The following is a 144,179-nucleotide window of genomic DNA, read 5'->3' as shown; positions in this document are numbered from 1 at the left end:
TTCATGATTAACCCAAAGCTATGGTTTCGTTGTTGGTCGGTGTTAGCATTGTTCAAAAACAGCGCCATTCAGTCGATTTCAGATTTACTTCGTGAATACTGGGAGATACTTCGTTCATTATGTCATCGCCACTCAGAAGTGATCTACAACTGTAATCTGATACAATAATTATTCGGTTACTTCCTACCATCGTTTCATTGTTGGTAGCCAGGAGTATCTCGGGAAATCGTGTGCTGTCGGGATAGCCTCCATGATCAACTCTCTTGTTTTGAATGACGGGCGTTTATGGAGGAGTGGCTATAAAGATGTTCTTTACAGAGAAGCATTAACTTCATCCGCTCTGGTTCCGTTGCCGACATCAAGCAAAGTCTGTCGAAAGGCACTGAAGAGAGGACTATTACTCGACCAAAAATATGTACAAATGCTGGGGCTGTACCTTAATTAAGGCCACGGCCGCTTCCTTCCAACTCCTAGGCCTTTCCTATCCCATCGTCGCCATAAGACCTATCTGTGTCGGTGCGACGTAAAGCCCCTAGCAAAAAAAAAAATGTGCAATTGCGAATATCTGGGTGCGTCTTGCCCCTATACAGTTTTTCGTGTGCCATTGTGTTCTCATGCCACATAATCCCGCAAAACCTTCGCTGTATTGCTGATTTTCTATAGATTGCATACTGGTGCCTCAGTTTGCACTTTAAGTGCTAACTTACTTCCCGTAGAACAGTTGCGGCGATTACGGAAGATGCAACCGAGACAGGAATCTTACCTTCTCCTCTGAGTTTAACAAGTAACAAATTGATTAGGAGGATCATGCATCTACCACCAAGGGCATTAATGAACAACATTTTGCTACTGTTTGCTACGACACAGTCGGTAGATTGAACACTGCTCATCGGTCAGTTTCGGCTCATTACGGAGAACGGTGTTCATCATGTTACTAATGCAGTAGCTCTTTTTTCTGATATTTTTTAAATTCAAGCGTTCCACATTATTAGGAGTAGGAAGTCTATAATTATTCAATTGCTGACCTCCTATCGACAAAGACGTTCATTTTCTGTATTTATGTTCTTCATTCCCTTAGGGTCTATGCCATGGTTTCCTTGTACTTGTCCGAGAGGGGTAATGGATCAAGTGGAGAATATTATATTAAAACAACTGCGAAAAGCTCTTGTAGCTTTAATGGGCTGCTAGAAACAGATGATTCCTTCATGGTGGAGTCCCAGTGAGAGTCATCGTCCAGGAAACGCAGAGCTTTGCTGCCACTTTCATCGGTGAGAGGAGGTTAGTGGAAAGAAGTAGGGCCTTTCGCAGTGTGTAATAGTACTCTACGTACTTTGGGTGCAATGCATACACTCTTCCAGCTATATGTTCTTTCTTAATTCCTGGGAAGCACTGTATGTCCTTTCCCCGTTTCACTTCTGTGGAAGGTGCCCACATGTATGTTGAAGAAGTAGAAGGACGGGACTTCTTCAGATAATAGCTCCCTGGAAAAATGGGCACTTTTTTAAATGTATGAAAAATGCCATTAAAGTGGATTTCCGTGGATTCAGAACAACATACCTTGCGTTTTAAGCAGTGAAAACTACGCGTAGGAAGTTCTCGAGATGAACATCCAAAAAAAATTACCGCTAGATATTTTTCATTGGTATTGTGAGTCTGCAGAAGATCTGGAGAAATTGTTGAATGGAATGGACACAGTCTTCGAGAAGGAGTAGAACATAAAAATAACGAAGGTAATGGAGTGCAGTCGAATCAAGTCTTATGATACAGGAAAGATTAGATATGGACATGACATCTTAAAAGAAAGTAGATGATTACTGTTACTTAGGTAGTAGAGAACTAATAATAGCAGAAGTAAAGAAGACATAAAATTCAGACTAGCACACGGAAGGAAGGCATTGTATGGAAGTGAAACATGGACGATAACTAGCTCTGAAAAAAAGAGAATAGAAGATTTTGAAATATTGTGTTACAGAAGAATGCTGGAGGTGAGATGGATAGCTCGAGTAAAGAATGAAGCGATAGTGAATCGAATTGGTGAGTGGAGCACGATTTGGGGAAATTTGACCAGGAAAAAGACAGAATGATAGGACACATCTTAAGGTCTTGTTCAGTTAGCTTTTGAGGGAAGGGTAGGTGGTAAACACGACAGGGGTAGACCAAGGTATGAATATGGGTATGCCATACAGAGTAGGGTAGATGTAGGGTGTAGTAGTTACGAAGGAATGAAAAGGATAGCCCAGGATAGGGTGGCATAGAGTCTGCATCAAACCAGTCTACGGACTGATGACCCAAACAACAATCTTTCATTAATTGGGAATGGGAGAATCCACCAAACAGCTTCGAACGTGCAGGTTTTTCAAAAATACATCGTGATCACTTTGCAAAGCAAAAGAAGTTTGGTTACTGGATTTATTTACGTATCTGCAGACATACTTGGTAGATTTCACACTACTGCAATTGTCAGAATTGAAGTGGGTTTGAAATGCTCTGGATAATGCGGGTGAATATCGCACAATCTACCTATTGTCTACTTAAGTGGCCTGTACACTTAAGGTAATGAGAGTGGTGACACCTTAAATGTACCTTTGGATAGGAGTATTCTAAATGTGAAGTTTGGTTTTTATAAGTCCAGTAGTTTTTCAGTTATAAGAAATTAGCTCCACACGCACCGACGTTTGAGTTATATCCTTTCGGGCGTAGACTGTAAAATATTCCGTTAATAATATATCCATTATCAATCGTCCTATCGAAAAAATTGAAGAAAGTAGTTTCCATTAAGGATGCTAGATTTAAACAAAGGATGATCATTGGTATTTTGTGAGAGAGTCATATTTTATTAGCTTCCTCAAAATGATAAAGCTACCACAAGAAGAAAGCATAGCAAAGACAAATAATATATTCAGGTAACTGCTGATAAAAGATACGTCTTCCTATAAACTCACATTCCATTCAGAGATTTGGAAATTGTACGGTACATTTATCGGTCATTTCACAATGAACGTGTAGCTTCTTGGGCATCCCCTGCAGGCGAAGCGCCCCGTTTTCGCCTAATTGGGGTAATAAGTGAGTGAGGGCTACCTGCCTAAGAACGAGGCATACCAATAACGCGACGACAAGTTAAAATTACACGATTTGCAACTGTCAATGTCGGCAAATTAGCAGGAAGGAGCCGCGAGTTGAGCGACGACGAATTGACATGGACTGCATCCAGGAAATTAAGTGGAAAGGCACAAGAACTGTGTTACTGAAGATGACCACATTTCTGACCGCCTGATAAGTGTACAGTTTGCTACTTACTCAAAAGTTGTGCGTATTGTCTCATTCTGCGTACAAAAGCTAGCCTGTTTGGCAGAAAAACAAGATGAATGCTGCTTTTAGTTAGAGACGTATATCCAATCTAGGACGCCAACGAGCTTCTGTTCATTGGCAGTGACATAAACTGCAACGTGGGCAAGGCGCATGTTACTCTCGAACTAGTGAATAGAGGATGCTGATATGGCACACACAATGAAGCTGGAGAATCTTCATTTAGAGAGTGCTGAAGCATGTTACCTGGCACTTGCGAACACTTTCTTTCAGAAACGGTCATCATACCTGGTTACCTGGAAGCTACAAGGCACAAATCGACTACTGGATGGTGCGAAGAAATGAAATACGTCTGGTGAAGGTCTCTGAAGTTATCCCTTCAGATAATATTGCTCCTCAACGTAAGATGCTAGTCCTTTATGTTCACCTTCGGCTTCGTTCAGCCGTTGTAGAAGGTGCAGTGCCTCCAATTACAGCAGCTGAGATAATTGTTGGTATTTTTGCAATAAAAAATGGCAAGGCAACTGGACCGGATGACATCCCAGCAAATTTTGGAAGAAGTTTCGACATTAAGGAGCAGTTTTTCTAGCAGGTTTCTTTAGCGAGTGCCTTGAGAAAAATGAGATCCCTCCCCCCTCGTGGACCGGCATTACAGCACATATCTGGGTATCTGGGAAAGCAATTACCACCCTATCCGTCTCTTATGCTACAACATGAAAATCCTTGAGTTGACGATTGATGCCCAAATTCGTAGTATTGTTACAATACCACCAAACCAGTGTGGTTTTGTGAAGGGCTGTGGATGACGTGATCCATGCTGCTCATACTCGTCTGCTTATGGAGGGACATAAGGAGAAAAGAAGAACAGTTCACATGGCGAATTTGGACTTAGACAAGGCATTCGACTGGATCTCACACGAACTTATCTGGTATTTCCTCCGTTCCCATGGTGCTCGTGAGGCTTAAGTTTTCTGGGTACAATTCAACAACACCACCAGTTCTATTCGCTGCGCTGCCGTTATCACTCAGCCGTTTAGCATTCGAATGGGCGTCGATCAAGGTTCAGATTTATCACTGTTTGTATTCATTCTTTATGACTGCAGATATATGGAACACTTGGCCACGATCTCTGCTTTGTGCTGATGATGATATTCTGGATAGTGACTCCCGGAAGAGACTTGAAGAACTTGTCAACCAGTGAAAAGAAAGGCTGGAGGTATTCGGACTGCGGCTAAACCTCCCTAAGTGACACTGAGACATTTGGCACACTTCTGACCACTGAAATTCCTCTTACGAAGGCCTGTGAGTTCGTATATCTTGGTTCTCGCCTGTCATTAGATGGCACGCTCCAGGATGCTTCAGATCGAGTAAACAATGCCTAGCTTAAAAGGCCGCAGGTCACAGGCGTCATCTGTGATAGGAAGATATCTCTGCATCTGAAGTCAAGGAAATACCGTACTATTGTCAACCCGGTGGCTCTCTATGAGGTGGAGTGTAAGCCTCCGACTACAAGACACGAGCAGATGATTCATACCATGCAAATAAAGATGCTAAGAGGGTCACTGGAAGTCACGTGGCTTAATCACATCACGAATTAAGCCATTCGCCCCGATACAGAACAAGATGAGAGAGACAAGACTTCGCCTGTACGGACAAGTGACCACAGGTGATCCAACATCCATTTGCAGAAATCTCTCGCACTTAATCGTGATTGACGGAGACCAAGAGGAAGGCCAAGAAAACACTGGATGGACTGTGTCCGTGAGGATATGCGACATGTGAGCCTACGACTTGCTGATGTCATTGCTATCGATCGGATGAAGTGGAAGGCTGCATGTAGACTTATGACGGACCTTGTACATTAACGGGAAAACACCAAAAAAAGACGTTGGACGCTAATAACTACCAATAAATATCAAGTTTGGTTGAAATATGTTGAGTAGTTTTTCAGTTATAAAATATTAAACAAACAAACGAGCAAACAAACAAACAAACAGACAAACAAACAAACACCTAAACTAAAAGATCTATATACGGTATTTATTTCACCTGAAATGTATAACTACAAAAACATTTTGCCAAAATTATTAGTAATTACCAGTACGATTTAATTTATGTAGATTTTGTGCTCAAAGGAAAGACAACTAAATCTACAGAAGGGCATTTATAGCTCGTTATTAATTTTCGTACTGAATCTTTAAGTCAGCTCTTGTTCTTCTTGTGTATCGAATTGCCCAGTCCTGTGGTGTAGGAACACCGAGCCTGCCTCTTACCCAGAGTGCTCGGGTTCGATTAACGGCCATTTCAAAGAGTTCAATCGTGGATTGAGGGCTTGCATGGGCTCTACTTAGCCTCGTGAGACTAACTGATAAACTATCAACACGAGAGGCAGGGGATCAGGACACGAGAACTAAGGACGTCACCACGCTGACCACATGATACTTCAATATCTGCAGCCCATATGGCTGGCCAGTAGTTGTTTTGGCAGACCAAGGACTCTATGTGTCACGGGTTTGATTTCTGTGTGGCCAGTAACATTATTTTTATTTTTCCATTGGTGATTTCACGGCCCGTACTTATGGACATGATACTGTATAGGCTTTTGAGCTTATGCCGTGTCAAGAAAATAAGGTGAAATTCTTTAGTTTTGCACAGAACTGTTCTCTGCGTCATCAGAAGGAAATCTTGACACAAGTCTGGAATGAAACAATGTCAATGTCATACACCTGTCAATGTCATATATCATGCACACATGTTATGTGACCCTCTTAGACTAATTGTGATGGTTTGGTAATATTCCGCTTCGAGCGCTAGCGTTGTGCCACGTCAGTGGGGCCATCTGGTGCCGAATGAACGTAGCATTTACACTTCCATTATAACGTCTAAATTTCAAAAAGAAGCCTTTCTCGTGAACAGTCGAGATATTCTTTACGACAGCTAACCTCCAGCTGAGCGCATGAGTGAACAGAGCGCCATCTTATAACAGAGTATGCGTATGACGTCACATATTTACTTTGAAGCGCTATTTCACGAAAACTACCTTTCAGATTGTCATTTCCTTTTTTCTTCAACAGATGGCCTCCTCTTTTATCTGTCAATTGAGACATTGAACATAATCGTAAGTTAAAATACTCTCGGAGAAATACACGTTCGACCCAAACTATAAAAGTGTGTTAAACTTCTTTCCATGCACCCGTTGTGGAGGAAGGTAAGTCTACGTTGTATTTATTTATTTATTTATTTATTTATCGTATGGCATATATACATATAGCAAGTACATTATATTTTATTGTCTAAAGATGTTATCCATTCTAGAGCCTACACGTGATCCCTGGGTGGTGCTAAGGAAGCAACAACATTGGCTGCTGGACCTATCTTCTAAAGGTCTCCCAGCAAATATGCAAACTGTACGTTGTAATAAATCTGGAAAATTACAAAGTCACATGAGCTAATCTTCTGGCATCAGACGTATTCCTTCCTTCCATTCATCTTAAAGAAACTTAAAATCTTTGACGGCTAGTAAAAGAAATCAGAAACACCAATAGATTTTATAAAGGAAGACAAAATGAAAAGTAAAGAAGAAACCGTTGGCAAAGAAATATCTGACTGCTCAAACCAAACTTATCAACCAACCAGCTGATCGATGGGTAGTGACGTCAGGTTTAACGCGGTGGAACAGTTTCGCCAACCTAACTGATCACGCTATACTGTCACACACGTTAGGGTGGCTGGTTGGTTCGCTCAAACATGACGTCCGCTTATCACAGTCGGAAAGCAGACTTTATCGATTGGGCTGTGCGACCAATACTTTTGCCTGTAGCAGCATTTTTTTACTACTCATATTAAAAAAGCATTAATGTACTTTTTTGTTCGGTACAGTGGGCGCGTGTTTATCTTAACTACTGGTTTTCAACGCAGATGGCTGAGGTTTGAGTCTCAGTCAATTAGGTGAGATTTATTCATTGATCATGTGACGTTGGAAAGGGGATATGACCTGCAGCCTCTGGCTAAAACCTTTGTACGATTCGTGATAACTGAAGCACCCACTGTATAAAGCCCGGTTAAGCCGAGGGAATTTTGAAATTAAATTTCACTCCATTTTGATTCCGATTTCATGTAAAGCTACAAATCGTTTGGCGTATGATCACAAGAATAGCAATCACATGAAAAGGACGAAATGAGTAATAAGTGTCTTCCAATTACTCAACCTAGTGTAGGCCTATAGTTCTACTTTCAAATACAGTTAAATAGATACTTCCATGATAGCAGATAAAATTATTTTCGTAAATTCCATCGTTTATGTTAATAGTATGTTTTGGAGTATTTCATGTTATTATTAATTATTTATGTACTAGTGTAATTTCTGTGTTTCAATGAAGCCACTCAAAAATCAGTCATCTTTCTACTCCATTCTTTGGATGTTTATGAAATTCCTGGATAAATTACCGAATTTCTAGTCCCCAATAGTAAAATAATATAATGATACTGTATAGGCTTTTGGACTTATGATCAGTTGTATAGAATAACAATTAATAAACAAGTCTACGAAATGCTCAAACACCTGCAGCCATTACAATAGCGACAGCCAATGTTTTTGTTCAAATAAATGAAGAGATTCTATTTGTTTGTGTTATACTCTGCCTCTAAGCCATTTAGCAATGTCACAACAGTATGGTTAAGTGCATCCCTGAAAGAAAGTTTGTAATATACAGTCTATTTCTATCGGTATTCATAAAGGTATAGGCCTACTTATGTTCCTAGAGCTAGTCGATTCTTTTTTTTTTCTGACTTGGAAAAATACGGTTCGAACTAACTTTGGGGAGATTTCCGTCTCTGATAAAAAATATTGTATTTGTGTGGAACGGTGACATTCACCTTGCGTACTTGATGGAATATTCAGATGACCTCGACTAGAAAATAATTTAATTGAGACTGCACTATACCGAAGTATATCGGGGTAATTGCTTGGAAAATCGGAGATCGAAGGCCTCCAATTATGCTCATAATCAGTATTAATTTTATTAAAAAGTAAATCATCCGTCTTCCAGTGAGGGTGACCATAATGATCCAGAATACTAACGTACAGTATGTAATTTTAATAATGAAATCATATCTTTTCTGGAAAATTAATCGCAAGGAGATTAGGAATTCAAGCATAAATGAAACTGTATAATAGAATCCCTTATGATCTATAATAAGATTTTCTGTATGCCATAAAAAGGAATTTTTAAATTTTGAAGGATAGAGGCCGTGTTCTTCAGCAAGGTATCTCTGGATCCAAACTGGAGACCCCTGACAATTTCTGATACTGAAGCCATTTATATTAAACACAAACATAGCAATAGTCAAGGTCTTCCCTTGGCTCACGCCATAACATTTGAAAGCTCACACTCACGGGTGTGACCTGACCTCTTACTAGTTCCTTAAATTCTCAACATGAATTCTACATACTCTATGAAGAGCTAAAAACTTTATACTAGTTTAGGAAAATAAACATTGTTTACACAGTGATAAATGAGATTTTACTTTGCCTCTATTTTACGATCACTGAACCTCGATTAACATAGCCTATGGATATATGAAATTTCTATTCTATTCTATTAACAGAATTTATTGAAAGATCCTCCCAGTCAATACTTGTCAAAAGTAGCTAAAATATCAGTACAGTTTTTTTTGCTATTGGCTTTGCGTTGCACCGACACAGATAGGTCTTATGGCGACGATGGGACAGGAAAGGGCTAGGAGTGGGAAGGAAGCGGCCGTGGCCTTAATAAAGGTACAACCCCAGCATTTGCCTGGTGTGAAAATGAGAAACCACGGAAAACCATCTTCAGGGCTGCCGACAGTGGAGTTCGAACGCACTATCTCCCGAATACTGGATACTGGCCGCACTTAAGCGACTGCAGCTATCGACCTCGGTAGTACAGGTTTTAACCCGTTATTAGGTTATGTTCACTAAGTAGTAATATAACTGAAAACTTGTTAAAAAGTGAATTCTTCAAAATACAAGATAAAATCACACAATACAGAAAAACGTGCACTTTAACAGGCAAGCTTGATAAGCTTGGCTTGTTGAGGTTAGTATGTGCACGTAATAAGATGTTGTCAAAATGGGTGGCCCGTATGACCATTTCATGTAATGATGATGAGGCCTGGAGATTTTTTGTGACTTTACCATTGAAGGCAAGAGAGATTTAAATACTAAGCCCCATAGGATTAGCACCGTGAGCTGGATAACGATTTCCAGAGCTGAACTTCCATCAGTCAAAGCAAGGCATCATTCAAGGAGTTAGAACCGTGGAAAGAGCACAACATCCTGTCACGCGATCAACAACATACGGGAAGGAGACCAACCATCAGCGAGCCGAAAAGAGCGGACTTACTGTATATGCTGGATTTCTTGCTAGGTATTTATTTATCGTATAGCTTCTAGTGCCGGCAGTATCCGCGGACATATTCGGCTCGGCTCGTGCAGGTATCTCTATTTGGCGCCCATACGCGACCTGCGCGTCTTGAAGTGGAATGATGATAATGAGGTCAGGAGAGGGTGAAACCCGGCGTCTGAACGTTGCCTACTCCTGTCGAATAACACCAATGGGTCTGCTCAAAGCTTTACGTCCCCATCCGACGGACGAATCACCGTCAACAGCGTCATATGCTCTCGCTCCATATGAGCACCGCGGAGAGATGTGGAATTTAATACATGCTTTTCGCGTGCAATCCAGTGATTTCAAATTATATGCCACCGCCTCCCCTACCCTGCCGGCCAACATTCTGATGGTGACTTTTGTCTCGACAAAGGGACTCGAACCATGGTATCCGTATAGACTTCAACGTCTTAACAACCATGGCCACTAGGCGGGCTCGTTTAATAGTGAAATTTGTGCTTCCATCATACACGTCAACTGATAAACTGATTAGACAATATTTTATCGCACAATTTGTGCCTGAAACATTGTTAGCATAACTTTGTGTGTTAAAATGATAAATGGTTTACTTCTTGATTTGACATGATTTTTGTTCAATAGCACCTGCTTCAGTATATTGGAAAAACTATTTTTCTCTTCTGTAAAATTCACGTATAGCTTCTAGTGCCGGGAGTGTCCGAAGACATGTTCGGCTCGCCTCGGGCAGATATCTTTATTTGACGTCCATACGCGACCTGCGCGTCTTGAAGTGGGATGATGATGATATTGAGGTAGGAAGAGGGTGAAACCCGTGTCAATGCCTCACTTAGTTTGGCGCGATGAAGGTCTGCGTGATAGTACGTCGTGTGAGGTGTACTTTGATTCGTCTCAGTGAAGTATACAAATATGTACGTATTCACATAAATTGTGGTGCGAGGAAGTATGAATGACACAACGTATGGACAATAAATGGCTTTGAAATGGGTGGGTATGTATTTTAGAGCAGGCATCGTCAATCAAGAGCGAAATGCATTCGGAGCCAGTTTGCTCCCCGCTCTCGAGGAACGAGAGCAGCTTAGCGAGCAAGTAGGGGAAGTGCGTGACGTAGTATGTACTGAAGGCCGGTACAGTACGGCCACGTTATGCAACCCGCCTGACTGCTGCTCTCTTGTCACGTGACAAACACCCATCCCGAGCGGAGCAAGTAACACAGGCCCCCTAGAGCAACTACGTGATGACGTCTGTTTTAGTGAACAGAGCGACTTTTCAGATTTCCAAAAGTCCAAAATCAGCCATGCAGAGCGCCAAGAGTCAAGGCGACTGAGAGTCATGGAGTGAGTTTCGCACTACTGGAGTGTAGCTGAGCACATCTACTGCCACGGTGTTGAAAAATCCTATCGACTTTGTTGTGAAGATGTGTAAGTGAACAACCCAGCCTGACCAGATACATTATTTTGACAACACCCGGTACACATTCTACATCAACACTTACGGCCGTGACCTCGACACAGCCCTGTTCAAATTATATAATTTACTGCATTGTGTTCATCTGTCTTCCATTATTTGCCATGAAACTACTTCTCCCGGCGAGAGTCAGGTCGTCATTAATTTACTTCCAAGCTGTGTTTTCGGGGATGGCATGGGTCCCATGTGTTCCAAACTGCCGTAAACCACAATGAAGCCTCTCCACTATACTAAAACCACGGATGTTATTTCTGACCCACGGAAGTACCAACTAATCCTTTGTTCGTTATATTGAGAGTGTGCTATTTTATTTATTCGTGCACGTGACACCAATCGATATATCGAATGAGTAGGTCATCGCATTGACCTTTCCTCAAGATACACGCTTCGGTTTGAATTAACGGCGCTATGTGTTATTGACCTTTCTCTCGATGTGAGGTGTGTGTCTGATTCATGCCAAATCCAATAGCATACCTCGAACAGAAGGACATCAGATTGGACAGCTACAGTTCTGAAGGAACGTTGTTCCAATTCCAAATATGATAGAATCCATTTTCATTGTCATTTTCCCTTGTACTTTTCCATAATCCAGTGCAGCTAAGAGTTGACAGGATCCACATTCAATGTTTTCTGTTGTAATTTTCCATTATGCACTTGAAGTCAGAGCTGACTGGGTACATTCCAGTGTAGATTACTCCTGTATTTTTCTATAAATAATTCCGAAGTATTGCTGACAGGGTGTCTCTATTATTCCATCTCCTTTCTCAAATTATAGGAGATATGATCCCTATACTTTTCCATATCCTCGTTCAAGTTGAAGCCAATATATCTACCCTATACTTTGCTCTTAGTTGAAGTTAGAGGCAATATGATTTACTCTGCATTTTATCACATTTCAGTCCAAGTTATAGCTCTTATTCATTTTTCCATATTTCAGACTGTCAGACCAAATATGATCTGTGTATATCCATCTCCCGGTTTAAGTTAGAGCTGACATTATCTCTGTATTTTTCCGTAACCCAGTCAAAGTTTGAGCCGTTACGACCTCTACTACATGCATTATTCAGTCCAAGTTAGAGCATATTTAATATTACATTATGACAAGATTCATCTTAGTTTCAACATCCTTGCGTTCTAGAGCACTTAGTCCTAAGATCCTTGCTGGAAGCAACGACAAGAACACTATTGTTGGATTTAGATATAAATAACTATTTTTTTATGGTTTGGGGAGACGCTAAGGTGCTGGAATATGGTACCGCAGGAGTTATTCTACGCAATGACACGGGTCTGGCTCTTTAAGCATCTTCAAATACCACCGAACTGAGCCGGTATCGCACCTGCGGACTTGGGCAAAGAAAACCAGTGTTTTTAGGCCCAGTTGCGATCCTCTCAGCAAAGCAAAAGTAGCAACACAATCAACATTAGTTACAAGACATATTTTCCGGATCAGCATATTTCTTTCAGCCGATGTGTATTGTTATCTTCTCCTCCAAGGATCTTACGACCAACGGACCACAACAAGACTCGCACTACGCCGGTGGAGTTTTGATCGCCTTAGTGTAGCCGTACAAGGTTCCTCCCTGGGGTGGTCGAAACATTTCCTTCTACAAATTTTCTTATTACCGATGAAAAATTAAAGAGAAAGATGAGATTGAAGGGCGTAGTAGTACAGTAGTTAGAGCAAAGTTGTTGCACGAAGCACAGCGAAGTGAAGATGATGTGCTAAAAGATGAACATTTTGTTAAACGGATTGTTAAGTATTGGTTGTTTCTGCCTACAGAAAATGAAATCCTAAGGATAGCGTACCGGCATCAATATGAGGGCTACCGGGGGGATGGTGGGGGAGAAACTATTAGTTGGTAAAGAAATGGGGCACTATGGGGAAGGAAACTTATCGGAAGACGGCAGGAGATTGTGTAAAATTGTGCTAGAAAGAGTGAAAGACGTAGGAAGACAATCGATAAGGAAACAATGTAACAGCTGGAGAACTCTAGTAAAATTTAGGAAATTATGCGTAAATATGATAATGAGGACTGAACTATTAAATAAAAGGGAAATGGGAAGGATGACGATACGATGTAAGTAAAAAGTCAAGACAAGAAAATGAGGAAAATCAGTACAATGAACGTACGGAAGTGGCACATCTCCTAAAAGACTGCAAGAAATGAAGAAAAAGAGAAAATATATGTAGATAAGAAGAAGATATATAAAGTGAAAAATTATCTTGAATTTAAACAATGGTAAGAACCAGTGGAGAACAACAAAACTATTGGAGGTGCATGTTGTTAGTAACAATGAGGAGCTATCCTGGAATTCAAGACCCTGAAGTGAAGAAAACATCCTCAACTTATCGACTCAATTATTTTAAAATAAAGCACAATAACGACATATTTTTTTCATACATATATACATGCATGTATTTTGAAATTCTGAAAACTCTCAAAAAGAATTCAGTAAATTCATTACAGTCTTAATGACATTCTGTTGAGGTGAAAATGCTAAATTTAAGTTATGATGTTATTTAGAAGGACGGAGAAAAATTTAACTGCTGTTATACAGATGGTCTTTTCATTAAAAGGACAAAGAAACAGGTGAAAATTGTCACACCAGGAATTAAATGTGGTTAATCGAATACAGTTAAGTGTTACACTTTGTTATCACAAAAGCACGCCTAATTCTAATAAACAATGAAATAAATGTTAGGAAACATGTGGTATTAAACTAAGTTTTGAAGGGATAATATAAATCTAATCCTGTGTGTTAGATGGAATATGGCTCTTTGGATAAATGGCCACTATCATGGTATTCTGTTCATTGGGTCCCGGGATCGAATTCTGGCTTAGTTGGGAATTCTAGCTGTGTCTGGTTAACTCCTCTGACTAGGGGACTAAGTGTTTATCCCAATACATTGCTTTTCATATACTCACAAAAATCACCATAGAAATGCATAAGAGTGAATACATTGCTCCACATAAGTTTGCCGTCAGGAAGGGCACCTGGCCGTAAGACAGGGTCAAGTCCACAGGTGCGACACAGTTCTCACTCGATATTCCGTCAAGGTGTGGGTAGAAGAGGAATATTTCAATAACATTGACATTGGCACATTCCGTTCAAAGACTGAAGTGTAAGAAATTTACATACGTACATTTTCTGGCACAACCACCGAGTCGACTCTTGTACGGAAAAATCAGTAAACTTCACCACCTTTCAGAAATGAAATATATCTTGTCTTGCCCTTTAATATGCATGTTTTTGTCCAATACACACTTTATCAATGTACTTGCGCAGTTCCATTATTTTGTGAAGAAGAAGTCATACCTTCCAATGTCGACTCAGTTAAATGTAACTTAAAAGCTTCTCAGTCTGTCGAACACACAAGTTAAATATAATTATTAAACTACAATATACCTGTAAAACGCCCACTATTAAACAAGGAATAAAATACACAATATTAAACAAATAATGACACGTCCGCTTTTATAATGGAGGGTCAACGGACTGGTAGCCGGTTGGATTCGAGCCAATGAAAGAGCAACGGTTTCTTAAACGCCTCGCGTTGTATGCTGGAGTGGGGTCAAAGCAGGACTTCATCAAGATAAGTTTCAAATTTCAAATTAATAGTTGCTCGAACAGAAATACACAGAAATATTTCCAAATTTTGAGTGTCACTGATGATGTTTTTTTAAGAACGAAATAAGACTTTCTTCGTTTAATAATGTGTATTTTTATTCCTTGTTTAATATGTGTTTTTCACAGGTAATATTTATATCGACAGACTGAAAATATTTTAAGTTACATTTAGTTCCATGTGACTAGTAGCGCTCATGGTAATTTGTATTGAATGTTGTAATATTTTTGCTAGTGATTTAATGTCACATCAACGCATCGAGTATTTTTGGTGACGCGAGGATGGGAAAGGGCTAATTTTTGGAACATATCGGCCATTGACTTAATTAAAGTACACCGCAAGCATTTGCCTCCTATAAAAATGAGGAGCCACGTAATGTTGTCATATAAACTCATATTAAAGGTCAATAAGTGCACCCTTTTATTACCAATGAGTAGATAAACGTTTGGCATTAATAATACAACAAGTTCCATGAGAGCGTACTCCTACCTTGTTACCGGAGCCTTGATCATTTTCTAGTCAGTCACTTTGTTTCAGGAAATGTACATCACCAGAAGCAGAGCTGGTTGTTTGACATCGTGTTCAACATTGCGTGACTATGGGCAGTTAATAGGGGACAGTATTCGGAAAGGTGCTCAAGGACATGAAATATGACAACAAGGTAGAATTTCCCTGGGGAGAGTGAGGAAATATCAGGAAGAAAGCTTTTTAAACACGCGAATTAGAACCTTAGATTTTCAGCTAGTAACTTTCCACCTATCATGCTCACCTTGTGGATCATGTTCATGAATAAATCTGTGATAAGAAGAAGCGGAAGGCTATTGGTCCCTTAAAAACAATCAGGCACCAAAACGCAGGAACTCTGTTTTAAAAATATGCACATTAAAGTGGCATTAAATATGAACTTGCGTCGTTTATATTTTAAGAGTCCTTAATGTAATGAATTCTACCGTAATTGGATTGAGGAACATGGAGAATTCAACGGAAGTTTCTAACAATGTATGCTGCTCAGATGCCCAAGAAAATAATAATAATAATAATAATAATAATAATAATAATAATAATAATAATAATAATAATAATAATAATATTGTTTGTATGTCCCACTAGCTACTTTTACGGTTTTAGGATACGCCGAGGTGCCGGAATTTAGTCTCCTAGGAGTTCTTTTACGTGCAGGTAAATCTACCCACACGAGGCTGACGTATTTGAGCAATTTCAAATAGTATCGGAATGAGCCAGGATTGAACATGCCAAATTGGGGTCAGAAGGCCAGTGCCTCAACCGTCTGAGCCACTCAGCTCGGCCCAAGAAAAAGAAGGATAAGAAGAAGAAGCAGAAACATTTACACTTCCTTCCTTATCACAATACTGCGTTATGCTGTTAGAGGGATACTACATAAATACCACTGTGGTACCACAATAAGGTAGACAAGATCAATAGTGAGGTAGTTTTCCACTGTTCTGCTGAGTCAGGAAGTCCCAGTGCAACAGGACTGATGATATGAATAGCACTTTTATGATATTCGAACACATTGGCTGTACTCTGAAAGTCATTACTAGCACTGTCCACACCTCAGCAGCTTATATACTGTCACTGTCCTTAATGAGACCGATACTTGAGTAGAGGTGAGATTTTTAATTTTTTCTTTCTTTTATTCCAATCTGCTTTACGTCACACCGACACATACAGGTTTTATGGCGAAGATGGGAAAGGAAAGGGATAGGGATGGTAAGGAAGTGATCGTGGTATTAAGGTACAGCCCGCCACTTGCCTGGTATGAAAATGGGAAACCACGGAAAATTATTTTCAGTGCTGCCGACAGTGGTGTTCGAGCCTACAATCTCCCGAATCCAAGCTGATACCAATGCGATTCAAAGCGCGCAGACACTTGCTTAGTGAAGTTAAATTTTATGCCGGCCTGTGATAAGAGACAGATGAAAAATACTGTATCCATCAAGAACCAACGGAAGGAATTCCAATCATATTAGTATTATTTACATTGGATACGAAGTCAAAAACCACCTCTGTATGGACCATAAAAGCCCTTGGAAGAGTGGAAGTTAAAAACTTACCTGTATTCTTGGCATCAAGTGGGACAAAGTGGTTAGCACTACATCCGGTCCCCTTAGCCCGCAGAAATTAATCTGGCACTCATTTTAGGTATAGGGCCATATGGCTCTTCAGAAGTAGAAACTTCGTTCGTAAATTTTTCGACTTCCTACGGGCGATAAAGCCCGTTTCCTTTCGGATGAATCGGGAACGAATTTACTGCCTTGGTTAGGCAGCCCCTCACAACGGCTTCGATCACGGGTATTCCGGGAATTGTGAATTTTGTTCAATCTATATTCTTGACGGTTTCTATCCAAAATTCTGGAAATGATCAGTCAAATTTAAGGATGGTGACTAAGTATCTTAAGATTTAAGAGTGCTATACTATACGCAGTGATCTCTAAAAATACAAGGAAGTAAAATAACCAAAGTCAAGAGTTAAAAGCAAGCTTGTAGTTTTACTTTTCCGTTCGTTAATTGGTTAATTGGTTAATTCCGCTGGCACGGGGTGGGTGTATGTGTCGTCTTCATCATCATTTCGTCTTCATCCCGACGCGCAGGTCGCCTACGGGAGTCACATCAAAAGACCCGCATCTGGCGAGCCGAACATGTCCTAGGACACCTTCGGCACTAAAAGCCATACGCCATTTTATTATTATTATTATTATTATTATTATTATTATTATTATTATTATTATTATTATTATTACATTTTCCTTGGTGGAGCCACACTTCTTGCCATTCTCAGATAATGAAAACTATTGCTGAGTGTTATATGTGCGGTAATTGGTCTCGCGGAAGACGAAGTATATCATTCCTCAGACAAGTCTTTTATCACGCTTTTATTTACAATTGGCTTTACGTCGCACCGACACAGATGTGTCTTATGGCGACGATTGGTTAGGAACGGCATAGGAGTGGGAAGGAACCGGCCGTGGCCTTAATTAAGGTACAGCCTGGTGTGAAAATGGGAAACCACGGAAAACCGTCTTCAGGGCTGCCGACATTAGGGTTCGAACCCACTATCTCCCGGATGCAAGCTCGCAGCTGCGCGGCCCTAACTGCACGGCTAACTCTACCGGTCTTTTATTAAGCAGCTATGCGGTAATGAAGAGAATTACCAGTGATAGCGATGCATGGAAACACTTCGTAACAACAGATCAGTCTTTGGAATGAGCACTTATGACGACGACGACAATGATGATGGTGATTATGATGATGGTTATGATGATGTAAGAATTCCATAACAGCAAATTTGACACTTGGTCAATAGCTGCGTACGTGTGGACTTTATCAATTAGTTTGGGAAACGATACCAAAATATAATGATGACGATGAGTGGTCATAGAGGATCTCCGCTGCTATACAGTGGAAGGGCAGGCTACGAGTCGGCCCACTTACAGGATTAGCGCTCGCTTGGCGGGATCAATCCAGGCCGGCCATGACGTCATGGCGCCGCCATGTTGGCGCGTGACGTCAGCAGCCCGCTGGTCGATATTCTGTAGCATGTCGTAGTGTGGTCATCGCAGCACATGACTCCAGTCAGCTCTGCTGCCATCCTAACTCGCCCTCACACAATTGGAATAACATTAAGTTGCACAATATTATCTGCATATTGTCTATATTTGGCACTTAATATAACATCTAACTACATATTTTGACTGCATTTCAAATGTAACACAGCAAAATATAGTTACAAACGATTCTTCCAGAAATTTGTATTGAGCATTTGAAAATAATTTGTATTCGCTTACAAAGACAAAAATAAAATAAAATAAAATAAAATAAAATAAAATAAAATAAAATAAAATAAAATAAAATAAAATAACATAGAACACTGCTTAGACCTTCTTCCGTATTTCAAAATAATTTCTGTAAACAGGTATTTTATTCTCAAACGAAGAATTTAACAAATCTATTGTATTGATTTTCTCTCGGCTTATGTATAATTTTGGCTAGACCAATCATCTGTCTAGCGTGTGTGGAAATAATGAAGCTGAAAACCGAGTAGAGTGGCTCAAATCCAGGTCACTTAAATACTTCAATAAAAGCAGCATCTGTTGACTTTATTATTATTATTATTATTATTATTATTATTATTATTATTATTATTATTATTAGTCGTCCGTTTCAGCCACCCATGGGCTACTTCCTTCATTTTCTAGCTAACCCTTACTCATTCATTCTTCCTGTGAGAATACTCTTCCTGGTCTCATTGGTTGCTCTTCGCACAGATCCGTAACCTTCGTAATTTTCATCTTGAATATACTCTCTTCTTCCCTGATCTCACCTTTTCTTTTGAAGATCGTTATTATATTGCTTCAGTCAAAGGAATTTTGCCCTTTTATTCCTTTAGAAGGCTAGGATCTTCTGGTTCTATTCTCCTGAGGTACCCATATACATATTTATTCGTTACTTTATCACTGTGGTCGAGATCTCCTCAAGGTTTTCTTATAGCTCTTAATTTTGTCTCAAGCGGAACATTAGTTCATTTCTGTTACATTTTTCGGGCTCGAGGATCCTTAGACACTGCCTCTTAATTCATTTTCTGTTTCCTAGAGTGTCTTTTGTGCTACTGTGCCTGCAGCATAAGCATTCCGGTTTCCTTACCGAACTGTAGTGTCAGAGTTTGACCTGATGAGAGAGAGAGAGGGAGAGAGAGAGAGAGAGAGAGAGAGAGAGAGAGAGATTTGGATTTACAAGTCTTCTGGCACAGCCCAATGCTCTTCTTTGATCACTGACTTTTCGTTGACATTCGGGGTATTATTATGTTACACTATACTTTACGTCATACCGACACAGATATGTCTTATTCTTCTTATTAATTCTATCTCATTAACTCCCCTGATGAGGTTGACGTCAGAAAGGTCATCCAGTCGTAAAAATACTCTACGAAGTTCTATCTCACTTCACATCCGAGCACGTAGAGAAACGGGATAAAGGTTGGACGTACATTATTATTATTATCATCATCATAATCATCATCATCACTGACTTCCTTTACATGGGAAGGCTCAGGCTTTGAAGCCGGCTGTTCTGCCAAACTATGAAACAATCACTACGTTCTACAACTACAGTCTTAAATTTCTTATATACATGTATCTAATAGATAAAATTAATTAAAATTGAATATAGCTACACCAGATAAATACTAGATTAAAGATAGTTTCGCAATGTGTAAAAGCAAAGTCACCTCCATACAGCCCATTAAGGCCCTTGGAGGAGTGGAAGGTAAAGGCTTCCTCCATTGTTAACCTCGGCACGTGATGGGGTAGAGTGGTTAGCTTTACGCCCGGCCGCCTTTGCCTCCCCCCCAGGAATTAACCTGGTACTTATTTTTGGTGTAGGCTGAGTGAACCTCAAGACCATATGCACTTCCGGAAGTGGAAATCTCGTTTCTTACATTTTACGGCTTTCCTGATGCGGATTCGAACCCACGTCCTTCCGGGCGAACCGAGCACGCCTTTACCGCCTCGCCCAGGCAGCCCCTTTCGCAATGTGTACTGTAAGGAAATGTTCATTATGTATTTCGTTCTTAAGTATTTGTACCACTTACGATATATTTGTAAATACATTTCTATTTGGTATGTATATGTTTTGTGCATGTGGTGAAAGTGACGAAGTCAAAATGTCAGAGGAACTACAATAGATGGGAGGAAGTACACACATGTTCTGTTACCCTCGTACTGAAACTTTCACGTTCTATCATTGTGTGCTGTCCGACTCGTTGGCGGAACGGTCAGCGTACTGGCCTTCGGTTCAGAGGGTCCCGGATTCGATTCCCGGCCGGGTCGGGGATTTTAACCTTAATTGGTTGATTCCAATGGCACGGGGGCTGGGTGTATGTGTTGTCTTCATCATCATTTCATCCTCATTACGACGCGCAGGTCGCCTACGGGAGTCAAATAGAAAGACCTGCACTTGGCGAGCCGAACCCGTCCTGGGATATCCCGGCACTCAAAGCCATACGACATCATCATCATCATCATTGTGTTCCTACACTGCTTATGTAATCTAGATAAGTTAAACTCTAGCTTACGTTGGGTTCCTTTTCAAGCTCATGTGGGCACGGAGAGACGGGAGCGCAATTGTTGTAAGAAACAAATCGCGGGTTAAGAAACAATACCGGGTATTTGACAATTTTCCTTAAGACAGGTCACACTTTCCAAAGACATACGAATATGCAGTTCATTAGAACAATTTTCGTTGTGTTAATTTTCCTACTAGAAAAGTGAACCTTGCCGTACTGTAGGGATATTTGTGTGCATGACGTATTTACACACTCCTAAAGTATAATACATTTAAGGTATGTGGGAAACGCTCTCCAGTGACTAGATGCCGTGATGTATGTTGAGTCCTCAATCGGAAGGTTGGTTGTATCCCCAAAAGGATTCACCATCAACTCATATAGAAATCCACGCGTCACTGTAGAGGCATACTAGACAAATAGGAGTGAGATAGTTTTGCGTTGCTTTCCTTGCTGAGCCAGAAGGTACTATTAGATATTAGTCTGCCAAAATCACTAAAATGTACCCTTCAAATGATTCCAAGAGCGAAGCCTCCCTTACTCTCTCCCCCATCATCTATCACAGGGACTGGGTGTATATAAGGAATATGATTACTAGCTTATCACTTATCACACATCTTAGTACAATATCGTCAAGGCGGAAGATGAAACAAATAGATCGATGAAAGCAACAAACTTGCACTAGCCTACACATGAAGAGACAATGCACTTCACTAGAGATGGACCACTATCTAAATCTAAGAACCCAGCCTCCTGCCTCATGCCAACAGAGGTTAGGAAAGTGTAGTGAGACATTGAATTCGTGGCCCATTCAGAGCTTTATGAAACTTGGACTGATGTTCACTCAGATGGCCTGCTGATATTAGTGTCATATTGACAAGATGGAGACTTTCCTAGCCAAATTGTTCCGCTTCTTAGCCAGAGGGTACGTTTATGTGCATTTAATTATTGAACATTTTGAAAATTTACTGATGGTGTCAAATTTGGTTGAAAGACATTGGTAAACTGTGTGCTTCAAAGACGAAGTATGTCCATTACAGTGAAGGTGTTATAAGGTATTCCTCCAGGTCTTGATTAATGGTCCCTGAAGGCCATAGCGAAGGATAGACATTCCTTTTCTAATGGAAGAATAAACGAAGATGATGATTTTCATAGAATAACTCCTTTGATATCTCACGCTTACTGTTAAGCGAGTGTACGTTTAGCTGACGTTTTTGGAATGGCTCCTACTGCGGGGGCCCAGTAATGTGCGCGCGCATCTTCCACCCCCGTTTCCTGCTGCACCTTGCTGGGTTACCGCCGTAAATAGCACGGTGGGACGAAACGGGTTCGCAAATCTGTGACTCGTAAACCAGGGGGCGTGACCCCGCAAGAGTGAGTCCGCTAAGAGGTTGAGGAGAGCGTGGTCCAGAATACAGAGCAGAATCTCCATCTCAGGAGTATTCTAGAGTGGATTTACAAGTCATTTCTCTGGGAGAGTTCAACAATTAGCTGTCTACCATAACCAGTAGTTATGGCTAAGCCAGCAAATTACCGATCAGGTGGTGGTGGTGATTATTGTTTTAAGAGGAAGTACAACTTGGCACCCATCCTGTACATAACACTAACCAGAGAGAAAAAATGGAAGGGATCCAACATTTCGAAAAATGAAGGTATCGGCCAAAAAGTCAAAACCACGAAGGATGGGAAAATGAAAGACTCCTTAGCCCTCGAATGCTCTTATACCGTCCCAGTCAGAAAAGAACAAGAGTTGACCAAGGGAGGTCGGGTAAGATAGATGAAAGTGAGGAGCCTGACACAAGTAAGGGGAAGCAATGCCAGAACTCAGGTAAGGGCCCCGTGGTCGCCAACCCACGCTCCAAGTTTAAGAGCCACTGAGGCCAATTTACCGACCAACCTGCGTGGATATTAGATTAGATGTTCATGAAGAAAACGCAGTGCCTCAACTGTACTGAGGGCTTCCAATTTACCAGGTGGATGTTATCAATTCAAAACCGAAAGATACAAATACGAGTCTTCGAAGTCTGGTGCTGCGGATCGCAAGATCTGGGTTCAAACCTGGTAGAAATTGTCGGAGTTTTGAAGGGTGGAAACGGTCCCTTGAGTATTTCATATCGTACGATATCGACAAGATCTCTGGCGACACAGTGTTTACCCGACAAAACTAAGACGACTCAGCCGTAGATCATCAAACAGGGTTCCAGATTGTCTGCTATCTGGTAGAGGAAAATGAGCAACGTAATTGATCCGCGGTGTTCAACCATGATCAGCTGCACTGGTTGATAAGGCAGGAACGTGTTACGTTCATGCCCTGTCACCTAACGTACGTTACTCTTGAGCGTATACAGATAGGTTGCGTGTACAAAGAATGAACTCAAGAGCTTTCTGCGGAAGTATCGTTCTGAGAAATGGAGGAATGCAAGTTGAAAATTACAGACTTAAACGATAATCATTCCCGCTAATTCAAGTGGCGACCCAATACAGTATAAACTCTGTTAACAGGAACCAAGTGGGTGGGGGTGATTGGGAGGTAGTTTTGGATAGCCAGCATTTCGAATAAGTATTAAAATGCCACTTTTAGGAATTAAGAAATCTTTTTTAACGTTGTAGGTTAAAGTAAATGAAGACAATACACATAGTGTTAACAAAGTATTTAAATGAACCCAAACTTATGTACATATTTAGAAAATGAGCTGATGTTCCACAGTGCATGTACTTCAACTATCAGTATGTACTCAATTTTTGAAAAGTTCTGATTTCTTTTTTTCTTTTCACATCGTTTTCTAGTCGTGTTGTCGTGCCACCGTTTTATTAGCAGAAGGTCAGAAGGCTTTAATTCGTCACATCACTAACTGAGTTAGAAATAGATAAAGGAAGGAGGCAGTCAAGATCAGAATCCATGCATGCTTTTAATCATCCCCTTTGTCATAACAAAACATAACAAACGTAATTCTTCTTTAATTACTTTCAACCCACAATATACTTTTCGGTTAAACAGTATTTCGGTTAAAATTATTACGGATGACAGAGGTTCTATTGCATTACTAATGAAGTTAGATCAAAAAACAATCAAAAAGGAAGTGGTTCTAGTTAGGAGATCTCTAGAACTCACGAGCTATAGCAGTTGAACGATGATGCACGTACAGAAGGTGTAGAAGATAAGGAATATGATGATTTCTAAATCTAACCAGTTTGAAGAAGAAGGAGATGTAAGAAAACAAGTGTGTCTGCAGGATATTAAATAATAAATGAATGAAGTCGAGATTAAGCATGTAGAAGAATTTCTTGATATTTTGTTATCCACGTCCTAGACGTCAGGAGCCTCTGTGGAAATATATTATCTAGAATGAGATCTCACCTTGAGATACTGGCATCATGAACACCCTGTAACAAGAGAGTGTTGACATTGGGTTCGGAGATTAGCTCTTCAAAAATTATAAATAATACATGACTTGAAGAAGTCGAACTTTGAGACGGAGGGCTTTTAAAATTCGGGCCTGTATTTGACTGTTTGAAATAACTTGGTCTGGGAGAACGGAGAGCGGAGTCACGGAACAGAAGCAGAGGTAAATAATTTAATGTTTAGTAGGGCACCTTGAACTTCTGTTATGTTGAAGCAGCAGAGAGTTCCTTGTCCTCCTAGCACTTACATTAAGGATTTACTTGGCGTAACTTTGGTAATGTCTGGTGCGAAGCAATGAACACCGTGCTTGGTTGTAATGACATTTACTACATTTACTAGTTATTATTATTATTATTATTATTATTATTATTATTATTATTATTATTATTATTATTATTATTATGTTCATTATTATTCTGTTCTTTTGATGAATGATCAACATAACGGCCTTCGGATCAGAGATTCCTGGGTTCATTTCCCGGACGGGCTGTGTATTTTAGTCCTCTCTAGTCAATTTCTCTGGCTCAGGGACCAGTTGTTTGTGTTTGTTTAAACATACACGTATTCATTTGCAACACAACACACTGTCAACTACAGCAGATAAAGGTAGTACTTGAATACATTTCTCTTGATAGTGGTGTTCTCAGAAAGTTCATCAACTCGACCATGTTCATATGAGCGACACCGATTGCACCCACAACGCCAATAGGATGCGGGAAATAAATAAATAAATAAATAAATAAATAAATAAATAAATAAATAAATAAATAAATAAATAAATAAATAAATAAATAAATAAATAAATAAATAAATAAATAAATTAATTAATTAATTAATTAAAAAGTTCATTGAAGGAGGCTGCCAAATCGAGTTGATGAAGTTCAGTTGGTTCTCAAGGTGTGGCATGAGTTCGATTCTCAGTCAAGGAAAGAAATAATTGGGGCAAATTTGAAGCAGCACATGATTCTGAACCTATATTCACTCTACTATAGAAATGGACATCAGCAAATTACTTAGGGCATATGCGAATGGGTATGGAAATAACCACTCTTCCTTTCCAAATAGAAGAGCAAGGTAGCCATGTGACATTGTGACTGGCTTCTCACCAAGTTGGTCGGATTTCCGCGAAAGTGAGATTCTGAAATGAACAGTTCACGTCCCAACGTAAAACTGGATGTCCGACGGATATGATCACAATATCACCAGTCATGTTAAAATACAAGATTGCTTTGTTTTCACTTTAATAATAATAATAATAATAATAATAATAATAATAATAATAATAATAATAATAATAATAATAATAATAATAATAATAATACGATTTGTTTAACGATCTTTCTACGGAATGAATATTACGCACTCCATCGAACATTGGAAAGCATGTCTTATTACCAGTAAATTATTCTGCTAGGCAGGCAAATTGAGAAACTACGAACTCAAATCACTTTATTATGTTGGACCGACTAAAATAGGTTTTGGACATTCACATTGTTAACACGTTGATACTGATCGATTGTTTAACGATTGTTGTAGCTGCTAAGAGTTTTTAATAGCCACTGTTGTGTCCAAATAATGTGTAGGTGTATACTATTAACGCGCCGGAAGCAATGATACTGGGTTTTCACATTTAAACACCCTCAACTATCTCTGACCTCAGGAGGGAGGAAACTTATTTTTGGAAGAACAACGTTAGATGTACATGAAATGAAAGGATTGTGAATATTTTTCGAATAATGCTATAATCATAGAAACACATGAGTAAAGCCCGGATTTTTATGCAGAAATAAGTTATATTGCAAATTAATTTGGTTAGTAGGAAGTGTCGGCCACCCGCTCTTCCACAATGTAACGATAGTAACATAAATCATAGAGGTTCTGACGGGCCGTACCCCTAAATTTTATGCAAACCCTGTAGCATAATCGTTGTGAAGGTAGACTATACTTGCTACTCGTTTCAGGTTTGCATTCTAACCTATATAGCATAAAAATCCGGGCTCTACACATGAGTATCAGCTTCAAGTAAATTGTAGGCCTAATAATAATAATAATAATAATAATAATAATAATAATAATAATAATAATAATAATGGCTCAACGGTTATTGAAGACGCCGAGGTGCCGGTTTTTGTACCGCAGGAACTTTTTACGTACAGGTAAATCTACCAACGCAAGGTTAGCGTACTTGAGCATTTCAAATACTATCGAACTGAATCGACATTGAACCCGGCAGGTTGGGCGTCTACCGTCTGAGCCACTCACCCCGGCTTTTATAGTTTCCGACAATAATGTTGGACAATACGTGTATGAAAGGGCGTTAGATTTTTCAAAAGGTATTCTTGAACAATACAAATATTCAGCTTGCTGCAGGAAGCAGGTGTACACAATAACGACTGGGTAATAAGTGTTAAAGTGTATTCTCATGTCATTGAGCGATATGATATGACGTGAACAGAGGCTCTGTGAGGTGGAAGAGTTGTTCATTCCCAGGCGCAGTAGTCTTTTCATACTGGTGCCACCCACTATATACAGCCACACGGAGTCTCTGCAGTGTAAGACAGCCTCAGCTACTGCATCAGGGCGGTAGTCGGAGTCGTTCCCGCGCGACCTATCGATTGCTGCCCACCCGCTCGCCATTCAGCTAGTAATACACCAAACTGAACCAGGTAGTGTGCATTAGCCGACATTCGCGGGCACTACCAGAAAGTACTTAATGCAATAATAATAATAATAATAATAATAATAATAATAATAATAATAATAATAATAATAATAATAATAATAATAATAATAATAATAATAATAAGGGAGTGAGCTGCGCGTTGCTGTTATAGCTGTTAGCTTGCGTTCGGAAGGTGTAGGGTCTGAATCGCACCATCGGTATCCCTGAAGATAATTTTCCTTTACTTCCCACTTTTACACCAGGGTATTATTGTGACTGTACCTTAACAGAGCCACGGAATTCTACTAATAATAGGATAGTGCTAATGAGCGATTTCAGTACGAGAGTTGGAAACAGAACTGAAGGATACGAAAGACTTCCTTCACGTTTCCTGTCCCATCGCCACCGAAAGCCAATTTGAGTTAGCGCTCTGTCAAACCACAAGAAATATGAAAGAGAATAATAATAATAATAATAATAATAATAATAATAATAATAATAATAATAATAATAATAATTGTACCGGGCGGTACACCTCCACTCCGCTAATTTAAAATGTGCGCCAGTTGAAACTCCTCTGCTGGAGGAAGTCTGAACTTTATCTACGCTATTAATTCTCTACTTTCTCAGAAGATATCACCACGTGGAAAATTTTGAGTTTTTGAACTGTGTCATTTTTGATGTGGTTTTGTTTCGCTTGAAGTAAGAAGTGTGAACTTTCTCGTCTAGAGGACACTACTGAAGATCAACAATAGTGCAACCTAGTGCGAAGTCAAAGAACTATTTTGTTGGAGAAATTTTTATTTCAAATGTTTGTCTTTGCTAATTTTTTTTTCAGTTATTGTTTACGTTGGCTGTATACCCCTCTCTTTCCCCTTGTTTTGCATTTAACCAATCCTGAATTTCTTTGAGTTATTTCCGACCAATCCGATGTATCTTCCCCCAACTTGGATATGTTTCTGTACCCGAGCCAATAAAAAGTTTGTGGGAGGGTGTTTTCATTCCCCTAATGCCTAGAACCTTCCGCGAGAGGATATAAACTGCTGATTTTAGGGTCTCCGGGCCACTTCTGTTCCATCTTTCAGTGTATTAAGTACATAGCAGGAGGCGGGAAGCGCCTCTTTCCTCGGCAGCGGTCATCAATAAGGTAATGGCCGATTAATAAATTCTTTCTTTGCTAGCTCAGCAGTTTAACTCTCGGGGCGGGTGCGAAGCGTTCCTCCATGTAACCTTTTCCTAAAATGTAACGATCTTTTCTTCTATTCTCTTTTAAGCTGCATATTGGGATAGAGAGTGCTAACCCTCTCGAGCTCCCACTCACATTGTCTTGAGGTGAACTTATTTTCTCAACCTATTCTTCGTTAATGTAAAACAAATTGCTCTTTTCTAAAGTCACCTCTTTAGCATGGGATTAGCCCTTGTATTAACGGCCTAGTGCCAAGTAGGTCTTAATCAAAGTGTATTAGGAGTGCAAGTTCGCCTCCTCTCAAATTGTTATTTTAGAGGTCATTTAATTAACCTGCTTTTCATTTAATAGACCTCAGTAGATTGGGTATTTTACCCCTGTGTTTATGTCCGTTGAGGACAACTTGAAGGTGGAGTTTGGTGTGGCCTGGGAGAGGCTTAAATTTTGAGAGCGAGTGGCTCTTTGAAAGTTAAGTGTTGTATGCCTCGTGGAGGCTTTTCTGTGTAATTTGGAGCAAGGGCTCCTAGGTATGAATGGGGTTTTCTGCCCCTCTGTTAAAACTCGTGTTTGGGGTAAAACTGAGCTGATTGCCCAAGCAGTGTAAAATCAGGGCGCGAAGCCCAATTCCTGTAAATATTGTAACTATCCTTTTTGATTTGCTACCTTGTACCTGCCATGCTTGTTATTTCTTTGTTTTGAAAAGAAAATATAACCTTGTTAAATTTTAAATTAATTTTGCTTTCGTAGCTGGAGACCTATTCACACCCGCACCTTCTTTCACCTCTACCTACCACGGAAAGCTCCGTAACAATAATAATAATAATAATAATAATAATAATAATAATCCTGTATTCTCTCCTGAACACCAGGAACAAAATCACAAGGATTAATACGATTGATTTAGAATATATATTGCGGGCTTACCAACCTTCAGATAAAGCGGATCCTTGAAAATATTAGGCGTATTTTCTGGTGAAACGTTGATAGCTAGGAAGCGAATAGTCCGCAGACTACAAATGTGGATATTTTTTCCTGTATGCTTCTCGAGGCCGACCGTGAAAGCGTTGGCCGCAAGAACTAACATCATGCCCATTTCCATCTTTAACAAGAGTAAAGTTTAAAGCGTGAAAGCTGACGAGAATCGTTGATTGTTATGCTAAGAAACAAAGAGGCACATCTGTCAAGAATATGTTGGGAGACAATCACTCAGAGTTAAATCTAAAAATAGAAAAAAGAAAGAATGTTACTTAGATGTCAAATAATAGGAAGAGTGGATCACACCTGGAAAAAATACGAAACTATTTTGTGTAATAAAATAATACACATAAAGAAAAAAAAATTAATGTTATTTGCTTTACGTCCCGCTAACTACTTTTACGGTTTTTTCGGAGACGCCGAGGTGCCGGAATTTAGTCCCGCAGGAGTTCTTTAACGTGCCAGTAAATCTACCGACACGAGGCTGTCGTATTTGAGCACCTTCAAATACCACCGGACTGAGCAAGGATCGAACCTGCCAAGTTGGGGTCAGAATACCAGCGCCTCAACCGTCTGAGCCATTCAGGCGGCGAAGAAAAAAGTAAAAGAATATGAAATAAACAATGACGTAAACTATGGCAAATAGGAAACCTCTTTTTCGTATAATATAATTATAACAGTTTTTAACGTCTAAACAAACCCCATGGCAGTATAGTCGTGACAGCCTACCACGCGCCAGGATGTTATTCTTGGTTTTCTAGACCGGGGTCTGACGTCTGTGACTTGAACATTTTTATGACAGATGAAGTGGGTACGAACTCAGTGCACGAATATTTTAATACGAATTATTATAAAATGTATGATTATTTAATTCTGGGTTGTAATACTCTCTCCTCAGTTTTTATAGATCAAAATCTAGGGGAAGGGAGTATTCTATTCTATTCATTTCAATTGCTTCATATTCGTTTGGAGTCATTAAAATTATTACGCCCTGTGGGTGGAGGACCTATACGAAGAATACACCCACGGTATACCCTGCCTATCGTAAGAGATGACTAAAAGGGATGAAGGACTTTAAACTATGAGAAAACTTGTCATTCGTACCATTATTTGAGGAAAAATATGAGTCGACATTACTTGAGATTAGTAACACCATGTGAGGAACACCACAGGTCTGGGCGTTGCCTGTACACGCATGCACAGATATGGCGTCCCAATATAAACAAAGCATGACCTCCCCCCGCCCCCCGCTTAACGCATTGCTGCAGGTAGACAGCCCGCTACAAGACTGGTGTGACTGAAATGGGCACGGTGGTGGATGTATAGCAATACACACACTGTGCCTTCAGCACTAACCTGTTCACTCCCTTCCCCTCGTTGTCGGTACTGGAGTGGCCTTCAACACTTCCCCTTCACTCCCTCCCCTCCTTTTGGGTACTGGAGTGGCCTTCAACACTTCCCCTTCACTCCCTCCCCTCCTTTTTGGTACTGGAGTGGCCTTCAACACTTCCCCTTCAATGTCTCCCCTCTTTTTCGGTACTGGAGTGGCCTTCAACACTTCCCCTTCACTCCCTCCCCTCTTTTTCGGTACTGGAGTGGCCTTCAACACTTCCCCTTCACTCCCTCCCCTCCTTTTCGGTACTGGAGTGGCCTTCAACACTTCCCCTTCACTCCCTCACTTCGTTTTTGGTACTGGAGTGGCCTTCAACACTTCCCCTTCACTCCCTCCCCTCCTTTTCGGTACTGGAGTGGCCTTCAACACTTCTCCTTCACTCCCTCACTTCGTTTTTGGTACTGGAGTGGCCTTCAACACTTCCCCTTCACTCCCTCCCCTCCTTTTCGGTACTGGAGTGGCCTTCAACACTTCCCCTTCACTCCCTCACTTCGTTTTTGGTACTGGAGTGGCCTTCAACACTTCCCCTTCACTCCCTCCCCTCCTTTTCGGTACTGGAGTGGCCTTCAACACTTCCCCTTCACTCCCTCACTTCGTTTTTGGTACTGGAGTGGCCTTCAACACTTCCCATTCACTCCCTCACTTCGTTTTTGGTACTGGAGTGGCCTTCAATACTTCTCCTTCACTCCCTTCCCTCCTTTTCAGTACTGGAGTGGCCTTCAACACTTCCCCTTCACTATCTCCCCTCCTTTTCAGTGCTGGAGTGGGGCATTGTTGATTTTTATTTCGGGACACCATTTTTGTGCATGCGTGTACCATCCTGTGCATTCCACCGAGGTGAGGGAGCGAGTGCTTAGCTGCATAGACTAGTGTCTAGCGCAAGAAGATGCCGAGCGCTGCGCTCGACTGTATTGGTTCCACTGTGTTCAGAATGGGTCTGCGTTTACCTATGAGCAGTACCACTAAATGAGGAACACCATGGCTCTACATTGCCTGTGATTAGTACCACCATGCGAGGAACACCATGAGCCTACGTTATCTATGATCAGTACCACTATAGAAGGAACATCACGGTTCTGTTTTACCAGTGATTGGTAGTGTTATGAGGGGCCGGTGGCCTGGAATTTGGACCCATTTGGTCAACAAGCATCATCTCAGAAAATAAGGCATTGTGAATTGGGTCCACTGATTGTTTTGGATTCATGGTGATTTTTTTCATCACCATTAGTTTTAAATTCAAGAGCCTGCCCGGTGGCCATGATCCTTAAGGCACTGAAGTCTAAACGGTCTGACACCGTGGTTAGCCGGTTCGAGTTCCGTTGGTCGAAAAAATTTTCACCATCAGAATGTTGGTCGGCAGGGTAAAGGAGGTGGTGGTATACAATTTCTAATCATTAGATTGCGTGCCAAAAGCCTGGATTAGATTCCAAACCTCTCCGCAGTGCTCGTATGGAGTGAGGGCATATGACGCTGTTGATGCTGATTCGTACGTCGGATGGGGGCGTTAAGCCTTGAGCAGACCCCTTGGTGCTATTCGACATGAGTAGGCTATGTGCCGGCACCGGGTTTCACCCTCTTCCTACTATCTTATATCACGTCATTCATTTCATCTCATTAACTTATCTGATGAGATTTACGTCAGGAAGGGCATCCGGTCATAAAAACCCGCCACAACAGATTCATCTCACCTCATACCCGATCCCGTAGAGAAACGAGACAAGGGTTGGACGAATACATTCGTTTTAGATTCTAGTCAGTGGATACATTTTGAAGTTTTAATTGTCGTTCCACTTAGCTGCACCTCGTACCATTAGTGACCGATGACCTAGCTGTTAGGCCCTTCGAACAACACTCATCATCGTCATCATCATCAGTCATTAAATAATCTCACTCTTTGGATGAATGGTCAGCGTTGAGGCCTTCTGTTCGGTTTGATTTTTTGGTCAGGTAGGGGATTTAAATCGCGTCTGATTAGTTCTTCTGCCTCGGGGACTGTATGTTTGTCCAAACACTCTCCTCTTCATACTCATACAACACACCGTACTACCAACCACAACAGGAACATGTAACATTCAAGCTCTTCCAGTCTGTCGAAAACATTTATTATAACGCAGATGACACTAAGTAGAACATACCTGTGAAATGTATACATTAATAGTTAATTAGCATGTTATTTTACAGCTAAGCCAACGGCCGTAGCCGTGTTGAAACACCGGATCCCGTGAGATCTCCGAAGTTAAGCAACATTGGGCGTGGTCAGGAGTTGGATGGGTTGCCACGCGCTGTTGGTGGGGGTAAGGGAATGGAGGAGCGGAAAGGAACTGGCCACCCTACCGCAAGTATACTCCGGCTCAGGAGTACCTCTGCGGAGGTCGGACCTGCCTTCGGGCAGAACAACCCCTTTTTCCAACGGCCGTAGCCGTGTTGAAACACCGGATCCCGTGAGATCTCCGAAGTTAAGCAACATTGGGCGTGGTCAGGAGTTGGATGGGTTGCCACGCGCTGTTGGTGGGGGTAAGGGAATGGAGGAGCGGAAAGGAACTGGCCACCCTACCGCACGTAAACTCCGGCTCAGGAACACCTCTGCGGAGGTTCGGACCTGCCTTCGGGCAGAACAACCCTTACCTTACCTTACAGCTAAGCTCACCGGACAAAAAATTAGTCACTGTAGTACGCACGCAGAGATGGACCGTTAAGCCTGTATAGATGGTGCAGCGAACGAGTCCCGTGCTCAACCGCACGCGCACAGCCTCTACAAGTTCATAATGTAGTGGCGATCAGTGAGACATTGATGTCTCAAGCGGACAGTGTACGTCAACATGGATAGATGTAAGGATGTGACGGAGTGGTATAAAGGGGAATTCATGTTTCGCCATGCCCATGGCCATACGGTGCGTGAAGTTGCTGGATTTGTTGGTGTTTCGGAGCGGACTGTTCAACGTGTCTACAAGCAGTGATGTACTACACGTGGCCACGAGACACAACATGAAAATTGTGGTCAGAAGAAGATCCTGACTGAGAGGGACCGGAGACGCGTTTCACGGCTTTTGAATCAAAATCGCTTCCAATCTGAACAGGAATTGCTGCAATCAGTGAATGAAGGTCCACCCTAACCTGTTAACGAGAGAACATTGCAACGGGAACTGCATGCAATGAACATTTGGAGTCGGTCACCTCGCAAAATGCCATTGCTCACAAAGGCAAATAAAGCTGGGCGTCTTCAATGGGCTAAAAATCATCGAACGTGGACTATCTGACTGGTGGAACGTAATGTGGTTTGACGAATCACGTTCATGCCCCTATTCCAATGACGCACGTCGTCGAATGCACCGAAGACCAAATGAAGCATTTAATCCTGGATGTTTGCAAGATCAGGTTCAAGCCGGAGGTGATGCTCTGGAGGTGTTTTTCGTATTATGGATTGGGCCCGCTCACTGAGGTGGCCATTATCAGGAACCAGCGTGTCTACTTAAACAATCTGAATGATCAGGTGTTGCCTTTCAGTCAACATCTGCATGATGAGTATGTTACTGATACTCTGATTATTCAAGATGACAACATCAAAGTTCATCGGGCTGGACGCATATGTGACTGGTTTTATGAACACTCCTCTACCCTATTACATCTCTATTGGCCTGCAAAATCACCTGACTTGAACGGAATTGAATATCTGTGGAGCATGTTGGAACAGCGGGTAAATCGCCGACATCAGTATCCCCGAAATTTGATAAAATTGTGCGATCAAATTCCCAGAAAGTGTCTTAACCTGGATGCGATGTACCTGCACAACATTGTGGACTCACTTCATAACCGCATCCAGGCGGTTACCAAGTCCAGAGGCGGAGTTACACGGTGTTAAATTATACTTCTAATGATTTCTCCAGGGGTGACTAATTTTTTGTCCGGTGAACTTATATGTGTTATAACTAGTGTGTTCGACAGACTAAAAAGCTTGGAAGTTGCAATAACTGAGTCAATAATGAAAATTATGGCTTCCTTTCTATACATAAAACGTGATTGTGATTATATCCCTCCACATAGAGTTTGCTTCAGGAAGGGCATCCGGCCATAAAACAGGGCCAAATCCGCATGTACGACACAATTCGCATCCGTGACCTCGCAGGTGTGGGAAAAGTGACAGAAGTAGAAGAAGAAAAAGAACTTGATTTGGAGTCATCGAATTGACGTAAATAGGTTTGATGCCTCTTGAAACGGGGATAAGTAGAGAATAAATGCACTCATGTTCATAAAAAACAGAATACCTTGAAAGACTAGAGATAGGAAGTTCATATTCACAGGACATATTCATTAGTATGTTTTGCAGAAAGATTGTACCCAATAGCACCCCTCACCATTAGGCCTTGAGTTGGCGCTGTATGTCTTGTGCGAATGCAGTCAATATGATACCCCTCCCCCTGCCTGCAGCAACTAAAAATTGCGGCCACCATATTCAAACAAACAGAACCTTGATTCGTCTCAAAACATTATCTGCTGTGCCATTCATGTTCTTAGTGACGTCATTCCATATACCATTTCAGTCTAGCATGTTTATGCACATTAGTCCAAGGCAGGCGGAGAATTGGACGATGCGCCGGTAACCCGGACCGTAATTAACTGCGGCGGACTGTTACTCCTGATAGCGCACGATGTGTTACACTGTTCCACTGTTGCGCCCGAGCCGAGGAGGACGCAGATCTGTCCTGCAATGCCATTCGGATGAGGTGCCGATCTTCTCGTGGGGTGGCCTGGATGGTGGGACGAGACCCATCTCGTCGTGTTCTACGACCTTCTGTGAGCCAATCTGTGCACATCCGTTTCACTGCCGACACACTTCGTCCCAGACGAGCAGATATTTTCCGGATGGATGCATCCCGTTCTCTCATGCCAATAATACGCCCTCTTTTAAACTCACTCATTTGACGGTACGGTTCTCGCATACGTCTGCTAGGCATCCTGCACGACTGCTCAAGTCACACCGATCCAATTCCTTCGGTTTATAGCGACAACGAGAGCCGCAGGCACATGTTACCAGTCGGTGGTGGTATGCCTAGATATCGATGTGTACCTTGAACCTGAGGGCCGATATGGTTCAAATTCTAATCATTTCTTCAGAACATACTGATGGACATGTCCTGTGAACATGAACTTCCTGTCTCTAGTCTTTCAAGGTGTTCTGGTTTTTATGAACATGAGTGTACAAACACAACATATGACACCCTACATGTGACTTTACCTCTAGATGGATGTAGACTAGATATTTTGAACATAACCCGACTCTACATCGAACAGATTGTAAATCTATGAAACTGCTTATGCCAAAAGTGTAATGAGCACCCGCCTATGCTGGTGGGGACGATGTGCTACGCTTGAGGCAAGACAATTATCAGGTACATGGAAATAATCTTGTATTGTAGTGCAAGGGCAAAAGTGAGAATAAACAGAGTCAGTGCAGTACATCCGCACCAACTCATTCTGGAATGCATTCGCAAGAAAGCTCCAGATATGTATTTTAAGAATGGTTAGCTCTTTCGAGAGGGGCTCCCTGGCCAAGGAGGTAAAGGCGTGCTCGGTTCACCCGGAAAGACGTGGGTTCGATTCCTCGTCAGGAAGTCGATGAAATTAAGAAACGGTATTTCCACTTCCGGATGGGCACATGACTCTGATATTCACTCAGTCTACACCAATAATGGGTACCAGGTGAATTCCCTGGGGCAAAGGCGGCCGAGCGTACCCCACTATGCGCCGGTATTACGGAGAGCGGAAGCCTAGATTCCGCACCTCCAAGGACCTTCATGGCCTGTTCTTTGGAAAAATGTACACTTTTATGATCACCATCCGAGACATAGCGCAATTTTACTTGGGCAGCTGTTTCCAGTGGATGTTGTTTATGAGACATATCTTTTCTGTACAATTCGAAATTAGCAGGGATTCAGTTAAAATATGATTCTGAGCACGATCTAAAAGCCTTCTCACACTTTAAAAGACGGATGAATATATAACTGACGCATTTTGAGGTACATACTGTACAAACATAATAATTAATGCAAACCATACTTCATTGATAATACCTTTTTTTTTTTTGCTAGGGGCTTTACGTCGCACCGACACAGATAGGTCTTATGGCGACGATGGGATAGGATAGGCCTAGGATTTGGAAGGAAGCGGCCGTGGCCTTAATTAAGGTACAGCCCCAGCATTTGCCTGGTGTGAAAATGGGAAACCACGGAAAACCATTTTCAGGGCTGCCAACAGTGGGATTCGAACCTACTATCTCCCGGATGCAAGCACACAGCCGCGCGCCTCTACGAGCACGGCCAACTCGCCCGGTCACTGATAATACCAACCAATTATAATGATACATGAAATAATCTCCCATTGTTATAACCTAAGTTACTGTAGCAAGTGCATTAAACACTAAGTGCTATATTTAAATATTCAGCGACCATTCTTCTCTGATTCATGAGCGGAGGAGGAAATAACTACAATTTTTGCTCTCTCATCTTTGAAAGTTACATGATGTTTAAAGTATTGTAGTGCTCTGGAACAAATTTGTTGAGGAGGATGAACTATTTATCCACAGGCGCACAATACTGGGCTAGTTTTACAAAGACTGAATGTGGTGCCAATGTGCGATAAGCACCTAGAGGACAAATGTTATAAGGATTGAGGAGGAGTAAATATTTTTTTCGATTGAGTTGAAACTACTTAGTTCCACTAAGCAGACTGGAGGTATTGTGTGGCCCGAATGCTGGCGCAAGGGGTGCTTTCCTACATTCCACCTCACAAGACTTGTGGAGGTCATGTTGTAAGGATATCGTGTAGGCAAATGCATATCATTACTTTTCAAACACTCAAGGGTACTGACAGCAAGTTTAGACAGGCATTTTCTAATCTATAGGAACATATCATAATGAAAATGTCACCACACGAGATTACGTCCAGTATTAAAACACTTTGTATGTGTATTAGCAAGGTTGTATCTTCAACAAGAGTTAAATATAAATAAAACTCTCATGATGCAAGAAAGTTACGACAACCGTGACATTTTAAATCGTTATTAACGTTCCACCCACTGTGAATACTGCCTGTCGAACGGACGTTAATGAGGAGATATTAATGGATCAATATAGCTATTATTTTTAATAAAGGACGTATTTCTCTGAACATAACAAAATATACATTTACAATACTGAACTTGGACACGAATGATCATAGTTTAATGTTTTATTTCATCATCTTGTTTATTGAAAAAATGAAGTGACCTATGGCTTTTAGTGCCGGGAGTGTCCGAGGACAAGTTCGGCTCGCCAGGTGCAAGTCTTTTGATTTGACACCTGTAGGCGACCTGCGCGTTCTGGTGAGGTTGAAATGATGATGAAGACGAGGCATACACCCAGCCCCCGTGCCAGCGAATTTAACCAATTATGGTTAAAATTCCCGACCCTGCCGGGAATCGAACCCGGGACCCCTGTCACCAAAGGCCGGCACGCTAATCATTTAGCCATGGAGCTGGACATCTTGTTCATTGATAGGACTATATTAAAATTTTGAAATCATTATTGCCATATTTTACGTGCACTCTGAAAATATAACGTTAAACAGAATACGGAGTTTCTTTATCGATTTTCGTCTACAAAATTTCTCAGATCTGTGTATTTTATGTCGAGAGGAAAATAAATACCTTCTTTATCCAATGGCAAGTTCCCATGTTTGTAAAGGGTCAGCAGAGAATGCAAGAGCAATTTATATATGTAGTATCACCCTGTTCCTGTTCAACACACATTTGCCTTTCATCTCTCTATGCATTAGCTTTAGTTCGTTCAGTAGGAAAGGACATAAATCTACGCATGCCCACCTCTATAGCGTACTATTAGCTGCCGTTCTCGGATACCCGGGTTCGATTCATGGTAGAGCCATGAATTTAATAATGGCAGGAGGCTTGGTATGTGGTCGAAATGGTACATGTAGCTCACTTCCATTGCATCACCTCGGGATGAGGACACGAGTTCATTTCACGTTTTTCATAACAGTGGTAGTTCGCAACTAAGGTTTTCCAACTAATTCTGAAATTGCTCCCATTTATATGTTCCCTTCTTGTCTTCGAGTTTTGGCGGTTTTGAAGGGTTTTTTTTCTTATCTTTTACGGACTCTTCCTCTAGCTAGATTCTGAATATCCTTACGCAGCTTGGAATTGTTCTACAACTTATGGAGCTGATGGCCAATATATTAATAATACCCAAGGTGGATAATTAATGGGTAAAACGCTGGTGCTTTGGTCTACTTACCTGACCCCCCAATTCGAGTGTCCTGGGTTCGAGTCTGGGAGACTTTGGTTTGGGTTTTCACTTGGACCACCGCGTGGCAGCAGGAAGAATATCCCGTCTCAAATACTTGGATAAGGCCTAAATTGAACTAGCATTATCTGCTAATCCTTTAGAAACATGGATAAAGAAGAGGAAAATGTATCACAATCGAATGAGGAGGAATATTTGTCAAGAACCACTCTAATAAGTCAGATTCAAATGATGGGAAGCATTTCAGTTCACCTAGAGCAGGCTTCCTATGTGATTCCACTTACCCACAACGCTAGTTCTCTTTCCCTCGACCAATTGTCACTGCTTTGTCTATTGGGCAGCCTCCAAGGTTATATCTTCAACAAGAATGGCATTTGCTTTTGAAAATGAAGGTTACTGCAGAGATAATTATTTTCAACTGAAACTCGTGGTAATGTTTAATCCCTATCCTTTTACTTGTTTAGTTCCCAAGTGGAAGTTCGACAGTGATATCCTCCAATTTTATTATTAATCTGTCTGAAATTATCTACCGGTGAATTCAAGGATTCCGAATACAGCTACACATTTATAAAACAATAGCCCAAAGGAGTTGTGAACAAAATAAATTAATAATACGAGTATATATACTATGCTGAAATAGAGGCTATAGTTTGGAATATGCACTGGGCTTTCTTTGCGATTGGCAATGGAATGTTAATCGAAAACGGCTACCGTAATGTTTTAGGTTCCTCTGAGAGGTGGACACATGGAATTTCATTTTCTCTCATTGCTGAGATGAAGAAGGGAATATTATTTGAATCAGTATGTTACATTTAGTCCGCCTCTGTGGTGTAGTGGTTAGTGTGATTATCTGCCACCCCCGGAGGTCCGGGTTCGATTCCTGGCTCTGACACGAAATTTGAAAAGTGGTACGAGGGATGGAACGGGGTTTACTCAGCCTCGGGAGGTCAACTGAGTAGAGGTGGGTTCGATTCCCATCTCAGCCATCCTCGAAGTGGTTTTCCGTGGTCTCCCACTTCTCCTCCAGGCAAATGCCGGGTGGGTACCTGACTTAAGGCCACAGCCACTTCCTTCCCTCTTCCTTGTCTATCCCTTCCGATCTTCCCATCCTCCACCAAGACCCCTGTTCTTCATAGCAGTTGAGGCCGCCTGGGCGAGGTACTGGTCATTCTTCTCAGGTGTATCCCCCGACCCAGAGTCTGAAGCTCCAGGACACTGTCCTTGGGGCGGTAGGAGTGGGATCCCTCGCTGTGTCCGAGAGAAAAGCCCACCCTGGAGGGTAACCAGATTATGAAAGAAGTTACATTTTCTCAGCGGCACGATAATCAGGGTGGCAGCTCCAGTAAGGCGAGGATGAAAATAGTCCGTCAATCACTGGAACAAAAATATGAAACGAATGCTATAATGACAAATTTACCTGGAACTGACATAAAACTCCAGGTCAGGACCTCAAGCGCAATTCTTGAATCAGTCTTCTTATGAATGATATTAGAAAGTGCAGGAGATGGATAGTCAAGAAGCGCGGCTCACTTGGTAGACGGGTTACGTGACTACTGGAGATAGTGTAAGCTGTCTCCAGGATTGCTACAAGCTCGTCTATGTACTCCACACAACTGTCAGTTGCTCTCGAACTAAACATCATTCTAAATTAATTCATTATCTTCACCACCCAGCCTGTGGGGGACACTTACGTAATCCAAAGCGACACATTGCTACCAAGCTTGCGTCACGACGAAGTAAGATTGCCATAATTGAGCGAAGGGCTCTCAGACTGTGTAGCACTGCCAATTGTATTCCACAGTTCAACAAATAATATATTTTCATTTTCTAAGTGAACAGTTTTTAAGTGAACTCCATCGGTGTATCGTGCCGTCGGAGCGAGTGCTCTCACCATCACTAATGTCGTTTAAATAGATCTTCGTTAGCTTCCTTAATTGTTAGCTCTGGTAGTAGGCGAGATACTTCGTACTAGGTCAATGATTCTATCAAGACAGATAGATCCAAAGCTCTCCGTATTTAAAAAAATGAAATGGCGTATGGCTTTTAGTGCCGGGAGTGTCCGAGGACCAGTTCAGCTCGCCAGATGCAGGTATTTTCATTTGACTCCCGTAGGCGACCTGCGCGTCTTGATGAAAATGAAATGATGATGAAGACAGCACATACACCCAGCCCCCGTTCCAGAGAAATTAACCAATTATGGTTAAAATTCCCGACCCTGCCGGGATTCGAACCTGGGACCCCTGTGACCAAAGGCCAGCACGCTAACCATTTAGCCATGCAGCCGTACGCTCTCTGTATTATTCATACTGAGACGTAGAACAATACTACTATTCGTTATTCGTAAAATGAATTCTCATTCGGTGTTGTGGCCTGGCATTTTCACTAACAGAGTATCTGACGATAATGCTCACTAAAATCGTGTACTAAGAAACTTTCTCTTACAACTCCCCCCAGCTAGTGACAATTCAAAATTCTTGTCATTTCTACTCGACGTTTTACGATGATTCTTCCCTTGACTGTGAATGTTTGAATATGTTTTATACTATACTATTTTTGTAGTGTTTGGCCACAGTATTATAAATACTATTATTATTATTATTATTATTATTATTATTATTATTATTATTATTATTATTATAACATTATATTCTACAAAGAGGCTGCTTATACCCCGTTGCTAGCTAACATGTTCTTATGTTCGGGAGACGAATGGCCATTACTTCCTCTGTTGGCCATCCTCGAAGTTGATACCCGTAATTATCTATGTCAAACGCCGGTAGGAGCTATAATCGTGTCTCTCCCATATAAAATACGCCACTGCCATTCCAAAAACGACTCGGTAGTAGGCAAATTGATCAACAAAGGAATATTCTGCCAAAGATCTAGAACTCCAAGCCAGCTCTAGAGCACAGACAATTAGGAAAATGGTCCTCACAGAGTCCAGGAACTAAGGTGAAGATGCAAACATAACGACATTGTATGTTATATAATTTGTTCTATGGTTCAAGAGTTTTTATGCGTACATAGGAAGTATTAATTCTAAACATTTCTCGCGATGCATAGAATAAAATTAGTTTCTTTAAATTTTATTTATTTATGTATTTATTTATTTATGTAAATATCACGCATATGTTAATAAAATGGACTGAATTCCTACTTTCTTTCCCATCTTCCCTAACTTGAATAACGTGAATCTAATAAAAGGAGCACCTGCTCACTGGTTTATATCCACAATCATTTGCTGTGAGAGAGGCAATATTCATGTCTTTCATTATCTCGACCTTTATAGATGGGCCCTAAACTACCCCGAATCTTTAAAATAATATAGGTTAGCACGCGTGGGTATTATTTTAGAAAAAATGTATAGGAATATCTCGGAAAGTAAATTACGTTCATGTCTTTTTTCATAATCTAACCTTTCTTAGCTTTCGAGAGCAGTGCGACAGGCCTCGTCAAATGACACATTTATAGCATATATGGACCATACATGGTAATATGGGATTAAGAGGGACTTTATTACATTGTCAAACCTACACGAGTTATGCTATTCATATGTTCATACTATTGAGTGGGGCATAGGGTTTCGAACACAGTAATAAACTAGGTACCTGATCCAAGGCAAGAATTTGTCAGTACTCCAAGCTAGGCGAAAGTCAACCATCACGCATCCTGAGGGGGATTTTATTTGCGGTAGGATTGCCTGTTTCTTTTCACTCCTCATCTAGCCAAGATGATGGGGCTACCCATTCAATGTTAAATGAGCTCTGATGAAGTTGAAATGAAATGGCGTACGGATTTTAGTGCCGGGAGTGTCCGAGGACATGTTCAACTCGACAGGTGCAGGTCTTTTGATTTGACTCCCGTAGCTGACCTGCGCGTCATGATGAGGATGAAATTATGATGAAGACGACACATACACCCAGTCCCCGTTCCAGAGAAATCAACCAATGATGGTTAAAATTCACGACCCTATCGGGAATCGAACCCGAGGCTCTGTAACCAAAGGCCAGCACGCTAACCATTTAGCCGTGGAGCCGGACACTGAACTCTGATATCTCACGAGATCGGGTATTTCAATATGGTCACGCAGAATGCCACGTATTATTGTACGTGCCTATTGGTATCGATATCATAACCACGGGACCTCCAGTTCTACAACGAATCCGAACCATAGTGGCGTGACGTTTCATTTGTAAAAATCCGTATGAATTGCCTGGAATTCGAACCGAGGCTGCCTTGGTAAAACCCCACTGATGCTGCCACACGACCATCACAACCCCTACTGTTGGCTTGAGCACCACAAATAAGGTAAAATTTTAATTCATTTTTCTATTGAATACGTAAATCGTAAGTCAATATGGTAAACACATTGTACTCTGATAACGTGTAAGCAGAGAAATACTTACTTTTTTCTTCTTTTTCTACCGCTTTTCCCACACCCGTGGGATCGCGGGTGCGAACTGTGTCGCACATGTGGATTTGGCCCTGTTTTACGGCCGGATGCGCTTCCAGACGCCAACCCTATATGGAGGAATGTAATCACTATTGCGTGTTTGTGGTGGTTGGTAGTGCAGTGTGTGGTATGAACATTAAGAGGAAAGTGTTGGGACAAACACAAACACCCAGTCCCCGGGCCAGAAGAATTAATCCAAGACGATTAAAATCCCCAACCCGGCCGGGAATCGAAGCCGGGACCCTCTGAACCGAAGGCCTCAACGCTGACCATTCAGCCATACAGTCGAACCAAACAGTGAAATACATCGGGAATAATACAGTTTTATGTGTACACTCAACTGCACAAATATTGGCCGGCGAAGAAACACTTTACACATTCGAGATTATACCTGAAATCCTACCACCTGCACAGTATAATCATCCTATTTCAAACAAGAGGATTTAGAAAGAAAGTCGTCTGCGACGGCCAATTTTTGTGTGGGTGAGCATACGTTATTAAAGAAAGGAAACATAAATCGTGTTATATTTTGCCATTTCCATGTAAATGTCACGCGTGTTCCTTATGTTTCAATATAATTTCATATGGACTTTTATTTTATTACGAGAAACAAACAGAATTGGAATTAGTTTCTTGTTCTTTTATTCCTCCTCTGCGAACCATGTGACCTTGCCGCGGTGGGGAGGCTTGCGTGTCCCAATGATGCAGATAGCCGAGCCGCAGGTGCAACCTTATCGGATGGGTATCTGTTGAGAGACCAGACTAACGAATGGTTCATCGAAAGGGGGGTAGCAGCCTTTCGGTAGTTCCAAGGGCGGCAGTCTAGATGATTGACTGATACGGCCTTGTAATAATACTCAACATGGCTTAGCTGTGTTGATACTGCTACTCGGCTGAAAGCAACGGGAAACTACAGCCGTAACTACCTCCCGAGGACATGCAGCTCTCTCTGTATGAATGATGTACTGATGATGGCTTCCTCCCGGGTAAAATATTCCGGAGGTAAACTAGTCCCCCATTCGGATCTCCGGGTGGGGACTACACGAGAGGGGGCGATCATCAGGAAGATGGATACTGACATTCTGCGAGTCGGAGCGTGGAATGTTAGAAGTTTGAATCGTTGTGGTAGGTTAGAGAATCTGAAAAGGGAGATGGATAGGCTAAAGTTAGATGTAGTTGGTATAAGTGAAGTACGCTGGCAGGAAGAACAGGATTTTTATCAGGCGACTACCGAATTATCAACACGAAATCAAACAGGGGAAATGCAGGAGTTGGTTTAATAATGAATAAGAAAATAGGGCAGCGGATAAGCTACTACGACCAGCATAGCGAAAGAATTATTGTTGTCAAGATAGACACCAAACCAATGCCCACCACAATAGTGCAGGTCTATATGCCTACTAGTTCAGCGGATGATGAAGAAATCGAAAGAATATATGAGGAGATAGAAGATTTAATTCAATATGTAAAAGGTGACGAGAATCTAATTGTGATGGGAGACTGAAATGCAGTGGTAGGCCAAGGAAGAGAAGGTAGTACAGTAGGAGAAATCGGATTGGGACAAAGGAACGAAAGAGGAAGTCGGCTGGTTGAATTCTGCACTGATCATAATTTAGTCCTTGCCAATACTTGGTTCAAACACCACAAACGACGGCTGTATACGTGGACGAGACCTGGAGACACTGGAAGGTATCAAATAGACTTCATTATGATTAGGCAGAGATTCAGAAACCAGGTGTTGGATTGCAAAACTTTCCCAGGAGCAGACGTGGACTCTGACCACAACTTGTTGGTCATGAAATGCCATCTGAAGTTGAAGAAATTGAAGAAAGGAAAGATTGCAAAAAGATGGGATCTAGACAAGTTGAAAGAAAAGAGTGTGAGAGATTGTTTCAAGGAACATGTTGCACAAGGACTAAATGAAAAGGCTGAAGGAAACACAATAGAGGAAGAGTGGAGAGTCATGAAAAATGAAGTCAGTAGGGCGGCTGAAGAAATGTTAGGAAGGAAGAAAAGATCAAGTAAGAATCAGTGGATAACTCAGGAGATACTAGACCTGATCGATGAACGACGAAAATACAAGAATGCTAGAAATGAAGAGGGCAGAAAAGAATACTGGCGATTAAAGAATCAAGTGGATAGAAAGTGCAAGGTAGCTAAGGAAGAATGGCTGAAGGAGAAGTGCAAGGATGTCGAAGACTGTATGGTCTTGGGAAAGGTAGATGCTGCATACAGGAAAATCAAGGAAACCTTTGGAGAAAGGAAATCTAGGTGCATGAATATTAAGAGCTCAGATGGAAAGCCACTTCTAGGGAAAGAAGACAAAGCAGAAAGATGGCAGGAGCATATCCAACAGTTGTATCAAGGTAACGATGTAGATAATTTGGTTCTGGAACATGAAGAGGCTGTTGATGCTGATGAAATGGGAGACCCAATTTTGAGGTCAGAGTTTGACAGAGCTGTGAGTGACCTAAATAGGAACAAGGCACCTGGAATTGATGATATTCCCTCTGAACTACTGACTGCCTTAGGAGAAACCAGCATGGTAAGGTTATTTCATTTAGTGTGCAGGATGTATGAGACAGGAGAAGTCCCATCCGATTTTCGGCAGAATGTTGTTATACATATTCCCAAGAAAGCCGGTGCTGACAGGTGTGAAAACTACCGCACCATTAGTTTAGTATCTCATGCCTGCAAAATTTTAACACGTATTATTTACAGAAGAATGGAAAATCAAGTTGAAGCTGAGTTGGGAGAAGATCAATTTGGCTTCAGGAGAAATGTAGGAACACGTGAAGCAATCCTGACTTTACGTCTGATCTTAGAGGATCGAATCAAGAAGGACAAGCCCACGTACATGGCATTCGTAGAGCTAGAAAAGGCATTCGATAATGTTGATTGGAAAAAGCTATTTATGATTCTGAAGATGATAGGGATCAGATACCGAGAACGAAGAATTATCTACAATCTGTATAAAAATCAGTCTGCAGTGATAAGAATCGAGGGCTTTGAAAAAGAAGCAGCAATCCAGAAAGGAGTGAGGCAAGGCTGCAGTTTGTCCCCTCTCCTTTTCAATGATTACATAGAACAGGCAGTAAAGGAAATCAAAGAGAAATTTGGAAAGGGAATCACAGTCCAAGGAGAGGAAATCAAAACCTTGAGATTTGCCGATGATATTGTTATTCTATCTGAGACTGCAGAAGATCTCGAGAAGTTGCTGAATGGTATGGATGAAGTCTTGGGTAAGGAGTACAAGATGAAAATAAATAAGTCCAAAACAAAAGTAATGGAGTGCAGTCGAACGAAGGCAGGTGATGTAGGAAATATTAGATTAGGAAACGAAGTCTTAAAGGAAGTAGATGAATATTGTTACTTGGGTAGTAAAGTAACTAACGATGGCAGAAGTAAGGAGGACATAAAATGCAGACTAGCACAAGCAAGGAAGAGCTTTCTTAAGAAAAGAAATTTGCTCACTTCAAACATTGATATCGGAATTAGAAAGATGTTTTTGAAGACTTTCGTGTGGAGCGTGGCATTGTATGGAAGTGAAACATAGACGATAACTAGCTCAGAAAGAAAGAGAATAGAAGCTTTTGAAATGTGGTGTTACAGAAGAATGCTGAAGGTGAGATGGATAGATCGAATCACGAATGAAGAGATACTGAATCGAATTGGTGAGAGAAGATCGATTTGGCTAAATTTGACGAGAAGAAGAGATAGAATGATAGGACACATCTTAAGACACCCAGGACTTGTTCAGTTGGTTTTTGAAGGAAGTGTAGGTGGTAAGAACGGTAGGGGTAGACCACGGTATGAATACGACAAACAGATTAGAGCAGATGTAGAATGCAATAGTTACGTAGAAATGAAAAGGTTAGCACAGGATAGGGTGGCATGGAGGGCTGCATCAAACCAGTCTATGGACTGATGACTCAAACACACGTTCTTTTATTAACCAGATTTGAATCAGATGGTAGAATAGTAGCTTTCTGAGCCCATGTGGAGGGGTAGACTTCAGCTCAAGCCGGTGGCATATAATACTCCAGCCTCGTGTCGTTAGATTTACCCGCACTTGTTTTTCATTTTATAAATTGAGGACCAATTGCCAGTAAAATAGGAACCAATACATACATATTTAATCGTTAATTATTATTATTATTATTTTTCTATTTGCTTTACGTCGCACCGACACAGATATGTCTTATGGCGACGACGGGATAGGAAAGGCCTAGGAATGGGAAAGAATCGGCCGTGGCCTTAATTAAGGTACAGCCCAGGCATTTGACTGGGGTGAAAATTGGAAACCACGGAAAACCATCTTCAGGGCTGCCGACAGTTGGGCTCGAACCCACTATCTCTCGATTACTGGATACTGGCCGCACTTAAGCGACTGCAGCTATCGAGCTCGGTATTTTTTCTTATTTCATTCTATCTACCTTCATCTACATTTTATATACAATTTCCATGCTTATTCAAACATTTGTCATAGCCTGAGATAAGTTGCTCTGGACTCTTGACTCAGAAATGTGCCACCAGCGAGAGAAACCATTTCTGAACCATCATTTCCACGTTCTCGTCGGAGCTTCTTCAGACTCAGAAAGAGGTAGTAGTACCGGGAGAGTTGGCCGTGGAGTTAGGGGCACGCATCTGAGAGCCTCACTGTCGGCAGCCCTAAAGATAGTTTTCTGTGGTTTCCCGTTTTCACACCAGGTAAATGCTGGGGCTGTACCTTAAGACAACGGCCGCTTCCTTACCACTCCTGAGCCTTTCCTATCCTATCCTCGCCATAAGACCTATCTGTGCCTGTGCGTTGTTAAACAAATTGTAAAGAGGTAGTAATCGCTTGGCGCATGTCGAACTGCTGCCAACCTAAAGACTGGTTGAGAGCTTGCGTGTGGATAGCAGAACGGGGGTTCGCATGAAGTAGGAGCACTCCGGTAAACAGCTGACAGCGGCATTCATTCTGGATTGCGCTCAAAAGTTCTTCAAGAGAAGGCAATGCGAAACTGGGTTGACTGTCGTTCCTTGCGACATGAAATCCGTCAGAGAACCACCGAACCTGTCCCAAAACACCGTTGCCATAATCTTGCTGGTGAAAAATGACTGAACTTCACTTTCATCGGGAGATGTCGGGTGTCTCCACTCCATCGATTTCTGCTTGAATTCGTGAAACACTCATCTGTTGTCTTCCGTAACGGTGTGATTCAATAATTCACCCCTTTTCTCATGATACCAGGTCAAAAATTTCAAAGCACTGGCACATCTCATTTGTGTGTGTTCCTCCATCAGAAGTATAAGTTTTCTGACAATTTTTTTTTACAAAACACACCTTAACACTCGTGAAAAATCCAACGCCAGTATAGATTTTGATTTATCGGTGTTCACGAATTTTGGAGTCCACCGCACACACATATCGTCATGCGCTTCGTCATGCATGATTTCCCAACCGTCCTCGAAAAATCCCACCCACTTACGAATCTTGCCCTCACTGGTAGCATTGTGGCGCCGAATTTCACAAAGCTGACGATAAATCTCCATTCCTGCAACATTTCTTGCTGTCAAGAACAGTATAACTGATCTGATTTCACATGCGATGGGCTGTTCGATCCTCTTGAGTCAGTCTGAAGCCCACACGTTGCACATGTGACTCGAAATTGGGTCTACTGGCGAGCAAGTAATATCGGAAGTCACTGCACATGTGTAGAAGTACGGCGGCAAGGGATTTCAAGAAATAGTGTTATATGTGATGAATAAGTTGCAGGGATGTTGGGGCAGCACAAACTTTCATTCTTCGTGCCAAACGAGCTAACCATTTAAGATTGAAATCCCAACGCAATCGGGAAACAAGCCCGGGGCAGTCTTAACCGAAGGCCAATACGCTGAATATTCAGCGAAGGAGCTGGATATTAAATTATTATTATTTACTAGCAAATGTACCCGTGCTTCGCTACGGTATTCTCCATTGTATACGAATATTGAAGTAAATACTGTACATGCAGTAAATAAGATTGTTTTAAAATAGCATGTCTCTTAGCGTTATCCGAGAAACAATATGCAGAGGTCCCCATACGTTGTTTCCAGTGTAAAGTGCTTGTTACGGATTTGTGATGATAACGACAGGCTCACTTCCCTACTGCGATTCACAATCGAGTTGGGAAGTTTACATTATAATTGCAGGCCCCATTGCCTACTGCGCGGTCACAATCTATTTGGGGAGTTTCCGTTACAATTGCAGGCCCCCTTTCCTACCTCCAGACATATTACAAATTGAAGAGTTTTTATTATAATGGCAGGAAACTTCCCTACAACCAGTCAAAATTGAGTTGTGCAGTTATCATTATAATGATAGGCCCCTTTTCCAACTGCCAGCCAGCTTCCTGCCAGTCACACCAAGTTGATGAGTTTCCATCAAAATAGCAGGCCAGTATGCCTAATGCCAGTCACATTTTAGATGGGTACATCTGTTTATAACTGCGGGAACGCTTGCCTACAGCCAAAGACTGTATGCTGCATGCTCCCTTGCCTTCTGAAAGTCAAATCGAGAAGTGAATTATTCATTACAATGGTAGGCCTGCCTCATTAATGCCAGTTACACAGGAATTGGAGAAGGACTCCATTCCTACTGCCAGTCATAGTCGGTGTGCGGAGTACTGATTACAATAGCAGACACACCCTTTCTCGATCGCTACAAAATCGACATCAGTGAATATATATAGTTCGACATACGAAAGTATGTGCTTGTTTACAATATTGCAGACCTTCATTTACAGATTAACTGCTTCTAAACGGTACATCATATCGAGAAAAGATTGTACCATAAGACGCCTGATTTAGCGGCCTAAATTGCTGGTCATATGATATCTCATCTATTCATGGGTCAGATTGAGTTAGAAACTTGGGTAAAATTTGTGTAAGATTATCTCACATTGCATTGCTTTTCGGATAATTAAGTGACAGCTACATACATAGCATTTGGCTCACATATGGCTACTGGGTGGACCAATTTTCGTGTAGAGTATGATGATTCTATCTTTCCTCTAAGTGATGGAAGGTATGAATTATGTATGTGAAAAGTACTACTTTACTTAAGATCGAGAAATAGAGAAAAGTCAAACGTAAAATGGATATAAATACGACAAAAAGTCGTACGACCAAGGTTGTAGATCACTCCAAATTGAACGGGGATTGTGCCATCCGTTATGAGATGATACTTCCCGAAGGTCTGCACCATCATTAAAATTGCCTCCATATTTCGATATTCTTCGGGATAGAAAGGGAAAAATTTAAAGCTCTTGGAAGTTTTCCGCCCGTTACAGGCTAAGTCGTAAAATTTTGCCAAATTTCAGTTTTCTTTCTCGACTGGCAGATTATGCCGCAATCTGGGTTTTCAGTGAGAAGTGTAAAAAGTAGAACTTTCAAGATACTAAACCAAAAAATATGCAGATGATCATTATTACCCCTTAAGCGTGTAGCTGTACGAAAATTTCGACAAAATAGTCTATGTACAGGCACACAGTAGTTACGATTTTATTTACATAGATAAATAAGGAACCTGCTCCACGTACAACACCTTTTGGGCTATATCCGCTGGACTTAACCGGAAAAACGGACCGTTTATGATATCTCCCTTATTAATCCTCCTGTCGAAAAAATGCACATGAAAGAAAGTTTTAGAGATGGAATTCCATCATGTTTGGTCGATTTCCAGTCAGGTTGGTCTTGTACTGTATATATTCTGGAAGAGTAAAATCACCATTTCGGTTCCCTATAAACCGCCAGTCCATTCCGGGAACATGAAATGTTATTGACGATTAACACCTACCGTTGGACAGGTGGATGTTAATATAAAGTTTGACTCAAATATCTTCAGTAGTTTTCAAGTTGTAAAACATACGCTTTACACGCACCCGCTCTTGAGTTAAGTCCGGTGGGACTTGTACCGGAAAACGGTCCGTTAATGATATCTCCCTTATTAATCCTCGTATTGAAATGATGCACATGAGGAAAAAGGCCTAGAAATGAATTTCCATTACGGCAGCTAAATTTACATTAAGTTTGGTTGCAAAATGACGGTTTCGGTTTCGTATAATCCCCCAGTCAATTCAGGGATTCAGAAACAATACTTGCCCTAAAACCTACCAAAGGACAGATGGATTCTAAATATCAAGTTTGGTGGAAATATATCCAGTAGTTTCCAAGTTTTAGACAAACAGACAAACAAACAAACAGACAGACACCAAAACAGAATATATGCAGATGGTCATTATTACACCTGAAACGGATAACTGTACGGAAATTTCGCCAAAATTGTCAATGTACAGACATACTCTAGAAGTGTAGACCTTTATTTCGATAGTTACTGCTTTGCAACTGTACGACGTATCTACAAACGGACTTCACCATCAGACGCCCCTTTCAGTGCTCTACATGGTTGGTCCTATGACATCTTCTCGTATCTCCTTTATTTATGGGTTAGATTGAGTTAGAGTCATTGAATGGGGTGAAATCTTGTACAGTTTTTGAATGCTACTTTATATTTTTGATTCTCATGTGACAGCTAGAATCATAAAATTTGGCTATAACATTGCCAATGGTCATGTCAATGTGCGTGCCGAATGTCATGATTCTACCTTTCCTATAAGTGTGCCAAATGATAACATATACGTGTAAAAGTACAAAATCAACTTGTGTTTAATGTATTAGGGATAGAAATACGACGAAAAGTCACAGGACAAAAGTTGTAGATCTCTCCAAAATGAAACGCAATTTGCTTTGTGACTTTTGATACGACTTACTGATTAGCCACCAATTACCCCGAAACGAAGGTCTGCACCGCCGTTAAAATTGCATCCATATTTCGGAATTTTCCTGGGCCAGAAGTTATACATTTGCATAGCTTAGAATATTTCCTCAAAGGAAAGAGTGTACAGCATTCGGGATTAGCACTCGCATACATACGTGGTAATTAAGGAAGAAAGTAATACAGTTTAGTAAGTTGAAATTAATAGAAAATAGATTATAACAGAGGACATCCGGATGACGACAAATATATAAATACCAAGTGAATGTATTGGAAAATCAAATGCTCCTCAATAAATTATGCCGGAGTGAGTTATGGATATAAGAAAGCGGTAATCGGAGAGAAATTTAGGCGCAGGGATTCTTAGGTAATCAGATAAGAAGATGAATATTTGTGTTATTACTTATGCTATTCGAGGACGGTTATAACCTCCAATGATATTCCGCCAATATCCCGCAGAATGGCCGATTGACGACTCTCTTGCTTTCTACCCAAGGAACAACCACGAATTTAAAGGAATGATGAGGAAAATGACAATACGTTACTTCCCTGCTGGCAAGCAGTCAGAGACGTTGCCATGGTAACCCATATATTCGTTATCGCTCTGTCGGTCCCTCAATGCCGAGCATGGTATCGGCAGAAAATAGTAAATTTCTCCGTCATTTGAAGAGTAAGGTAAATTATGAACACAACGAAAGTTGTTTGTGATGAAGAGACCTTTCACATACGGTCCACAGAGTTTGCAGAAAATCAATAGTATAAGAGAAAATGGAGGAAGACCGTTGTGGTTTTCCTATAGACCCCCGTCTTTTCAAAGATTTTAAAATGATATGCATATCGAAACCTTCCCCGGGGTGAGTATACTCTAAATATGAAGTTTGGTTGAGATCTATCCAGCCCTTTCGACGTGATGGTGGAACAAACAAACATTTTTATTCTTTTTATTTTGCTAGTTGCTTTACGTCGCACCGACACAGATAGGTCTTATGGCGACGATGGGACAGGGAAGGGATAGGAGTTGGAAGGAATCGGCCGTGGCCTTAATTAAGGTACAGCCCCAGCATTTGCCTGGTGTGAAAATGGGAAACCACGGAAAACCATTTTCAGAGCTGCCGACAGTGGGGTTCGAACCTACTATCTCCCGAATACTGGATATTGGCCGCACTTAAGCCAAACAAACAAACAAACAAACAAACAAACAAACAGACAAACAGAAACGAACAACTTTATTTATAAGATTATTTTTATACCACTCCCCTCGCCCCCTGCCAAAAGGGTGCTAGGGGTGTCTTACCCTCACGCGGTTTGTCTCCTGATACTAATTGATAAGTGTACCACGTTTGGTGAAATTGCTCCAGTGGTTTAGGAGGAGATGTGTCATATACACACCCACACCCACACACCCACGCACACACATACATCAATTTTTATATATAGTAAGAAGAAGAAGATAATATTTTTATATGTAGTTTTTCGATTAATTTTATATCTCACCCCCTTCGCTCCCCACTTGGATTTGCAAAAAATCCGGAGTAATACTATTCATCTCAGAGACCCTGAAATCTATGGATTCGAAACTGTTTTTAATTATTTCTATATCTCACCCCACCCCCCCACCCTTTGCTCCCAACCTAAAAGGGGGCTGGATTTTAAAAAAATTCTAGAGTATCACTTTTCAACTCAGCGACCACGAGAACTATGAATTCGACACTATTCTCGATTATTATTGTAACTACCACCCCCCTGACCCTCTCCCTTAAGGGCGCTAGGGATGGCTTACCCCCCACAGTGATCGTCTCCCGATAGTAAGTGATTCGTGTACCAAGTTTGGTTGAAATTGCTCCAGTGGTTTAGTTGGAGATGTGTCATTTACACACACACTTCCATTTCTATATATAGTAAGATTTTTACACTCGTTCTTCACCCCCTTTCCATCCCCGCCCAAAGGAGTCCTATGAGTGCCTTACACAACAGTATATTTTTTTCCCAGATATTAAGTCTTATTTGTACCTATTTTGGTTGACAGCTATGCCCAAACGTACATGCATAATCTCACTGCTCTAGAAACCTGGAGCTGACGTTGCCATGGTTACGGCAGTTCATTTCTTTATCCGATTCCTAGAGCAGGGGTAGTGTGGTGCCAATATCTCCGTAACGGTTGGTTTTAGGGCCTTAAAACATGGTTTTCGGGCCCGTAGGGCTTACCGAGTTTTGTTCTTTGCGTCAAGAGGATTAAATTGAGCTTTGTCTCGTCCTTATACGACAAATTCGATATTTTGCCTATAATAGTATAAGAGAAAATGGAGGAAAACCGTTTTTCCTATAAAACCCCCGTCTTTTCAAAGATTTTAAAATGATATGCATATCGAAACCTTCCCCGGGGTCAGTATACTCTAAATATGAAGTTTGGTTGAGATCTATCCAGCCGTTTCGACGTGATGGTGGAACAGACAAACAGACAGACAAACAGACAAACAGAAACAATTTTATTTATATAGATTACATTATTAATTTTACCACCACTTCTTGGATAGCAAACCTTTTCTAACGGTTATAATTGCAATATAATTATATGCAATGAAAACAGCCGTATAAAGAATAAAACTGTTTTAAACGTTACATTTAATTTTATGACGTGATATTTAAGTAGTCTCATTCTAATCAGTAAACAGAAACAAAAATAAGCATTCCGCACTACCCAGAAGGGATTGAAATATTCAATTTCAGATCATTTTCTAGCAAACCATTGGGTATATACTGTAAGTGCATGAAGATATACGATTAATTTTTAATATTATCGAGCGAGTTGGCCGTACGCTTAGGGGTGTGCAGCTGTTAGCTTGCATTCGGTAGATAGTGGGTTCGATTCCCACTGTGGCGGCCCTGAATATGGTTTTCCGCGGTTTCCCATCTTCACACCAGCAAATGCTGGGTACTTAAATTAAGGCCACGGCCACTTCCTTCCATTCCTAGTCCTTGCCTATCCCATCGTCGCCATAAGACCTATTTATGCCGGTGTGACGTAAAACCAATTACAAAAATATATCTGATTACTGGTTTCTACTAGCTATCTTGACGATATTTCCAGATAAGAGGTCATAATCATTTTGTGTGGCTATTGCTAGCCTGGTTCAGCCCTTGCAGGGCAGATCCTCCGGATAGGGGGGGCGGTATCTGCCGTGTAGACCTATGGGAAGCTACGTGCTATTGTCGTGGAGGATATCGTTGTGTGTGGCGTGTGAGTTTCAGGCATGTTGGGGACAGTACAAACACCCAGTTCCCGACCAGTGCAATTAACAATTTAAGGTTAAAATATTCGACCCAGACGGGAATTAAACCCCGGGTTCTCTGAACCGAAGGCCGATGCGCTGACCATTCAGCCAAGGAGCCGGACAGATAAGGGGTCAACACTGGATGGGACAGAGGTGTCGTAACATTCCATTATCAACATAAACCATCACTGTTTCCTATACCCATGCACTCGACTGTATGTAAGAAAAACGTGTGAGAGACCTTGAGTTATAATCATTACCGAAAGTCGCTGTGCCTGGGTATCGAATATTTCAACGTTGGCTTCCAAGTCTCACCATGGAGTGAGAAATAAGCCGACTAACTTCTACTTGTAACGTTCGAGGACGAGTTCCTACTCTGGCATCACTTGCTGTAGGTTCAGGACCACGAGCCACGGAAGAGTCCAATTAGAGCTGAAGTTGACGCTCAGCCTTCCTCGATGATGAGAAGGGAGACACGAGTTGGGGTGTGGCCATTGTCATGGAAACCGAGTGAGGGAAGTCAACTTCATAATAAACATTTTGGACGAAATAGTCAAGCTATATCCAACGGTGTTTCGCTTAAGAATGCATGTAGGTCATGGTGACTTCACACTCCAGTTTACAATGGCGATTGACTGTGAGGCGACAATGAATACGGAATACCTGGTCAGCTTTCGAATATATACTCTTTTGGACTGGAAGTATAGCTCACCAGGTTTCACACTCGGCTTAGACTCAGCGTTATTGGTTCGATTATCAGTCGGTTGGCATATAAAAGAGAAATCAGAGCCCATATCAGTAGGTGGTGTAATTGCCGAATGACATAGTCATTGGCTTCTCAGTAGGGTGGCTGTGTTTTGAATCCCGACCAATGCATGTAGGGTTTTGAAATAGGAAGTCATGTCCTTGTGGATCAGATTCCACGTAAAACTGTACGTGTCATGGTTACGATCACGAAATCAGAGCCCATATCAGTAGGTGGTGTAATTGCCGAATGACATAGTCATTGGCTTCTCAGTAGGGTGGCTGTGTTTTGAATCCCGACCAATGCATGTAGGGTTTTGAAATAGGAAGTCATGTCCTTGTGGATCAGATTCCACGTAAAACTGTACGTGTCATGGTTACGATCACGATATAAACACACACGTAAACTACAGCTTGCTTCCTTGCCAGTATACTGCATTTAATACCATATTAAAAAAATGCTGTTCAGAGCAAAATTCCGCCGCCCTAGTTACTTAAACCTGAAAGGGAAGAAATTATGTTAAAATATTGTTATTATTGCCATGTCATGTTTGAAAACCGGAATCCGTGAGATATCCGAAGTTAAGCAACATTAGGGATAATAAACAGCCACATGCTGTTGGCTAGGAGAGAAGTGGATGGAAACTGGCGACTCTAATAGGCCTACAAAAAAACTTTGGATGAAGATGTCGGATCAATGGTCGTATAGCTGAAGTCATTGATCAGGCCAAAGTATAAATTTGAATAAAGCAGCAGATTTATTATTATTATTATTTTATTATTATTATTATTATTATTATTATTATTATTATTATTATTATTATTATTAGACCCTGTTATTTCTTTTCTTTCTTTCTTCATCCGTTTACCCTCCAGGGTCGATCTTTCCCTCGCACTCAGCTAGAGACCACACCCTCCTCTACCACCTGAAGAGCAGTGTCCTGGAACGTGAGATTTTGGGTCGGGGATTACAACCGGGGAGGAGGGCCAGTACCTCGCCCAGGCGGCTTCACCTGCTATGCTGAACAGGGGCCTTCTGGGGGGGATCGGAAGATCGGAAGAAATAAACAAGGAAGAGCGAAGGAAGCGGCCGTGCCCTTAAGTTAGGTGCCATCCCCGCATTTGCCTGGTGGAGAAGTGGGAAACCACGGAAAACCACTTCGAGGATGGTTGAGGTGAGAATGGAACCCACCTTTACTCAGTTGACCTCCCGAGGCTGGACTCCGTTCCAGCCCTCGTATCACTTTTCAAATTTCGTGGCAGATCCGGTAATCGAACCGGGACCTCGGGAGGTGGCAGCTAATCACACTAACCACTACACCACAGAGGTGGATATTATTATTATTATTATTATTATTATTATTATTACTTTTCAATTTACATGCCTCTCACATTGAAATCGTTTAAATGTAAGCACCTTCTAAACCAGCCACTGATTCTCACATCTCCACCAGCTGTACATTGTTATCCTCGACCATTTCTGGTAGTACATTTACAGCTTATCATCCCTACACCATAACTTACGTCTAAGCACATACATTTATTATCTTCCCTTTCATTACTACGGACATCCTGTTATCCTGATGCAATATTTTCTACTACAGAGTCTCTAATTTTAGTCCACAACTCATCATTTTCGAAACAAAAATACTCTGCATACTTCAAAATTTCACTTCTGCTTGAAGTGTCAGAGAACATGCTGTGGTAGCAAATGTGATAGTGAATTTTTAAATTTTTAAATTAATTACTGGATCATGCCATTTTTACAACATCACGCATATTTTCCGTCTTTAACCCTCACCATTTCACAAATACTGCAAACTGTTCTGTACTCAATTACTTCAGCATGTTCAGACCTGTATCTTATATAGAAGCTGCACAGAAGGGGTTTTCAGCTTTCGTGACAACACATTAAAATTGAATTCAAATATTGAAACATTGATTTTGCCAGCTCATAAAATTTATGTAGCATAATAATTCATCATACAGCCTTCCGATAAACAAAAATATCCGAAGAGGTTTTCCATCTCCAAAATATAAAGTAGCTTAAATGGCAATAGAGTTTTGATCGTCATAAGGAAAAGGCAGCTTCTGAATCACAGCTGTCACGTCTATAATATTATTGTATGGATTATTGTCAGAGAGCAAATGTGATAGTCAACAAATTTCCGGTTCGCCGACGCGCCATTTCCTGAATGTAGGCTTACAGATATACACCTCGTACTGAGTAGCCAACTCATTCTGTAATTACTTTGTTACTTCTGGGCTGAGTCGCTCAGACGGTAGAGCGCTGGCCTTCTGAGCTCAAATTGACGGGTTCGATCCCGGATTAATATGATGGTACTTGGAGTTGCTGAAATACGACAGCTTCGTGTTGGTAGATTTACTAGTACGTAAAGTAACTCCTACGGGATAACATTCTGGCACAAAAGCATCTCCGAAAACAGTTAAATGATAGAGGGACATAAAGCCAATAACATTATTGCTACTTGCCTCAGAGTTTGGAAGTTAGTAGAAATGAATTATTTAAAAGGTAGGAAATGACTTCAATTTTTAGAACGTGGCACTGATCTATAGAATAAAATTTTAGGTATCAGAACCAAAATAGATTGTAAGATCTTTTACGAAGTCTTTAACAATGGGGTGATAGTCCCGATGCTTTTATATTTATGTACAAAATATAGGATAAAATGCACTTACACCACCATACACCCAGTGCCCGAAGACTGGGAATGTAACACAGATTATAGCCTGTTGATGGGGAGAAAGCTCACCTTGCTATTGCAGCCTCTTCTGGAAACGAGTACATTGTAACCTCACATCCACAGACAGAAAAGTAAATATATCTTTGCTCCCAATAACCAGAGTCGTGCCTGAATATAGTTGTTTGAGCTCAGTGTTCAGAATTCCAGCAAGTCCTTTTACAGATCGTAGACTTTACCACGTTCAGGATGTGACGCTGTTGCTTGTCGAGGACCTTGCAGTGACATGCACGAAATAAGACCTGCAATATAAAAGTTTAGAATTTCTTGCATTATCTTTTTCCTGTGTCAGCAATGCCGTGCAAGTTACCAGGTCTGACGTGACTGCATTAAACTCGTAGAAACTCCGCAGCAATTAACAAGTAAGTATGGGCTTGTCTTAGTCCTCTGCAAATGACACTCAGCCAACTCTAGGGCCTCCAGATACGTCTGAGAAAGGAGAGAAAAGAGCAAATACGGGATCTCCGGTGTTATGTGTTTAACGATATCCTGATCATAGACAAAGAACCTCCAGTTTTACGTGATTGTTCATATTCTGATCATAGACAAAGAACCTCCAGTTTTACCTGATTGTTCATATCGTGATCATAGACAAAGAACCTCCAATTTTACGTGATTATTCATATCCTGATCATAGAAGAAGTACCTCCAGTTTTACGTGATTGTTAATATCCTGATCATAGACAAAGAACCTCCACTTCTCCGTGATTGTTCATATCCTGATCACAGGCAAAGAACCTCCAGTTTTACGTGATTGTTCATATCCTGATCATAGACAAAGAACCTCCAGTTTTACGTGATTGTTAATATCCTGATCATAGACAAAGAACCTCCAGTTTTACGTGATTGTTCATATCGTGATCATAGAAAAAGAACCTCCAGTTTTACGTGATTGTTCATATCCTGATCATAGACAAAGAACCTCCACTTTTACGTGATTGTTCATATCCTGATCATAGACAAAGTACCTCCAGTTTTACGTGATTGTTCATATCCTGATCATAGACAAAGAACCTCCACTTCTCCGCGATTGTTCATATCCTGATCACAGACAAAGAACCTCCAGTTTGACGTGATTGTTAATATCCTGATCATAGACAAAAAACCTCCAGTTTTACGTGATTGTTAATATCCTGATCATAGACAAAGAACCTTCAGTTTTACGTGATTGTTAATATCCTGATCATAGACAAAGAACCTCCAGTTTTACGTGATTGTTTATATCCTAATCATAGAAAAAGAACCTCCAGTTTACGTGATTGTTTATATCCTGATCACAGAACCTCCAGTTTTACGTGATTGTTCATATCCTGATCATAGACAAAGAACCTCCTATTTTACGTGATTGTTCATATACTGATCACAGACAAAGAACCTCCCGGTTTACGTGATTGTTCATATCCTGATCACAGACAAAGAACCTCCAGTTTTACGTGATTGTTCATATCCTGATCACAGACAAAGAACCTCCAGTTTGACGTGATTGTTTATATCCTGATCATAGACAAAGAACCTCCAGTTTGACGTGATTGTTCGTGTAGTAATCGTGGACACGGGACCTCTAGTTTTGACTTGGTGTAGTATTCGTAAACATGGACTTCCAGTAGTCCAGCACCTTGATTGAATGGTCCGCATCGATGCTTTCGGTTTAAAACTCCTGGGTTCGACATACGACTGGGTCGGTGTTTTTAGTCACCTAATTAATTCCTCTGCTTTGGGACTGGGTGTTTATGCATGTTGCAGTACACTACTCTTCATATACAGAATACACCACTCCGACAACCTCCACAGAAACACGCAGTAGTGAATACATAACTTCAGATAAGATTGGTGTCAGGATGTGAATCCAGCCGTAAAACTGGACCGTGTCATATATACAGCACAGTTCACACGTGTGACCCTATCAACGTGTGAGAAAAGTGCCCTAAAATGAAGCAGACAATATGGGCTTCCATTTTTACGTGACTGTTGATATCGTAATTGTAGACCTTTAGTGTCACGGATGGAATCCGAACTACGTTCTCAAGGCTTGATTCATTTGTTTTGAAGACATTAGAGATGTGGCACTTTTGAAACCGCGGCTGCACTCTCGGTGGTCGTTTTCAACGAAATGTTTATTTGTCCCTCAATTTCATTGCCACCGTGTCTGGAAAATTCTGGGAAGTGTTAAATTTAAGACTTGAAGGTCTTGCTTCAATACAGCTACTATTAGCTCTGAAATATCACAACGAAAAAGGAATTTACGACTAAACAGTAAACGACGCCGTGCATGGGCGTAATTTGAGCATTTTGATCGAGGGGGGAGTTGTCATCATTGGAGGGGGGGGGGGGTGTCCATGGCTCCTCCCTATTTAGAGAAATTTGAGACCAGAAAATAATTGCTAATATTCTCTATATTTCCTTGAATATACTATGTGAATCACTTAAATTTGACAAGCAAACCTCTGTAAAGTAAAGAACATCCACGTTGAATTAAGAAGCAGACCTAATTCAAATGCATTTGAAATGGAACATCAGTACTACTTTTCATAGAAGCCTAAAAGGATAACCTCTCCTGAGTGATCGTGTTCATGCAGAACGTTTTCAAACGCCAGCAAGCATGAAAAATACCTCTCACTAATTGCTGAATTAGTGACATTTTAATTAGAATGATGGATGAGGTAAAATTAAACAATATTAAACATTTTTATATCAACATTATATAGAAAGACTATACAATTTTGCAACGATAATTGCTGTTTCATGTAGCTAAATTAAACAGAGTAACGAAGTCTGTAATATTAGGAAAAATTGGTTTACTTCAAAATGTTGGAGTGGCAACCACCACCCCCTGCCACCCTCGAATTACGCCATTGATGCCGTGTGTTCTAGATTTGAACTGAATTAGTGCATGGCAGTCCACGTGCCACCAAGTGCTAATTCAGGCGTCCTACTTAAAGGAATCTATAAATTAAGCTTCCAACCACAAACGTAATGACGCAGTTGCTCCCCAGCCATCCGCGAAGAAATGAACAAGATCATCACATGAAACAGCTATTCGACAATCACTATTATGTGCATTATTTGTTTTGAAGAATGATATTTATGGTGCAAAGTTTCAGATGTACATATGCGAACTCAGTGTTTGGTATTCTATGCGTGTACCTGGATTATAAAGAATGGTCCGTTCTCCTATCTCTAGTCTCATACTCTCTATAGACATCTTACACAACACCGATAATCACAAGAGCTCTGAAGATTTGAATTAAGCTGCAGTACGTTAAAATTCACATATCATGAGAAAGCAGAACTGAATGATGCAAGGTAACGAGCTTGTTTGTTGTCAATTCAATATTTCGCCCTCATTTCAGGGTGACTTAGTGAGTTTTTAAATGTTCTGAGAAACCATTTTGAGTTCTTTATATTTTATGTCTCGAAGAATATGTTCTGAGTATTTTTATTCAAAGGTAGGCGCTTGGATAAATATTAATGTGTATTTTAAATACGTTTAGAGATGAGTTTTCAAAGTCTATGGAATAATGTCCCAGGAGCAAATTTCTTTCATCGGATATGCCTCACCAGAAACGTTTGTTTGCTGATCACACATTAATTTTAAGTATTGACTTGCAACGGGTTTAATATGTTATACGTTTTACTGTAGGAACATTACTGAAGTGCCAGTCTCAAAGCTACAGTCAGTAACTTGACTAGTAGGAAAACTTTATTTTTCTGTTCTTAGTATTAAGATTATGCATTTCTTGGCTCAAAGCTCCTCAGTTAGAGACGAATTTGGCAGGTGGTAATTTTCTCTAAATTCCACTAAGTTATTTACCGGGCGAGTTGGCCGTGCGGTTAGGGCCACGCAGCTGTGATCTTCCACCGGGGAGATAGTGGGCTCGAACCACACTGTCGGCAAACCTGAAGATGGTTTTCCGTGGTTTCCCATTTTAACACCAGGCAAATGTTGGTGCTATACCTTAATTAAGGACACGGCCACTTCCTTACCACATCTAGCTCTTTCCTATCCCATCATCGCCATAGGACCTGTCTGTGTCGGTGCGGATTAAAACAAATTGTTAAAAGAAGAAAAGGAAAGAAGAACTAAGTTATTTCAAGTCACATGTACCGTGTAATCTTCATACTGAGTAATTGACTTACTTGACTTATTTCCTTTAATTCTAGGTGGAAGAAAAGGCCTCGAGAAAATTTCTCCAGCTTGTTCTATCTGCCGCCAATGCCTTCACCTCCCTTCATGTCTTGTTGACTCCAGCTATCTCCCTTTCTATGGTTCTCTTCCAAGTAATCCTCGGTCTGCATTGCCTGCGACTGCCTTGTGGATTCCAGTTCAATGCCTGCCTTGTGATATTTTCTTGAGGTCTTGTCAAGGTATGCCCAATCCATCTCCATTTTCTTCTCATATGTGTTCCTGTATGGGACTTTGAGTTGTGGCCTCCCAAAGGTCTTTGTTTGAGATGGTCTTTGGTCACCATATTCTCAAAATGTACCTCAAACACCGATTTATAAAAGTCTGAAACCTATACTGAGCAATTACTAGTCTTTAATACTTTCTTGTTAATGATTTCAACAGCTGTTATTACAAGAATATAAAACGCATGCAGCCAATAGTAACAAGACTAAAAATTCGGAGTTGCCGACCGATAAGTCCATTTGATGTGCTTTCCATCACTCGTCCATTGTGTACTAATTATTCTATCTCTATACAATAGTTCCGGCGTAAATTACTACCCATAACCATTGTGCTTCTGTAAAAAGTGTCTTTATTCGAAATGAACGGGAATACATATTTGTTAACTTAACTGTAAAACAAAGAGACAACAAAGAGAGTTCAGCGAGTAGAGACAAACTATAGCAAGACGAACGCTTGGCTCTATCTTAATGTAAAACGTTACTCTCTTCCAAATGCAGCCCGCAGTCTTCATCGTTAGGGCGTCAAGTCTATATGGTTATCCGGATCGAGTCCCGTTAGTTGAAAATATTTTTACTATCAGAATGTTGTCCTGCTGGGTAGCAGGTGCGATGTTATACATTTTATTACTAGATTGTGTGCCAAAAGCTTGGATTAAATTCCAGATCTATCCACAGTGTTCATATGGACTGAGGGCACATGGCAATGTTGAGGTGATTCGTCCGTCGGATGGGGACGTTAAGCAGTGAGCAGACCCCTTAGTGTTATTCGACACTACTATCACATGTCACGTAATTCATTTCATTTCATTATCTCGTCTGGTTAGGTTGACGCCAGGAAGGGCATCCGGCAGTAAAAACCCACTACGCAGATTTATCTGACTTCATACCAGACCCCGTAGTAAACCGAGACAATAGTTGGACATACACACTCTCTTCCAAGGGTTTTAATTCAATAATTCAATAAATGCAATCGTAGGGTAACGAGATAGAAAACGAAAGCTGATATGTGATATTTTAAGCATATGCTGCACCTATTTAATAATAATAATAATAATAATAATAATAATAATAATAATAATAATAAACAAATCATCTGTTTTGCGTGTAATGCAATCCAAAAATTAATGTTGTCAATTATGATCTATGATTAAAATATTATTATTATTATTATTATTATTATTATTATTATTATTATTATTATTATTATTGTTGTTGTTGTTGTTGTTGTACCAGGGGTACAAATTCCCCGGCTGGTTAAACTGCGTGCCTTCTAATAAGGCCATCTATTTCAAGAGACTTGAACTGGTGAACTACCAGAAACTTTTGTCTTCTACAGTTAGATGTCCCTACCATCGATTTAGCTGCTCCCTCTTCTGGAATTAAGATTAACTACTTGATAACTTGATAACTTATTTTTGCAGCTGACAAATCTTTGTTTCTGAAGATTGTTTTGTTTATGTACCGAAGTTGTCAACATTTCAGCTGGTTCCTCCTCGATTTTAATCAACTTATCAAAAAGGTGGAAATATTTTCTCTAGCCATTTAAAATCGGGAGTGTGTACAGGAATCCAGCCTATCAGTAAAGAGTTCTGGAATCTTCCGCTTATAGTACTATAAAGGCAGGGCACTTAGCGCCGTATTGCCTTAATTGCTCCATTGCTTAATTTCTCGGTGGCTGATGATGGCACAAGCTTAGTGCCGAAACTAGTACCGTTTGTGAACGACTTGTGATTGATTTACATTAATAAATGTTTGTGTATTGAATAGGAGGACCCCTATTAATTAATTTCGACTCTGTATCTTCGAGACAGAAGCCCACTTAGGGTTTTAAGTATTTCTAGAAGGAGTGCAAGTGTTTCACCTCCTTACATTTCGTTTATGGCTGCTTATTTGCAACCATTTTCTAAGGCCATTTAGTATGGGCAATTATGCCCCTGTTTATTCGGTAACTGTTTCTGGTGTTAGTTACCTATGGGAACAGTGTATTATCTAACTGTTGAGTCATAGATAAGCCCACATCGGGGCAACCGAGTATAAATACTAAATGCGAGGACAACCCATAGGTTGTCAGTTGGAACCTGAGTGCGCCAATTGATGCCTCTATGGCATTTTTGGAGCGTAGACTCCCATGTAGTGTAAATGGTCGGAGCAAATCGTGCTTTTGTAAATGTTGTACCTGTCAAGGGCAATAAGGTTCTTCTATGTAAAGTAATTGCCTGCTAATTATTGCAAGTTTTTTTACCTGATGTTCGGACTTCTAAGTCCCCTATATTGTTAGAGCTGACGAGCACATTAATAACCTGTGATATTTATCTGATATTCATTCAGAGTTTCTTTCTATCAATTTTAAAGTAGAAAAGAAAAGAAGGAAAGAAAGAAATTTTCCAAATATGTTAAGTTCTGCTCTAGTTAATTCCCTGTCCAGCCATTCGACCCACACGCTTCTTCTCCATCTGTGAACCACGGAAAACCCGTATCAATTATTATTACAACAATAATTATATTCCCTTTAGTGCTTGGAACCGAAACAAATAGCCATTATTCATGCACTGTCGTCTGACAATCTTGGTGAGATATTCGACCCTCAGGCTCGGGACACGACGATCTACGGGCACATGCTCATGGTAAGACGAGGGCGAAAGCCACCGTTTATGACAATGCTGTGCTGGACTACTATTATGTTCGTCATCCGGGTCGTTTCAAGTTAAGGCTGTCGACCTTTCGAGTACATTTATAGTATTCTTTATCAAGGCGAATGGTACACCTCCCCCAGTCTCCCCATTTAATGGTAATTGACAGCCTGACCAGGATGGTAGAATCGTAGTTTAAATTCTCCGTCAGGAAGTCACTAAGTTCTTGAAACAAGACTTATACTTCTGAAGAGGTACATGGCCTGGAGGTCAAGTTTTCCAGACATGAGTATCAGTTTAATTCCTGGGGGAGGAGAGGGGGGGGGGGGAAGCCGGCCAGGTGAACAAAGGCTACGCGAACTGTATAGGGACGTAACAGAGGGGTGCCGAGTAATGAATAGTTAAGGAACAATGCTGGTATGGAACGTGACAATGAAACAAGCAATTCTGAAGGTAACTAACTTGCCGCGGTTCCAATATCTTTAGCACGAACTTTATACCCATATGCTGGGATAAGAACACGATCCGAAGTGGTAAAAGACTGGCGTTGAACCATCTGAGATACAGAGAGGTCCGGTGTATATTTTAATTAATATTAATTCAGTATTATACAATTCCAAGTATGATATGTAATGATGAAGTTTCTTTTCCTTTCCTCAAATAATCTATAATAAAATCGCTGGGGAATGTTGAAACGAGGCAGTGCTACTATTTTCTTGTGGCCTGGCGCGGGTGACAGAATTGTCACGGCTGACCGCAATGATATTGATAAACCTCTGGGGCAGGCCTGTTCACAAAGGGTGCAGTGGAGCACGCCCGCTCAACACTACATTTAGATAAGCTTCACCTGCGCTACACATCACCCTCGGCTCGTCATGGCATCATCCCCTAGTGGAGCCGCCAAACTCGCTGCAAACCCACTTTTCAACACCAATTTCTGTTGGTTTTTTTTGGGCTTAAGGGGCGTTCCATCAAAAGTATTTTACTGTACATCCGACAGTAATGGCAGGTATTTGCGCTTTAGGAAAGGCGCTTTCTGAAATTACAAGTAAGGAATAATCCTAACTTCCTTTTGGAGTGAGTGAGGAATTCTGATTACGAAGTTACTAATTGGTAATGGGGTAGGGTGTATGAATAGCTAATGAATGGTTTAGCTACTGGCTTCCTACAGTTACGGCTGAGGTTCGAAGTCGATCTTGGAGTTCAGTTTTTCCCTCAAATTTCACGTTGGGAAGAGGGCATCCGGTCTTCAACCCCTGGCCGAAAGGCAAAATGAGCCAGTGACCTCAGAGATAGCGATAATAAGTGACTAGTTAGAACGTTTCTAATTTCTTACATGTCCCTCAGCAAGACGGCCGTTGTTCATATCCCGGTCAGCATATGCGGTATACTTAAAATAAAAATATGATCCTTATGTTTCGAATTTCACATTAAACTGAATACCATGGCTATGATTAGGGTATTAACCGGCAAGTAATGTTCCTTGATATCAATACATCAAATAGATAGAAATTAAAACATTGTTGGGCTGCTAAACTTTCGATCAAACCGATTAAACCGTGTCAATTTGGACAAGGCGTTTTGATACATCAGGTCCAGGGATATCTCCGCAGTTAAGCGACACTGAGCGTGCTTGTTATCAGTTTGCATGGACCACATACCGGTGAATGGAGGAGAGGAGGAGTGAAAGGAAAATTGACTTTCTACCACAATACATTCTCATTGGCGGTCTTCCACTTGGCTGGGAGCACTTATAACATCATCGAGGTTAAGATGCAGGATACACACTTAGTATTTGACATAAGACAACCAACACCAGAGTAATTACAATGGAACATGTATGGGGTACGTATATCAAACAGAACTTATCTCACACAAATTTAAAAGAAAGTTACACGGCTGGCACATGAACGGGCAAAAGTGTAAAGATAATAATTTTCTTCAAACACGCAGCTTCCACTGGTAGAACTACCTATGAATTTGAAGTATTGGAAACCCCACAGTGTACGGCTAACTCTTCTGCCTCTGACACGGAGTCTCGCAGTCATTTCCGGGACTAATGTGCACCCTATTTCAGACACTCAAATCAGCTGTAGATGTTCTATATACATATCCGAGCCATGGAGTGCTGTTGATAATTTTACTATTCTATCACACTGCTTCAGGAAAATTTAATACGAGCACGAATATGAAGGCCGTTATTTTAAGTGGTCAAAATACAAGGTCGTCTACATTAGACATGTTCTTAACGATTGAAGAAAAGTTATATTCACAGATGTATCTTCTGACACGAAGTATGAGTAGACTCTTGTACGGAGGAATGAATGAAAAACTTTACATTCCACGTCCCGTGCTATGACCCTTTGCAAAATAATATTTCTTAGCTTCCTGTTTATACATAGGGCTATACGTGTCCAGTAGACACTTTGTGTAGTGAATGTTGTAGTCTAATAATGTTATCTCTATTACATCCCACAAATCATTTTAGCGTTTTCGGAGGTGCCGGAATTTCCCCTCAGGTGTTTTCTTTCTGCCAGTAAATATTACGACACTAGAATGGCATATTTGAACACCTAAACGTATCACTGACTGAGCTAGGGTACAATCCGCCAACTTGGGCTCAGCCTGGTATAGGCTATTACCATTTGAACTTATTTCTAAAGACATAGAAGTTCACCCTTGTGTTGACAAGTGTAGATAAACCCACTTGTATTTAACTTAGCCCAGATATTTATATTATGTAGCTCAAAGGCCGACTCCGTGGTGTAGGGGTAGCGTGCCTACCTTTTACCCGGAAGCCCTGGGTTCCATTCCTGCCCAGGTCAGGGATTGTTACCTGGATATGAGGGCTGGTTCGAGGTCCGCTCAGCCTACGTGTTTACAACTGAGCAGGTATATGCCTGTGAGATGGCGAGTCTGGTCTAGAAAGCCAAGAACCGGGCGGCTTAGCCGTGCGTTTAGAGGCGCGCGGCTGTGAGCTTGCATCCGGGAGATAGTGGGTTCGAATCCCACTGCCGCCAGCCCTGAAGATGGTTTTCCGTGGTTTCCCATTTTCACACCGGCAAATGCTGGGGCTGTACCTTAATTAGGGCCACGTTCGTTTCCTTCCAACTCCTAGGCCTTTCATATCCCATCGTCGCCATAAGACCTATCTGTGTCGGTGCGACGTAAAGCAACTAGCAAGAAAAAAAGAAAGCCAATAATAACGGTTGAGAAGAATAGTCATGCTGACCACTGATAATCTGCAGGTCTTCGGGCTGAGCAACGGTCGCTTGGTAGGCTAAGGCCCATGTTTTCTCTACAGTTCCACTGTGGTATTAGAATATCAGGAACTTTAAACTATTAATAGCCATCTATCGCAACAATTTTATCGTTTTAATATTATCATTTTCATTTTATCGCATGTACGTGAAATTGTTTTTATATCAATTCATGAGAATATTGCACTGAAATATCTTCAAGGGTACGTACATTTGACCACAGAAAGTACAATCAACAGGATGTAACTATGTTATTCTGATGTTGACAGCCGACGTATTTGGAGACTGCGGCCCAAAGAGTTTAAATGCAAAAGTAAAACGATATATTTCCGTGCTGGAAGTTTTCTTCCCTATATAAGTTACTAGCTTCGCTCGTGAGGATTTGGTAAGTTAATAAAAATTAATTGTTCCTCGGTACTGCACTAAGACATTATCTGAAAATCCCTAAAGTATAAAAAATTACCGAAAAGTTGCATTTCATTTACCCCAGAACCTCTTTGTAAACCACGTTTGTGGAATTGCCTTATGAGGTTAAGATGACCAGACTACTGGCAGAGATAAATCTGGAACATGCGACGTGGAACTCTACATGTGAGAAACAGTCCTCTTTTAAGTAGAAAAGAGCTTTGTCTCGACTTTGTACGACAAATATGATATTTCGCCTATATTAGCCTAGTATTTTTTTAAATCTCCCCTCGTGCCCCCTCGAATTGTTTTGAAAATAAAGTACAGCCCATGTGCCTCAGGGATAATGAATATTTATATTAGTAAAATATTTTTTTTAGAATCGGTCTAGTAGTTCCTGAGATTAGCCGTTAGATACAAACAAATTTTACCACTTTATACATTAGTATGGACGAACGCTTATGTATTGCATTCGTTTTATAGTTATGCACTTTCTATTGTATTTTTAAATGAGTAGTTATTCGTTAAATAACCAAAATTAATACACGAAGAACTTTAGATTGCGTGTGACCAGCCCTTGTCTTTGCGGGGTCGGATATGAAGTAAGATAAATCTACGTAGAAACATGAACTCTATCCGGCCCCGCGATGTAGGGGGCAACGCGTCCCCCTGTCACTCGGCGGCCCCGGGTTCGATTCTCGGCTGGGTCAGTGTTTTTAATTGTAAATGATTAATATCCCTGGCCTACTCTACACTTCCTCCATTCCAATTACACGCAGGTTCATATCACATGGTGCAAGTAGGGGCACAAGATCTCTATAGGTCGACGCCCCGAACAAATAGCAAAAAAAACAAAAGACAAGAAAGCAAAAAAGAAAAGAACTCTAGATTTCCGCTAAATAAATTGTAGAACTGTCGGTATGTTACTACACATAATGTGCTCCTTCCTTCAGGCCCTGCTTGTATTCTGGAACATAGAGGGTATAAAGTGGGACTTGGAGCAGGGATGGCCATGTGCTGAAACTATGACGTCATGTAGTGCACAGTACTTTTCCGTATTTAGTTGCGTGTCCTAACTTCGTTAACTATCGCCCGGTTCTTTTCCATGTCTTACTACAAAATGAACTTGACTGTGCCATGATACAAGTTGACAAGTGTCACTATACCTACGTAAATCTATACCAGTAGCAAATTCGTACTTTTACTAACTAGCACGTGAAGAATGTTTCAGGTCAAAATGTGGGTAATTTTAATTCCATAGCTGTTTAAATTGTCCGGCTCCTTGACTGAATTGTTAATGTACCGGCCTTCAGTTCAGAGCACTTCGGGTTCGATTCCTGCATGCAGTTTATTCTCATAGTTCGAGGATTGAGTGTGTATAATAGTCTTTATACTAATATCCATCTACACACAGCACAACACACTACTAACTACATAGAAAAACGTACTAACGAATATAACTTACCTCTCTACACAGGGTTGGCGTCAGAAAGAGAATACAGCCGTAAAACTGAGCTTAATATATATTAGTGCCGACCCCAGATAACTGAGAAAAGGACAGGAAATAAAGACAGAAGGAAATAAAGAAGGAAAGGAACAAAGAAAGAGAAAGAAAAGAAAGAAGGAGCCTTTCAACTGAAAGATGAAAATCAGTCTGGCATTTTAGGCATTATTTTTAACTCCGCACTATTACATCGAAAGTTTTCGGCCATGGAAGGATGGGTAAAGACTAGGATTGGGATGGTAGCGGCCGTGGCCTTAATGCAAGAACCGCTCAAGCATTTTCCTGGTGTGAAAATGGGAAACAACGGAAAACGATCCTCATGGCTGCCGACGGTGGGTTGCGAACCCACAGTCTCCCGAATGCAAACTCACAGCCACACGACCAACTCGCTTGGTAGGCAAATTTTCAGGACCGTGAACCGGCAGTAAGGAGGTTAAATTGACATTTCTTTTTCTATAGAAGGAGTCCATTCGTACGCGAAGTAATAAAAAATTCACATTTTGGTATTTCATTTACAGTAGGGCAAGCCTTCCTGAATACAAAGATACATAATATGTGTACGTTCCCGCAAACAAAATGCGTTTTAAAGGACTATTTGCATATGGTGGTACCACTGCCACTGCCACTCTTACTCAACTGTCACATCACAGAAAATGATATTTTTAGGCACACATTTCTCAAGAACCTTAAGAGCTAATGCAAACACAGTAAGTCTCTTTAAATGCGACCGAGCTCGATAGCTGCAGTCGATTAAGTGCGGCCAGTATCCAGTATTCGGGAGATAGTAGGTTCGAACCCCACTGTCGGCAGCCCTGAAAATGGTTTTCCGTGGTTTCCGATTTTCACACCAGGCAAATGCTGGGGCTGTACCTTAATTAAGGCCACAGCCGCTTCCTTCCCACTCCCAGCCCTTCCCTGTCCCATCGTCGCCATAAGACCTATCTGTGTCGGCGCGACGTAAAGCAACTTACTAGTAGCAGTATCTTTAAATGCGTGAAAACTACAAGGAAATCTTGGCGTCTCCGAAAACCGCAAAAGTAGTTAGTGGGACTTAAATCCCGTAAAATTATTTATTATTTTTAGCATATTAGAGCGTTAGTAGAAGCGAGATGTTCCGTAATCGCAGCCTAATAATAATAATAATAATAATAATAATAATAATAATAATAATGGCACGTGACCTCCGAAGAGGCCTGGTGCAGGTCTTTCGAACTGATGCCGTGTAGGCGACCTGCGCGTCTAAGGGAATGGGCCCTGCCCGCGATGAATTCTAATGTGAAGACGGCACACACACCCAGCTCCGAGCCATCGGAATTAACCAATTCTCGACCCGGCCGGGATTCGAACCCGGGACCCTCTAGACCAAAGTCCAGCAGCTAATCATTTAGACATGGATCTGGACAAGTAAACTCGTGTCCTCATTCCGAGGTGATGCAGCTCTTTTCAGGCACACCCCCCATTGGAGGTGAGCTGCATGTATCATTTCAACCACATACCAGCCCTCCTACCAATCTTAAATTGCTGGAAGTTAACAACACCCGTTACGCTACTAATTAGTGTTAACTACTCCTACTACTAAATGTTTTCATTCCTCCCCTGAAGGGAGAGGCGGGCCTCTTAGGCGGTGACGCCGTCTCTCAGGCCAGGAGATTTGTTACGGTGAAGGAGATGCTCAGGGAAGGTGAAGGGGTTGGCGGCCGTGGCCTATACTAGGAACTGTCCCGGCATTCGCCTTAGTGCAGGAGAATGGAAAACCACGGAAAACCATTCTCAGGACAGCAGACGGTTGGGGCCAGCCGTGAGGTCCAGCCCTGTCCCGTCTTCCGAATGCAGATGCGTAGAGCCACGGCAGGGCTGTGGCCACCCCTCCTCTGCTCTGTTGGCCGGTCAGAGTGCAGAGCTCTTGGACCACGTATGGGCCGAGACCCACTCTGCTTCTACCGACGAGGCGGATATCCGCAGCCTTAGGCAACTAGGTAGTTGATATTATGCGTACATTTTGAACTAGTTGATGTTCAACTGTGAGGAATGTTTGGTAGTCTTGTAACACATAGTTAAATAAAATCATGCAGAGTCCACATGCAGAGCTGCCCGTTAGACGAGGTTCCAGTGTGTTGATGAATTGAACAAAGAAGCCTCTCGATTAACTGAAAACCAGAAAGTCCTGTGGATGGTCTTGCGGGTATGTCACGGAAGTAACCATAAGACCGGCCCTGCGCTATGGCGTGACGTCACGCTCTCAGGAATGTCATGTAGGGCCTGCACTAATGGAGCTCGTTGTCGACGGTGGTCATTACCCCAGAACGAAGGATCGATGTAAGGTTGGCGCGGCTGCGTTTCGCTCTCACAGGCGATCTTTTGAGATGGCTGCACTAACTTGCCAGGTAGTGATCCTCGCTGACGCCATGCCAGTCTTCGAGGTCATCAGACCCATACTTGTGAAGCGATGTCGATTATTTTTGAACATTTGATGTGGAAATGTGAAATTAGTATAAACATAGTATTCTCATGGAGCCAAAGTGGGGAAATAAATGAAAAATAGCAAGATCGAAAAGTCAAAACACGCGTATTTTACATAATAGCGCTCCCGTAACCAAATGTACCCCATTTCACACACTCAAAAGAGTCTAAAATGTGCGGTGGAATCGGAAATCGAATCTCTCCACCAGAGTGGTGGCCAGTTATACTTAAGAATCCCTCCTGCTGATATTAACTGTCTTACCAATACTTCTATTCGATAATTGAGGCAGTTTGAAATTTTAAACACTTTGAAATTACAAGAGGATACAAACTCAATATTCCTGGAAGTAGAGTGTCCTTGTGCCAACAAGCCATATTATCAGTGTGGGAGAAAATAATCCAGATATTCTCCTTAACTAAACGAAGGCCACCGACCGGGTGAGTGGTCAGGCACGAGCCATACAGTTGTGAGTTTGTATTCGGGAGATGGTGGATTAGAACCTCACTGTCTGCCACAGCAGCGATGGTTTTCTTTGGTTTCCCATTTCCACATCATTCCCCATGTCTTTACTGCTCCATTATTACCGAAAACCTGTCCGACTCGTTGGCTGAATGGTCAGCGTACTGGCCTTCGGTTCAGAGGGTCCCGGGTTCGATTCCCGGCCGGCTCGGGGATTTTAACCTTCACTGGTTAATTCCAGTGGCCCAGGGGCTGGGTGTTTGTGCTGTCCCCAACATCCCTGCAACTCACACACCACACATAACACTATCCTCCACCACAACAACACGCAGTTACCTACACATGGCAGATGTCGCCCACCCTCGTCGGAGGGTCTACCTTACAAGGGCTGCACTCGGCTAGAAATAGCCACACGAAATTATTATTATACCGAAAACCTTTGTGAGTGAGACCTTAAATAATGCTTACATACAGTAAGTGCCTTGTGTTCTGTGTCGGTTCTCCTGATAAATGTAACCTAACCACACTTAAGGAAATTGGAGTATGAAGAATATATTAAAAATATATTATATATTAATGAAGATGTTCAAAGTATAGCATTTTTCTGGTTAATCTCTCTGTAAATATAATCAATCTTGGGAGAGGAAGAGTCAGTAATAATAAAGTATAATTCCTGGCCATTTATCAGTTATTTATGGTCAGTACTACATGTGAATTTGTCCATGTTTCACAGCCGGATTCCCTTCCTACGTGGGAAGGATGTATTCCCCATTGCGTGTCTCTATGGTGGTTGGTAGTGTGGAGTGCTATCTGTAAACGAAGTGCTGTGTATTAAGACAAAAACACCCAGCCTTCCAGTCAGAAAAAGTGATAATATGCGGGTAAAATCCTTGGTACGACCGGGAATAAAACCCGGGACCCTCTGGATTGGTTAGGAATAGAATTTGGGGTCCATGGGTAAGAGGCTGGCACGCTACCTCTACACCACAGGACTGGGAACCTGAACAGTGTGAACGTGCCAACAGTGGTAAGCCAGTTGTTAAAAATGGTAAAATGTAAATTAATGCTTTCGTATCGGCCGGACCAACGAGTGTAATTACGAATGAGACTGCCTTTTTGAAGCTAACATCATGGAAAAGCTAATATGCTGAAAACCATAATCACTTGCTATTGATGTTCACTAGGAGTGCTGAATTTTAGTATTTAGAAGGTAGGAATTTAGCATCTCGATTTGTATACTTAACGTACCGTAACGTTTATACGTGTGTCATTAAACGTTTTATAGTAAATGTATAGAATTCGCGTTAATTCTTTTGATAACAATCGTGCGAAATTAAAAATTCATTTGAAAAGAAATAGTAAAATAAAATTCTATATTTATTTTAAATTGATACAAACTAAAGCATAGCATATTATATATTTTTTTACAAGTTGCTTTACGTCGCACCGACACAGATAGGTCTTATGGCGTCTATGGGATAGGAAAGGGCTAGGTGTGGGAAGTGAGCGGCCGTAGCATTAACTAAGGTAAAGCCCCAGCATTTGCCTGGTATGAAAATGGGAAGCCACGAAAATCCATCTTCAGGGCTGCCGTCATTGTGGTTCGAACCCACTATCTCTCGAATGCAAGCTCAAGCTACGCTCCCCTAACAGCACGGCCAACTCACTCGGTAACAGAAATAGAGAATAAAATCATAAATGATGGGAATCGGAATAAGAAAAGAAAAGGTAGGTACAGAATAAGCTTAGTCATGTTCATGAATCAGTGGTGCTGTTGAAGAAAATCGACAAAATACCTCAACACATTTTTTCTGTCCTTTTTGTTCTTCTGTGTCAATTAAACTGTATTTATTAACATTTGTTTCAGTAACTAGAGCCTATGCTATACATTGCGGAGCAGCTTGGGCAAATTCTGGGTGTTCGAGATTTCAACCAAGAGCATTTGTAGAAAGTCCAAAGATGTGCAGACTCCCCGGTTTAAGTGTTCGAAAGAATATTAAAAGTATATAACGACGGTGCGCGAGCAACCCCTCGCATCCTACAATGCTCTTCCTATCTGTTGTTTCCTTAAGACTGGTCACGCCTTCCAGCCACGCCCGGATATGCAGTCCATCAGAAAAAATGTTCGTTGTGCCCATTTTCCTATGACAATACGTAAAAGAAAATTAACCTTATTATACCGTACCGTAGCAATGAAGTATTTACACATTCCTACAGTATAATGCATTTCTTTCTTTCTTTCTTAATCTGTTTACCCTCCAGGGTTCGTTTTTCCCTCGGACTCAGCGAGGAATCCCACCTCTACCGCCTCAGGGCAGTGTCCTGGAGCTTCAGACTCTGGATTAGGGGATACAACCGGGGAGGATGACCAGTACCTCGCCCAGGCGGCCTCACCTGCTATATTGAACAGGGGCCTTGCGGGGGGATGGGAAGATTGGAAGGGACAGACAAGGAAGAGGGAAGGAAGTTAGGTACCATCTCGGCATTTGCCTGGAGGAGAAGTGGGAAACCACGGAAAACCACTTCCAGGATGGCCGAGGTGGGAATCAAACCCACCTCTACTCAGTTGACCTCCCGAGACTGAGTGGACCCCGTTCCAGCCCTCGTGCCACTTTTCAAATTTCGTGGCAGAGCCGGGAATCAAACCCGGACCTCCGGGGGTGGCAGCTAATCACACTAACCACTACACCACAGAGGCGGACATAATGCATTTAAGGTTCATTTTCCTTTACACATTAGCACGGGAAAATGAACACAACGAACATTGTTCTGCATTGCTGTGGGCGTGAAGAGTCTTAATGAGGATAATAAATTGGACGGCCATTGTAGGATACGTGGTACTACTTACGCACCGTCGATAAATAACATAGGAAGTAATTGCAGTTTTCTTATTTATAACAAATTTGAGTATTCATTTTTGTATTATACTGCTCTCGAAATCGCTCGTAGAACACATTAAAATGGTTTAAAGGTCGTAGAAAATGAAAATTCAAATGTGTAACTTACATAGGCATTTCGAGTAATTTCGCTGTTGAAGTAGTAATCATGTTAGTCACGTGGTTTAGGCCACGTAGCCGTGGGATTGCATTCGGGAGATGGTGGGTTCGAATCTCACTGTCGGTAGCCCTGATGATGGTTTTCCGTGGTTTCCCATTTTTACACCAGGCAAATACCGGGGCTGCCCCTCAGTTAAGGCAACGAGTAGCTTCCTTCCCAGTCGTAGCCCTGTCCTATCTGATAGTCACCATAAGAACTGTCTTGAGAACCAACAGAAAATAACACGTTATTTCTGCTCACGTAACAAATATGGCCGTGGAGATAGTTTTAAAGTAATGCGCTTCATTAAAGAAGCCAAGCTACTCGTCACGCTGACCAAGTTGGTGTTCCACCTCTACAGGCTGTCTGGCTGGGCAGCAGTCGTCACGTTAGGCGATGGGCCACAATGGACTCTTACACTACGGGTTTGTTTCGGTTTCTCTAGCAGTCAGTGCTAAATACAGTTTTCGACTTCACAGCTTTAGGCTCATTACCAAATTAAAAAGAAAAATTGCGTGATATACTCTTGTTTGGTAGTATACGGATTTCTGAAGTTGTTGGGTACTACTGTGCACACATGGTCCGGCTCCATGGCTAAATGGTTAGCGTGATGGACTTTGGTTACAGGGGTCCCGGGTTCGATTCTCCGCAGGGTCGGAAATTTTAACCATAATTGGTTAGTTTCGCTGGCACGGGACTGGGTGTATGTGTCGTCTTCATCATCATTTCATCTTCATCACGACGCTCAGGTCGCCTATGGGCGTCAAATCAAAAGACCTGCACCCGGGGTGCCGAACGTGTCCTCGGACACTCCCGGCACTAAAAGCCATGCGCCATTTCATTTCATTTCATTTAAGGGCTTGAGATATCATAATAACTAGCATTATTATTATTATTATTATTATTATTATTATTATTATTATTATTATTATTATTATTATATGTGTGAATCTAGTCTCAGAAATGTTAACGTGAGATCTACGTGGCTCAGGTGATAGAGCGCTGTTTTTTTCTGGGCTCAAATCGTTGAAAATATTTGTACACACAAGTAAAATAATGTATTTCTCCAAATGCCTTACCTAGAATAAAGAAGGAGACTTTTCTATTAAAATCATCCTCATTTCTTCTCCTCCTTGCTCTCTCACACTCTAGATAGATCGTGATGCAAACCGTGCCGTATATGTACTTGGCCTTGTTGTTAATAATATATATGTATATTTTTGCTAGTTGCTTTACGTCGCACCAACACAGGTAGGTCTTATGCGGACGATGGGATAGGAAAGGCCTAGGAGTTGGAAAGAAGCGGCCGTGGCCTTAATTAAGGTACAGCCCCAGCATTTGTCTGGTGTGAAAATGTGAGACTACGGAAAACCATCTTCATGGATGCCGGTAGTGGGGCTCGAATCCACTATCTCCCAGATGCAAGCTCACAGCCGCGTGTAACCGCACGTCCAACTCGCCCGGTGTTAATAATAATAATAATAATAATAATAATAATAATAATAATAATAATAATAATAATAATAATAATAATAATAATAATAATACTGGTTTTACGTCTCACTAACTACTCTTACGGTTTACGGAGACACGAATGTGCAGGAACTTTTTCCCGCAGGAGTTATTTAATTTGCCGGTAAATCTACCGACACGAGGCTGACGTATTTGAGCACCTTCAAATACCACCGGACTGAGCCAGGTTTGAACCTGCTAACTTGAGCTCAGGCAGCCAGCGCTCTACCCCTGAGCTACTCAGCCCGGCTCTTGGCCCTCTTTTAAGGCTAGATTCCCTCCTTAACGCCAACCGCATGTGAAGGGATGTTACCTCCTTTGTATGTGTCTTGGGTGAGCGGTAGAGTGCTTTGATATGTGTATATGAAGACGTGTGAGTTCAGAAAAATACTCAGTTCGTGAGCTGGAGGAATCAATCAAACGCGGCTATAGTTCCCGAATACGCCAGGAGTTGAACACATGTCCCTGTGAGCCAAATGCCGTGACGGTGGTGAAGCTGACCATTCATCCAAATATATGGACTTAAAATAAACTTCATTCCTTTTCCTCAATTTCTTGGCGTCGGCTTAATCTTCACTACTGTATTTAATTTGTCTTTGTGCTTAGGCGTTGTTGGAAGAATCACATCTGCATCTGGCTGTTAATGTATTTGCAATTTACCTACAATACGCTCTCTCCAAGCTGTTGTGACTGTCAGGGCCGATAACCAGAGAATCCTCGCAAGAAGTCTAACTACGTTACAATCGATAATGACACTATTGCAGTCACGGCAGACAACATGACAAGAAAATCAATGACAGAAGAATATTAAGCAAGCTTATAGCGCGGTCCCCTAGAACACTTCGGATGAAGCTGAACAGTACACATTGACTTGTCAGCTAGAGAAGGAAAATAATGAAATAAACTCCACATTCACTGAAATGTCTAATTCTAAAGGATAGGCGAGTGCTTGTAAATCTGTTGTGATCTGTTAAGTGAACATGATATGCCGGGAATGATTTGTAAACAATGTAGTTCTGAAAGTAGAGGGACTGGCCCAGAGCTCTGACTGTAGTTCACATAACACATTTGGAATGGATTAGACCAGGGATATGCAACTCAAACTGGTGTAAGGGGATAACCTAATCAATGATATGAAGAAGAAGCCGTGACTTCCTTTCAGCCTATAAAGTCAGGGTTCACTGCTTTTCATCGTAGCGTAGACAGGCTTTTCTCTTGAACGCCGACCTCGTTGCCCAGGCAGCAGCATTTTTCTTACAGGATCACTTTCATTTAGTTGAATGACATGAACAGGCTACCTGAGTTTGCATAGTTTCACAGATATTACCTCGCATGCCTAACACGCCCTTTCCAAAGCAAGTGGTGTATACCTTCAATTGAAGGATGGAGAATGTAATGGTAGAGGGCAGAAAAAAATGATACCAGGCGAGTTGGCCGTACGGTTAGGGGTGCGCAGCTGCGAGCTTGCATCCGAGAGATAGTGGTATCGAGACCCACTATCGGCAGTCCTGAAAATGGTTTTTAGTGGTTTTCCATTTTTACATCAGGAAAATGCCGGGGCTGTACCTTAATTAAGGCCACGGCCGCTTGCTTCCCACTCTAAGTCCTTTACAATCCCATTGTTGCTATAAGACCTATCTGTGTCGGTGCGACATGAAACCAATGGAAAAAAATACACAGAGACTTTATAATATGAAGAGGTGCAAAATTGATTGAGCAATGGATTCAAATTCCACTGTCCGCAGCTATGAAGGCGTTTAAAAAAAGTGTTTTTCCATTTTAACATCAGGCAAAAGTTGGGACTGGACCTCAATTAAGGCCACGGTCGCTTTATTCTTACTCCTTGCCCTTCTTTATCCCACCGTCGCCGTAAGACCTGACTGCGCCGGTGCAACGTGAAACAAATAAAAAGGAAAATGACTTAAGCAACTCGGAAGATTTCTTGATCGGAAGATGTGGTGACTTACTGCCTACGAGGGCCCAGCAACATCAACGAAGACCAAGTCCTATAGAAGAGATCGTGGAAAAGAACGGCAAAATAAGAATTGAAATAACTACGATACTGTACAATAAGAACGAGCTTTTAGTAGATGTGAATGGTGGGATTGGTGATTATTGTTTTAAGAGGAAGTACAACTAGGCAACCGTCCTCTATAGTAGATGTGATGCGCCAGTATTGTGGCAGAGCTTTTGGTTTTAGGATTGGTCTGCTGAGCCATAAACACTAACATTAACACAGTCTGAAATCAACTGTTATACTCGTCGGTGAGTCAAGAGTCAACTCTGATGACGACGATGATGATGAGGATGATGTTCCGTACCGTACTGTATGGTTACAGTTGTTGTTGTTTCTGATAACCATGACTGAGTGCTTCAAAACAAGCCGTACTTCACTGCTGTACCTTTATCCTGGGCTGAGAAAGAGTTTAGAAAAATGCTAAGAACTTTTTTCGGGGTGGTTGAAAAAAATTGTAACTTAATTGTTACACTACAAATGCATGTGGTTATAACATATAAAACTTTCATAACCATCAGACAAGTAGTTTTCCTTGTATATATTCCTAAGTGAGCGCTTCCTGGAGAAGAAGCAAAAAACCCGGGCAATATTTATTACAACCACAAATAAAAAGTATTTAATGAACGTCGAAAACAATGTGTCTTATATAAACTGAGGTAGAATTAAACAAGGACAATATTGGTATAACTCGCATTGCAATAGGCCTATTGGTTCGTTTGTAATTAAAGCATAAACCAGAGTGTCCATAATAAAAAATCTGACAGTAGGCCGATATCGCTCATATTGCTGTATTGGGAAGGCGTATTAGTAGAGGGTGATGGTAGAAGCAAGGAACAGTCATCTTCTTCAAATCTAGCTGTGTGAACGCAGTTGCAGTGTAGGGTGACCGGACTTGGAGAAGTGAAAGAAAGGCTAGACTCTGGATAAGATTATAGATCTCACAGGTAATTCCAGCGAGCCGAGACTACCTGATGTGTGTAAAGAACGGAGACTTGCAAGTAGTCGACAATTAGTGAGTGCGGTCATTCACGGTTGAATAGAATTGTGTGTGTGCGTTTGCTTGGTCATCCTGAAATAAATTAGGGTAATAAAACAGACGAGGGGGCTGCCTGGCCGAGGTGGTAAAGGCGTGCTAGGTTCGCCCGGAAGGACGTGGGTTCGAATCCCCGTCAGGAAGTCGTAAAATTTAAGAAACGAGATTTCCACTTCCGGAGGTGCATATGGCCCCGAGGTTCACTCAGGCTACACCAAAATCAGTACCAGGTTAATTCCTGGGGGCAAAGGCGGCCGGGCGTAGAGCTAACCACTCTACTCCATCACGTGCCGAGGTTAACAATTGTGGAAGCCTTTACCTTCCACTCCTCCAAGGGCCTGCATGGCCAGTGCGGAGGTGACTTTGCTTTTTAATAAAACAAACGGTATTTTATTCGTAACAATACCTTTAAACTCATTAGAATACAGCTCACCGTTACCTCCCTGAATGTTCTTCCATTAAAAACACCTTAGACACTTTTAATCAAATTCAGACAATATTTACATCTCTATGCCTTCATGTCCACATTCCAGTTTTATTTTCTAAAGCTATGATTTCGGTCTTGCAGCCTTAAATACGGAATATTTTTCTTCAGATACAGTAGTTCTGATACTGGCCAGTAACCGTCGCCAACACGCTTAAAATGATTAAAATCTTCTATCATCATCCTTCAAACGTATTTCTGATAGCGAATTTAATTTGATTTGGGAGGATATTGCCTGGATAATTCGAAGTCTTATCTTTTAATCAAGGTGAGTTGTGTAAGAATGTACTTCACTCCTAAAAGGCTCTCCTCAATCAGAATATAGCCAACATTTCGATTATGTGCCGTGTCGTAGCGATTGAACGATTAGAACTGCTCTAATTGAGGATGGACTCCTAGGTTGTGAAGAACCTGCATGTAAAACTCACCACGAAAAAATTATAAGAATTAAGTTAACCTGAATTATCTGAACAATTTCTTGGGCTGTAGAGCATAGTTCATACGAAAATCTACTTTGGATAACGACAGTTACTTCGAACGGTGTGGAATCTTGTTTGAATCGAGCAACCTACAAACGTGGATGGCTCGTTTAGGGGAGTGAGAACATGTTACGATATCCCTTATGGTATTTTATTTCAATCTCAATGCTGTGTAACTTACGAAATTGTACGATGCTTTAACATGGAAGGGCTGTCGCCAATTTAATTTTATTTCGAAAATACTTCACTTACACTCAATATTGTACAGATTACTATCAAGCGCAGACAGACAGACAGACAGACAGACAGACAGACAGACAGACAGACAGACAGACAGACAGACAGACAGACAGACAGACAGACAGACAGACAGACAGACAGACAGACAGACAGACAGACAGACAGACAGACAGACAGACAGACAGACAGACAGACAGAACTGTACATTAACCTAGTATCATAAGCCTTTTCACAGTGATATTTTTACTTACTACCAACATCGATTTCACAGTCGGTTAGCCGTCCTTCTGTACGATTCAGTCAGAGGTATGTATAATTTGAGGGTGTTTAAATGCAATAACTTCGTTTCAAGCATATTAAGAAACTGCATAAATAAAATTATTGCATACAGATTTCTGTAAAATTCAATAGCGTCGCTTCTAGAACAAAACCTCTTATCCCACGATGCTCTTCCTATCCATTATTTCCCTTAAGAATGGTCACGCCTACCAGTCTCACATGAATATGCAGCCCATCAGGATGTTTTCCTATACGTATGTGTAAAGAAAAAGTAATTTTAAATACATTATTCAGTAGGAGTGCATAAATATGTCGTACTTACTTACATACATTCCTACAGTCTAAGTTTCATTTTCCTTTACTCATTAGCATAGGAAAATGAAGACAACGAAATATGCTCTGATGAACTGAATATCAGAGTATGGCTAGGAAGCTTTACCAGTCTGAAGGAAAATAATTGATAGGAATAGCATTGTGAGATACGAGGTATTGTTCCCGCAGCGACGATATGATGAGAAGTCGTAAACGAACACCGTCATTATTATTATTATTATTATTATTATTATTATTATTATTATTATTATTATTATTATTATTATTATTATTATTATCGTATAGCTTGACAAGTACATATTTACTTATTTATTTATTCAAGATCAGCAACAGCATAACGCCGAATTACACCGATCTGAGCTATGTACAATAGATATGAATCTAAAATGATGGATATATAAATACTTACAAAGGACACGAATATTCACAGTCAAAGTTTAATATACAGATTTGACAAACAGATATGTGTATTTGTTGTCTCACTGGGAATATTCTCCAAATCATCTTCGAAAGCTCTACGTGGGCATTTCTCTACAATGTGCGTCATCGTCTGCTCCTTCAGTAGCACTGTCACAGGAAAAACTAATTCTCAATGTTTCCATCATAAAACCATACCCGCCGTGCGCGTAGAGGCGCGCGGCTGTGAGCTTGCATCCGGGAGATAGTAGGTTCAAATCCCACTATCGGCAGCCCTGAAGATGGTTTTCCGTGGTTTCCCATTTTCACACCAGGGAAATGCTGGGGCCGTACCTTAATTAAGGCCACGGCCGATTACTTCCAACTCCTATGCCTTTCCTATCCCATCGACGCCATAAGACCTATCTGTGTCGCTTCGACGTAAAGCCCCTAGCAAAAAAAACCCACACCCCACATCACCTCTTCTAATTCGGTTTAGTATATTGTAGTTCATTCGTGAAAGACTGAAGCCCTCACGTTCTGAGAGGATCCATGATAAGGTGGAAATTTGAGATGGATGTTCTTTCTGACGTAAATTCCTAAAGTGCTTGGAGCCAACCAGATTTTGACTGGGCGTTTTAGATTGGATGTCTTTCCAGGTAACGTGTGATTTTTCAGGTGATAAATCCACTCTAGGATCCATTGAAATTCAAACTTTCGTCCTAATGGAAAGTCAATGGATAGCTGTGTTATTTACTCTAGTCTCTATTAATTGTAGGCAGGGCATCGAGATTAGCGGCCATTGCTATTATGTTAGGTCCTATTGCCGTACACGACCTACTATGAAGACCATAGGTTAAAGTAAGTAGTTTGGCGCCAAGCTGCATCGGCAAACCTCCAAACGTTTCTGTAATGCAGTAATAAAACAACGCAGTATGGAAGATCAGGCACTCTGATCTTTTTTTTTTTTTTTTTGGTTCCTCCTGACTGTGCCAAATCTGTCTTCTTAGGTAATTCCATTATTTGCTATAAAATCGTACGACCAGTAATAAAGTCATACGATACGGATCTTTACAATGTTTTAATTCCTACTAGAGGATCCAAACTGCTCCACACCATTCATTATAAATAGGTCAAATATCGTGTCTTGTTATGAAATTGCTCCATGCGTTGCCGGGGTACACTTTTGAATGATTACTTGTAGATTTCTTTATTGTGACACTGACTGATATATTACGGAATAATTTTGTAATTTTAGAGTTATTGTTGTGTGCTTAATTAATATTTTTACTTTTATTTTAATTTGTTTCGCGTGGAAGTTTGCCCATGTTACAACCCATATTGTCTGCGATGTGATACTTTTAAACAAATAAAAAAAAGTAATGATTGTATTTAGGCGTCGCGCTATAGATATGGTGTACACGATCCTGACTGCCATTGGGACTGTCACCAAATAGCCTAGCGAACCCAAGAATTGTAGATTCAACACCAATCTCGGTTATTTTTGGCATTTTCTTCCTCACCATTACTATCACTCCCTATGCCAATGGGGGCTGAACATGCACTTAAACGGCATCCGGAGTGTCACAATTCATCTTCGCGACCCCGAAAACTATGGATTCCACGTTAACATTTGCTATTTCCAATTATTTATATGTGAACCTTCCTCTAGGGTACTAGTAGTGTCATATCCGCACAGTGTTTTTCCTCAGACAGTAAGTCATGTGTGTTCTAAGCTTGGTTGAGAGCTGTGCTGAAACATACCGGTACATCCACAATTTCTGTCATTTTAGGCATTTTCTTTTTCATCCCTTTTAACCCCCCGCCTCCTCGCTCCCATGCCGATGGAGACTTCAACGGCACCGGAAGTCTCACTATTCATCTTAGCCACCCCGAAAAGTATGGATTCGACACAAATACTGGTCGTATTCACCTGTTTCTTCATTTAACTCCCTCCCAACCCCCAAACATAGCGACGTTAAGGGTGCCTTACCCCCATGGTGTTTCTCTCCAGATAGTATTAGTACCAAGTCTGGTTAAAATTGCAGCTTTGCCTATAGTCACCGTCATTTTTCGTTTAGCTTCGCAGCGATCTTTACGTGAAGATATTGCTCCTTAACTGTGTGCAACCCGCTAAGTACAGAATGTACTGCGGGCTAGGATACGCTTTCGCCAGCAATTACTGGAGTGGTCATTTAGTGATTTGATTTTAGGATTACGCAAAGTTAACTGAACGTAGAGACCTCATGATTCACCAGAAAGCAATTCCAGAAAGAATAAAAAAGCAATGAAATAAATCGGTCCAGTAGAACGGCTTGACGGACTGGACAAAGCCTGTTTTTAATAATCCTGTCTACTGCATAGATTATGCGTGAGAATATAATTTTGTTTCAGTTATTATACACTAGTCATTAATTAATATAATTTCTTTTGTTAACACAGTTGAGCAATAATAGATTCCCAAGTTATTAAAACGTTAGAGATAGCAAATAATAATAATAATAATAATAATAATAATAATAATAATAATAATAATAATAATAATAATAATAATAATAATAATAATCGTATGGCCTCAGCTACCGTGTGCAGACATTTCGATTTGACGCCATCTGGCTGTCTGCTCGTCAATTTCGACGTTCCGTTTTACTCTAGGTCTGCTAGATGGCAGACAGAGTAAACTGGATCTCTCTTGGGCATCTATGGCTGAGATTTAATTAATTTTGTCGGGTAAATACCAAATGTATCACCAGAGATCTTTTACATGCCGACATCGTACGACATGGAGTGTCGAATGGACTTTTTTCTGCCCTTCAAAAATCCGACTACCTCTACCGTGTTTGAACCCGCTATCTTGGGATCCGGAGGCCGACACTCTACCACGGATCCCCAGAGGCAGCTAGAGAAAGCAAACTCCCATGGACACGATCTATATGTACCAGAACGACACAAGGGAAGAATTCTAATTTTACATCAGAAGGATATAAATACGTATATAAAACTGTAAAATGGTCAAGAAGTCTTAAGAACTGGCATATTATAAATAAATAGCTCTACTAATATGTAAGAGTAGAAAACTTCGTTTATGTACGTATTCGTCCATGTTTGTTACTTAATATTGAACCTCTGAATATGGCTGTATTCCCTCACCTGGACAATGTTGTTTCTTAAGCGAAAGTATTCTAAGGTCAAGACCGATCCTCTGTGAAATGTTTGGCTTAGTACGACCACCGTCTTTTGTTCGCTGACCCGCAGAAGTTGAACCGAGTCTGAACCAGTGGGTACAATCCCAGCATGTACCAAGAACCGAAGAGAGAAAACAGACTGACCTAGTTCTGTTCCGTGTGTATCCCTGGAACTCATTACACTACCCCATATCACTCCCTCAAACCAGGATTAAATTCGTTAGATATCTAATACAGGGCAATGGGACGGAAAGCTAAGCTAAACGATGTACAATGGATGTTTGGCCTTCAGAGTGTTGTCTTGACGAGCTGAGGGTCAGTTTGGCTGCTACTGTGTCGTTACATTATAGACAACACACTGACACGATGGAATGGTTTCCTGAACGCAAGCGCTGTTTGTGATGCTTTCCCACACCGTTAAGGTGTACGAACGAACCACTCCGCCTTGTTAAGCAGGGGGAACCAGGGGAACCCCCTTCACGTGATGTCCCAGCCAGAGCGAGAACAGCGATAACGAGCTTGAGGGAGAGGAATCGATCCATTCAGCGCGCGACTTCAAAAGTAGGACTCGATAAAATAAAAATTAATAACTTAGACCGTGATAAAGAAGAACGTTCCTACATTGAAACGTTACGGACTTCACAGGCGAGGTGATGACAGCATCTTGTAGAACGCTGCCACATTTTCCACTCATTGTTTCTCGGGCATTTCATTTCGGGAGACTGGGATCTGATTGGCATGCGATGTCTATCAAGGGGACTAGAAATTATTTCACGTCTGTATATATTAAGCAATGTACAGGGACTTGTTCTTCATCGTATATTTTTAACACTAAAAGATCAATCCGTCGGTGAAGAAACAATACCTCGTATGTCATAATGCTCTTCCTATCCATTATTTTCCTAATACTGCTCACGCCTCCCTGCCACATTTGGATATGCAGTCCATCAGATCATTGCTCGTTGTTTCGATTTTACTATGCCACGTTTAAAGAAAGTATACTGAAGGGGTGTGTAAATACGTCACACAAACATACATTCCTACGTAACGAAAAGGTTCATTTTCCTATACACGCATGGGTAGGTAAATGAAACAGACAGTTATGTTTATGTTTCGTAGATCTAGAGAAGGCATATAACAGAGCACTGAGGTAAAATATATTTGCCGCTGGGAGATTTATGTTGACCATTAGGCTATAATAAGAATTGATGGTAGAATGTGTACTTGGTTCATGGTACTTGTGTAGCCAAGGCTGTACTCTTTCACCTTTTATGTTCATAGATTACATGGATATTCTGCTGAAGGGTATTAAGTGGCGGAGATAAAATCAGTTGGGTCAAAATGTATTAAGCAGTTGGGATATGCTGAGGACTTGGTCTTAATGGCATATTGTGCCGAAAGTCTGCGGTCTAATATCTTGGAACCTGAAAATATGTGTGATGAGTATGGTATGAAAATTAACCTTTCCAAGATGAAATTGATGTCCTTAGGTAAGAAATCCAAGAGAACTGAATGTCGGATTTGGGATAAAAACCTGAAACAGGTAGATAATTTCAAATATTTAGGATGTGTATTCTAATAATAATGTAATTGTTTATACGTCCAACTAACTAGTTTGGTGGTTTTCAGAGATGCTGAGGTGCCGGTGCTTTCCCCCGCAGGAGTTCTTTTACATTCCATGAAATCTACTGACAAAAGGTTGACGTATTTAAGCACCTTCAAATATAACCGGCCTGAGCCAGGATTGAGCCTGCCAAGTTGGGGTAAGACGATCAGCGCCTGAACAGTCTGAGCCACTCAGCCCGACAAATGTGTATTCTTCCAGGTTGGTAGTATAGTAAGTGAGATTGAATCAAGGTGCAGTAAAGCTAATGCAGTGAGCTCGCAGTTGCGATCAACAGTGTTCCCGGACGAAACTATCTTTGCATCGGTCTGTTTTCAGATCAACTTTACTTTACGGGAGTGAAAGATGGGTGGACTCAGGTTATCTTATTTATAAGTTAGAAGTAACAGACGTGAAAGTAGCGAAAACATTTGCTGGTAAAACAGGTGGGAACAATGGCATTGGTACTCGGAATGAGGTGATAAAGGCTAAGAATGAACTCGATAGAAAAAGCTGTACGCATAAATCGGCTTCGGTTGTGAGGTCATGTGAGGCGAATGGAGGAGAATAGTTTTCTTAGGAGAATAAGGGGCGCTATTGTTGAGGGTAAAATAAGTAGAGGGAGACCAATAATACGATGTTTAGACTCGGTTTCTAACAATTTAAAGATAAGAGGTATAGAACTAAATGGGGCTAGATAAATAGTTACACATAGAGGATTATGGTGGCGGTTAGTAACTTCACAGAGGCTAGAAGACTGAACGCTGAAAGGCATGCAAGTCTATATTGAATGTATGTATAATAAGAAGAAAGAGGAGAAGAATACACTAGCCAGAACAACATGTAGAAGAGAGTGAAAAGTGGCAGATTTGAATACATCGAGACCACTAACGGGATACATGAGATTATATCGCAAAAAAAAAAAAAAAAAAAAAAAAAGACTGCGTTAGAGCAGAACTGAAAATATGTAATGTCGATTACATCAGCACATCCAGGAAGAAGAATGAGGAACACGAAGATAGGATATCAAGCTCACGATGGCCTAAGATCTACCAGTTACAGGTAAAGATATTTTCATAAGAAAAAGAATAAGATGGGTGGTTCTCATTTAAAATTACAAACTTGTCCATTTAATTACTTGTATAGCACCATGTAGAAATTAATATAGCGATTTCGAAATCCGTTCATTTCATACAAATGCTTGTAAAATTCTCAGTCGGATGGAAAGACTAAGTTGACTGGCATTCAGTAATCTCCTCTTTTACGTGAAAGTAGTTTTGGCCTGAGCATTACGACACTTAACTTTTGTGGTGTCTCAGGATGTGTACCATCATTTCATTTATTCTGGTCAAATTTTGCCATATAGCTTTTATTATTTAGGAAGTTAATTAGAAGGTACCTGAGAGGCAAATTGAGTTCCACTGTTGAAATGGCGTATGGCTTTTAGTGCCGGGAGTGTCCCAGGACAAGTTCGGCTCGCCGGATGCAGGTCTTTCGATTTGACACCCGTAGGCGACCTGCGCGTCATGATGAGGATGAAATGATGATGAAGACGACACATACACCCAGCCCCCGTGTCAGAGAAATTAACCAATTAAGGTTAAAATTCCCGACCCTGCCGGGAATCGAACCCAGGACCCATGTGGCCAAAAGCCAGCACGCTAACCATTTAGTCATGGAGCCGGACAGTTCCACTGTTAATTTGTCCAAACAAAGTTATTTTCATCTCGAGCTAATCTCACGTAGAAAGCTAAATTTACGTTTACCGAGCTCGATAGCTTCAGTAGCTTAAGTGCGGCCAGTGTCCAGTAATCGGGATATAATGGGTTCGAATCCCACTGTCGGCAGCCTTGAAGATGGTTTTCCGTGGTTTCCCATTTTTACACCAGGCAAATGCCGGGGCTGTACCATAATTAAGGCCACGGCCGCTTCCTTCTAACTCCTAGGCCTTTCCTATCCCATCGTCGCCATAAGACCTATCTGTGTCAGTGCGACGTAAAGCAAATAGCAAAAAAAAAAAATACGTTTCGAGACATAGATGGTTCTATCTGTTTTACGTCTGCGGCATTGCAGTGATATTTACCACAAGACTGTACGCATTCGTCATGATATTTGTCGAAACTATACAAGTAGAAAATATCACTATTTTAGGCGCAATGCACGGCTAGTTTCAAAGTTCCTTCTTTGTGTTGTTGCACAGTCCCCAATTAATAAACTTCAATAGTAAATGAAAGATAAAGACACCTCCGTGACGAGGTGACGGCTTCCGCTACCCGCTCTGTGCTCAGTGGACCTTTTCCCAAGAATGAGGCTGGTAATATTTTTTGTAATAGTCCATGCAAACTCCAGGAACAATTGCCTCTCCAGAAGTGGCAGTCTAGTTTCTGTATTTCTTGGCTTCCTGATAGAAATTCGAACCTACGTCGTTCCCGGTGAAACGGGAATATCTTTATGACCTCGATTGGGCAGCCTCCATATTAAGGGAGATTTAAAATAAGTTATAGTGAAGGTTCTGTGGCCATTTATATTGTTCGAGGAATTGTAACAAGTTAGGCAGAACCGAAGTATTGAGAGATTGCGCTACTTCAAGAGGCCGTGTCCATGTTCCAGGTGGTTGCCCAAGTAGCAGTTACGGTCAAGGGGGTAAAGGTGAGCTTCATGCACTCAAAAGTGATCGAAACATTTACAAACGAGGCTTTCACTTTTAGAGGGACACTCGGGTTCACACAGCCTATTCGATAAACGAGTATCAAGCTAATAAACCCGTGGCATGTGAGGGACTTGCATTGCCAAGATGATTGCTGCGCAACCATACTGTATTTTAACAATTGTCTTTACGTCGTACAGACGCAGATAGTTCTTATGACGACTATGGGATAGGAAAGGGCTAGAAGCCGTAAGGAAGAGTAAGGTGCAGCCCCAGCCTTTGCTAGGCTAATTTATAACGATGAAGGTGGCTGAGCAGAAAGCTAATCAAGTTTCCTCTCTTAGTACCGAGGTTATGAATAGTGGAAGCCTTTGCCTTTCATTCCTCCAAGGCCCTCCATGGTCTGCATCAAGTTACTTGGCTTGGCTCGTTAGTGAGAAATATTGGTAAATGTTAGGATTATTTTGGCATCAACAAGTGTATGGCAATATGAGTCAGTTCAGCGTATTCTTAACTATGTTTGACTGAATAAATGAATTCATCATCATCATCCTGTATCATCATATATTATTATTATTATTATTATTATTATTATTATTATTATTATTATTATTATTATTATTATTATTATTATTATTATGTCCGGCTCCATGGATAAATGGTTAGCGTGCTGGCCTTTGGCCCGATGGGTACAGGGTTCGATTCCCGGCAGGATCGGGGGCTGGATGTATGTGTCGTCTTCATCATCATTTCATCCTTTTCACGACGCGCAGGTCGCCTACTGGAGTCAAATCAAAAAGACGTGCGTCTGGCGAGCCGAAATTTTCCTCGGACACTCCCGGCACTAAAAGCCATACGCCATTTCCATTTCATTATTATTATTATTATTATTATTATTATTATTATTATTATTATTATTATTATTATTATTATTATTGTCCTTGCGGAGACATTACATAAATATAGTGAATATAAAGATTATGTAGAAATATGTGGGTCTAGACTCAAGTGTTCGAAGGAAAGTCTTCAACTATTTATCTTATTTCATGTGTCCCGCATCAGAGTTGCCATATCGCGGACGTCGAGCCACTGTCGGAGGGTCCACATTCAGGATAATATTCTCCACGTTTCCCTTCTGCCTGGCCTTCTATCTTCAGTTATACCAGACTGTATTTACCATTTCGGGAAAAGTGACCGAAATAGGCTGCATTCCTCCGTTTTGGGGAGGTTAAGACTTCACATTATTTTTCGGCATGACGGGGTACCTTCCTGTATTGACGTGATCCCCCAATGTGATTTTCAATATTTTGCGATACATCCGCACTCGGCTCTTTCGTGAAGCCCTTCCATCCTTCAACAACATAAGGCAGTATAATGATAAATAAATAAATAAATAAATAAATAAATACATAAATAAATAAATAAATAAATAAATAAATAAATAAATAAATAAATAAATACAATAGTACAGTATTCTACATGAAGCATTTTCTGAAAAGAACTAACACAATGACTAACTATCGCTGTACTACGAAGGATACTAATACATGAGCTCTCATACCTGAATGATATAAATTACGAGTGAATGAAAACCTACAACCTGTTTTGCAGTCAGTGACCGGGTCAGGGATCGAATGAATGAAGCCCCCATCTTGCGGCGAGGATAGGAATTGTGCCGGCTGCTGAGGCCTGTCGCACTCCCCTGGGGCAATGATTAATGGCAGACAGATGAAATGAAATGGTAGTGGAGAGTGTTACTGGAATAAAGATGACAGAGAAGAAAACAGGAGTACCCGGAGAAAAGCCTGTCCCGCCTTCACTTTGTCCAGCACAAATCTCACATCGAGTGACCGGGATTTGAACACGGAACCCAGCGGTGAGAGGCCGACGTTCTGCCGTCTGAGCCACGGATGCTCATACATTACAAGTACTTTTAAATGTTTTTTGTGGCAAATATGTTGAAATTATTTTGAATAGGCATTCATAAAAACGATTTTACCATGGACGGTGTCAAATTAATTGAGGAAGGATCTATTTCGATATATAGAGCAGTAAAACATTAGTGACACGAAGCACCCTTAGGAAGCAACCTGAAATTGAGTTCGGCTCGTTAAAATAGGCCTTTATAGTTCGTGGTTTTCTACCCACGGAATACGTGAAGCTAACCTCGAGGAAACGCCCCGCTCAGAATTGGTGAGACCAATTTTCTACTGAAGAAAATTCACGTTTAAGCCAGTCTTCCCATTCGAGCTAGCAATCTGTCATTTCCGGCGAGCCTGTGGACGACACTTGCAGGAGCGAGGGGCCTGTGTTGGTTAGACCCTACACTATAGAGCAAATTAAGAACCATTTTGCCGTCAGAACAGTGGTGCAATGGAAGGCTCGAGAGCCCGTGAATGAACGACCCGATTATTGATCCATCCAGGGAGTGTTTGTTGTACTTCTTGTGCGCTCAGTTCGCAGAAAGCGTAGGAGGGTATCCACCCCCAACACTGCGACATGAATGACGTGTTCTCACCCCAGCCAAGTGGGTGGTAAAGGGATGCGGAAATTCCAACTAGTTTTCACCAGTCTTAAACGTCTGTGGCCTACTTTGTGGTTCGATCGCTGTACGTACGTGGTACGATGAGTATCAGGGGTGGACAAGGAGGGAAATATAGCAAGTTCACAATCATTCTTGTCTTCTTAAACCACCGAGCGAGTTGTTTACGAGGTTCGGGCTGTGTTGCTGTTATCATATATGCGGGAGGTTGAGGATTCGAATCCTACTATCGGTAGTTTTGGAGGGCGGTTCCCCATTTTCACACGAAACAAATAATAATAATCTTACCTTGATTTACTTTTAACGTTTTCGGCGACGCCGAGGTGCCGGAATTTAGTCCCGCAGCAATTATTTTACGTGCCAGTAAATCTACCGACACGAAGCTGACGTACTTGAGCACGTTAAAATACCACTGGACTGAGCCAGGATCAAACCTGCCAAGTTGGGGTCAGAAGGCCTGCGCCTCAACCGTCTGAGCCACTCAGCCCGGTACAAAACAAATGCTGGGGCTGTACTTTAATTAAGAGCATGGTTGCTTTCTTTCCAGTCCTAGCTCTTTGCCGTATCATTGTTACCGAACACCTATCTGAGTAAGTGTGATGTTAAACCACTAACATAAAGAGAGATATCCGTAGAAATATTAACATGATCGCCAAGTGTGGTATTACTTCTGAACTTTATCCCTTGTCGTAGCCATAAGATGAAGGTAATAGAGCGAAATGGTTGCTAATATTGACTAGTTAATTAAGCAGTATTTATCATACCGGCTTCGTTGGCTTGAGGTGACCTAGACGAAACGTCAGTCAGAAAGAGTGGATACTTGTTTAAAACTAGGCGCCATTTTTACCTACAGAACTCTATACAGAATGCTGGTAGAGTTCTGGCACGCGGTAATAACGTGAGGAAGAAAATTACGAAGACTTAGTACAGACAGATGAATATTGGTTGCCTGGTTTCCATGGTGTCGGTTTTCTGTCCACGCTAAATTTATGACGCTAATTCCAGGTAGAACCCCGGACCAAAAACAACAACAACAACAACAACAATAATAACAATAAATGCCGAGTATGTCTCCCCTTTTTCCTGTGATACCTCACCGATTCCGTTTTTACCACCAAGTTGTATTAGGACGTATGCAATACTACGGCTAGTATCCCTGTCTTCTTCTTCTTCTTCTTATTCTTTTGCTGCAGCTTTTTTCTACATGTGTGGGTGCGAACTACGTCGCAAATGGGGATTTTTCTCTGTTTTACGGCCGGATGCCCTTCCTGACGCCAACCCGATATGGAAGGATGTAATCAGTATTGCGTGTTTCTGTGTTGGTTGGTAGTGTGATATGTTGTATGAATATGATGAGGTGAGTGTTGGAACAGACAAATACATCCAGTCCCCGAGCCAGAAGAATTAATCAGAAGCGATTAAAATCTCCGACCTGGCCGGGAATCGAACCTGGGACCCTCTGAACCGAAGGCCAGTATCAGCGTACTATGGCTACTATCCCTGTAACAGTGTATATTTGCATGATTGTAAGCACGAGCATATGAGCGCCGAGAAGTTTCACGAGTAGAAAATTGCCTCTTACTCGAAAGTCTATACGTAATTCATACAAGTTGTCTGAGAGTTGTAAGGGGGTTCGTTACTTACTTAGTTATCGGTTCAGGTCTTTCTATTTGACGCCCATGGGTGACATTCCCGTCTGGATGTGAAATAATGATGATAATGAAGTAGGGACAGGGTGAAACCCGGTGTCGGCACGTAGCCTACTCTTGTAGAATAATACCAAAGCTTTACGTCTCCATCCGACGGACAAATTAACATCATCAGCGTCATATATCCTCACTCCGTATGAACACTATAGAGAGTTGTGGAACTGAATTGAGGATTTGGGAACTTAATCTAGTGATTAGAAATTGTATACCACCACCTCTCCTATCTTGTCGGTCAACATTCTTTCTTCCTTTCTTAATCTGTTTATTGTCCAGGGTTGGCTTTTCCCTCGGACTCAACGAGGGATCCCACCTCTATCGCCTCAAGGGCAGTGTCCTGGAGCTTCAGACATCGGATCGGGGGATACAACTGGGGAGAATGACCAGTACCTCGCCCAGGCGGCCTCACCTGTTATACTGAACAGGGGCCTTGGTGGGGGATGGGAAGATTGGAAGGGATAGAGAAGGAAGAGGGAAGGAAGCGGCCGTGGCCTTAAGTTAGGTACCATCCCGGCATTTGCCTGGAGGAGAAGTGGGAAACCACGGAAAACCACTTCCAGGATGGCTGAGGTGGGAATCGAACCCACATCTACTCAGTTGACCTCCCGAGGCTGAGTGGACCCCGTTCCAGCCCTCGTACCACTTTTCAAATTTCGTGGCATAGCCGGGAATCGAACCCGGGCCTCCGGGGGTGGCAGTTTATCACACTAACCACTACACCACAGAGGTGGACCGGTTAACATTCTGATGGGGAAAATTTTTCGACCAACGGGACTCGAACCGACTTACCAGGGTGACGCCTAAACGATTCGTTGGGGATTCGTTGAATCTCATGAAGGTTATTTTATGGTCAGTCTCAAATGGAAAGCAGAACATCTAATCGTGAGATCCAAGTAATGTGGTTGAGGGAGTCCTAACTCTGAAGTTACAAAACAGTTTACAATGCATCGGTACTCCAGCAGAGGTTCGATAAACAAGAAAGTTTCAGGTAGGAGCAGTTCTGCAACATATGAATGGTGGGAGCGACTGATCAATAGAGATACGTTAGACGAAATACCTCTCAGTTATCCACTGTATCATAAGATCTTCCGCGAGCTCAGTAAAAATTTATCTCTGTATAAAGAATTAATGAGCCAAAATATTAGTTATTTTCCATATGTTTATGAAATATTCATTGCTTTGAGATCAAATGTATGTGAGCCGAATATCAGGCTCACGGTATTAATGAACATGGAAGGAATATCCACCTGAAGCGAACGAAAAAATCTAGAATGGAAAAACCTGCCCTTTTTATCTTAAAGAATGATAAAACACTCACGAGGACACACGGTATACGATATAGGTCGAATGGTACGAATATAATATAATAACGATTTGAATAAATGTCTCCCAGGTGATCTACACTTCGTTGTTTATTGCAATAATAAAAGGTACTTTGGACGTTGCAAATTATTTATTGCAATCCTATTTATGCTTTTTCTTCCGGAAGTCGAACGGTTAATCCTCACCACCTGGTTATTTGAGATGAAAGTGGCAATCTTAAGTGAGGTATTTACCTACTTTTTAAAAATTTATTTTCTAGATTTATGTTGACGTAGCGAAATCTCACAGCATCTACTCCAGTTGTCAACGTTACATGCGGACAGCTCATAAAGCTCCTTAGAGAAGTGAAAGGTAAAGTCTTCCACTTCCAAACATGTTAGCTCTGTGCCAGGGCGTATTTTCGGGTTACCCGAGTATGCCTTCACTACCTTGGCTAGGCAGCTCCCTGACGCCTATCGTAGAACTTATTAATTACACTTATAACACTACCCTCACAAGAAAAGAGAAGTTTACACACTCATATTTACTTGATGTTGTAATCAAGGATGTTTCTAATTCGAATCAGAAACAATATTTCTCATCCCTATTTGTTGTTAAAGTAAGTCCGCTCCACCGCAGCTGAGACGTTCACTCACATATGCTTCAAATTTCGGAACTGCTGAAAATTAATATTCTATGTATTTCCCCTGAATTTGTTTACCTTTTTTTTAAATGCGAAACCTCGAGGTAAGTCTAGAACAACTTAGATAAACGGGCTATCTATGAGACCAGGGCGCTTGTCATTTACTGGTACTTTTATAATTATGTTTTACACCGTCACCACATCAGAAATGAGTATTCTGTCTATTCTTTCATGCTGTAATATTTGAAAAACCGCGAAAGGTATTAAATACAGTAACACGGAATTGGCCCTGATGGGATACTTAAAATGTATGAGTCAGGATTGTCGAATGTTTCCGTAGCTTTCATCACCAATATTTGTCAAGTTTAATATGGTTAACATTACAGAAAGTTACAGAAAATCACGTAACGATTTGTGTAAAAATCTTATTACTATTTTAACTTGTAAATTTTACCACCGCCGGCCCCGCAGTGTAGGGGTAGAGTACCTGACTCTTACCCTGAGGCTCCGGGTTCGATTCCCGGCCAGGTTAGGGACTTTTACCTGGATCTGAGGGCTAGTTCGGGGTCCACTCAGCCCACATGATTACAGTTGAGGAGCTATAGACGGTGACATAGCAGCCCCGATAGAGAAAACCAAGAATAACGGCAGAGAAGATTCGTCATGCTGACCACACGGCATCTCGTAATCTGTAGGCCTTTGGGATGAGCAGCGGTCGCTTCGTAGGCCAAGGACTACCGGTGCTGTTATGCCATGGGGTTTAGGATTTGGTTTGGTTTGGATTTTACCACCATTTTTAAAGGTCTCATGCCGGTCAAGACGGTTGCTTACCAGCCAGATAGCATATAGATATTACGGTGTAACGATACCATACGATATCTTTCTTGTCACGATCTGCTTCACTGCATCTCGTATGAAGCTGCGACTCAAACAAATTCAAGGTGTAAGTACACTGTGTTTCAACTATCATAAGCCTGAAATTGAATCAGATGCCTCCAGTTAAGGTATAAATGCTACTTCCAGACCTTTGGATATTATTATTATTATTATTATTATTATTATTATTATTATTATTATTGGTAAGTAAAATAATGATGCGAAATCTGAAAGACAATCCTTTTATCTCCTCGGTTCATTGAAAATGAAAATCCACAGCCTGTTTCCAGTCATTCGACCGGGTCAGCAATGGAATCGATGAAGCCCCATCTAGCGGTGAGGATAGGAATTGTGCCGGCTGCCGAAGCCCGTTGCAGTCCTTTGGGGGCAATGATTAATGACTGACAGGTGAAATGAAATTATATTGGAGAGTGTTGCTGGAATGAAAGTTGACAGGGAAACCCGGAGTACGCGGAGGAAAACCTGTCCCGCCTACGCATTGTCCAGCACAAATATCACATGGAGTGACTGGGATTTGAATCACGGAACCCAGCGGTGAGAGGCCGGCGCACTGCCACCTGAGCCATGGAGGCTTCTTCGGTTCATTATTTATTATAATTAAACAGTAAGAAACAATAAGTCATCATGCTTTGGAAAGCTCCTATCGAACATAACCACTCTCTGCTCAGCCTACACACTCTATTTATTTCCGATAAGTTTTATCTTATCTTCAGTAACTTACACGGAGGGTCAATATGACTTTATCGAATATAACACACGGTCTTTTAGACTCTATTATTCGAGGACAGAAATCATTGACATGTGTTACCTCTCAGTATGTGTAATCTTCTTTTTTGGGTCCTTCATTTGAATACTAGTGGGCAGCAAATTTTCTTCTCCACTCCTCTCCTTTTTTCTGCTAGTCGTTTCATTCCCGCAGAAAATTTCCCATTTATATTTTCAAAGATTGATTTAGTGAACTATAATCTTGACTTGTCTCTTCATCTTTTGCTCACCAATTTCTCCTCCACAAAATTCACCATCAAGTTGTTGTTTCTATACAAGTGTTCAAGAAACAGATTTTTTTCAATAGCTCCTTCAAAAGACTTCCATTTCTCTAAATCTAGTAAGCGCATCTTCATTAGTTGTTTTTGCCGTCACCGAGCTCGATAGCTACAGTCCCTTAAGTTCGGCCAGTATCCAGTATTCGGGAGATAGTGGGTTCGAACCCCACTGTCGGCAGCCCTGAAAATGGTTTTGCGTGGTTTCTCATTTTCACACCAGGCAAATGCTGGGGTTGTACCTTAATTAAGGCCACGGTCGCTTCCTTCTCACTCCTAGCCCTTTCCTGTCCCATCGTCGCCATAATAACAATCTGTGTCAGTGCGACGTAAAGCAACTAGCCCGTTTTTGCCGTCCGGGGTCTTCTATCTATTCGTCTCGAACACGACAGTCTGAATGCTCCTAAACCTTCCCATTTTATATTTTCCAACGGTTCATATTTCTAAATAATGAAGAGATTCGCTCTAGACATTGCAATTTATAAATATAATTTTTATCTATTTTATTTTTACTTTCATTTTTGTTAGAATGATCCCTTTCTTGTTGAATGACTCGTTGCCTCGAATAATTCTGCTCTTTATATCAGTTGTTTATTGTCTACCTGCGGCAATTGTGTACCCAAGTATTAGTGGACATGTATTTAACATTAGGGACACGGCCTTTGTTGCCAGATAAATACAGGTAGTGTGAGTGTTTCTCGGGAATTTTCTTAGGTGCGTTGTTTGATAAGTTTGGCGTCAATTTTTGTAAAAGTGTCCTTTGGATATGAGATGTGGTGCATGAGTAAAAATGTGATATTAGAGAAAAGTAAAATTGATATTATTGGTGCGGATAGCTGGTATTCCTTCACGGGATGAGTATCTCAGACGGCAGAGCGCTGCCAGATTCGATTTTGACTCTGTTCGGTGCTATATGAATATGTTAAAATATGCCAGTTCCGTGTTGGTAGATATACCTGAACATAAAATAATTCTCGTGAGAGAAAATTTCTCCCACTTTGTAGTTTTTGAAAATTACCGGGCGAGTTGGCCGTGCGCGTAGAGGCGCGCGGCTGTGAGCTTGCATCCGGGAGATAGTAGGTTCGAATCCCACTATCGGCAGCCCTGAAGATGGTTTTCCGTGGTTTCCCATTTTCACACCAGGCAAATCCTGGGGCTGTACCTTAATTAAGGCCACGGCCGCTTCCTTCCAACTCCTAGGCCTTTCCTATCCCATCGTCGCCATAAGACCTATCTGTGTCGGTGTGACGTGAAGCCCCTAGCAAAAAAAAAAAGTTTTTGAAAATTTCTCTCTTTAGCTATTTGCTTTACGTCGTACCGGCGACGATGTGACGACGATAGAATAGGACAAGTTTAGGATTCGGAAGGAAGTGATCGTGGTCTTAATCAAGGCGCAGACCCACCATTTGCCTGGTGTAAAAATGGTAAACTGCCGAAAACCATCATCGAGGCAGCCGGCAGTGGGGTTCGAATCAAATATCTCCCGAATGCTAACTCACAACTAGTGACGAAAGCCGCGTATCGGTATGGGAGTTGCCAGTGGGACTAGTCCAGTAACATTTATATACTTAAAATGTTTACTAAAAACAGCTCTGTCCAGTCCGTCCTTCCGTTCTAGTGGACCGATTTTGTTGTATTCACTCCGGAATTATCTTCCGGTAAACAACCCAGGCATTGATAGGTCTCTAAGTTCGGTAATATTTGAGTAACCCGGAGCTAAAATAACTAAATGCCCGCTCCAATAAATGTAGGCGAAGGCTTGCCCTAGCCCACAATACATTCTGTACTTAGCGAGTTGCACAGAGTTCTTTCTTTCTTAATCTGTTTACCCTCTAGGGTCGGTTTTTCCCTCGGACTCAGCGAGGGATCCCACCTCTACCGCCTCAAGGACAGTGTCCAGTAGCTTCAGACTCTGGGTCGGGGGATACGACTGGGAAGGAAGACCAGTACCTCACCCAGATTGCCTCACCTGCTATGTTGAATAGGAGCCTTGTAGGGGGATGGGAAGATTGGAAGGGATAAACAAGGAAGAGGGAAGGAAGCGGCCGTGGCCTTAAGTTAGGTACCATCCCGGCATTTGCCTGGAGGAGAAGTGAGAAACCACGGAAAGCCACTTCCAGGATGGCTGAGGTGGGAATCGAACCCACCTCTACTCAGTTGACCTCTCGAGGCTGAGTGGACCCCGTTCCAGCCCTCGTACCACTTTTCAAATTTCGTGGCAGAGCCGGGAATCGAACCAGGGCCTCCGGGGGTGGCAGATATTCACACTAACCACTACACCACAGAGTTAAGGAGCAAATATATTAGCGAAGCTAAACGATTAAAAATGACGGCAACGATAGGTGAACCTGCAATATAAACCAAACTTGGTACACAGATGACTTACTAACTGGAGAAAAATACTGTGGGGGTAAGGCACCGTTAGCGCCCCTACGGTTCGAGGTTGGGAGGAAGTGACATAATAGTGAATAAGTGAATAATCGAAAACGACCGATATTAGTGTTGAATCTATTGTTTTCGGGGTCACAGAGATGACACTCCGGATGACATTTAATTCCAACTACCGGGCGAGTTGGCCGTGCGTGTTGAGGCGCGCGGCTGTGAGCTTGCATCCGGGAGATAGTAGGTTCGAATCCCACTATCGGCAGCCCTGAAAATGGTTTTCCGTGGTTTCCCATTTTCACACCAAGCAAATGCTGGGGCTGTACCTTAATTAAGGCCACGGCTGCTTCCTTCCAACTCCTAGGCCTTTCCTATCCCATCGTCGCCATAAGACCTATCTGTGTCGGTGCGACGTAAAGCCCCTAGCAAAAAAAAAAAATCCAACTACATGAAGGGTGAGAAGGGGTGGAAAAGAAAATGTCCAAAATGACCGAGATTGCTGATGCTTGTTGTTTAAAGAGGCCTAACATCGAGGTCATCGGCCCATGACCGAGATTGTGTATGTAGGTATGTGCGTATGTCCCAGCATAGCTTTCAACCATATGACCTACTATCTGGAAAACAATACTGTGAAGGGGAGACACCCCTAGCACTCATGGCTGGGGTTGAGCGGAAGTAATATATCGTCGCTCCTATGCCAAAACCACGAATGTGGCAATGCTCTTCCTATCCATTACTTCCCTTAAGACTGGTCACGCCTCCCAGCCACATATTGATATGCAGTCCATCAGAACAATTTTCGTAGAGTTCATTTTCCCATGCGCTTGTGTAAAGGAAAATTAACCTTACTGTGCTGTACTGTAGGAATATATGTTTGCATGATATATATACCAACTCATGGAGTATGATGCAGACTATTTAAGGTTCAGGCTCAAAAATATTGCAAAATTGGGATTTTTAAACACAAAAGGAAAATCCATCCGCTCTTTAACACAGGGAGCCCGGATTCTCTGAGATCACTTACAAGAAGGAGCTCAACAACTCAGAATACTCTATATGAGCACAGAAGCTCACCACTATACAGAATTACACACAACGAATTTGACTTTTATACTTCGTTACATAAGGGGTTTAGGTTAAGTTGTACAGTTGTAGAGAAGAGCCGTAGCTTCTGATTCAATTTGCAAGGTGGGTCTCGAAACTAGTAGTTACATTTACAAAATATTACAGGGTCTTGAACCCAGGAGTCCATTAAATTATCCCCACAAATGGGCTGGAGAGTTACATTATAATTAGAAATTTAACAATCAGTTGCTTGAAAAATAGTCGAACAATCATTATTTATAGGACAGGGGAACACATAAGAAAACAGGATCTATCGATCCACACTTAACAAGAGCAGAAGGCCCACGCTACACGGCCGCAAAAATTGGAGAAGAGAGAACTAGAAAGGTAAATTTTACAAAAGGGCCGAAAACCGTAATGAATGGAGGCAAAACCCAAGCACTCCACACCAATTGGGCAAAAGGCCAACCCATAGTAGTCAATGACTAAGAAATGGAAGAAAGTTCGAAAAGAAGACGGAGAACGGAGGGCTACATTGAATTTAAAGTTTACGTGAAAAGATATTTGAATTATTGTTTTTAATTAATTATTAAGTTATTAATTATTTTTAAAATTTAAGAGGTGATCTGAAACTAAATATTACATTCTAGAAGGAGTCTCAGAAATCTTCCCTAAGCACACACGCAGGTAAATCACATAGGTGGTATTCTGTCTACCTCGTAACTGCTCTCTCACGTCAAACACTGCCCCACCCCCATCGTTTCCCTTTTCAGAGGAACCCTCCTCTCTAATGAATTACTGATACTTCATTGCTGCAATACAAAACATTAGTTACAGAAAATACTGTATCACTCCTTATATAGTACCTCGACAGAGTTTTTAAGAAGAAAAAAGAAAGACGTGATTGGTGAATAGGGTTCAAAGGAGAGGAGGAATATGATTGGAGGAACTTTAATAGCAGGCATGGCAACAGATAAACTAAAGAACACAGATTATCTACTCAGACTTGATAAAAGAGAATGTCTTTGAACAGTAGGCGTCGCTAGTAAATCACTTGTTGTGATATTTGTTCTTCAGAGTTCTATTTCCATCAGAGAGTTCATGAGATCGGACGAGTTGGCCGTGTGGTTAGGGACGCACAGCTGTGAGCTTTCATCCGAGAGATAGTGGGTTTGAACCCCACTGTTGGCAGCCCTCAAGATGTTTTTCCGTCGTTCCCCCTAGGCTGGGGCTGCAGACATTAGGATCCGCTAGAGTATTGCCATTAGGAAGTTGTCATTCTTCATAGTTTACTCTTGATTATTGCAACGGACTGGTTATCTGACCAAACAGAGAACGTATGGTATGCCTGCTGACTCCAGTCGCAATCTGAACTGGCAGAAGTGAGGGGCATATTCTTCTGTCTTTTTATTACTGATTCTGTTAATTAGAATAGAATGGCGTATTAATTTGTTACCCAACTAGTTCGGTAAATCAAAGGAGGCACTATCTAACAATGTACAACAATGATGTACTTTGCCCTTTACATCCTTTACATTTTAAATAATTGTGGACAACAAAACTTCAGTTTGAGGAAATATGGCCTTGACTGAAACGCCTGATTGACACTGAGGAATACCGACAGATGAGGAGATAGTGAGGTAAACAATTTGTTCGATGTGTAATATGATTTCATGCCACTTACTGCAATGTTTACTACTTACACGTTTCCAATAGTGTACTCGGTGTTGACCACCGAAGCAATTGAAATCACACGTTATAATGCTTGATATAATTGACTCTCGTATTAACATCTAAGTTATGAAACTGGGAGAATATGAGAATATGAGAATATGAGTAGTGTTTGATAGGCGTTGCGTAGTCGGCATGAAGATTACGGGTTATTAACAAATCGACGTGTTCCCCTCGAAACTAAACCCTGTTTAGAATCATCATTGATACTAATAATTCTATCAGTTGCCATAATGTCAAGGGTTTGACAGTTATTCTCTAAGAACCGAATTAAAACTTTTAATTTGGGTTGAATTTCACTGGACGTATTATTCTCTCAAATCAAGGCTTATACGCCCCATTACTAAATAGGACTGCATAACCCGCAAGAGAGTCTCAATTGTTAAAGTTTCAAGGGCATTGAAATTACTGTAGATTGATTAGTAATCAAAGTTCCTATGATTACAGCATTGCCACTTTTGCATTTTTGTTATTTATGACTACCAGAGAGGTGTTGTACGCTACACAACATTTTTGGTCCTCTAGACCAGAGATAGCCAAACTAAACAGCTTTTTAATGGCGTGGCTGATTACAATCCGCCAATCAGCATATCGTTAAAGACAAATATCGGAGCATATCAGACAATCGCCACAAGGGTTTGTCGTTATACACTTCTCATCATCGCAGTCGACTTACATCTACGCTTGCAGCGGATTAGTATAGCCCACATTGGGCACCTGTAAATACAATTTAGTTCCTTAAACATTTTTCATACCTCGTCATAGTCAAAATACCGTTCTAAAATAGATAATGTTAAAGAAGCGTGCCTTGTTAAGGAAAAAATCAACCATCAAATTTCGAGTGACTAGTATTCATTCATTCATTCATTCATTCATTCATTTGTAAATTCATTTAAATGTGCTGATAATCCTAGTGATATTAAGGTCAGGAAAAAATTACTGTCAAGCAGCATAGGTCTAAATGATTATTTATTTATTTATTCATTTATTTATTTATTTATTTATTTATTTATTTATTTATTTATTTATTTATTTATTTATTTATTTATTTATTTATTTATTTATTTATTTATTCGTGAAACCAAAACAACGAAAAGCCGAATTACAGAGTTCCGCAATGAAAAATACATTTACAATGGAGTAGCACGAGGGAAACATAAAAAATAAGTGGAAGAATAAGGAAAAAACATCTAATAATAAAAATAGAGGAAAAATAAAAAACTAACAAAATAACTGTAGAGACACAACAATTAACAACAAAACATGAAGGCAAAAGAAATAACGAGGAAAACTGAAGATTGAACGTAAAACGAAGAGAAGGACTTATATCTATACTTATCTTACTGTGCCAGCTATAACACATGAGTAACGGTATAGTACAGTTAAGTTTACAAATATATATTCTCGTTCATTTCGAATACAGACACTTTTTAGTGAAGGGCAATGGTTATGGATAGTAATTTACGCCGGAACTATTTTTTTTTTTTGCTAATTGCTTTACGTAGCACCGACACAGATAGGTCTTATGGCAAAACTATTATATAGAGATAGAATAATTAGTACGCAATGGACGAGTGATGGAAAGTACATCAAATGAACCTATCGGTCGGAAACTCCAAATTTTTAGTCTTGTTACTATTGGCTGTAAGTGTTTTATATTCCTATAATAACAACATGATGAAAACATTAACAAGAAAATATTAAATAGTAATTGCTCACTACAGGTTACAGACTTTTATAAATCGGTGCTTGAGTTGCATTATGAGAATATGGTGGCTAAAGACAATATTACATTGCTTTAATCTCTTAATAAAAAAGAGATGGTGTCTATATGTCTGTTTGTTTGTTTGTTTGCTTGTTCCGCGTAGGCTCGAAAATTAATGAACCGACTGAGCTAAAAATTTGGTAAGAATATAGTTTGAAATTCCGATTCACGCAAGAGATATTTTTGATTGTTTCGATCTAGTGGGAGATTTTGCAGGGGTATGTACCAATTTTGGGAAATTATTGCATTACATGAACCAAGATAACGGGTAAATGTTTGGCCCTATCGAAGAATGAACTGCACTATGTAGCCTTGAAATAAAATTTTGTACATATTCTTTGTAACTCTTACGGTTTTCGAGAAAATTCAACTTTGTTGTGTTTTTGGGTGTGGTCCACAGCGAAATAACTAAGCCGGACTCCGTTCCTTATGCAGTTGAGACACTGGCCTTTTGACCCCAACTTGGCAGGTTCGATCCTGACTCAGTCCGGTGGTATTTGAAGGTGCTTCGTGTCAGTAGGCTTAATGGCATCTAAAAGAACTCCTGTGGGACAAAATTCCAGTACCTAGGCGTCTCCGAAAACCGTAAAAGTTAGTGGGACATAAATTAAATAACATCATTAACTAAGATAACGGGTAAACGGTTGGCTCTATCGAAAAATGAAGGGTACTATGCAGTTTTGAAATTTTCTACAAGGAATGTCATATGCAATTTCGTAACTTTTAACGGTTCAGCTTTCTGGTGCTTTTGGCCGTGGTTGGACTCACTAATGAATAGGTTACACATTTCGCGCGTAAGTAGATGTGACGTGAAGCCATTTTCGTCATCACTCGTGTAAAGTCTTTGTTTTCTAAACAGGCCAGCTGAAGAAGGAGCACCCTATTCTGCGGAAAGCGTATGAAGGTTGAGAGTGTTATCCTTATTTGAGAACTGGTCCAGGTTTAGTGGGTTTCATCTTGCGTCATTAACCACTTTAATTCTTTGCTCATAAGTCCGTACGAATAACGGTTGCTTTAGCTGTCATGGCTAAATGGTTAGCGTGCTGGACTTTGGTCCAGATGATCCCGAGTTCGATTCCCGGGCGGGTTGGTGATTTTAACCCTCATTGGTTAATTCCGATGGCTCGGGGGCTGGGTGTGTGCCGTCTTCAGCATTGCAATTCATCATAGACGCGCAGGTTGCCTATACGGTGTCAGCTCGAAAGGCCTGTACCAGGCTTCTTCGGGGGCCACACGCAAGAGGTGTGACAAACGGTTATTTTTGTGTAACTGCTACATTGGTCACTGCTACAATAAAGTAACTGTGAAAAGTAACCGTTAAAAATAACGTCGAACGTTAGTTACGTTTTATTGGTCACAGCCTGGTCACGGCTTCAAGCTGGTCTCCTTACAGCTGTGTTGCGAAGTCCCATGTTTCCACCCGCACATGCGCGCACGCATCACTACACTGTTGAAAGACGGTGCAGCAAAACACGCGTTCCTGTTTGCTATAAAGTTAACGAGAGGTAGACAACGGATGAAATGAGAAGACAACATAGCGTCCTTTCTGAAATTTAGAGGAGTGAGTTTGACAAAGCCCCATTGCCCCAGAGAAGTGCGACAGGCTTCGGCAGCCGGCAAAATTCCAATCCTCGCCGCTAGAAAGGGGCTTCATTCACTCCAATCCTGACCCGGTCAAATGACTGGAAACAAGCTGTGGATTTTCATTTTCATTATTATATTCATAGTAGAGTATTTCATCTTGATTAGCGTCTCAACTAGGTTTGCGTCAGGAAGGGTATCCGGCAGTAAAAATTCGCCATATAAGTTTACCTCGTTCCCCACCCTACGAGGAAACGGGACTAAGGGGTAGTCACATTATTATTATTATTATTATTATTATTATTATTATTATTATTATTATTATTATTATTATTATTATTATTATTATTATTGTTGTATTTATGAGGACTTGAGCAAGTGCTAAGACTAGACGGTTATTATTTTCAGATATCTATACTACTTTAACATTACCCCTAACGCCAGAGTCGTAGTGCCACTCGGCGACCTCTTCTCCCGTGCTGGCCGACTAGCCCTACTCATTAGACGGTGTGCGTATCGACGGAGACGCCGCCGGAAGTGCGGGAGGCGAGTCTACTGCACTCAAGGTGAGGGGGAGCGCGCACCACGATCAGCACATTTTAAAGCTGCAGACTTCATGGGAAAATAATATTTCCAGGAACAACAAAACATACTAGGAAAGTTCTAGTTAAGAACACGACTTCGTCGAATGCTCAGCAAAATAGAAATTGTATTCAAATGTCATGGTACCAGAATTAGCTGCGGATATTAATACCACAAATCAAAGTTGTAATAAAATGATGAAGCTAGGATGATGAAGGTACAAGTAATAATAATAATAATAATAATAATAAAACAAACAGTTTGGCCTCTCCTATCATGTTGTGGATCTTCCAAAGTAGTGCCATCTATGCAGCCTGATCACCAATTTTTTACTTTCCAACTGTGCTTCTGCTGTCAGTGAAAACGTAATTATGATCGACGTTTCCTATGATTTAATTTTGTGGGGTGACACTAAGATAACTAACATGCCAACAACAATGACATGAAGTGTCAAAATTTTTACTTGCCCTTTTTATATATCGATTACCTCAACTGGAACTGAACTCGCATGAATGAGTCATTCTAACACTGATATTAATGATAAATACTTATTTTTCAGTGGTTTTAAATTCCATTTATTAGTATTACTTAGATTATTTAGAAGGGCCTCCGTGGCTCAGGTGGTAGCGTGCCGGCCTCTTACCGCTGGGTTCCGTGGTTCAAATCCAGGTCACTACATGTGAGATTTGTGCTAGACAAAGTGGAGGCGGGATAGGTTTTTCTCCGGGTACTCGAGTTTTTATTGCCATCTTCCACTCCAGTTACACTCTCTAATATCATGTCATCTCTCAGTCATTAATTAATCATTGCGCTAGATGGGATTTCTTTCATTCCATTCCTGACCCGGTCGAGTGACTCGAAACAGGCTGTGGATTTTCATTTACAGTATTACTTAGACATTTTAAGGATATTATTTCTACCATTCATGCATAATTTTCAAAATTTGTGAAGGTATGTACCGTATGGAATAAATGTTTGTAATGTATGATCTCTAATCTATATTTTTTTAAATATATATATATATGGATTATATGAATTGTACACAATGAAAATATTATTTTCAACGTCACTTCCCTAAGATTCTGTGGAGTCGATGAAACACCCTGGACTTAGCCGGGTGTTAAGGAGCAGGTAATCTTCCTGTTACCACGCACTGTTATTAGTAGAAACCTCACTGATGTCACATGGATTCGAATTCTGGATAAGTTATTCGGCTAGAAATTTAATGATTATACCATAGCGTAGCGGCCTTCAGTTCATTTGGGACGATTTATGATTTGAAGGAGTACTTTATTTGCAGCACAGCCTCCGTTATCTAATGGTTCAGATGACGCCACTTGAGTGGAATGGATATTCGAATGAGGTGCGATGTAGTTGGTGCAGATGATCGAGTCGTTAGCATGCTAGTTCCTTGTTTCCAAGTTTGGTTCTGTCCTTTTTGAAACTGGTGGATTATTAAGAAAAAATCCATAGTACACCATGTCATCCATGTCAGCGTATGAAATAATCTTTGTGAACACACTAGGCGTGCTAGAGGACTAAGAGCGTTGACTACAGTTACCTATACGCGAGAGTTACTCACGAAAGTAACTTCTAATCCGTTGAAGATATCGATATTAGGTTTTCATATTCTTAGATGGCATTACGGGGATTGAGAAACGTGTTTCTTATCTCCGTGCGATTATTAGCAACGGAGTTGTTTTGTTTAATAAAACTCTAGTCATTTCTGACATTAGCAGAAATGTTTGTACTATTACGACTTTAGATATGGAGTTGATTCATGCATTGTGCAATTAGTTTTTGTCGATAATAATTCAATTTATATCTGAGGTGGCTAAGAGCGGACACTAGTCTTGCCGTATCAGATGCGGTTCGCTGATGCAAGCTGTACCCTATCTGTGATCGAAGCTACACATAAGGTATATTACAATATGTAAAAACGTATCTCGTAAATAACATGTGACGTATACTTTGGATCTGCAACGTGTTTATGACAGATGAATTTATTAGAAAGGGGACAGAAAGGTTTAAGGTTTTAAAAGAAATAAAATAGTAGCGTTGGTTGTAAAGGATTTTTTAACATCGTCACGGCCTATTTGAACCACGTTTATATAGGTTTTCAACCATATTTACGTATCCTTGTTCACATGTTCTTCATTCTCTTAATGTGAGCATTTCTCCTGACCTATGACCAGGAAGGTCGTTTTGCTGGTTTGACCTCATCTTCAGGTATCCTCCAATCCTGTTTTTGTTTTTCGTTTAAAGATGCGTCTATCTATGGCTTCTTGTTACATAATACCGTTGAGCCTCAGACCATCAGCCACTCCTTGGTGCCATGGGTTTATCTTTGAGATTCCAAACTTGTTAGGATCTGTTTCGTCAGTCTGCTGTCAGACGTACGGAGTACATGAAAGTCAACCTCCTTTTCCTGGTGATGCCCATTACTTTGCCCACCTTGTTATGCACTTCTTAATTGTTTCTGAGTTTGCATGTTCCTTCCTCTTTAATAGGTCTATGATCTGTCACCCTATCCTTCATTATAGTTTCTTCAGTTCTCGTTTTGAGGTTTTATTTATCAAGTTCATTGCCTCTGGTTTCATAATGCACTAGACTTGCATGTGAATTGAAAATAGAAAATAACACAACAAGACGAAGGAGCTTGTTTTAGAAATCAAATGAATAATGACCGACTTAAGACTTAATTGATAATGATCGAAGTGGACTGAACACTGTTTAACTGTGAAGACATTAAAGGGAGTTTTGAATTTAGAATGTTGCACGCGACACGATTTCTTCTTTATGTGATAAAGCCACTACGTTGATTGTCTATTCATGGTCAATCCTTGGTTGTCTGACGGTGGAATTATCACAAGAACAAGGGATGCAAATGAATTCCAAGATATTCCAAAAGGAAATATTCAGTTAGTGAACCTCATACTAATATTTCTATTTTATTTTTGCTCGAAATGCTGACAATCAGTGGCAGTGTACGTCTGCAGTCCTTTCACGAGTGTGTTGCCACAGACCGAAGAGTATCCCTCAGTATTGCAGCACATGCTACATTGATATCAAGCACCACGATTATTATATTTCTTTTAGAAATATAAACTTTGATTCGCCTTTCATGAAAGCCTTGTAAACCCAAGGAATACATCACACTGTATTCACGAGAAGAGCTAGTGCATACTGTGCGTTGTGTTGCTGCGATCACTACAAGGAGAGAACTCGCGTCAGTGAACGCTGTCTGGTACGGCAAAACCGGCATCTACCCAATAAAAAAGCAAATTGAAGTATTGTTAATATTTCAGAAATAAATTGCCGGATATATTAATTACATGCCTGACGGAGTATTAACATTTTTGCAAGTTCCATCATATTTAAGAGAGAGTTCTTTCTTTCCATATTTTGATTCTCTTCAAGATTGACGGGTGTTCAGAGAAAACTTTCCCTACATTTAAAGGAGGTACTCAATGGGTAAACTTGATATTTCACTCTTCATCCCTACCTCTATTCGAATATCACCAGCTGAATATTATATTTGATCATGGGAGTAGCTTTCAGACAGCACCTGGCTCTTTGGCTGAGTAGTCTGCATAGTTGTCTTCCGTTCAGGGCCCCCGTGTTCGATTCCCTGCCAACCTGGGATTTGAATCACGTATGGTTAATTCCTCTAGGTTGGGAGGTGGGTATTACATACATATCTTCACCGTCCTCGCGGTGTAGGGGTGGCGTGCCTGCTTCTTACCCGGATAACCCGGGTTCAATTCCCGACCAGGTCAGGGATTTTACCTGAATCTGAGAGATGGCTCGAGGTTCAGTGCCTACGTGATTACAATTGAGGAGCTATCTGATGGTGAGATGGCGGCTCCGGTCTGGAAAGCCAAGAATAACGGCCGAGAGGATTCGTCATGCTGACCACATGATACCTTGTAATGTGCAGACTTTCGGGCTGAGCAGCGGTCGCTTGGTAGGCCATAGCCCTTAGGAGCTGTTGCGCCATGGGGCTTAATACATATCTTCATCTACACACGATACATCACACCGAGCACGTAATAGTGATTACATCCTTCCTCATAGGGTTGGAGTCAGGTAAAGCGCCCGATCGTAAAGCAGGGTTTAATCCACATTAGTGCCGATTCCAGATAAGTGGGGAAAAGACCAGAAAAGAAATTTCAGGCAGGTAGAAAAGATCTCATGACAAAATTTCTCAAGTTGGTGTTCATATTCTAAGGACATCAATGATCTCTATGTCATCCACAAAAACTGTGTTATTGTGATGCTTGTACTTTTGTGAGCAACTACATTTCGAGTATAAATTGTACAAGGAGTTTCAGGTATACAAAGAATATGAAATTGGAATTCTCAGTTTACTTTGTGAGTAAAACAATACTTGAGTGAGAATCTCTTTCATAAAGTACTCTTCCTCCGCCGCAGTCCACAGCAATGCGCACATTTATTTGTTCTCACATACAGCTGCTCTTTGAATAGGTGCAGCTTCATTGAGCAGGGTGTGGCATACTGGACGTCGCGTCTGATAATGATGAGCTGAGGGTTTTCCACAATTAGTGGACAGTCGTGACAGTACAAATCTCCCTATGTGTCATCTGTAAGAAAATGAAGGGTCACATTGCACAATAAAATGAACTTACACTTAAGCGTTCATTGTTTAAATGTTGATTGTTACGCGAATAGTGTTTGCGTGTGAAAGGCCGTCTGGCCATAAACCTGCACTGGAAATCTAGAAATAGGCCATCGTAGTTAGTTGAGCATGAAGCAGATTGAGCTCGAATTCGGAAAGAATCTGCGTAAGTAGAATCAGTTCGTTAGATGCTGATTTCCTGTACTAGCATCGAAACCTAGCACAATTGTTTGATAAAATCGAGACCGCCTGCAAGTCGATTTTCAGACACGTTAAAATGATCTTCAGGGCAATTTTTTCACTCTCCACTGACTTTTAAAATCCTGTGAAATTTAAGGGTTGATAACATAAGTGATCCTTCAAAGAGGAGAAGGAAAATCGTTGAATTTGTGTGAAGGTTATCGGCACCACAGGGGACATAGCCTATTTCAAGATAGTGTAATTCGTGCAAGAATAATGAAGTAGCCTAGTTTGTTTCTATAATTATCACAATAAATCTATAGACCTATTAATTACCTTAATAATCATATCACCTCATAATAATAATAATAATAATAATAATAATAATAATAATAATAATAATAATAATAATAATAATAATAATAATTTGATAAATTTTCAGAACCTGAAACCCAAAAATATTTGGATAAGGTTATTAAATCACTCGACGAGTCTGATGGGGAGGACGATGCGGACAATTGCAATGCCGGTTAGTTGTGGACACCACCACTTTCACAAGAGGGAATTGAAGATTAATATTCAATAAATCATCACTAATCTGCATTTAGTGTAGTCGCCGAGGTGACAGATTCCCTATCTGTTTTTATCTAGTATTTTCTTAAATAATTACGAAGAATTTGGACGGAAGGTGATGAGGGAGATGGAAGTGATAATGAGTAGGTATGTTTCTTTTTTGGTTGTTATGAATTAAAAGTACAAGGAATTGAACGTTTCTAAGCCGAAAACCGATAAAAAATATAAAAATAGGTGGCATTATTTTATTTTAGGCTGCTGTATAAGGTGTAGTGAGATGCCAATGGAGAAGGAACGATTTCAGTCTATAGGTTTCTTCAGTTTCTCAGCCTACTATATCACCTGTTGATAGAAATGAATATAACTACAATGATTTTCAAAATACACCGATGGTGAAATTTTACAATTAATTATTGACGAAACTTGTCCAACATACGTAAAAGTTCAGGGTCGTTTTTGAGATTAGATTTAGCTGATCTTAAGAAAGTATTTGTAGGAACTAGTATGATTATGATCTGCCTTCAATACCCTCTGATAAGAATGTACTGGGCTCAAAGATGGCGAGTACGAGTTATCAGTGATAATGTGAGTGGGGATAGATCCTTCACGTTAAGAACTTGTTTGAAGGTAGTATTTGATGATGTCAGGAAGGAGGACATGTAGAGGAGGCTGCGTCACTCAAGAAAATTAGACAATGATATCTGAAAGTAGAGAGAGATGTTCATGTTGCTGTGGATGTGATGAATGTCCCATTCCCAGGAGCTTTTAATCTCAAACAGTTCTGACAAAATAAGCCCAATCCTGTTTGTTTAAAAGTACTCGTTTCAAATAATCCGAATAGAATAATTCTGGACTTCAAGTTTTATCAGGGTAAAGCAACTTACGCCGAATATACCATGCAAGGTTTGGGTTTAGGAGAAGCAGCTGTTATTCAAGTAGCTAAAGGTATGACCCCTGGGCACTATTGTTGTCGAACTCTTGGGTTTTGGATCGACCGGAACTATCCAGAAAAAAAATTCCCAAGTAAGCAAGACAGAAATGAGAAAATGCACTCAGTAAAGAAGGAAAGATATCTTCAGATAAGTTATTCTACGATGGCGGTAAGTAAATAGGCTAATTTACGAAGTGGCTGGACAGAAGGTGTGTAGCAATGATGTAATCTGTTTGTGGCGTAAATCCTATAAAAATACAAGCGATACAACAAGGAAGTCAAGGTAAACGTGGATGTCACAAGACCAAAAATTGTACAGTCATACTATGGAAAAATGGAAATGTGTGGAGGAATGTTGTCATACTCTCCAGTGCAAGCAGGAATGAAAATGGACTATCAAAACACTTCTTCATCTCTTCGATATGAGTTTTGTTAATGCTTGGCTCCAGTTCAAGGAAAACCGGAAGCAAAAACAGAGTTCTCGCTGTGGAAAAAACACAGCTATAGCAGTATAAAACAATTATGGGGAAAGCCGTTATCCACAGTTAGATAGAGAAAGAAAATGGAACTCACCTCACCATAGAAGAGAAACAGAACCCTGAACCCATTTCTAAAAGACGTAACGTTGCAGTTCCTCTTCTACATGACAGCGTAAGGAAGACAAAGTGTGGACACATGCCCAGAATTACATGAATGGAAAAACTGTCGAAGTCCCGGATGTACTGCTAGAACAAGAACCGTCTGTACCACTTGCAACGCTTTCCTATGTCTTGGTGGGAAAAGAAACGGTTTCATGGAATATCGTGAGGAATAGCTAAGAGAGAAGTTAGTTGTAGATTAGCTCGATTATTTCTATTGTAAATGACAATTGGCCATGTAATGATACTCAAAAGTAATTATTTTAATATTTTGCTGCTGTTAATTCACACATAAAATGTTCAACATATTAATTGTAACTCTCCTTGGGCAATAATCTCAAAAGTAACAACTGTAACGTACTGACACTGTAATTCACCATGCAGATATTTCTGAATATTAATAAACTACTTTAAAACAAAACAAAATGTATTTTAAAATGTTTGAAAAGTAAATACTGTCGATACGCTTCATCCCAGGTCTTGTTCCGTATATTTAACTGCAATTTTTCCCGAGTTGAATGATACGTGGAGTATAGCGTACTGTAGTCCACTTCCTATTTACGTGAATCGCGCGGTTTTGGTCACGTAACTATCAGCTCGTATTCGGGAGACAGTGGATCCAAACCCACTGTCGCCAGCCATAAAGAGAGTTTTCCGTGGTTTCCCATTTTCACATCAGACAAATTCTGAGGTTGTGCCTTAATCAAGGTCACGGTAGCTTCCTTCGTGCTACCAGCCATTTCCTATCCTATCGTCACCATAAGACCTATCTGTGTCGGTCAGAAGCAAAGTAAATGATTATATTTTCCTGATAATTTTAAATGATTTTTCTCACGACTATTTCGGAAAGTATGAACATTCACACAATTTTTCTCGAAAAAATTCTCCTGTCTCGGGAAGATAATATGTGTACGGAATATAATAATTCGAAACGTTTCAATCAATAACATTTCTCCAACAGCCTTGTTTACGACTAAGTAACTTGAAATTTCTTGCACTAGTAGACAATAGTATATAGTGTACATTATCATGAAATTAGCAATTTAGACAACAGAATTCGCAACTATTTGCAGTTTAGTCCCTTGAAAATCAAATTATTTGTCGATCACAGAGTATCTACAACAGAAAGACAAGTGAATTATTTTTAGAAGTCCCTAAATAGGAGATTTATATATAAATTCGTGATTAAAATGGGTTGATTTTTATTCAGTTTATGTTAATAAGAGATATTTTGCCAACAGTCTCGCCCCTTGGTGATATTGGACTGTAATTGTAATCGTTAGGGGATGGATTTAGGTTAGGTGCCACCCAGTTTTTTCTGGTATAAGTAAGGGGAGCATCCTGTAGAAATCTACTATCGGCACAAATATTACTTCGAAATCCAGCATTTGAAATTCGCATCCTTCAGCTGTACAGCTTCTAAGTCTTAGAGAATAATGTCCTTAAGGGTTTGACTGCTAAAATATATGTCAAAGAATAAGATAGGCAGGTAGAAGCATCTAGATTGAACTTAAATTATTTTTTTATTTATCATATGGCTTTGTTTGTACCGGAAGTGTCTGAGGACATGTTCGGCAAGTCTGGTGAAGCCACTGTAAGGCAGACCCTCCACGAAGGTGGGAAGCATATGCTGTGTATGGGAACTGCGCGTTTTTGTTGTGGAAGATAGTGTTGTATGTGCGAGTGTATTGCAAGAATGTTGGGGACAGTACAAACACCCAGTCCCAGAGGTTAGAATCTCCGACCTGGCCGGGAATTGAACCCGGGGTTATCTGAACCGAAGGTGACTATGCTGATCATTCAGACAAGGAGCCTGGCACTAAACTGAAATAATCCAGATGAATGAAGAGAAGGTGTGTAACAATGAGCTACGGCCTTTTCCTTCTCATTTGCATGCTGAATTAATTCCATTTACACACAGAATACGGACACAATGGAAAGAAATTTTGACAGACAGTTTCTTTGCATGAAAAAGATATAATAATAAGACTTTTAAGATATCAAAGCTTTACAGAATGAGAAAACTTCGAAATATGGAATGGTTTAAAGTGATCATTATCATATTTCTCTAAATCTGGGCAAGAAACATCGGTGTGCATGGATACGAGATCTAACATATTCTAATGAACGTGGTACATATCAAACACAGTCTTCTGCGTTACACGACTGTAGACATCTCTGGACTAGAACACGGAGGGATGAGGCAGCAATTACGACTACATTTGCCAGGATTGTTAAAGTCTCTCCTTACGACGCGTCTTTCTAGCCGCCCGTCGCGAATGGGTCGTAAAACAAAACACGGTCAAGGACTTACGATCTCGCTCTATGGCTTCCACACGTGTCTTCTCAGAACTGTGACCACTTGCGCGTTTCGAAGGGACTAATTTCCTAGGTAACCATGCTCATGTCTGTCAGTCAAATTAGTGTTTCAAAGAACAGAGAGAAGCGTCAAATAGGTACCGTATACCAGTGAGAGTCCGCAGCACGACGGTTGGTTGGATTCCTAATACAGTAGTTTGGCTGTCATACAAAGCGTAAGTGTAACGGAAATTTTGTTGAAAGGAAGCGAGGCGTGAGGTAATTTCCCGCTATTTTCCTCAGAATGTATACAATAATCTCACTGAAATGAACACAGCAACTGGCATCTTCATACTAATCACCTCGAGGGCTGATTGATTAAGAACATTAATAGCCGAGCTCAGTAGCTCAGACTATAGAGTGCTGGCCTTCTGACCCACAGTTCCGGCTCTGTCCCGGGGGGCAATTGAAGGTGCTCAAATACGTCAGATTCGTGTACATGCATTTACTGGCACTTAAAGGAACAATTGCGAGATAAAATTCTGATACCTCAGTGTCTTCGAAGACCGTAAAAGTGGTTAATGAGATATAATAATAATAATAATAATAATAATAATAATAATAATAATAATAATAATAATAATAGTAATAATAATAATAATAATAATAATAATAATAATAATAATATCCCCGGGGCCGATGACCTTAGATGTTAGGCCCCTTTAAACAACAATCATCATCATCAATAATAATATTCCCTATTAGAACAATATTACTAGTGTCGCCCACACGGTGAATTCATATTGACAAAGCTAAAGTAAACGTAAGTTACAAATGGAATTACTTCTAGCATATTGTTTTACAAGTTGCTTTACGTCGCGCCGACACAGATAGGTGTTATGGCAACGATGGGACAGGAAGGGGCTAGGAGTGAGAAGGAAGCAGCCGTGGCCTTAATTAAGGTACATCCACAACATTTGCCTGGTGTGAAAATGGGAAACCACGGAAAACCATCTTCAAGGCTGCCGACAGTGGGGTTCGAACCCACTATCTCCCGAATACTGGATACTGACCGCATTTAAGCTTCCAGCCTATAAAAGAAAACATAGTACACTGTAACCACCATATCACAACATATAATTATTTGCAGGTTATTATTATTATTATTATTATTATTATTATTATTATCATAATCATCATCATCATCATCATCATCATCATCATCATCATCATCATCATCGAGAACAGTGTTCCTTAATATGGACCGAAGCTCCCATTGAACAGGTATTTGCACTCCGCCCTTTATTTCTTAGTCCCATTACGTTTACAAGTATGAAACATAACCTAGATATTCCCTTGAGAATATAAATGGATTTCACAAAAGTTGATGATTAACGTTCACAATAACTAGCAAATAAACTCAGTATCTTAAATATAGCCCCTTTAGATGGTAAACGTTAAATTCTTTTATACACTCTGTTTTTCCGAATACTGGATTAATTCAGAAATGCAAAGCATCTGGTACACTGGCCCATCTCACTACAACCTGTAATGAAATTTTCATGGAGTTTGGTTTCCCAGGTTTATTAATATATATTCAAAGATATTCTGCCATTTGATCTGAATATTTCGAGGGGTTTTCACAAAATAACCGCACGATACATTACTTCAACGAACTAATGGCGCAATCAGCAGATCTCCTCTTCAAAAGCTCGTGATTCACGGATCCAATCTCACGTTCGCTGTGTTTCCACAGGTCTGCTTCAACGTTCAACTTCGTACGTTATTTGCACTAAAAGCACATTAAGTATATGCGCAATAATATGTAATATTGTTTGTCTAATTTATGTATTATCATTTACTTCTCTGTGCGGAAAAATGATTTTATAAATTGAAAATGTGAATAACATACCTGTACTAGCGTGCTATGTAGATACAGTTGTAACTGATGATTACTTCCTGTCTGTTACTTATATACGGTATACATGGTTATGATGTGACAACGGGTAAGATATCATAAGAAAGAAACCATATTTATCACTGTCGACTAAGTTAATACACCCCCTTCATATCAAACGAAGACCATGGCGTCGTTACATACTATTTTTCTTCAGTGTTAAATGAATCCCACAGGAGGCTACCCTGAAGCTGAACGTCTGGAATGTGGGTTAGTTGATTTTATCTCCACTGAATTCCTTGAATTTAGGTACTGTTCTCGCAGCTCGAGACATTTTAGTAGGTTATTATTTATCACTATAATAATGTCTCACAAGGTAGTCCTTAGTTTATTTCCGAATTTTTATTCAAAATCGTTACCATGCATTTACTCGCTAACTCTCATAATATAACCAAGTATCACTCCGCCATTTCTATTCTCTCAATAGATTTATTCCCTACCACGTTCTCCTCACGCCCTACATTGCAAACTTCGAAGGGAGCTGAGTGCAGTCTAAACGTAGTCCCTGGAGATAACAAACGGTTAACAGCTTGAGATACTGTAAGTACACAAGACTTCCTCAAAGCTATTAAGATGACTGTGGAGGACTTCTGCATTCATAATTGTATCTCTGTTTGTTCATAATATCAACAATTCACGAACGTCCGTGGCTCAGGGGGCAGCACGCCGGTCTCTCACCGCTGGGTTCCGTGGTTCAAATCCCGGTCACTACATGTCAGATTTGTGCTGGACAAAGTGGGGGCAGGCCAGGTTTTCTCCGAGTACTCCGGTTTTCTATGTCGTATTACATTCCAGAAACACTAATATAATATAAAAATATCATTTAATTTCATATCATCTGTCAGTAATTGATCATTGAGCACAGGGGTGTGACAAGCTTCGGCAGCCAGCAGATTTCCTATCCTCACCGCTTGATGGGAACTTCATTCATTCCATTCCTGACGCATTCGAATGACTGGAAACAAGCTGCGGATTATCATTATCACCAACTCACAATCATTGACAGGTTTACGCATCGTAAACAATATTGAACATACGCTGGCGGAAAATGAAATTCCAGTACCAAGAATACATTAGTTTAGATGAATGCAACTTAGGCTAACCAATTGCCTAGGTAACATATTTATTTGACTTAAGTTTCCAGGTCACATGTTTAAATATGCGCAGGAGGACATATGACACGGTGGCACATTAATAATCGCTGCAGTAGCCACTATTTTGAATATAAGCATGCAAACTTGCATGTATTGTGTCGTACAGAGGCTCCATGTCATTTTGTTGGATGGAGTTCTACGCCTTGTACACTTGGTGAGTCAAATCAACAACCGTTGATGATGGCATTGGATTACGCTGGATTTGTCGTCAAATAATATTCCATATGTGCTCCATCGGCGAAATATCTGGTGATCTAACAGGCCAAGCCAACTGGTAGACAATTTTTTTGCTAGTTGCTGTACGTCGCACCGACCCAGATAGGTATTATGGCGACGATGGGATAGGAAAGGCCTACGAGTGGGTAGAAAGCGGCCGTGGCCTTCATTAAGGTACAGCCCCCAGCATTTGCCTGGTGTGAAAATGGGAAATCACGGAAAACCATCTTCAGGGCTGCCGACAGTGGGATTCGAACCCACTATCTCCCGGATGCAAACTAACAGCCGCGTGCCCCTGACCGCACGGCCAACTCGCCCGGTAGGTAGACAATCTGTAGAGCACGTTGGGTGACAGCAGTGGTATGAGGACGAGTGGTATCCTGTTGAAAAGAAAACGAATACTGAGAATGAATAGCAGCACAGCCAGTCCAGTCACCATTCTGACGTACAGATTCAATCTCAAGGTTCTTTGGATAAGGGTGAGAGTTCTACTGGTGTCAGAGGAAGTCGCTCGCCAGACCATAACTTATGGTGTACGCCCAGTGTATCGACGCCGCTGGCAGCTTCGTTCCAATCACCCAGCTAGCCTCATCCTTAGCAAATTACGGCCATCACTGACACCAAGACAGAGACGACTCTCATCTAAAAATAAAACTGATCTCCAATGTGCTCTCCGATGAGCTCTACCTTGACACCACTGAAGTCGCAGATGGCAGTGGTTCGGAGTTCGTGGAATGAATGTTACGGGGCCTCTGGCTTGGAGGTGTCCTCAATAGATTTGTTACAGGTCGCTGTGTCACTGTGGTGCCAAATGAAGCACTAATGGCTGCTGAACATGCAGTACGATCCACCGCATCAGTGCGATGAATACGGCGGTCTTCCCTCTCCGTAGTGGCTCGTGTGCCACTGATGCATTGTGGATACATCCTTGCCGAGTCTTTCTGCAATATCGCGAAAGAACATCTACCTTCTAGCAGCCCTACTACTCAAACTCAGTAGGCTGCCAATACTTCCTTCTTCGTCTCCTTAAAGCCGTGTTTGACTCACACCTACCTCACAAGTCAACACCATACGATGTCTAACTGTCCCGAAATGTACAGAGCGCATTTAAAGCAAACTTACTCTGCAAGATCATAGTGGCGCAATTAGCACTACTCTTCGTCGACTAGCGTGCACATTTCAAAAAGGCATCATCTTTCACATGTGCAAATATGCCTCCCGAATTTCGTTTATCTAACATAACTCCTTCTTGGTGTTGGGATTTCATTTTCCGCCAGTGTATATACGTACGGTTAAAAGTGATTTGATAAAATCTGAGGATGATGTTGTAGAGCGAAATATGCAATTATATTTTTATTAGTGAGTTGTGTTGTATGTTACAGAAAATACTTACTGTTGTAGTAATTGACAAGACAAGAGGTTAATACCGTAGACCTGTAAAAAAGAAAAACAGCAGACAACAAGAACACTACGAGCTTGTGAAGTACTCCTGAAATATTCAAATTATGTTTTCTCGGAATTTTGTGCGAGTTGCGCTTTGCAACTTGATTCGGTGAAAGTTCTCACCATGGCCTGCACGTATATTGGAAATGGATCAAATAGGGGGCAAGTATGGGCATGTTGGCAAGTTATCCTCGTTAGTATTCAATTTGATCTAAAGTTGATAGTGACTTTTATTCATTGTGGTCGACTTCGTAGTCAATTTTAACTGTCTGGGGAGAATGATTACCACGGATCTAGTAGGAGTGCATTAGGTACCTCGATAATTAACATCGTAATGCATCCTATATATCGTTAACCTGCACATACTGTATGTAAAACAAGTAATAATTTCATCCACTAGTTAGGATTCATTCAATGGAAAATGTTAACATGATATAATTATCAGAATTATCAAGAAAATTTCAACTACAGTGACAGTTGCTACCAGGGTTAATCTTTCATTTAATCATTATATTTTAACACTTAGTAATACCCTGTGTGCCACTCCATGTCAGAGTTTTACTGGATAAAGCGGAGGTGGGACAGGTTTTTCTCCGGGTACTCCGATTTTCCCTGTCACCTTTCAAACGAGCAACACTCTCCAATATCATTTCAGTTCATCTGTCAGGCTTTATCATTGCCCCAGAGGAATGTGACAGGCTTCGGCAGCCGGCACAGTTCCAATCCTTGCTCCTAGATTGGGGCTTCATTCATTCATTTAGTTCCTGACCTGGCTGAAACTGAAGACAGGCTATCGAATTTCATTTCCATTAATATCCTGTAGATTTGCTAATAAGATTTTTATTGATTTACGTTCATGAAGAAAATAACTGCGTAGATAAATATTTTTTTTCGTTTTCCTAACATAAGCGATTGCTAATATTCTTGTTATATATTATGACTACATCATGTAATCTTCAGAATTGCTATGGATACCAAACGTACAGGGTACGGTCACCTCATTCCCGTGCCGTATCCTCGCCTACGGTTGAGACTGCCGGACGGTATGATCAGACCATTTGTGGACTAACTGGAGGCTGAATTTTAGAGGTCTCCCTACTAGAAGAGGTAATTTGTGGCGTGGAGAAGGGAGTTATTCAGAGTAAGACTCATACTTGGATGTAATCCTCCACTATGTTCCTTTAAATATCCACAGTTATGTTCTCTCTCTCTAGACCGAGCGATTGGCTTTGCGGGTTGAGTCACGTAGCTGTCAGCTTGCATTCGGGTGGTGGTGGTCTCGCACCCTACCGTCGACAGGCTTGAAGATGGTTTTCCGTGGTTTCTAATTTTCACACCAGGACAATGTTTGGGCCGTACCTTAATTAAGACCATGGCCGCTTTCTTTCCAATGTTGTCCCATCGTCATCATAAGACCTATCTGTGTCGATATGACGTAGAGCAAAAACAAAAACAAAACACCGTCTTCCTTTCTTGATTGCGACTGTTCTCATCTTGAAGGAGTATATAAGTTCTCTGCTTGAATGGATGTCTAATCCTCATTAAAATTTACAAGTTAAAATGTTTACTTACGGAAATGGAGACGAATGCTTTCAGCAGCAGGAATACGGCTGTTCTAGTGTCGTACCTCCTCCCACGGCTTTCGACGACCGAAGACCTACAGTAGAAACTCGTGACCTTTAAAGGGAGCCGCATGGGATAAGGTCCAAACTTACATCTCCTAGCACTCTGTGTGCTTAGACACCTGATTACGTGATGGGTGGTCCCTTTTTATTTTTTATTTTTTGTTTGCTACTGGTTAAACGTCGCACAAACACAAGGAAGCTTTTCTATGACGTAAGGATAGGAAAGGGGTAGGAATGGGAAGGTTGCGACCGTGACGTTATCCAGGATTTGCCTGGTACAAAAATGGGAAACCACGGAAAACCATCTTCAGGGCTACCGACGGTTGGATTTGAACCCACCATCTCCCCAGTGCATTCTCACATCTACGCGACCCTAACGACGCGGTCAACTCACTCGGTCGTGAGTGATCCTTGTTATACTGCTTGAGGACGTGCTGCGCCCTGAAGGGCCCAATGAGAAAACGAAAATTACTTCATTCACGGACTTTCGTATGATTTTTATAATTATGATTTGCAGCTGTTCTCCAGTACTGTAAGGAAGCCATTCCTTTTTTCAGCGTCGACTCAGTTAATATATATTTTAAGTTTTGTAGTCCATAGAAACACGAATATTATGATTAGAACATACCACTAAAAGACACTTATATTTCATAAGTATGTTATAGTGTTGTAAGTGTTATAATTCGTGTTTCGACGAACTGAAAAACAAAAAGTTATAAGTACTTACTTGAAAATATAAGGTGTCCAAACTAGTATACCGATTCCTGGAGTTAAATACATCGGCACTACACTTACCGTCCGGCTCCATGGCTAAATGGTTAGCGTGCTCGCCTTTGGACACAGGGATCCCAGGTTCTATTCACGGCAGGGTCAGGAATTTTAACCATCATTAGTTAATTTCACTGACACGGGAGCTGGGTGTATGTGTCGTCTTCATCATCATTTCATCATCATCATCATCACGACGTGCAGGTCGCCTACGGGTGTCAAATCAAAAGACCTGCAACTGGCGAGCCGAACTTGTCCTCGAACACTCCCGGCACTAAAACCATACGTCATTTCATTTCATTTACTACACTTACCAGCCGTGTGGTTAGGGGCGCGCAGGTGTTGGGTTCGAACCCCACTGTCGGCAGCCCTGAAGATGGTTTTCGGTGGTTTCCCATTTTCACACAAGGCAAATGGTGGGACCGTATCTTAATTCAGGCCACGGCCGCTTCCTTCCCATTCCTAGGCCTTTCCTATCCTATTGTTGCCATAAGACCTAACTGGGGGCCGATGACCTTCGATGTTAGGGCCCTTAAAATAACAAGCATCATCAAGACCTAACTGTATCTGTGCGACGTAAAGAAAATTCTAAATAAAACTCATACCGGATTTTTTTAAATCAGCGGCATGCACTTTTGTATAGGCCACAACCGATTCCTTCCACTTCGTTACCAAATTTCATTCTCAATCATTAATTTCGTCTTCACTAGCTCCTCAGCTGAGGTTGTCGCCAAGAAGAGCATCCGGGCGTGAAAACATGCCATTAAATTCCTCTCACTTCATCCCCGACCCCGTATCAAGAAATGGGACCGAGTTGTAGATATACTGTACATAGAGTTGCATAAAGTTTGTTACAAAAGGCTTTATGTCGCACCAACACAGATATGTCTTACGGCGACGATGGCATAAGAAAGGGCTAAGAGTGGGAAGGAAACGGCCATGGCATTAATATGGTTGAGCCCCAGAATTTTCCCGGATTGGAAATGGGAAACCACTGACAGCTGCGTACACTTAACAGTATACTGTAGAGTGGTTAATATAAGGATACAGCACACATTTAGACTGTGCACTGCGGGTGGAATACCATTGTGAGACTGTGTGTTGTGGGTAGTATCAGAATTCCCTTTCAACAGTGAGCAGTGAGTAACAGTTGGGCAGTGCGTTGTTGGTGACATCATATTGGCTGCCTTACTGGGCACTGGAGGAGACAATATTTTCGGTTTTAAGAGACTGTTAATAATGTGATTATAGACCACGCATGTGATACGCAATTATGTATAGACTTCAGACTACACAGACATGGAATTACAATGAAAATGCAACATTCATTGGATAGGATTCGGTCTGTGGCCATAGAAGTCAGAAGCTAGTCGTGCTGTTGATAAACTATTAGTTAAGCTATTTATTGAGCGTGGTATAAAACTATTTATCTAGAGATTGTACCAGAATAATCGACCTCTGTACTGATTAAGGAAATTGTACTATTTCTTCTTCTGCTTTTTATACAGCTTTTTCCAAGACCTGTAGGGTCGCGGGTGCGAACTGCATCGTACACGTGGATTTGGCCCTGTTTTACGGCCGGATACCCTTCCTGACGCCAACCCTATATGGAGGGATGTAATCACTATTGCGTGTTTCTGTGGTGGTTGGTAGTGTGGTATGTTGTCTGAAAATGAAGAGGAAAGTGTTGGGACGGACACATACACTCAGTCCCTGAGCCAGAACGATTAATCAGAAGCAATTAAAATCCCCGACCCGGCGTCGTACCCGGGACCTTCTGAACCGAAGGCCAGTACGCTGACCATTCATCCAACGAGTCGGACTAAGGAAACTGTAGAATTATCTCTATTTTATCGGGTCATAAACAATGTATGTCATTTCGTGTCGTGAGGGTTATGACATTAGACTTTGTATTGCCAGTGCTATTAGTTATGTAATTTCATAGGTAGAATAGTATCAGTCGTATTGATCACACGATGCCTACATCTTCTCCTGAATGCCCTGATTCAGACAACCATAAGGTATGTTGCTCGTTAATGTTCTCCAGATATATTTCCCCGTCCAGTTTATCCCGTATGTATTGAGCACGGAGTTGTTAAAGGATGGGTGCTAAATAAATATTGAGGAAAACAGTTGAGAAGGAAGTAAGTGATTGTACCCATACATATGAATTTAGTGACTTGATGATCAAGAGGAGATTAAATGAGTGTTTCCAAAAGCCTTAGAGGCAACACAGATGATACCGCCAGCAACTAAGCCAGAAAATTTACGTGAATCTTAACCATAAAGCACAGGATCTACAGCTATACATGGAATTCGAACGACCAGGGCATGAATTTTCTAGAACTCAGTTTCATTGGCACTGGTACGCATGATAGTGGTAACAGATGACTTGTTAGGTTAACCGAGTTTGCCATCTTTTCCAGATCCGTCCTTGTAGTTCAGTGCTCGATTTGAGCTTTTATTGGAAGGTAGAGCAATTCCCTCATTAAGGTGCAATCTCCTTGCTCTCAGCCGACGAGCGAGCAGCATGCAGAGGTTCAATAAGTTTATCAAGCTCACACCGTGTAATATCATTCAGCTCCGCTGCAGAGTGCGCTGCAGTGGAAGAATTTGGTAACAAGATTTACCAGAGCGAGTGTCGTGATGGAGCGCGCACCAGCACTTACCACATGGAGGCAAATGGATAGCCTTAAAAGCGTTTGAAGAGCATTTAATGAACAAGGGTGTCTTCTGGAGCACTAATGATGAAATGGGAACCATCTTGATATAACACAATTATTCGCGGCCACGTGTACAGAATTCTCAGCAAATAGACAATAGCTCATGAAAAAGTTCCGGTCCTTAATAGCAATATTATTTACAATATTCGACATTTGAACACTGTTGGCGAATAATAATAATAATAATAATAATAATAATAATAATAATAATAATAATAATAATAATAATAATAATAATAATGCGTTTGGGTAAAATTTCTACGTTCTTCTTCTGCTTTATGTGCCATGTCCTCGCAGAACGTTGGCGATCAGTAGCATGATCTGTTGTTTGTTCATAGCTGTTCTGAACAGAGTAAGCTTTGTCACCCCAAACCACTGGCTCAAGTTGCCGAGCCATGATGTCCTACTTCTCCCCGGACCACGTTTTCCATTAATTTTCCCTTGGAGTATTACTTGCAGAAGGTGGTATTTAGAGTTCCGCATCATATGACCAAAGTATTCTAGTTTCCTTCTCTTGATGGTGGTGAGAATTTCTGGTTCTTTGTTCATACGGTGCAAAACGTCTATATTAGTCATTTTAGCTGTCCAAGGTATCTTCAGCATCCTTCGGTACGTCCACATTTCAAATGCTTGCAATCTCTTGCACATGGTCTCAGTTAGTGTCCATGCCTCAACGCCGTACAACAGAATGCTGAAAACGTAGCACCGGAGTAGTCGTGTCCGTAGTGAAAAGGAAAGGTCACGGCTTGTCAAAAGTTTCCTAAGTCTCTGAAAAGAAGTTCTGGCCTGCTCAATTCTGCATCGGATCTCGTGAGTAAGGTCCCAGTCATCATTGATGTGACATCTCAGGTATTTAAATGTTGCCACTTTCGCGATCTGTTGCTTTGCTGTTGTGAGATTACCTTGAATGCCATCTTCTTTCCTACTTACAACCATCCACTTGGTCTTCTTTTCATTAAGCTTCAAGCCCATTGCGCTGCTGGCTTCAGTGACAGCATTAAGTAGTTCCTGTAGATCGTGGAGATTGGTTGCAAGTAGCACAGTGTCATCGGCGTACCTGATGTTATTTATGATGAAACCATTAACCACAATTCCTTGAGTCTTTCCGTAAAGAGCATCTCGAAAAATCTTTTCTGAATAGATGTTGAAAAGCACGGGGGAAAGAATACAGCCTTGACGAACTCCTTTCATAATTGAGACTTCTTCCGAGACACGACCATCAACTCTTATGCCAGCACACTGGTTCCAGTAGAGATTACCAATAATACGAATGTCCCGTCTATCAAGTCCTACTTCCCGAAGAATGTTCATAAGTTCATCATGGCGGACTGTATCGTAATCGATGAAACAAGCAAAACATCGTTATTGACATCTCGGCACCTGAATAATGCCTCTCTAGTACCAAAACCATATCTGAAGCCAAACTGCGAGGTTCCTGTATTCTCCTCACATTTATGATAAATTCTCGCATGCAATACTTTCAGAACGTGGCTCATCAAAGTGACTGTTCTATATTCATTGCAGAATTTTGTATTGGCTCTCTATTTGAACCAGTCTCGAGGAATGGTTCCACTGCGGTGAATACTGTTGAATAGGTCAACTAATAATGAAAGGGATTTTTCTTTCTCAAGGAGTTTCAGTATCTCAGCATACATCTCATCAGGGCCTGGAGCCTTCCCATTCCTTCGCTGTTCTTATGGCATATTCTACTTCTGCACGTGTGATATCCACACCATCGTCTGCCCTAGCACCATGATCCACATTTCTGCGATCCAAGAAGGGATTCTGTACATATTCCATCCATTCCTTCAGTTTCTCTTCTGTGCTCGCTAAGATGTCACCATTCTTATTAAGGAGGACTCCACTACCCTTCCTGTTATATGCACCAGTTACTTGTTTCACTTTCTTGTACATGTTGAAAAAATCATGTTTGGAATTCATTAATTCTATTTCGTTGCATTCCTCAGAGAGTTGTTGTTCTTTTGCATTCCTTATTCTTTGTCACTGTCTTGAAATATCAAGCTCATTTGAAGTTCGTGTGGTTGTTAATAAATTTTACTCATTACATGAACAAGATATCTGAGTACCGGAGATAAATGGAGCTATAACTATTTTTTCTTCAGGAAACTGAGGTTTTGACGTATTTACTGTGTTTACTGCGATCTTCTTTTCCCGAGTGCAAATCATATACCCCACGCAATAATAAGCGCTGGCCAGTTAGAGGTAAAAGGCATTAAGTCCCGTATATTTCTAAAACAAATGAAAACAAAATTTGAAATGTCGGTGTTAAATGTCAAAAAATAGTTGTATTATTATGTAAAAAACGTTACGCTGATTTTACTTAACAGATAAGTGAAACAAACACTGAACAGCATTTTTAGGTCTCTTAAAAAATTTGCACCTTTATGACATATTGGCTATTACTCCGCAGCACAGCTATAATTATACAACACATACCTAAAAGAGTGACACAAGTACTTTATTTTTTGAAGAGGCATTTGCGCTTTCAAATGAAGCACCTTACTTTTTATTTAATTTATTTTCCGGGTTGAACCGTGTTGTTGTTATCTGTACATTACATTGCCAGGCAGCAATCACCTGTGATCGAGTAGGAGTATTTCAGTCGCCTTGAAAAAGAATACTGCAATGTATTCGAAACGTCGGCAAACTGTACGTAATGTACAGATAACAACAACACGGTTCAACCCGGAAAACAAACTAAATAATTCTACACACCGTGTAAGCTTCACCTCTAAGACACCTTACTTTTTTTTTTTTACTATTTGCTTTACGTCGCACCGACACAGATAAGTTTTATGGCGACGATGGAATAGGAAAGAGATAGGAGTGGGAAGGAATAGGCCGTGGCGTAAATTAAGGTACAGCCTCGATATTTGCCTGGTGTGAAAATGAGAAACCACGGAAAACTATCTTCAGGGCTGCCGACAGCGGGTTCGAACCCACTATCTTCCGAATACTGGATACTGGCCGCACTTAAGCGACTGTAGCTCTCGAGCTTCGTAAAGCACCTTATTTTACTCTAATCCAACACGAATTTACACAATTTATTGCAGTTCTTTAAGAATTTTTTCAATATAAATGATTTCCTTTTTATCAGCATTTTAAACTAGTACATGTTTAAATGCCGGGCGTAGAGCTAACCACTCAACACCATCAAGTGCCGAGGTTACAGTGAGTGGAAGCCTTTACCTTCCACCCCTCCAGGGGCCTTCATGGCCTGTACGGAGACGACTTTGCTTCGTTTTTGCTTTGCTAGATGTTTAAATGAATTAAGAGAACAAAATTTGAAAATGTTGTAATTTAACAACATGCAATCACTCCTACGAAAATTATCCTGTAAATAATCCTACCATCAATAAACAAATAGGATTCCACGTGTTTAATATGAAAAACTATTCTGCTATGAGGCAAATAGAAGGTGAAAAATGTAGTCATTTTTGTACAAGCCATGAAGATTTCAAGACGAATAGTACATAATGTCTTCCGCTATCCATGTCCTCGGTGTTAAATGAGACTATAACCTGTGCCTGTTTTCGTTGCTGTTGCTATCATGAAGTAAGAACGTTTCAGCGCCATTCAGGGTGCACGGCGCTCATTTCTCTTCCGGAAGCATCATAAACGTGCTCAATAAGAATGAGGTTGGTTGACCTTAAGCGCCAGGCAAGCATTCTCATATCCTCATGCCCGCGGAGTGCTCATTGAACCAATCAGCCTACATTCGGGAGTGACTGGACGGTAAGGTAACTTAGGGAGATCCCGACATGAGGGAGAACTCGACACTTTTAAGCTTAGCGCCCCTGGTAACCACAGTACTCTACAGGTCGAACTAGTAACTACATGTATTGGAGCCGTAGGGTGTTGTGCTCATGGTGATCCTGGTAGCAGACGATTATCACTATAAATACAAGATATCTGAATAGTTGAAGGTGAGTATGTAAGTGATATATGATGTAAAAGTAACGTACTATAAGATAATGAGTAGGTTGTAGAACGAAATACGTAGATATGCGATATTTTTAAGGCAATGTTTGAGGTTAGGCGCAAAAAGAACGTTTTGGAGAAGCGGCCATGTCATTTCCAAATCGCCAATCATTCAGCGTGGTAAGTGCTGCCACCTCTTGCCTGCCAATGTAACTCGGGAAGATGTCGACATGATAAGCGTGGGAGATCTCGACACTGTCATTTATCCGTACAATCCCGATATCCTCCAAGAAGACATTTTTGAATACGACCTTGTGCAAGACGAAAATGGTTCAAATCACGTACATGTTGGAGAAGATATTGCTGTCGAAACTAAGGCCAGTAGTCCTACATTATCACAGGAACATGAAGCCTCACCTGCATTTACACCTCCGAGTTGCTCAGTCCAGGAGTTATCTCCTGTTCCGATATTAAGACTCCTATCTGGAAAAGGAAGAGGAAGAAGAGTGCAAGAATCCGCCATGGTGACTTCTCAGGATTACCGACAAAAGTTAAGGAAGAGGAAACGCGTAAATGAACAGAATCCCTCAAATCTAAACAAAACAATGAGAACTCGGCGTGTTGGTAGTGGGGAAGCTAGTTCCTCAAGCAGTCTTAATTGCTCTGAGAATTACTGCGCAGTATGTGATGGCTATTTCTATGACGACAACCGAAATGAGGCATGGGTCCAGTGTAGTGGGGAATGCAGGAAATGGTTCTACGAGATGTGTGTAGAAAATGGAAACGACGAACAGTTTATATGTGCCCACTGTGTACAATAGCTGTGTAACTCTTCCGAGGTCCTACCTAGTGTCAGGTTCTCCCTAAGTGCGGGAGAAGTGGACATTTTTGCATCGTTTATTTATTTTCTAATTTACAACGATATGAAGTTTTATTTTTGGCCATAAATAATAGAAAACATACACTAACTGTCTACAAATTCACCAGGTAAAAATTGAACTATTTTGCAAATAAAGCATTATCAAAATTACAGGTTTTTGCTTAGCGTGTCGAGATATCCCTAAATTACTATATATTATCTTGCTGTACGTTCAGGTCTCGTGCAGTAAACTTGAGGTGATCAAATGAGTGGACAGGATCTGACAATAGGTTCTTGTATGTTCGTCAGTGAGGAACATTCTCAGATGTATCAGGGGTACCATTTCATCCTACGTGTAACTGTCTACATACGATGATACAACCACATCCGACCTGAACTCTACACTGCTGACAAGACGCGCTCGAGCCCTGCCATCGGCGTATACACACTGGTAGCACGTCTTCTTCCTCTGTGCTTTGGGAGTTCAGTTGTATGTTCCCGTGCCGATGTCTTTCTTGGTGACTTGTGACCTAGATTGAGCACTGGTATCCAAGTGAAACGCCAAGGAGGTGGTCCTGGATGGTATTGCTGCCCACACTTCGTTGTTATCCAGCACTGAATTCGCGAGTAATCTGTTGCGCTTTGACCCGACCATCAGCTCTCACCCTCCGTGACTTCTGTCTGGCGATGGTGGTTTTGCCCAAATCGACGTAGTCATGATACACTCTGGATACGATGGCCCATGAAGGTTCCATTACCTGCAAGACTTCGGAGGTGGAATAGCCCATAGGTGTGGCACCGACAATATGGCCACGATCTCATTTCTTACCCATTCTGTGGTCATCGGTTACTCACACGGTCAGTACGACGTTTGACGAGTTTCACGACATCGCAGTCATGTACCACGCCGAACTATTACAGTACATTCACTGGTACTACCTCAGCGTCACTTCCCCTAAATGACAGCTATCTATAATTCAATTGCTCATCAGTGTATAGATTATTTCTTTGGAGAAAAGTTCCCACAAGTAAAGTATTTCTTAGGCTTGTATACTTATACTTGCTTTTGAGCTCCAAGTTCAATCGCCTTTCCGCAACTCAATAATATTAGTGATGCTTGTTTTTCTCGTACCAATTTTTCAAGTTTTTACGGTGCCTGGAACTTCCTCATTAATTCGTATCAATTTTTATTTTTGTTCCTATTATTACCCGAATCGTTACATTTCGATTTTAATTTATTAGTATGGATAAATATTATTGGCATAGAATGGACATTTTGTTGTGTTCTAATGATTAAAGCATGAAGAATACCATAAAACATCCAGGTAATTATAATATAGATGAACATGATTACTGGCGAGTAGAAACAGAGCACTTTTATTTGATAACTATGCGGTCTTTTTCTTCTACCGCTTCTCCCATAACCTAGTGGGGCCACAGGCGTGGACTGTGTCGCGCATTTGGATTTGGCTCTGGTTTACGGTCGGATGTCTTTTCTGACGCCAATCCTATGTGGAAGTGTCTACAATTGTCCGTTTCCTAGGTGGTTGGTAATGTTGAGTGCTGTGTGTGAGTGTGTTGGGAAAACACGAATACCCAGTCCCTAAGTCAGAAGAATTAATCAGACGCAGTTATTATTTTTATTTGTTTACAATCTACTTTACGACGCACCGAAACAGGTAGATCTTATGGCGACGATGGGATACGAATCGACCGTGTCTTGATAGATGTACAGCCCCAGCATCTGCCTGGTGTGAACATGGAAAACCACGGAAAACCGCCTTCAGGGCTACCGACAGTGGGATTCAAATCCCCCTGACCTAGTTACATTCCCCGCCTAAGCCAGGAATCCAATCCAGGATCCTATGTACCGAAAGCCTCGAAGCTGTGGATTTAGCCAATACTTAACAAGTATACGGCATGCATGTTGAGTAGTCAGTCCGAAAGCTGGTCGGATCCCTAACAGCTTGGCGGTCAGTTGTCATAGATGGCCTAGGCATCACTGAAGAGACATAAAAGGATAAATTAAGAGTGAGGTAGTTTCCTGATGCTTTCCTCACCGATCCGGAAGTAGCAAATATATATCAGTCTGCCAGTACTGATGAAATGTACGTACCAACCGACCTTATGAGCGACATTTTCACACTATTCATAACAGCACCGACTGCATAAGGTATGGTATTACTAGCTTTACTCATGTAGGACTCGTTGGCTGAATGTTCAGCGTACTGGCCTTCGGCGCAGAGGGTCCCGGTTCGAGTCCCGGCTGAGTCGGGTATTTTAACCTTAATTGGTTAATTCCAATGGCCTGGGGGCTGGGTGTATGTGCTGTCCCCAACATCCCTGCAATACACGCACCACACATAACACTATCCTCCACCATAATAACACGCAGTTACCTACACATGGCAGATGCCGCCCACCCTCATCGGAGGGTCTGCCTTACAAGGGCTGCACTCGGCTAGAAATAGCCAAACGAATTTTTTTAAAGTTTCACCCATACGTTAGTTAACTGTGTTTGTACACGAACTAGCTAACATGTCACACATCTGCACTAAGAATATGCAGATATAATGTTTACGTCTTCTGCGGTGGTAGTGCTGCTGCTGTCGAGGAAGACCGTCGGTTCTTTTCGGCACGTTGAATTCCTTATCGTAGAGTGTTTACCAAAGTTTTCAGCACATTGCGTAGAACAGGTATTCTTCAAAGTTCCCGTTTTTCTACTGACTGTTGGTTAAACAACCTGTGCAGGAACACGACACATTGTTGAAATGTTCCAGTGTAATCCTACTGCCAGCATACGGCGCCTTTCTGCACGTATCACTGTCCCACGAACACATAGCATACGGAAAATGTGTACCCATTTCAAAACGTCAAAGAGGTTGGGCGGCTAAGACACATACGTGCGCGTCACTAGTCAAAAAACAAATGTATATTCAAATTATCTCACCTGTCATATCCCTGAATATTGACCATTCTTCCCAAGACAAGCTGTGTAAGTAGATACGTATCATTTATTGTTGTTATCTGACTTGATTGCGCTCTGTGCCGAATGCTCAACAGCTGATCGACAAAAATGTAATCATGCACATGTTGAATGATTCTCCTTCAAGGCGGGGTATAATACACTAGTGTCCAAAAGTTAAGCATAAGTTACAAGTAAGCAGGGCAACAGGAAATAGACCGCAAATCGCACGATATAAGCACCTACCAACCTTACGTATTCGCTCTGTGTAGGAAAGGAGTGTTCCCTGCTTTGAATGGCGGCGTAACCGCAAAGTAGACACAGCCAGTGCCCGCGCCCCAGATTCCTTCAGTCGTGTTTGCCCTGTTATAGTGTGCGGAGTGTAGCCTCGTGGTGAACGTGACAACATAATGGCACAACGACGCCATTTGGACCCATCTTGCAGGATAGAATACTCGGCCGCCTGGAAGGGGGCCAGACACAGACTGAAGTGGCCGTGTCCTTGAATGTGCTACAAAGTGTCATTTCGAGGCTTTGAAGACGATTTCGAGACACAGGAGATGTTAGTCGTAGGCCAGTACAAAGTCGACCAAGGGTAACCACCCCACAGCAGGACCGATATCTGGCCTTAAACGCCCGACAAAATCGGAGTGCACTTGCAAGAAAATTGTCAGCGGAGCTTGCAGCCGTCTCAGGGGTTGCCGTTTCCCTACAAACTGTGTACCGGAGGCTCAAAACAGCAGGGTAGTTTGCCCGATGTCCAGCGGTGTGCGTCCCGCTCACTCCAGCACAGAGAGGGGCCCCTTTACTGTGGAGCCGTCAACATAGAAACTGGACCATGAATGAATGGAGGCATGTGCTCTTCACAGATGAATCCTACTTCAGTTTGCAGAACGATTCCCGTCACACATTAATCTGGAGAGAAGCGGGTAGCCGATACAACCACAGGAACATCGTGGAACGGGACCAGTATTGTGGTGGTGGTGGTGGCGTCATGGTGTGGAGCGGCATCATGTTGAATGGCCGTACGGACCTGCACATCTTCATAGATGGTTCGAGGAACACTGTTAACGCTCAGAATTGCAGGGATGAGGTACTGACACCATATGTTCGACTCTTCAGAGGTGCGGTTGGTCAAGACATCCTCTTCATGGATGATAATGCCCGACCGCACCGCGCTGCCTTGGTGGATGAATTTCTTGTTGGGGAAGACATTCATCGCATGGACTGGCCAGTGAGGTCTGCGGATCTGAATCATATAGAACATGCCTGGGATGCATTGGGGAGGCGAATTGCATCCCATCAGCCTCCACCAAGGACCCTCCAAGACCTTCGCATTGCCCTTTCGGAGGAATGGGATCGACTGCCACAAGAGATCTTAGACCATCTGATAAAGAGCATGCCACGTCGCTGCGAAGCATGTGTGGCCATTAGGGGTAACCATACACCCTATTAACAACATATTTTGTTGTGGAAAACATTGCCAAGTTTTCTTAGTTGTTGTTAAAGGTGTACCTTAGCTATCAGAACCTTCCTGACACTGTTTTTTGGACAATTTGTGTGACATATGGTGTATGATTCAGCTTCCGTTTTTCAGCAAACCGTCTGACATTCCTATCAAGCGGTATGGCCTCGTTTAGTGATTATTCTTACCTTTTGGACACTAGTGTAGTTAGATTTATACATAAACACTGGATTAAATATTCAAGAAGGAAACTGAAAGAGCAGAGTACCACTCCTAATGGCTTTATATCATTTTGTGTTAAACACTGGTATAATCACTTACATGCTTTCCAAACTATCGGGATGCATTCTATGTTGAGCAGTCAGTCATTTAGGGAAATGCTGTACCTTAGCTATCAGAACCTTTCTGACACTGTTTTTTTTGGACAAGTTGTGTGACATATGGTGTGTGATTCAGCTTCCGAGATTATCATTGCCCGTGAGTCAGGTCACACGGTATGGGTCCTGTAACTGTAGGCTTGCACCCAACCAACTGCAACCTTCAAGATGGTTTTCAGTGGTTTCCCATTTTCATACTAGCAAAACGATGGACCTATACGATAATTAACGCCAAGCCACGGCTATTACCTCTGAAGTCCTAACCCTCTCTAGTTCTACGTTGGCCAAAATCTTAGCTGTTTTGGTGTGACATTAAACAATTAGGAAAACGTTAGGTCATATAATCTTCTTTTCTACCACATTTCCCACATTTGTGGGGTCTCGGGTGCGAACTGTGTCGCACATGTGGATTTAGCCCTGTTTTAGGGCAGGATGCCCTGCCTGACGCCAACGCTGTATGGAGGGATGTAATCACTATTGCGTGTTTGTGTGGTGGTTGGTAGTGTAGTATGTTGTCTGAATAGGAAGAGGAAAGTGTTGGGACAAACACAAACACCCAGTCCCCGGGTCAGAATAATTAATTAGAGGTGATTAAAATCCCGAACCCAGCCTGGAATCGAACTCGAAACCCTCTGAACCGAAGGCCTCAACGCTGACTATTCATCCAATGAGTTGGACTAAAGTTAGGTCATGTAATATCGTTCTTTAAGTTTTATTGACACGAACCAATATTCATGTACGCATTTAGACTTGATATTGATGGCAATATCTTTTAATTATGTTTAATTAGGCATCTAGTATGCTTTGACGCTGACCCCCGGCATGTTAAAGATTTTGTATGGGACGAAATTCCCACACACCGGCGTTTTTCAAGGTCTTTAGGAGTGAGAATAGGCGTTACATCAGTAAGGGTGGTAAATCTTCCTCTCTGTCCTACGATCAGTGTTAAGAGGTTCCGAGTCCCATTGTTATCTGGACCACAGCAAGTCCTTAGGACGATACTGAACACCACCAGTGTCCCAAGTCGCCACATTGAAAATCCATCAGATATATGGGATGGGAAAGTTGATATCCCACTCCACTATGTATCGGAACAATTAAGAAATATGTTGAATCCCGAATAGTATTACAGTGGGAGGCTAGCGTAGAGGTAAGGTGTCGGGGTAATATCAAAAGTGAGTGGTTCTCTTCATTTAGCCCATATTGTAGACCACACCTATTATCGTACTTAAAGTGTGGTGTGTATCAATGGGCCCGGATAAGAACACTTGTAGGCTGTCCGACATGTGTGCTCCCCGCCATGTCCACTTATATGGGCTCTCACACCCATCACGTGTTCTGACGTCTGCGACCTATGACTCATAGAGGGATACAAAATGTAGAACACATGAAGGTTACACGTTAGAAGCACATACCTATAATGAAAGAAGAAAACGACAGTCTATTTTCAATAATTTGGATAATTTAGAGCACAACATGGCGTTTGAAGTAAGAAGGCACAAGTATAATCTAAGTAATACACTTCTATTTCTATTTTAGTTTCTTCTACACAACAAAACATGTTTTAAAAACATTAGAAACAGAAAAATGTGTTTTAATTTATTCCATTTTTTTCAATGAATGTAATCAATTTTGTTTGTAAAATCTTGTGTCCAGTCAGCACTAAATTATCCCTTTTATAACAAGGCAGAATATTACTTGTTTTTAACCTTACCAGTTACGTAACTGATATAATAGGCCTTGCGGTCGTCATTATCTTTAAGGTTTGACAACGTGGTTGGCTGGTTTGAGTTCTGTTGGAGGAAAAAGAGTCACCATCAGAATGTTCGTCTTCAGAGTAGGAGAGAAGGTGGTATACAATTTCTGATCACCAGATTGCGTGCCAAAAGCCTGCGTTCAATTTCAAATCCCTCCACAATGTTCGTGTAGATTGAGGGCATATGACACTGTTGATACGATTCGTTCGTCGGATGGAGATGTTAGGCTTTCAGAAGACTCCTTGGTTTTATTCAACAGGAGTGGGCTATGTTCCGAAAGCGGGTTTCACTCTCTCTATATATAATATTCATCACCATACATACAGAGGCACAGGTCACCTATGGGTGATAAACAGAAAGACCTGATCCCGGCCACAGACAACTAATTAATTAATTCATTACTTAATGATTAATTTGAATTAACCAACTGCTACAGTATACAAAACAAGAACATATAAACCACTTTAATTATTGCCGACTTCACTGAACTGAGAGAAATAAATCAATGCATCCACCTAATCAATACTATTTAAATAGTAGTAAATAATAGTAAATAGTATCGATTAAGTAGAATAATTGATTTATTTCTCCCAATTGTATGTCACATCGATACGGATCACGAGGATGATACTTTGCGACTTCATTGAGCACCGAATTCGCAAAATTATTGCAAGAAAAGGATTAGAGTATATCTAAATACCAGGAACAGAAACATTAGGTCATAAATAACAGCTACTAACCATTTCTGACTGATAAAACTTTAAAGAGTAAAAATGAGCGGTAAAAGCACGATAAACGGCAATACTTCGGAGCCAGAGGTTGATCTGTGATGGCGCTGATAGGTCGAGAGCTTCCACAAGAGTTAATGTTCACATCACTTGAGTCCGTGGTTATCTCTTTTACTGGCATTCTCTGTGTTGTGGCTGGAAGATTGTATTTTGAAATGGAGCAATTGGAAAATTTACTTCTTGTTTTATTCTGTTAATAGAAAGTGAAGGATCCCAAGAGTTTGATGCCACGAAGAATATGATAATTCATTATTTATGCATTATCTAATATACCTGTGGAGTGTGTGCGTGTGTGTGTGTGTGTGTGTGCGTGTGTGTGTGTATTAATTGGGCAGTGGTTACTCACAATGCAGTGGCTGTCAGTGGAGACTAGTTTCTTATTTTCCTTGCTTTCCAATTCATACCTATTTAAATCACAACTGTTAGCAAGTGGGTATGTGAAATAAAAGAGAACTCACTGGATTAAATAAATAAAAGACCCCGGTATGTGACTGGACAATTTCGCTAATTCAAAATAATATAAACGAGGGGCAGGACTATCAGTGGATTAGCTGCTGGCTCTTAATCCAGATGTCCAAGATCTGAAACCCAGTGGTTCCTTGGATGGACCTTTCAGCTGATAAAGCATGTGGCGTTGGGAAGATATCTGGCCAAAATAAAAATTAGCCAAAGTTATTCCAGCAATCTTGAAAATTACTGGCATAGGTCGAAGAAACTTGCTATCTAAATATTTTTTCTTCGGCATTTGAAGGAAAAATTAAGGATATGTTTACTTTCACCAAATGATCTGTCTCATACTCTTATAACCAACCGCACCCAAACAACTAGGAGGATTTTTTTATAATTTCATGAGATTGTATGTTTCCTCCACTTGAATAATTAATTCATAGGTGTTTAACACTCCAAGAGAAGGCGAAGGATTTTAACATTTCGTGAACACAATAATTCTTAATAAGCATGAACACATTACGCTTAAACTGATATCTTCAGAGTTCTGGGTCGAATAGTAGAGAAATTTCTCGGCAAACAAGAGATTAATGGATCGATCCCATGTTTACCTTGGCATTTTCGTTCTATAGTAAGCATTTTTATGGTATACATTTGATGTACTGTATACGACTAGCTGACCAAAACATCGATATGAGAATTATCATTTGAATACGAATAATGATATTTCATGGATCATCTATATATAAAATGCTGCTTTATTGTGGTGGGGTATTTGGGCTGTCAATTGTTGCGCTCTGTTGAATCTTGATTAGTATCCAAAATAGTTCTTTAATATGCTTGTTGACAGATTATCAAAGCATAGTGAGAAGGATTCATATTGTATTCAGGGGCGCGCAACTGTGAGCTTGCATTCGGGAGATGGTGGTATTTTTGCTAGTAGCTTTACGTCGCACCGACACAGACGGATCTTATGGCGACGATGGGATAGGAAAGAGTTAGGAGTGGGAAGGAAACGGACGGGGCCATAATGAAGGAACAGCCTCAGCATTTTCCTGGTGTGAAAATGGGAAACCACGGAAAACTATCCTTAGGGCTGCCGACAGTGAGATTCGAACCCACTATCTCCCGGACGCAAGCTGACAGCTACGCACCCCTAAGCGCACGGCCAACTCACCCGGTGGAGAAAATACGATAAGTTTGGGACGAATTTCAATAAATTTTGAATCATTATTTCCATAACTTTGAAGTTACTTATGCCGGGTTGAATGGCTCAGACGGTTGAGGCGCTGGCCTTCCGGCCCCAACTTGGCAGGTTCGATCCTGGCTCAGTCCGGTGGTATTTGAAGGTGATCAAATACGTCAGCCTCGTGTCGGTACAGTTACTGGCATGTAAAAGAACTCCTACGGGACTAAAATCCGGCACCTAGGCGTCTCCATAAAAGTAGTTAATGGGACGGAAAAATTATTATTATTATTATTATTATTATTATTATTATTATTATTATTATTAAGTTGCATATTAAAAAGGAAGTAAATCTTCTATTCGTCGTGATTCTATATATCCTAGCGGACGTGCCACCGTATGGATCACAATTGCAATACTAATGAAATACTCACCCAAAAGTCGGTTACATGGCTAATGATCATGATGGACTTTCGGGAGTTATCCCGTAAACATCATCAAACGTATGAATGGAGTAGATAAATTTTCTTTGAAATTATCTTGATTAACGACTGATAACACTCGAAGCATAAATTTATCTGCTAGGATGAAAACCATAACGGTATAAGTAGCATTTTGACCATTAAGAGAAAAAGGCATTTAAACATCTTAACACTCGTATAAAGTGTACTATTTATAGTTATACCACCCATCACTAGAGCGCAGAATATTACCGCTATCACTAGCATCTCTTTGCTGATGAAAGGATTCATCCTCCCGGAGTTACATCCTGCACTTAACTCATTTTCTTTTTAAATGTCACTTATACAGTTATGGTTTTCATGTAAACAATATTGGAGTTAAATGGGACTTCGGAGCTATGTACCAAAGAAAGGTAGTGCACAGAAACATGAAATACTAGGTCATATTGAAGCTTCTGGAGGTGAAGTATCAACACCAGATGGGACCGAGTTATTGGGCAGAAGGAGAAGAAACGGTGCTAGGAATATGGGAATGACTTGTTATTGAATGACAAAAAACACAAGAAACCTAGAGAATAACAAGAAGATTTCACCACTGTAGAGCGAGATGGAGAGATGAATGACACTTCAATAAAATTTTATATTACTCGTGAACTGTTAAGCATTAGCGACATGAAAATCAGAGAAGTATTATTAATACGCTTGAGTAATGGTGAGATTATAGGAGAAATGAACATGGAGATAAGAAAGAGTCGCTGGTCATGAACGACCCTTGATACATCGAATAAATAAATAAATAAATAAATAAATAAATAAATAAATAAATAAATAAATAAATAAATAAATAAATAAATAAATAAATAAATAAATAATGTTATTGGATTTACGTCCCACCAATTACTTTTACGGTTTTCGGAGACGCCGAATGCCGGAATTTAGTTCTGCAGGAGTTCTTTTATGAACCAGTAAATCTACAAACACGAGGCTAACGTATTTCAACACCTTCAAATACCACCGAACTGAGCCAGGTTCAAACTTGCCACGTTGGGGTCAGAAGGCCAGCGCCTCAACCGTCTGAGCCACTCAGCCCGATAATAATAATAATAATAATAATAATAATAATAATAATAATAATAATAATCCTGAAAGGAATTATTTAAATAGAACTTAAGGAAGTGAAAGTCCGTCTCATTGGCTGAATGGTCAGCGTTGAGGCCTTCGATTCAGAAAGCCCCGAGTTCGATTCCCGGCCGGGTCGGGGATTTTAACCGCCTCTGATTATTTCTGCTGGCTCGGGGACTGGGTGTTTGTGTTTGTCCCCACACTTTCCTCTTCATATTCAGACTACAAACTACACTACCAACCACCACAGAAACACGCAATAGTGATTACATCCCTCCATATAGGGTTGGCGTCAGGAAGGGCATCCGGCCGTAAAACAGGGCCAAATCCACATGTGCGCACAGTTCGCACCCGCGACCACACAGTTATGGGAAAAGCGGTAGAAAAAGAAGAACAACTTAAGGAAATGAAAACGGAAATTAAATAAGATGTAAATGATCTCTTAAGATGGTACATTACTGATTGGAATTACAGCGTCATAGCTCTGTTAATAGAACGCTCAACTGAACAGAAAATTCGTGTTTGCCGTAGGGGAACGAAAGATCACGGAAAGTGAGAAATATACTTCAGGGTTAATGTCAAATCATTTCAATATTAAACATTCTATATTAAGATAATTCCCTCCCCTTTTCTTGCATAGAGCTTGTGTATTTATTATTATTATTATTATTATTATTATTATTATTATTATTATTATTATTATTATTATTTAGGATGATCAGCGTAGCGGCATTCCGTTCACAGGGACCCGAGATAGATTCCTGGCTAAACCGGCGGAGTTAAGTTCTTATTCTTCCTGGACTTTTCCCAACTACGTCTATGTGGTCAGGAATAATGTGGATTAAGCTCAGTTTTAAGGCCGGATGTCTTTCTTGTCGCTGTATTCACACCTCCGGGTCTTTACGGTAGGTTCTAGTGTGAAGTGTTGTATGGAAATGATGATGTGTATTAAGATGAACACGAACACTTAGACCTCGAACTGGTGGAATTAACCAAACACGGTTAAATTCCATGGCCCAGGCGAGGATCAAACACAGAAAGATCTGAACCGTAAGCCAATATAATAATCATCCAGCCTGAGAGCCGGACGGGACGGGACAGGCTCTGGCTCGGGGAATGGGTTTTTTCGATTGTCTTAGTACCCTCCCCCCCCCCTTCGCCGTCACACTACAAACTAAAAGCCACCACAGAGAAAAGATATACAGGAAAACCTCCGCTATCCGAAACACTC

The sequence above is a fragment of the Anabrus simplex genome, chromosome 1 (genome assembly GCF_040414725.1).
Source record: "Anabrus simplex isolate iqAnaSimp1 chromosome 1, ASM4041472v1, whole genome shotgun sequence".
NCBI classification, from domain to species: Eukaryota; Metazoa; Arthropoda; class Insecta; order Orthoptera; family Tettigoniidae; genus Anabrus; species Anabrus simplex.
Note: the sequence above shows the minus strand (reverse complement) of the source record.